General features: G+C 42.4%; 1 protein-coding gene across 2 annotated transcripts; it reads right to left on the bottom strand.

Moving 5' to 3' along the window:
• Positions 1 to 1,835: 1,835 nt before the first annotated feature.
• Positions 1,836 to 79,094, bottom strand: sema4c (sema domain, immunoglobulin domain (Ig), transmembrane domain (TM) and short cytoplasmic domain, (semaphorin) 4C). 2 transcript variants are annotated; one of them, XM_028414577.1, is made up of 17 exons: positions 78,558 to 79,094; positions 54,971 to 55,101; positions 40,303 to 40,508; positions 27,334 to 27,488; positions 22,752 to 22,814; positions 20,597 to 20,695; positions 20,135 to 20,231; positions 19,548 to 19,667; positions 17,259 to 17,410; positions 15,126 to 15,301; positions 11,920 to 12,064; positions 11,285 to 11,498; positions 8,320 to 8,435; positions 6,862 to 7,019; positions 6,575 to 6,660; positions 3,731 to 6,310; positions 1,836 to 2,671 (listed from the first exon to the last, which is right to left on the bottom strand). In XM_028414577.1, exons 3-16 carry the CDS (start codon positions 40,424 to 40,426, stop codon positions 5,415 to 5,417), a joined length of 2,601 nt encoding a protein of 866 aa, XP_028270378.1. In that variant the 5' UTR covers positions 40,427 to 40,508; positions 54,971 to 55,101; positions 78,558 to 79,094; the 3' UTR covers positions 1,836 to 2,671; positions 3,731 to 5,414. The 2 variants fall into 2 exon arrangements, with proteins under 2 accessions (XP_028270378.1, XP_028270380.1); XM_028414579.1 differs by lacking the exons at positions 54,971 to 55,101; positions 78,558 to 79,094 and adding an exon at positions 50,140 to 50,265.
• Positions 79,095 to 121,896: the final 42,802 nt, after the last annotated feature.

Raw genomic sequence — 121,896 nt, 5'->3', positions numbered from 1 at the left:
AAAGTAACCGTAAACGATGACAGGGCGGAAAAAAACGTCAGGCTGGATCTAGTGTTGTTTACTGTAGTGCACCATCTGCTGCTGGCTGTCCTGAGACCAAACAGCTGGAGCTTCACTGCTTCCTTCTCTCAGTCTGGTCCTTAGCTGACCTGGAGTTAAAATCAATCTGTCAACCAGACAGGTAACATTTTCTTTGAAGATTACTGTGGAAAATACATGAAACTTTTTCTTCTTAACACACATTAGAGAGATGCAGACTTCAGGCTGCGACAAGTAGGAAGCATCAGATTTATTTTTTATCTATTGGTCTTTTTTTAAACAGTGAAATTATCAGCATAAAGAAGAATTATTTACGTTTCAGAGAGAATCCATTAAAAATGCATCTAGCGAGAAATTACCATATTTTCATGTGGTTTCAAAAAGCTTCAAAGTAGGTTCAGTGAGTCCAAACAAGTCTTTAAGCCCAAACAGGTGGGTGAACTGTGGTCTGTTGAAAAGCTCAGTAAACCCTTCACACACAAGCATTCTCAAACATACACAGCGCTCCTTCTTTTGTGAGGTTTGGGAGTCTGTGGTGCAGCTGAATACACTGAGATCAGATGCAACTGTGAGCCTCTCTGCACAGCTGGGACTGCAGACCACATGAAGCATGAGCCTTCTTCTGATGACACCAGACGAGGCTGCGCTAGACGTCGAATACTTGACTGTTGATGGTGTTGCTGTGCAGCACAAGCTAGGGACATGAAGCAGCTTTTCACAAGCAAGAAAAAACATGCGTAGGCCTATGAAATCTTATACTGAAACTATACAATTTCTTTAGAATCAAAGTGTTCATCTCATCTAACATTAAAAATACACTCAACTTGAGTATTTGAATGGAGAAGCTTGCTATTTCAGCTGGACTCTCACTGTCAGCATGTTTAAAGATGTTACACTTGACTCATAAGTGCTCATTATTTTGACAGTTATTATGTTTATGACAGCTTTATAATAATCAGAGCGCTAATTCACAATTAGTGATTACTCTTTGGCAAGAGTCAGTGCAAAAAGTTTAAACTTGTTGGTATTGTATGTCCAAAAAAGTCCACATAAGGCCCAGGGAAGCAGATTCTCAGACCAGGGAACCTTCTTCCTAGACATTTTCGGTGGTCTAGTAAAAGGGTCAGGGTCAGCAAGGTAACTCCAACCCCATACACATCAAACAGCACAGTACTGTGTGTTCTAACACCAGCTTCTGTCTGATTGGTCTGCTGAGCTGGTGCACCTGGGTCCACTTTTGGTGGGTGCACGTCACAAAACACCCCACAGCACCTGCAGTTTTTGGGGCTGCTCTGACTTTAATCACAGACTTTTAATAGCTGACTAGTCACTATTCCCACCTCATATATCCCACACACTAGTGAGGGTATCTGACGTTACAGGATCTGCAAACCAGATGCTGTGAGGTCAGTGAAGGAGGCACCTCTGGCCTCTTTAACACACACACACACACAGACACACACACAACACAAGTATATCTCTATTTTTATTTGTGTATATATACACATATAAAAAATAAGGACATATGTACAATGGTAATAAATAACATGTTTGTACAAGTGAAATAAGTTACTTATACTTTAAAAACAAACATAATAGACCATTAACAGACAAGCAAAAAACGGGGCAAAAAAACCTGGGTGATAATAGAATAATACAGTTAATAATGAAATAAAACCAGCAGAACGTAAGACCTCGTGTGGGAGGAAATATTATAAGCAAAATAAAGGAACTGAGAACTGTACACATGCATTTTTCTTTCAAGCTTGAGACCTGTTTTCTTTTTTTTTTTTTACAAGATGCTGAATTGAAATAAAAGCCTAATATTAAAAAGGGGGGGGGGGGGTATCAAGACAAGTACCAGTGTAAAGAGCTTCTGCTTCAGGGGATTTAATACTAAATCATTGCATCACTCATCTGCTTGTATTTGGTTTTTCGGGGGAAATTTTGTTTTGGTATATTAAAAAGATAAAGAACTGGGTCCAGCAGATTACATGTAAACAGGTAGTCCATCAGTCTCATCAGGCAGTTTTTTTTTTTTTTTTTTTTTTTTTGCTGTTTTGCTTGAAGGGAAATTTTAGCAGAAGATGAGAAAAGTTGCAGACATCAGCTCAGTATAACATTGTGGACGGACTGCCGACGCTTAAATATCAACTGGGAATCAAAATTAAATTTCAACAAGAACGAAAGCAACTGCAGTCTACTTTGGCTTATCCAAAAGGTGAAGAGGCACAGAAAAAAGTAAACATGTTGAAATGCAGCCATGAATTCCTGTACATCTCTTGAGCCATAAAATCAGCCTTTTTTGTGTGTGTGTGTTTTTCAAAGAGAGCGTTAGTGCTGCACAACATCAGTGTCTGTAAAAGTCCAAAAATGATCAATCAAAAATGATGCACTTGTACAAGAATGATCATATCAAAGTATCCACTTGCAGAGGATCATGCAACACGAGGATGTAGTGCTGATGGCTGACCACCTCTTCAACCACCTTGGGATCATTTTGATATTCTACAATCGCTCTCAGCACTCTGTACACAGAGGGGGCCAAAGTATTTTTGTCCTTCCCCCGTTCCTTCTTCCTGTGCTCCTCTGGTCCCGACAGACACGTCCCAAAAATAAAAAGCCACCGTTTCTATCGGACAAAACACACAGAAAGAGGACATGTGTAAAGTTAGTCACAGTCAGGCACAATATGATTTTATCACTCTCATACACAAGGTTGGCTGCATTACAGAATTCTCTGGAAATTAGATCAGAAAGTAGGTGATATATTTTTAGGGTGTCATTGCATGACGATGGAACATCAAGCTTTAGAAAAACAACTTTCACTTTAGTTGACTGGGAAATAATATACTCCTGATTGGTATGGAAAAGGTTTTGTATCCTGTCTGAATCATCTGTCAGGCAGGATATTGTTATTAAGCTGATGTTTCACTCTGACAAAGGTCCTCCTTAGGTCAACCTATTTTGATGCTTGTCAGACTGGTACATTTCCTCTTTTTTTAATAAAATGCTTTAGCCTTGAGCTTCAGGCTTTGTGCTGGCACTTTTCTTATCTTGTGCCAGGAAAGCAGCTTCTCTGATGAACCTGTCCCTCCAGTTGCTCATAAAAGAATACCTAAGGACAACTTTGAGGAGGAGACTTTAGTGACTACAAACTCTAGTAGCCTGATCATGCTTCCACTGAAATGCCAAGGCTGGCTTGCTAACATGCTAACAATGACAGTCCTGATGTTATACAAATACAGCATTGACCATCTCATCTCACAATCTGCTGCTAAAGCTAATAATAATAATAATAATAATCTCCTTATTTATGTTTTTCAAAAATGGTTGTACAAATACTGTAAAAAGAACAAGAACAAGCTCCATCTTGCCTATTAACATATAGGCTGCATAAAAGATATTACTTCTTAAATATGCCTAAAAAAAGCAACAAATTGACCCATTTTTAGCCTTTTAGCTACATAAGGATAAAAAATGTTCACATTAACAATGAAATAAATGAAATCCACAGAATTCATTTAACACTGGGCAAAAATTGTCACAACTGCAGAAGAGCCATAAATAAACAAAATAGTTCGTAACACCACACTGAGCAGCACTTAGAGCCAACGAGCTCGATTGAAAATCGTTTAAGGTTGGGACTGTTTAAATCTGTTTGCATAAATTTAATTAAGTGGAACAATACCTTTCACTGGTTCATGGCCGTTTTCCGCCTGGAGCCAGCAGTTTGTCAGCAAGGCAGCAATCGGTCTGTCTGTCTGTCCATCCTTCCATCAACAGTGTGTGTGTGTGTGTGTTTTACAGTTGTCTTCCTCTGTATAAGTCCACAGTAGCCCCGGGTCAGTCTCTGGGCGTAGGGAGGAGTTTTAAAACGGGGATGAGGGGGTTAATCACAAACACACCGTAGTCCAGGATGGTTGGCATTCAAAGGACTGTGTGTGTGTGTGTGTGTGTGTGTGTAGGGGGTGGGTAGTTTCCTTCTTGGCAGTGCAAGTTACCACCCTCACCAAACACATAAAATATAAAGCACTTATAGAGACATCCACAGCGGTCGCAACAGTGAGGGTTCAACTACATTCTCCATGCCTAATGTCCTCATGTCAACTTCAATTTGGAAGTGAGTGTGCAATTATTGTTCTGCTGCTACGAGCTGAATGCAAAAAAAACCTTTTCCGTTCGAAGGAGATGAACAAACGTCCACAAGGGCTCAACTAAAACACCTATCTGTTACACTCCAATAAATGTCACACGGAGTGCACTTGTTAGTGTGTTGGACTTGAAGGTCACCGTGCAGGGCTGAGCGAGGAGTAATGTGATGTTAAGCGCCTTGCTGTGACATTGTCATTCACAGAAGGGAGCCATTAGTCACCAGATAACCATTTTGAACACTGCTGTAGTCCAAGAGACACAGTAAAAAAAAAAAAACACAAGAAACATCTTACTTCAAACCAAGCATCACATCAAATTAAAGTGGAAGTGAAGACTTTCTCCGGCGGTAAATACAACGTCTGTGTGGGGTGAAAAAAAATACAAATTGAGCAGAGAAAGTCTTGAGAGATTGTCCTTCATTCAAAATAAAATAAAAATAAAACCCTTTGCGTCTTTCACTCCAGTTCACTTCATTTTCCATTTAATTTCCTCTCTCGTTGTCTTTCTCTCTCCTCTCCTTTCGGTCCCATGCAGAGCTCCTGCTATGGGGCCATGATTGTCGTCTTGCTCTGAGATTAATTAGTCTCTTTTTTTTATATACCGCTCTCACTCTCTTGGCTCACAAATACAAAAAAAGGGAAGACTGGCTTCCAGTTTTTAAGTGCAGTAAGCTGAAAAAAAAAGTCTCAAAGGAACAGAAGGGCAGAGAATCGGTTCAATGTTTCCAGTCATTTGCCCTTGTCGTTTCATCATCTGGTTTCAGCCCAGGGGGCTAAAAAAAAACCTCACTTGGTCCACTCAATGTAAAAGAAATGTGCCCTTCAGAAAACGTGTGACGCCATTTGTTTGATTTCCATGCTTGAGGTGTTCTCCTCTGCGTTCATCCTTTTTAAATACACAATTTACACAAGTGGCCATTGCACAGTGGAAGCAGAAAAAGTCACATGACTGCATGTTACCCAAAACATAATAATTATCGGAGTGCATGTTGGCGAACACGGAGTGAGTGTGTATATTTAACATGCTGTGTGCTATAAATGTCTACAGTGTGAGCCAAACAGGCATTGGCAGAGCGAGAGAGAGAGAGAGAGAGTGAGCATGGGGGATTGACAGCATGTCACTAAAAGAGAGAGAGAGAGAGCAGGCATCCTCATAAAGAGGGAGGTAGGTTGGTTGTTTTGTTTTTCCAACTCAGGGAATGGAGATGAAGGAGGACAGGCCTAGACGGACGACTCCTCTGGGTTAGCGTCAGGCAGCACACTCCTCTGCTGCAGTGTACGTCTCAGCTCCTCCTTAAAGGGGCTGGAGTAGTCGTTCCCGCTCATGCCCAGCCCCCCCAGCCCGCCGCCCCCAGCGCCAGCCACGCTAACCCTCTCCTCCCCTGCTGTGCTCAGGTTGAGGCGGATGTAGCCGTTGCTACCGGAGCCTCGGATGTTAGTGAGGCTGAGACGGCTGGGGGAGTGGATGGGCTGGCCGGGAATGGCGCTGGGCGACGCCGTGCTGCTGACGTTGCTGGGTCCCAGAGCGTGACCGGGAACGATCTTCAGTGACCCGTCTGAGTAGTAGTAGTTGGCACCTGTCTCCCAGAAGCGATCTTCATCGCTGGGCATCTTGCTGGGCACAAAAGTTGGTGGTTCCTTGGGCAGGGTGATGGGGTAGACCAGAGTGCTCTCGAGTGGCTTCATGTCCGCTCCCTTTCCGAGTGCCAGCTTCAGCCTCCTGCGCAGGTAAAGAGCTGCTACAAGAAGCAACAGGCACGCCGCTCCCAGGGTGATGACCAGCACCCAGAAGAGCCCCATGCTGCTGTCTGGAGCCCGCGCTTCCATGAAGACGGGAGCACTGGCTACAACAGCCACCTGGTAGCGCTCTGTCTGGAACTTGACCCCTTGCTCCTCAGAGTAGCAGATATAACGGCCTGCTTGCATCTGACCCGCTTCAGGAATCACAAGGGCTTTGAGGGTCCGGTCAAAGTGGGGCCCGCCTGCCTCAGAGTCCCCCAGCTGGAGCTCGTGGCCGTTGAGAACCCAGCAGGGCTGAGCCAAGTTGGAGACCAGCTGGCACGGCAGCACCATGTCAGATCCCACCACCACTGTGACATTCCTCAGACGGGAGTGCTCTGTGAGGGAATATGAGGAGAAATGGAGGATGGGTGTGGAGGAGAGAAGACAGGAGAGGGGGTTAAGTGTTATCCATAATAAATCCAATTCATATTCTGCACTAGCCAGCTCCCTTCTGCTTAATTCAATTTATTCAGCTCAATCCAAATGTATTCAGTAAGTCCAACTCAAGTCCATTCCCTTTATCCTTTACTGACATGCTGCTGCACTGGCAACCAATTCCCACAAGGGGCCACTGGTGAGGCGCGAGGCTCCATACTCACCAGGGCTGGGGATAGAGACGGGCTTATCGAATTTTCCCCGGTTGAACCTCTCCAGCATGAGGTCCTGTGAGAGGGAGGAGGTGGATCTGGAGATGAGAGGGGGCAAGCAGAGCAGTAAGAAGATTAATAGCCTTATGAGGGAAGAACTTACAGGCAAGTCTACTCTAAGCATTACAGTCAGTGCAGGATCACAACTGTGTGAAGTTTTTGTAATAATAACATAATATAAAACAAGCCTCAAAATGCCTTGCAGGATTGCATGGGAGCACACAAGGGACTTGACTCACCCTCTGTGGAGGTCAATGCGGACACAGGCCCGACCCTCGCTGTCCCAAGCGCAGTAGGGGTCCCGGGCGAGCAGACAGTCTGGCTGAGACTGATAGCGGCTGCAGTTGGCCAAGGGCAGCTGGAGAACTTCTGAACGAGAGCCGATATACAAGTACTTCTGCAAAGAAACGGAGAGAGAAGACGCAAGTAAGAAGAAGACAAAGAACAGATCCAGCCATCCACCCAGAGACAGAAACCAGAGAGAGATGAGAAAGAAGAAAGATAAACAGAGAGAGTGACTCAGTTAGGGGTTAGAGGAGATAATGGGATAATCACTCTCAATTACAATAACATTCACCCTCCCGACCCTCTTCCAATCCAATCTGGTTCGCGCGCTTTTTGCAAAAGCTGTTATAAAATGTCTGGTCGCAGCTAAGCCAGCATTAATGAGATAAGCAGTGAGCTTTGGGGCCAGGAACGCCCCGTGAAAACCGCATCGATCGGCGGACAAGCCGCTATAGAGAGAGATGTGGCCGGCGTCAACACACAGGCTCAGTGACAGGGCAGACTGGGAAAACAAAGAGGAGCAGGGGTTCAATTCTACGCCACAGTAAAGGCCTGTAATCACTGTTATTGTGAAGGGAGTTTTGGATGCATGAGGTGACACTGGGCAGAGTTGATGAAAACTTCATGGCAACAGCACAGCGCTGACTGCCCGCATCTATGAATGTAAGAGTATTAACAGATCAACAGAAGACAAAGAAGCACTACGATCATTGAATACCAATGATTAAGGCAACAAAGAAAAGTCTCATTCTCACATGAAGTACAGACACATGCTACATATGCCTGACAGGAGACTCTCAAAAGGAATCTGTGCACAGTTTCCCCCCTGAGAGACCATTAAGACTTCTCATCTCTCAAAAAGATAGAAAACAATAACTCTCACAGTCCTTCACCATGGGAATAACAGGATGCGCACACTCAAATGATTACAGAAGAGCTGCTTTCTTCTTATTAAAATCACTTCTCCCACAGTTTGTTGTTTTGAGTCTGCTCTGTTAACACGTTGGACACAGTGATGGCTCAGCTGCAGTGCCACAGCGTTAATGCATCCTTTTGAAGCCATATAAAAGGCAATGGAGTGATTTACTGCAGCGTTATCCTCCAACAAAAGTGGTTGGCAGGTGACAACATCAAACCTGGGCTACATCCAACACTGACACTCACATTCTTTATCAAGTGCAATCAGCACTGTGAATTCTGTCCAGCGCGAGCAATGATCCCAGCACTCATGATGCTGTTTAATAACACGGTCAAAAGTGCAGAAGATGAGGGATTTGTGTGCTCAGCACTGATGCAATGCCAATATGTTTTTTTCAGTTTGATTTATGACTTTAATACCAAAAAAATGTTTTGTTTTCTCCGAGTATTGGAATAATTCACAACTGAGATGAACCCCACACCTGTTTTCTTACCTTGGCGTGTGAGATGGTCAGGCTGTCCACTGGCTGCGCCGTCTCAAACAGCTGGATCTCCTCTATCACGTGGGCCTCAGTGCCCAGGATCACCACTCTCTGCAGCCAGCCCTCCGCTGCAGCACACAGAGAACCCACAGAGAGAGAGGTGGGTTACTGGTCTATTCAGTCACATTTTCAATCCAAGCTCACTTCAGTGCAATAGACTCATCCCTCCCGGTGCGCATTAATATTTCATGACATCCGTCAAAACATATATTTTCAACATGGATAGCTCTGGCCCTATGAAACAGCTGATAAACACACACCTTTGCTGGGCAAGGCAGGTCGTTTAAACAGCATTGATATGATATTTACCAACACACCTGTGGGAGCACACCAGTTCATTTGTATAATAATGAAACAGTATAATAAACTGACCCATGACTGCATACCAGTCAATTTAAATATTAATCAGTGCACAAACACCTGTGGCTCTGCAGTATTTCACCTAAATATTAATGACACGCTAACATATTCACACAGCTGCATTTCAGTTCATTTAAATATTAACGATGAAATATGATAGTACACAAACACTCTTTCTTTGATGTCATCCATGTAAATATTAAAAGGCATAACTGAAAAACATCACCTATGCGGCGAACACTTCCCTCACCTGAACTATATTTATGAACAAAAGTGCTCCTAAATTGCATTGCAAAGCCTTTCAGGAAGTGTAATATTAACCTCAATCAGTTGCTCTTTTAAGGTTTAATGCTTATTTTTGACTTGGCGCAGCAGGGAGCCGCAGGTGAAACCGAACCAATCGCATTAATCACATATGATAGTGCCAAAGAGCCAGCATGCACAAAGCAAACCCCCTGGAACTGGAGCAACTAATCTTAATGTAGCCTTATATAATGTTAAAGATTGTGCATTTTCTAGCATGAAAGTATAACGGTTTGAGATGAAATCAATTGTCATGTTGTCTGTAACTTTCATCGTCAACTTATGAACCTCCAACTATGCTGTTTCTGGCCCTTTAACAGTAATTTTTTTATCAGAGACTTTTCTCAGCACTGTGTGTGGGGAGCTGATGCTGGAGGAGGAGGAAGATGAGATCCTGTGCTCCTTTCATGTAGGGCATTGTGAGCAAGTTTAGATCCCTTGTGATGAAAGCTGTTTCGGGCACAGCTGGTGGGGTGACCTTGATGTGTGTGTGTGTGTGTGTCTGTGTTTGTGTCTGTGTGTGTCTGTGGATGGGCTAGCGTTACGTGCTGACGTGATTTCTTCTGTGGTCCTCTTGATTAAGAGACTGTCACGGATAATATGAAAAGCTAACCCGGAAGCCAAAAGGAGGCTTGAGGGAAGGAAACACACACATACACACATACAGACACACACAGACAGACTCAGACACAGGCATAGCAGCAGGCATATCATCACACTGCCTTCTTGCGGCGTCAGGGACCAGTGTCGGCTAATCCCTCAATCCTGTAGCCTGGTTCTTCTGTGGAAAAAAAAAACGGTCTCGACAAGCACTCCCTCTCACTCTCTCTCTCTCTCTCTCTCTTTTCACATCAGCTGTCGCTATGCTGCAGCTAATAGCTAATCAAGCCTGCAGCCCAATTGGCACTATGAGCACACGTCTGCCAAGGGCCCTGTTGAGTTTGTGCTGTGAAGCACGACAAGCGGGGATGACTGCAGTTGGCTCAGGGAGTGGGAACGTGTGTATCTGTGTGTGTCAATTTGTATGTTGGTGTGTCACCTATTTGCGTCTACCCATGTGTGTGTGTGTGTTAGTGAGTAACCAATGTGTGTGTCCAGGACTGGCCTCCCTGCTTGCCAGCAGCGAAGCCCTGAGTCCGCTGTTGTCACACTGTCAGCGTTGCCCCAGTCACTCTGCCGCTGCAGTGATCTGAATGGTAAGTAGCTGACTCTCTCTTCATTCATGAGATGGTCTGCATTCAAATTCACATTCCCTGGAATCCGCTGTCAGATCTGTGTTATTCAGGTTTAAGGCTCTGTGAGGAATCCTGATTCGGGCCAAAACAGGACACCTGCATACTGTACGGCGGCCTGATGGCTAGTGACTGGAGATATTAATTAAGTCACATTTCCTTTGATGCGTGAAGATGCATCACAGCATGCAAATCAAGCCTTTAATTGAAACCCAAGTGAAGTGTGGCCAGATGGCACGTTGCTTTTGTGCCACTGTACCTAATGCCAGTACCTGTCTGTGTCTGCTGCTGTGGCCTGTAAGCTCTTATCTCTTCAACAAATACTGTGTGCAGTTCACTCTCTTCACACGAGTCAGGGAATATGTAGGGAGAGTGCCTATAATGGATGTTTTTTCTGCCACACTGAGAACACCATGCGATAGCAGGTGAGCAAAATAACAGGGACATCATACAAGCTTTTGCCTTGGCCTGTCAGTTTTCACCTATACTGTGTCATGAAGATTCAACATTATAGCTTTTTTTTCAAAGCTGGAGAACGTGATGTTCTCTTGGACTGCACTGCAAAAAGCGACAGAAAATGTAACTAGAAAAGTTTTTTTCTTAAAGTTTGGTGTAGGTACAAATATCTTTTGCACATGACTTGCAGTTCAAGATGAAGAGTTTAGGTGCAGGAGTTGAAGTGTGTTTAAACTTTAAAGTTTGAGTCCTGTTGTAAGTTTGTATGGAAGAATGTGAGACACATTTAAAAAGCAACTGAAGTGGAGAAAGCAGGTGACATGTCAGGTTTTTTTTGTATTTATAGTTTAGGAGTATCAAAGAAATACTTTTTGTTGAATTGCCAGAGAAGATTGTGTGCTGTAAAAGTGTCACTATAGTTAGGTTGTGGAGCTGAGGAGGGAGTGTAAATTTATGACTTTTGAAGCTGGATGAAAAAAATCAATTTAACCTAAAGCTGAGTTTATGCACTCCATTTGACAGAAATAAACATCAACCTTGAATTTTCGCCCCCATGTAATTTGTACCTGTGCCGATGAAGAGCATGTTGTACGCCCGCTGGTCCAACGCGCTAACCCGATCCACCGCCAGCCTCGTGAAGTTTATGCCCTTGGCAAGCAGCAGGGGGCGAGCCAGAGCTTTGTCATCCATCAGAGGGTGCTTCTTGGCAAAGTTGAGTGTGGCATCAGGCAGCTGCAGAGAGCTGTTGTAGCCGTTCTCCCTGTCTGAGTTAGTTATACACTGCAGTACAGAGACAGAGGGAGAGAGAGGGGAGAGACGGGGGAAGGAAATGGAGCGAGGAAAGGAATGGAGGAAAGGATGAAGAAGGACGAATCTCAGGTTGGCATGGTGAGCTGACTTGAAGATGACTGCCCTTCCTCCCGTTCCTTTTGTTTCACTCCCTCCTACCTCCGCCTGCCTCTACACCCCTTCCACCGCTTCCTTTCCTTTCGACCTGGATCATTATGTTCTAAACTTCTTGTGCCAAATTTTGCTGTTTTGCACCTCCATGTACCTCCCTCATTATCTTTCCATCCCACATCTGCCCTCTCCTCCCTCCTATTGTGATGCAGTTACAGATATAAAAGCTGCTTTTCTTGCTTACTTTAGCTGCGTTCTCACAACATAATACATCAAAATGTTCTCTTTCTCTGTTCCTTACCGATCCGGGTCGGGGGCTGGGAACAGCACCTGTGTAGCGTCCCCACCGCTGGGACGCCTCCCTGTACTCCTTGTAGGACCCGTCAAAAACCTTCTTAACGTCACCGCTCTGGTACTGGCACACAGCCGACACGTCCACGTCGCCCCTGAAACATGGCAGCAAGATGGTGAAATCACTGATCTGTGGCAGTGATAACAGAGATGAATTACCTGTCACCCACGTATGTGAGCCACAGAACACCGCACAGGGAGGTGTGCATTAAAAAGCAGGGACATACAGTGCTTTCCAACAATACTCCTAATAATCACAGTGAATAGAGCCAAAACAGTCTGATCGAATGAGCTCCGATGACCAAGACGTGTTGACACATCTCCACACACTTCATACTCCAGTCAAATCAATCAGTCAGTGGTGGAGTCAACAAATCATTACGGTGAAGGTTGTGGATGGGGGAGCTGTGGGATGAAAATTGGGTATCGACATATGACACACACACATATTGCATGATAATTTTACTTACAAATATATTTGATTTCCATTTTCATTCAAAGGAATGAAAGATTATTTTCAGACTTTGTCACAGATATGTTGACACATATATAAATTTGAGTGTTATTGTACTTGTTGGTTGGTACATCATTACAATACAGGTGATTTGAAAGTTATCAGCTCATTCAATGGCTGTTATCAATATGATCATAGGAACCCTAAAGCTACTTCGAACTAAAAGATAATGCTTGATATTTTGGGTGATTGCCAATGCTGATATTTTCACATATTTTTCCACTTAATCGCAAAATACATTAATCCTGTCCTAAAGTGAAATAAACGTATTCAACTATCCATCCATTTTCGACCTTTTATCCGGCAGCAGTCTCTAAGCAGGGACGCCCAGACTTGCCCCACACTGGAACTTCCTCCAGCTCTTCCGGGGGAATCCCGAGGCGTTCCCAGACCAGCCGAGAGACATAGTCTCTCCACCACATCCTGGGTCTTCCCCGGGGTCTCCTTCCAGTGGGACATGCCCGGAACACCTCCTCAGGGAGGCGTCCAGGAGGCATCCGAAACAGATGCCTGAGCCACCTCAGCTGGCTCCTCTCGATGTGAAGGAGCAGTGGCTCTACCCCGAGCTCCACTCAGGTGACTGAGCTCCTCACCCTCTCTCTAAGGGAGTGTATTAAACCATGCTACCTGTTTCATCATTTTTGATGCGCACACAAATTCTCTGCCGATATCTCCATCAAACAGAATGGTGTCCCTGATGATGCATGCCTGATGTTTAAAAAGACCTTGTTGCTAAATCTCTCAAATAAATGTAATATATCCCCTGATCTATTTGTCAGAAATGTTCACTTTAGTGTCAGAGCGATTGGAAGATGTGTAAAAAATGGTGCAATATGTAGTGTGTGATGGTTCATGTGACGACAGTCACCCCTCCATTTAAAATCAATAGACTCAAGAGCCTCCTTCTACACACAGGAAATGTCTGCTCAGTGCATCATTTCAACATACCAGATTACATAGTTGACCTCTTGGTCATGCTGGGAGTCATCACCCTACTGAACCCACTGGTAAGGCAGAGAAGATGAATTCTAAAATGTGCATTTTTTAGAAGCTGTAGACTGAAAAGAAAAGGTTGTATTCACATCATGTGATTTGTCCTGTGAGGCAGCACTGCTGACCCGGACGCATAACAGACGTGTAATGTAAGCGTAGCGACAGCCGCTGTGAAACACTCAATAACAGTATTTACACCAGAAGCATAGCAGAGCGTTTTCAGACGCGTCAAAGTGCACCAACCAGATCGAGCAGACAGAATGTCAGGCACCAGAACACCATTGTTTCAAACTGAAACACGGTGAGCAAACTCTCCCTCATTTAACATCACAAGTAGAGCAACAGCATTTTACATGATATAAACCTAACATGCGTTTTATAAGGACCACATCACCAATGAAAAGGCAGGGAAAGAAGCAGCGGCTGTTTTCAGAGTGGAAGGTGAGAAGCTGCCGTGTATGTACATGTGTTGATGGAGTAAATGGAGATTTTAGTACCATGGGGTTAACAGGCAGATTACTACGTGAGTTTCTCTCACCTCTTCTTGTAACACACACACCGATACACTTCAGTTAGGTTACACGGCTGGTGTAAATCCAGGGTTAATATTCCACGGGACCACAGGGTTTATAAGGTGAATGTCACAAACTAAAGGACAGCACTGATGTCTTAGCAAGTTAAAAAGCTTTGCTATTCAGTCACATTATGGGTTGAACTCCGAGTCATCATTTACATAATGTCCAATTATCTTAATGTTATCTCTATCAAAGCCAGGGGGCTTTAAGGGATCCCCAGTGAGTCACACAGAGAAAAGGGATTAGGCCTTTAAATTCAGCAGCAGAGGGATGAAGAAACAAAGCTTCAAGTTCAAAGTTGGTGGAGTTTGTGATACGATATCTTATTGAGAAACACAAAAGACTCACACATTCCTCCAGAAGAAAAACCTTCTGCCCTCACTCCTACTTCTTTGTTGATAAGTAACTCATTAACACTTTGCAGTTTTGTAGCAGACCAACAAAAGCCAATTTTTGACTTCACTCATACTACACATGTTATCAAATTACCGCTGTCAACACCCTTCTAATTATTTGTTTGTACTTTAATTATCACACTTAAAACTGTTCTCTGCGGGTACTTTGATGAAACGTATCAGAAAACTTGATTTTATCCCGCAGTGATCTTATCTAAAAAACATTTTTCTTATGAGTGTTCAAGAGATGTAATATACTGTGTACCTGAAGTAAATGAATAAAATAAAAAATGATGAATTGGGGGCAAAATTATTAGTGGGCTGTGACACTAAGATTGGAAGGTATATTAGATATTGACCAATCACATAAGCTCTGAATCACTCATCAGTCTGCTGCATCCATGCAACACTTAGTCTCTAATAAATGCAATAAAACATATTTAAGAGTTGTATCCACTTAAACCAACTTAGAGTCATTATTTTTATTTATAAGGCCAAATTAAGTTAATACCTAATCACACAGAGTACATAATTACAGCCTTCATACAGCAGTGACCCGTGGTTTTAATGAAAGGGCCCAGCCCAGTCCCGGCTGATGGTATATTTAGGTAATTAGCTCACATTTATGTGGGGTCGATACTGAAAATTGAGTTACATCTGCAGCCTCACTCTGACTCACCACTGTGCGTGGAAGATGCCGTAGAAGGTTGTCGTTCGCCAGTCCTGCCCCGGCAGGGTGAAGACGGCCCTCAGGTTGTTGAAGGAGACGTGGCGCTCGGGGAGGGAGCACTCCAGCCGGGCTTTCTGGAAAGTGGTCCACTTCTTCTGCAGAGTCCTGGTGCCACCCAGATCGCCCTGAAAGAGGATGGTTCTTTAATAAAAGCTACACTCATAAATGATTTAGCCTGATGTTCAGGTCTCACAGAGCAGACGTAACTCCATAACACTGGGTAACACTGACTGAGAGCTAGCCTTCATCAGCACCCACATGGGAAAAATCTAATACCACAAAAGAGCGGCTCGGTTTCCCACTTCCTGTCTGCACGATGCTCACTGTGAAATAACTGATACTGACCATCATTAGTAGGTCCTTCCTGTAAGCTGGAACACATTATACTGACAAACAGGACGAACTGTTGAGCTCTTGATCTGTCAGATCAGTGTGAATCCTTATGCTTGTGTTGTTACCATGGTTTCCTAATGGTTTACATTGCTTCCTGAACAGGTGATAAATTGGACAAAAGGATGTTTATAGTTTGTAACATCACTTCAAACCGCTCTTCAGTTGTGTTGCTCTGTTCACCTTATTTTGCTGCTGTTCAGTCAGCCTCACCTTCACCCCATGGATGTCAAATACCTAACGATAAAGTATCTGTATAATTATAAATCTGTTGCACATGAATCAGTGCACTAAACTGTTGACATGAGCATTAAGTCCCAGATGTGTTTAAAACCGCCAATGAAATGCATGATAAGGATTATAATAACATTCAGGTATACAATAAATGCGGCACGTATCCAGAAGCAGACCCTTTATGTGTTGTTTTGTTGGCTCAAAAGAGGCATATCTACCAGAAACATCTAGTTACCATTATGCTCAGTGATCGCAGAGGCTGTTAAAAAAAAAAAAAAAGGAATTTAAAAACTGCAAATGCTCACGTCGACGCAATATCAGCAGGATGCGCTGAATTATTCATGGCCGTAGTACACATCATACCAGAGCATCTGCTTCTAGTTTCATTCAAAGAGCTTTATTGTTCAGCACTCTGCACACAATAAAGGGCGCTTCCCATAAACCACTGCGTATAGTGTACACTTAATTACACACATCTCCACAGACTATTAGCAATCTGTCTCAAGTTTGCTCTAGTTTAAAGGTTACTGAGATTATGCGGTTGCGTCAGTAAGTGTAACACGACGCTTGTTGATGTGTAGATAGAAAAAGGTGCGAAGAACAGCCTCAAAACATAGAGCATAGAGCTATATCAAACCTAATCAGCTGTCCTAATGAGGCTGTTAATTAAGCAAATGAATGCATTAATTAGCAAATAGATCTATGTCAGTGTAATTGTGTCCACCAAACAAACTGTTAGTAAACTGGCAATCAGCTGAAATTCTTTTGTTGCCTTTGGGTCGGATGAAAGTAAAGTCGTGTGTGCATATATTTCTTTGTGCTTTACCCCAGCATTCAATATAAATTCTTTTATAACAGAGCGTTAAAAGTATCTGTTTCTATCTCCAACACAGACTGCATATGCTGTGGCAGATGGACGGAATAATGCAGCTTAATTAAAAAGGGTTTGATGGAAGGTCAGTCGTTAAAAATGTGAATAATAAAAAAAAAAGTCAAATAAAATCTAAGCATCACTGATCTTTTGAAATTGTGTGTTTAGATTTAAGCAAACAGCTGTGATTTCTCTTTGGCAGCCTGCATTCCATTACACGAAAACACAATTCAATTAGCTTTGTAAGTAACCCATTACCAGCGTGACTCATCAACAATCAGTCACATCCTTATATGGGCATCTCCTGTTTAAAGCCCGAAACTGTTATAGCGAGTGCCGTCTCACGTTATTAAGTGCTCAGAAACAGCTGCCAAAACAGCTGGAGAGAATAGAAAACAGCTGATTTCCAGCCAACTGAGCATGAAGCTCTGATTCTGCAGTCAAATCTGTCCCTGTGCGCTCGTAGACACCTGCAGGTGGATTATTATTTTGTGCTTTTTTTCCCTCAATATTAATAAACACCCCCTCAGATGCTGTTTTTTTTTTTTTTTTTGGACACTGGTTATTGATTCAGTTCTGGGGGTTACCTTGCAGACGCGGGCCACCCGGGCCACGGTGAGCTCTGTGTCACAGTCCAGCTCCAGCGCTCGCTCACTGAAGAAGAAGTAGATCTTGTCGTCGTCCCCATCTTTACTGCCGCTGCTCTCCCTCACCAGGGCTGAGCCCACAAAGTCCGGCTCTGCACACAGTATCAGAAAGTGTATTTTTTTTTTTTGAACAACAGCAAATAACACGAGACAACTCTCAGACAGTCTCAGGCAGCCAGAACTAAATCACACACACACACTGCAGACAGACACACAAGGTTGACACCTCCATCTCATTCCCTGCCGCCCCTTCTCACCTCTTTGTCTATTTCCTATCATCACTCTCCTTCTCCTCACCTCTTCTCCAGTCATTTCTCGCTCTCTGTCTCTCCACTGCTCCCTATTAGTGATCCATTTTCTGTTTTTCACTTCCTCCAGTCACTGCTGTCTTTCCCGGAGTCTCTCTTTATCCAATCCTCATTAGACTGAGAATGAAATGTTTCTTTTTTTAAAGACAGACATTTTCTGGACTCTGCTGGGGGCTCTGAATGTAAAGATTTGCTGCATTTGGGACACTGCAACTCGACTGAAACACAGTCCAATTAAATGCTGTTAGGCTTGTCAGAAATCTGCTTCACTTGAGATGAGGTTAGCTTAGCTTTTAATAAAAACTCTGCATCAGCATGAATAATAAAAGGCACTATCAGTCCAAGCGTCTACCTCATCTGTACATTCCTCCTTCCTCCTTCTCCATTCCCCTCACTTATCCCTCTATCTTTTCATCACCAATCCTAATGTCTGGGCTTTTATCACCCATTTTTTCCTGCTGCGACTCCATCCTCTCCTCTCCCCATCATTTCTCTCCAAGTGGCTCCATCCTTTCTCCACCACATCCCCTGAAAGATAACGATCCCTCGCTGTACCTGAAGCCTGCGCTTCATTTCCTGCAACTCATTTCTCTCCTGCTCTTGTTCTTTTTGCATGTTTCAGACTCTTTAAAAAAAAATCTTAAAGAGAAGCCAGCCTTTATCAACCTCCACTGTGATTCTTTTGAATACATATTTAATTTGTCAGTACCAGAATGACTTGGGATGGCAGGAAAAAAATCTTAAATGATGCAGCTGATATTTTTTCAGACTTTCTTTTAAACATGATTTGAGAAAACTGACAGTTTCCTGAGTGCCCCAATTAGACCTTGTTTGCATAAATAAAACAGTTATACTTCTCTGCCTTTCCACAAAATCCAACCTATGTAGAAGTCAACCATCAATTTATCCACCCTACTGTTAGCTACATATGTTAGCATTCCTGTAAATAAGATAAAAATACAGCAGTGACGCTGCATCTTCATCAACAATATATTGCAAACAAAATGGGTCATGTTTAAATTATATGTAATGCACATATATATATATGTGTGTGTGTGTTTCGAAGATGCTAATTTTTTTCGGGAGATGCAGCTTTTAGCATCACTTTTCTTTTTCGGTATGATGACATTCATTTCAAATATAGGATCTAGGGATGCAATGTGACACAGTTTATATTTTAAAGAAGCTAGTTGAAAGGGTTAAAAAGACAGGTGGAAATGGAAGCTTGCTAGCTCAGTACAGCAGATAAAATTTTCACTGCTGTACCCAGCTAGGTTAGCCCCCTCCTATTTACTGTACTTCTGTGTGAAAACCACATTGTAAGTTTTGGAAAGTCTTCCAACCATTTACTGTATATAAAGACGGACAATCGGACCACCAGTCGATTGCCCCCTTGTGGCTGACTCTGGTAAAGCTCATAAACCCTGCGTCCTTCTGAATAGTCGTAGGAAACAAACACTAAAAGTATTGAAACTAATTCTCAACTATTTTTTATGTTTACATTTTTTAAAGTTTCAAAAGGATAAATACTGTTTGTATTTTTGTATTCTACCTATTACATTGAAGTCAGCATGTATAAGCATTTTTTCTTAATGTGGGTTAAAAAAACAATTTATTTCATCCCTAGTGCCACCAAACAAATCAGGCTTTCTGTTTATTTTTCCTGGAGTGTTTCTCGTAGTGAAGGCACCCCTGAGTACAGATGAAAGCAGCATAGTAACCATTGACTGAGGCAGTTTCACAACAATGTGTAATTGGAGCTGGAGCTGTTAAGTACCTGTCTTTATTGTAAAGTCATGATCCTTTTGAAGACAAAAGCCATATATTAGTGGGTCTTTGTGGGGTTTTTTTTTTTCGACAGTGTGAAAGAGTTTTTATGTAGTCATTCCCTCTCACCCCATTCATCTCACCCTCATCTTACCATTGAGCCAGGCAGGCAAATATTCGCTCTTCATGCTGTAGTGCTGTTGGCCCAGGTTCCTCAGAATGACTGGCTCTGTACCCAGGAAGTTGTTGAGAGTTGCAGAATACAGCTCCTTATCTGTACCAGCAAAATACAAGCTTTAGTTTAATTCTGTTTTTTTAACACCACGACTGTACTGGCTGACAATGAAAGAAGGTCAGTGGTTCAGCAGGGAAACACAAAAACAGAGACAGAGAATGGGTGCCTGTAGGTTCACTGGAGCTGTCCACAATGAAGTGAATGCAGCATGCAAAGTGAAATTGGACTTGAGAACTGGCTGCAATACACAAAACAGATGGTAAATTGTGTAGGAAAAGTTTGTGGTGATTTGATGGACATTTAATGCTTCTTTCAGAGCTGTAAAAATGTGCAGCTGTTCACTTCAGACCGCTGAGACGAACAACAGAGGCTGACGCTGTGCATTTTGTTAATAATGGATGTCAGCGCATCCAACCAAGGACCTTTTTCTTTGGCACAAAATGTTTTTTTTCCCCTTGAAATGATCATTTTAGTAAATTTTTTGAATATATTCATGGTGTACTTACCCACTATCAGGCCCGTGTGCCCCTTGGCAGGGTCATATGGACATTTGCCCTTGCCATCTTCCAGGGCTCCGGTGTTGAGAGTAAAATAGTCGGCGTTCTGAAAACACACACGCACACAAAATGAGAAACACAGGTGGTTGGTGGTCAGTATGTATTATGACCCACATGGCAGAGCTGCAAGCTCTGTCTGTCCATTACAAGGACCACATCTTCACCCTTCACCACATTGTCCTGTCTGATCAGCATCACTTCTACACACACACACACACACATATATACAAACAGGAACTTGACACATTCAGCTTACCCTGCGTGAGATACTTATTTTTTCATTGCATTTATTTTTATTTTGTCACACAGTGGTCTTAGCCTCAGGTCAGATGGCAGAAATCTCAAGTTGACACCTGTCAGCACTATGACTCACTATCTGAGAAAAAAACACACACAGCTATGCGTACTCACCACGTATGTGCATTTGGGCTGGAAGGCGTAGGTGCCGCAGGTGTAGAGGTGCGTGTGGTTGTAGCTCTGCAGGAAACGAATGTAGTTGAAGCACTCGGTCTGTGTGGGAGCGAGGAGAGATTGTTAAGAATGCTTGTTGTTCCTTCCACAAAGGCAGCAATCAAGGCTGTTTTGTCACACCACAAAGACTTTCAGTCGCATGACCTTCAATCACCAGTGACCTCCAAACTTGCTTATGTTTGCAGATAAATTCCTTGCGTTAGAAATGTGTGAAATCCTTTTATTTGGATGTGTTTAATATAATCACAAACATGTCACTTAAAGGACGAAGCAGCGACACGCTACCTGAATTCAAAGGGAAGGTGTGTAATTAACACAATAATGTATGCAGCGTTTTAGTGGGAAATGTCCTTTAATGTCTGCTCTGTGACAAAAAAAAATGAAGCTCTCTGGATGGAAACAGACGCTCACACATGATGCGTACCAGAACAATGAATAATTCAGTGCTTCCTGTGGATGTTGCCATTGAGGCGGCAGCAAAACAGTGTCTGTATCTCATGGCTATAATATGAACAGCGTGCTGTTTTTACATTCAGTTTTCAGTCGCCTCTGACAGAACCTGGCAGACAGGTCTCTGGGATTGGAAGCACCATTAAGCTTGGTGTTGCACAGTCAATAATTTCTCATTAGAAATAACTGATTAAACTAGATATTCTGAACAGCCATCATTTTAAGAAGAACTTAGAAGAAGATTTTTTCACAAGGTATTTTTTTAATTTAAGGCTTAAGTTTAAGGATTTAAGGCTCCAGTTATGCAAATTTATCAACATGTATTTTTTACTTAAAAGTCAATTTAAGTCTATTTCCTCTTCTGTTTAAAACCCACATTAAAAGTTACCGTTGTGCAGTAACTCCAGAGAACTTCTTGCTCCATTTTGCAAAAAGCTTGGTAAGTTTTTATCAAATATTAAACACATATGTACATTATGCAGCCAAAGCACTGAGCTTCTCATGCTGAGTCTAAAGTACAGCGCTGGCCCAGGATGTTTTGCTATCTGTGTTTACAAACGGAACATTACTGACAGTGAGGAAGTGGAAGATGCTGCTGATTATCATCTTTTGGAGTCGAACCTCTTTATGAGAGTTGTTGCATTTTTAATATGATTTCTTGAACATTATCACAAGAATCAAATGTGTTTATTTAGAGTTTTTTTTTGTTGAGAGTTACAAGGGGTGATTGATAAGTTTGTGGCCCCCCCGGTAGGCAGAGATGTGTTCTTGTTACACGCATGTGCGCATCAGTACAAATGCAAAATCAGGACTGTCTGATACAGAGAGGACAACACTGGCCTTTGAGCAGCACCCTTTACCTGAAATGCAGCTACATTTTTCCTTCTAGCCCCTTTTTTTCAGTCTCTATACCTTGCCTTGATCACCCCTGGTCACTAATTATAGGCTGTCTGATTTTGGATGCGTGTGCTGGACATTATTAGACAGCATCATGTGTGAATGGGTGAAAACACAGCCGGAGGAGTACCAAGGTGACGGTAGATGAATCTTTGATGCTGGAAAAGGAGGTTGCAGCCAAGTTCTCTCTTCCCTTTTTGAAGGTGTCCCTGTCCTACAATTACCTGAAACCACCAACTGGAAAAAAAAAGTAGTAGCACACACACACACACACCAGTACTGTGAAGGGGAAGATGACCTAGCAGCTATTGGCTAACAAAGAAGCTAACAACCAAGCACTGCACACCAACAGAACACAGCAGATTATAGTGCTGATGGGATTTTCCTTAGAATGTGATTTGATTGTATAACTGTTGCATTGTTGCTGCTTGTTGTGTTAACACTAAAAATATCAGATTGTGGTCGCAGTCTTCTTCACATTCCATCCGTTTCGGACTTAAACTTTCTGCCACTCAAGAAAAAACACATCCTGAATCGAACTGCCTTCAAAGATGCTGATCCCAACATTGTCTGGAAGATGCACTTCACTAATGTAATAACTGGAAGGTTTCCAGTTAGAAACCCCACACTGACTCAACAAACTGTAATTGAGTCAAGTGAATAATGTTCACGTGCTCTGGAAGCCGGCTGTCTGAATGCTGCCCTTGGGCAAAGCAGGAAAAAACCCAACGACCAAGCTCCACGTTACCTGGTTGTTCTTCCCCTTGGCACCGCACTCTCTCTTCTTATCCTGTGGAGCCGGCCAGTCGATCTAGAAGAGAAAACAAATGTAAGATGTAGCAGCAGGGATGCTTTCTCCAAATAACCCATAAGTACATCTGTAGATCTGTAGATATATATATATATATATATATATATATATATATATATATATATATATATATATATAATTAGTACACTATTAACTCTACTCTAACAAAGGTTCATATGCACACAATGCAAAAAATACATTTTTTCCCATATCTCTGCACTCTTGACTAGTGACTGTAACTATAGCAACTATACACTCAAAACCAATTACAAATTGACAGATACAGCTTACCTCTTCTAAAGTAATCCTGTAAATAAACAACCCATAATGAGTGTATATGCACAGGTTTGGATCCATCAGTGCACGCTGTATGTCAATGAACTCAAGTCCAAGACACAGGACATAACCACAGTCGTAGAGACCCGGGTTCATGTGATCCCATCAAACACTGTTAATGGTAACTGTGAGGTCCTTAGTGCACAACAATACCGCGATGATTACACCACTGTTAAAAGCACCAAGGATAGACTGCACTGTAATTCAGAGCTACAGGATCCAATTTTCTGGACAAGCTAAGAGGGAAAGCAAATCAAAAGAAAAACAGCCTACATGCTTTATATGTCCTTACTTTGTTTAACCACTACCCTTTGCTATTCAGTCTTATTTACAGTAGCCGCTTTCTTGGATACCTATGTAACACATGGCTGAACTTTGCTCTGTGGACGGAGGTCCAAAGTATGAGCTGTGTTTACTAAGAGGTTTCCACACCATTAGAAATAATTAGAGTGGCCATTACAGGCAGAGAGCTGCTACAAATTCAAAATTAAACTGATTTACTTGACTGGATTTGAACCAACAGCAATCAAACAATGGACTATTGCCATTTATGTACTGGCAGATATAGTCTGTGCTTTTAAATCTGGACACACATTTAGATTACAGTAATGCACCAGGGTTGGTTTACAAATGTGTTTCATTCAGTGCATACATACATACATACATGTCGGAGCCAGTGAGACGTTACTCAGCTCAACCCTCCTCCCACTCTGTCCTCTCAATACCCACATTTAATTTTCCTCTGATCACCGGAGACAAGATGGAGTCACAAGATTTAATAAGCGAATATATCATTAGCATCAGTAGGCATGAAATATCACCTGTAGGATCTGTGGTTTTAATGCTAAGTTTATTGTTTCTTCTAATCTGTTCCCAAAGGGGTCTCATTAGTCATAGAATGGCTCCACACAGATCAGGTATTATACTTAACATAATACCAGGCAGTCAACAGATTGCAGCAGCTCGATAACTAATGGCTGCACAAATCTGCACATCTGACAAAATAAACGTCCTCTAAAACACATTAATGCACCGCACTAATAATATGCAACAGCTCATTTAGATACATCTTAGAGCATGTGAAGGTAAGCAGGGTCCAAAGGAAAATGCAGTGGAAGCATTTATTTTGGAACCACAGCGCTATTACATGGCCACTTTGAAAGGCACGTGCAGATCTCTGATGTTTTATCCCCTGCTATGTCAGCACACACACACAGAATGCCGGTCATTAGCTAATGTATAAAAAGAACTGGCTTGCAAGATGCTCAAAGTGATGGTTGAACTCACGAGAACGTGAAAATGAGTTATTCAACTTAAGACGTGCGGGGGAGTGGTTGACGGGGGTTAATGCATAAATTAAAAAGTGAGCTTCTTTTCCCCAACAAAGTACAGTGAGATAAACATCCCTCTAAATCTTTCAGAGAAGAGAGACAGACATGAAAGTGATGAAGAACGACAGCCAGTGGCACAGGAATAAAAGAGAAGCCGTTAAAGGAAGCAAAAGAGAGCGGAGGAAAGGGTGAGGAAGCGATGGGCAGATGGTGACAGAGGGGGTGGACTATTCCCTCGTCCTTGCTCAGTCATTTTTCTGTGTTGGCTCCTTTTCTCTACATTGCACGCTGGGGGCTGACAACAGGTGGTCTTATCATTACTGTAAGGCTCATAACCCTCACTCAAACAGCCAGTGTCTGATCCATGTGTGTGTGTGAGAGAGAGAGACAAGTGTATGGGTATGTGTGTGTGTGTGAGTGCATCTAATAACTACTCATTACCACAGTAAATCAGATAGCAATCCCCAAACCGCTGCGGGCTGCTCGCTACACCTTCATCGCAGTGTCTGTCGCTGTAATTGTATTGATTGCAATATAGACCAATTATTGAGGGATCACAACCGAAAAAAAACAAAAAAAACACAAAAACAAACAAACAGATTGAGTGTCTCAGGTGTAGCTTCTCTGTATGTGTGTGTGTGTGTGTGTGAATCAGGTCCAATCAATGGCATTTTATAAAGGGAAACAGGTTTTGCCCCAGAGTGCTTCAGAGAAAAACAAGACACACACATTACAGCAAGGACAATAAAAAAAAAACAAAAATATGATTGAATTAGTGCATCATAAACTCCGAGAAACACAGCCAACGCAAGTGTAAAAGCAAATTTGTGTGTGTGTGTCTGTGCCTCCCACACATTCACAGTGGATATGTGTGTGAAATATAGGAGCCAATAGCCGCACACATTATGATCCTAATATCTGGCAGCTTATTCACAGTATTAACTGTTGGAGGCTTTTAGCACCGAATAGCATAAATCACTTCCAAACAAAGTAATGACCTGGCAAAACGCCCGTCCAACACCTATCCACAGTATATAAAAGCTGAATTATACAGTAGGTAGCATCTTTTCATTAATAGGGATGAAATTTATGCGTGACAATATCAGCGTTATTTATTTTTAGCTGATTTCATTTATGGAACCGAAGTGACTGAACGCAGTAGAGGGTTATGTGACAGGTCTAAAATACATCACTAATATTCTTATTATAATAAGAGCCTACAAAAAAAACACATGGGGACCATTAAAATTACAGTTATGGCTCCCATCACATTCATTTAGATAGACTGGTGTTTCTAGCTCAGGGGTGTTAAAATGGCTGACAAGTGGTGTTACTAGCCTAAGAGGACATTGATAAAACCAAACTAGTCAGCACTTCATGTTAACCATCTATATAATGCACTCTTTATTGCTGTAGCATTAATGTCTAAGGTTCGGCAACAGGAGTTGGACTATTGTGAGAGGCAGGCTAACACCCCAAAGTGGTGTTTGGTATGCCTCGTTTGCTCTAGTGGTATGTACCGATCTCTGAGCATCCCTTCTTGATGGAGTGGTACATACCGGGAACCATGCGCATAATCAAAGCAGGTTTAATGGAAGCGTTGAGAATGTTCAGCCTGATGAGGGGAAACTTTGTTTTTTCTGTTGTAATTCAACCCCGAGGAAGAGGGGGGTAACTCAAGCCCACTTCACAAAGCATGATGGCTCATCTTCTGTTACCATGGTAACTCAATTTGTGAACATAACCTGGTCAGAAGCAGATTTTCCTTTATAAAGTCCAGGTTTCTCTCTGTCTCCTCCTCTTTACAGAGCCAAAGGCTGACTGATTTGCTCATTTCGTGAGCGGAGACCATCTGAGTGAAAGCTGTTGTCCTCATGCAGAGATACAGAGGCTGCATCAGTCACTAGGGACACTAGGGACACTAGGGGACATTTATTGTATTATTTCTTTACTATTGTTCAATAAATGAACTAAAATAATAATAAATAATTGTGTCCTCCTATTTCTGATGTCCTATAGTCTTTTGTGGACTTCCAAAAGATGTGTGTTTTGTGGACATCCAGAGCCAGACACAGTCACAGTAAAGGCAGTAAAGAGGTTTCTACTCTGAAAGTGTTGTCGTGCTGGAAGGACGCGGCTCTTAGCTAACAGTCAGCAATTACGCTAATACATTTTTATCATGTTGTTGACCCTTAAGGAAGGACACTTTAACACACACTTTAATACACACTCTCTCAAGAAGGTTTTAATTTGCTTGATCATTTCTACAACATTAGCTTTTACAAAGCTCGTAGAGTTAAGTAAGGAACGAAATTCAGGGCAGACCAACAAAAGACCCACCAACCACCACTAACTTTTCATTTTTTTTTTTTACTTTTCATTTTTGTGTGTACTAAAATGTCCAAAAAATGATTTAAAAAATAGTCAGTCTATAATTTAATAGGCAGCACAAAGTGTAGCAGAGGCAGATATTATGTTTTATGTTGAATGTATAAAGAGTTTCTATAATAATTCTATCACAGTTGATATCATAATTGAATTTTGTGTATTTAAATTAGGTATTAAAAATGTGTGTTTATCTCAGTAGAGGAGCCACGAGGATTCTCTTTGTGCCTGTACTGTCCATCATGAAGCCCTGTGATATTAAATCTTACCTGTTATCATTTAATTTGTTGCATTTGTACAAAGCCTTTCAGTGTGTGTGTGTGTGTGTGTGTGTGTGTGTGTGTGTTTGCAGTTACTCATTATTTTTCTTGAAATACTTCACCAATATCAAACTGGAATATTTTTTAATGTCCTCCAGTATTAGGGGAAAAAAAGTCATGAAAGCGCAGTGTTAATGTGTGTGTTACCTGTGGCCGTAGCTGCCTGCTGATGTCGTTGGGATCCAGGGCGAACAGCGCCTCCCGTGCTCCGACGTACAGAACCCTCTCGTGGTCAGACAGAGTCAGCATGCTGTAGTTGAACACTCCCTGAACGCTGAACCTCGCCATGCTGTCCAGCACATCTGGATGAAGACACACAGAAACATTGTTACATTACACACCTGATAACACAAAGCTGCCAGACATCCCAGCATTCCTGTCAGCTCATCTGTTGACAAATGACGAGATCATTTCACACTCAGCTTTTTCACACCCTTCAGCTTCAGATTCAGGTCCAAAGGCTTGGGAAGGCAGGAGGTGAGGCGGGTGTGGAAAATGTGTGTGAGGGAGAGCAGAGGGGCACCGATGATCTTGCTGGCTGCATTCACTATGTGTTGCAGCCTCCATTCAGCTCTCCATGGTGCCCCAGTAGAAGGAGCACATGATGGGAGGTGGGACATGTGCTCTCCCTTAGTTTGTAGAGGACATAGAGGTGTTTCTAAACTTTCTTGGCCAGCCATGTTGTGTATGTTCTTTGGGCTTCCCCATATTGAGGAAGAAATTGTCATCTTTGTACCACTGAACCCTGTGGCTCACCTCGCTCTTGTAGTTCACATCATCATTGTTAGTGATGAGGCCCACCACAGTCGTGTCATCTGCAAACTTGACGATGTGGTTGGTGGTGTAGCCGGGCACACAGTCATGAGTCTGCGGGGTGAAGAGCAGCGGGCTGAGCACACACCCCTGTGGGGCACCTGTGCTCAGCATGATGGTCTTGGAGGTGATGCTGCCCGCCTATACATTCTGTGGCCTCTCTGATAAGAAGTCTAGCACCCAGTTACACAGAGAGGTCTTGAGACCCAGGTGTCCCATTTTGTGTAGCTGCTGGGGGATGATGGTGTTGAATGCTTTGGAACTGGCACTAAATCTAGAGCACTTGCTGCTATGTATAACATTATAAGTTGCATTCAGCCACTTCTTAGCAATCATTGTTGACAAAATTTTTTACCTTAATTTAATTTATATTTAGACTTATGTTTGGTAGTTAGTGAAAAAACTCTTCAAAGGAATGTGCTAACACATCTGCTATACTAGCACTGTAAAGGTGTTAGCAGTGCTGTTTGTGGGGCTAATTACTCTGCCCCCAATTTGTAAGAGAGAAAAAAAACAGCCTGTAAAGCACTAAAGAATCTCATCCTGAATTAGATTTATATTCGATGTAACAAGATATCAATGAATTTAGGTGAGAAAAAACCCCATTAAAGCATAAAAATCTCTCACGGTTATAACTCATCTACTCCTAATGAGTTTGCTGAAATTTCCAAATATCATGCTTCAAGATCTGGTGTAAATTATTCCTGTGGGACGGAGCGCTGCACGGAAAGCTTCCCAGGCTCTGTATTTACTTTAAGAACCTGCAGCAGAAGGCAGACTTCAGGCTAAAGTCTGATAACTTCCAGATCTGCATGTCAGAAGTGAGATAAGGTGGTGGTCTATTTAGAAAAGCTATGCAAATAAACAAAACGCAATGACGCTCTCTTCTCTCAGACCAGCCCTTGTTTTGATGAAGACTGCTACTTACACATCTAACAGCATAGCAGCAGCATACACAGTATATTAGGGCTGGCTCATATGTGCGATTTTAGTGCAGATATAACGGATATAACGGCAGCGATAATGCACAGTCTGCAGAATCTTCTATCAAACAAGCTAAACTTCAGCGGATTCAATTAATGCTTTAATGTGAGTTTTAAAAGCCAGGTTGTTATCGAGCCAGATGCCAAGATGTTTGTATACATATACACTTATTCAATAAAAATTCCATTAAGACCAGCAATTTTCAAATTGAGAATATCGATTAATGCTGTTTGGTGAAAACACCTTCAACTGTGTTTTGCCTCAGTTTACTGCAGCGTATATGACTAATGATTGTTAAAATACTTCAGCATTGAAGCATCTAGGTAAACAGTGAGGCTTAAACCAGAGGCACCTGAACACAACAATGCAGGGATTTAGAGTCAGACCAAGTAGCACTATACTGCAAATGGAAAATGAAATCCAAGTGACAACGTGGGCAGAATGCAGAGCATAAGAATGCTTATAAATACATGCTAATAACGGGTATAAGTCTGCCAGGGTGATTAGATTGTTCATTATCTGGCCTGCACACCCAGATGCAGATGGCATTTTAAGCGAGGTCCCTTTTTGCTCCGATTGGGCTATCACTCAGTATTAACAGAATATTAGCCTCTCTGTCAACCCAGTTATTGATCCTTTGACATCAAATAGCTGAATTGATCCAATTCATCCCAGGACTGTCTCATTTGTGTATAGACGTCCCATATTTAAGGGAACATTCTGAATAAAGATGACGCCTACTTTTTGTCAGAAACTCTCTCTCTCTCTCACACACACACACACACCAACCATTCAGATTTCCTGACAAGCACAAACTAGCGTTGCATAGCAGAAAAAAAAACAAGCCAGAGACAGGAAAAAAGAGAGGAAGGATGGTGTTTAGTTTTCATTATCCACACTCTTGTTGCTTGTAGTGTCACCTTGTTCTCGCTTCCCTCCCCTCTCTCACTTTATCTGCGTTGATAGAATACGTGCAATACGCCAGGCTATGACTTGGCTTCTGCACGTAATGCAATCTCATAAACGGAATATTTCCTTTCTTTTTCTTTTTTTTTGGTTTCTACGACATGAATATTTCCATTTTTTTTTCTTTCAGACTGAAAATAGCTGCAAAATCCAGGGAGGGAGCGGCTGTGTGATTTATGGTGTGACTAACTGCTCATGTGACACTGTGGCCTAGTTGGGACTAAATAGACTTATATACATGGAGATGCCTATTCTGTGCATGTGTGTGTGTGTGTGTGTGTGTATACAGGCAAGGTCAGAAAAGAGAGGTTGTAATCTTGATGGTGCAACTATAATATCCATGATGTTTTAAGGTTTTTTCACTGCTAAAAACCAATGCCTTGGTATCAAATATCATTTTAAGCCAGTCTTCATCCTCCGTTGAAGACTTGGTGATGCCTTCCTAATCTTTGTATACATAAGTGGAGCCAAAATCAAGAAAACAGGAAGTGAAAGTGCCCAAATTCATGGAAATCAAGAGTATCTGAAGTGGCATCACAGCTGTGACAAACTATCTATAGATGTTTTGGCGAGCACTTCGTCAACTGAACTGCCCTTCATACTTACAACAAACCTAATTGTCCCCTTTTTCCTCCAGTCCTTTCATTCTATTGCAATCAGTTAAATTCTAACAAGGCTGAAAAATTATAGCACAAAAAAAAATAAAATTTACAGTCCCAATTGCATGACTTGTAATTTATGACCGACAATGCTCTGATTTTAGCTTTGTCGAGGCGGAGACCCCCTGAAGACTCCTGCAATCAGAGCAAACAGATATTTACTAAACATTTGGAAACCTTGTTTGTTTGTTTTTTTTACCAACACTTTCAACACCATAGAAATGACTTTGATGACTTGAGGGAAAACCATTGCATCCATGCACTGACAACGTTAGACCAAAGGTGGCGCCAAAATCAAGCTATTATATTCCATCCACACATATCTTTATGGATCATAAACATTTCATGTTGAACATAAGCTGCCCAAAAGCACACACTCTCCAAGAATTTAGTCCACAAATCATATAGTCAGCAGTGAGTCTGAATAGTCTTTTGAGGACAGGAAGTGACAACGCTCTAATACGCTACTTTGGTCTTGTAGGGTCACTCAAAACTCAAAAAAACTGAGAGGTTCGAGAGGTGGAGAAGGATGGAGGGAGAGTGAAAGGAATAAGCAACCAAAAGGAAGGAAGGAAGGAAGGGGGGGATAAGTACTGAAGTTGGCTTATTATCTGAAGAGCAGCGGCGTATAAACATTGGAGGGTATGTGCGGATGAGCGAGCTAGATGAGAGTGAGTGAGGAGAGAGTGGCGGCATCCTCGGGGGAGAACCGAGCACATCTGCTGTGTTCCACACAACCGGGCGAAAAAACTCCAGAGCTGACACGCTGCACTACTGAGGTACACACCGCTCACACACACACATACACAAATCAGTGCACATCTGTACACACACATACACACACACACACACACAGGCCTGAACTGCTCTCCAGGGTACCTGCTCAGTGACTTCAACATCTCTCCACCAACAGAGAGAAAGTTTTGCTCCGAGTGGCTTGTTTGAAGTGATCAGCCGCTCTGTCATTAAAAGGCGATACGGGCAGACGCACTTACCATCTGCCACCACACTGTGGCAGCCCAGAGGCAACACCTGCTCTGTGTGTGTGTTATAACCTGTGAGACTTTATGCTGGTTTAGACACTGTCCAGGTCATTTGTATGTGTGTACAGGAGAACCAGTGTGTATGTTGGTAGCAGAGTGTGACTGAATTTCTAAAAGCAAACAAGGATCAGAAGTGAGAACAAAGGGAGCATATCGTACAGATGCAGCATGCAGAATGTCGTCCTTGTGCTGTTTTCTGAAAAGAATGGGCTCTGAATATATTGTATGTGCAGACATGTGAACACTGCTTATAGGTTTGAGTGCTTTAGGATTTTCCTTTCCATCATTTTAAGGAGCTGGTGAGCGTGTTTGTGTGTGTTTGTGTGCACGTCTGAGGGCGGTTCAAGTTAAATTACAAGGCCTTTGATGCTTGGATACAACAGTTTGTAAGGAGCAGAAGAAAAGTATAAATAAAAGAGTGCGAATAAGAAACGCCGGGGAAAGAAACATGAGGGGAGGCATAATGAGTCCAACAGATGATGGAAGACATACAAACAAAAAAAAGAAAGGGGCCAAACGCAGAAAGCCAGAATGAAAGGGAGAATACAAAACAACTCAGAGGGCACGGCCGAGGTCAAGGGCCGCTGGAAACAGAGATGATCAGAGATCAGTGAGCTCCGGAAACCTCGTCCCTCTGTGTGAGCTGTTATAATAAGGGCGTGGATGAACACATGTTAGCATTAACATAAAGGTCAGCACATGTCTGGTTTTAGAATATATTAAAGTATACTGCATGGATCACGAGGAAAAATTACAAATTTAGTCCTTCATCACAAGTTCAAAAGTACAAGTAACACTTCAAACCAGGTGTTACTTCCACACAACGTCGCGTGTAACAGTATGCATAACCTTGAAATTCAGCAAACTGATTGCCAGCTTCAATTTTATAGCGTAAAATATGTTTTCTAGGTTTTTGCATACTCTGAATCTGCACCTTCAGATCCCTGATCAGGATAAGTAATAAACTACAGTGATCATTTAGAGTCTTCCTATTCACATGTAACACACATCAGTCAGGTTCTTGGGAGACTACGTGTTGACTGTGTCAGTGTGTCCTTGAATGCACCACAAAGAAGAAACTTACAGTCCCTACATGCCGACGGTGCAATATCATGCAACTATAATGCAACATTGTCAGGAGGATAAGAGTGTAGAGTAGGAATAATGTGAATTTGTTCATTTGTCAGCAGAACAACACATTGACTGTTACAGCTTATTGGAAAGCAGCAAGGACAACGAGTTGATGGAGAAGCATTGATTTTATGATAAATGAGCACAAACTGTAGGATTAAGGTGGGAAATCATGCAGTGGTAGAATTTCACAAATTGATTGCTAAATGTAGGCTAAAATATACTAAAACACTTTACACCAACTATAGTGGTAGATTACTGATCCATGGAGACGTCCAGTTAGGAAGTGTGCAGTCTAATATGTCTATGTTTGCATGTAATCAGATGTTAGATGTGTGTGTGTGCGCACTTCATTGCAGGGTATCTCAGGGTCACAGCCTCGCCCAGCCCTAATCAAAGCAAAGCAAACTCAGCCAGACCAAACAGAACTCTGTGTGGAGGTGGGGAGGAAAGAAGAAGAAGGACACAGGGAGAGCGCCTGTTGCTTCAAGCCCGCCTGAAAAGCTCTCTATCCGGGCCTCTCCTCTGTGATCAGCCTCCCTCTCGCTGTCTGCTATAAATACACCCGGCCCCTTCTTATAGCTCCTAACCGCCGAGCCTCTCGTACACCAAACTATGATTAAAGGCCTATTTTAGGCAGAGCTTTGAAGCGACGACAAACGCAGAGCGAGAGGCAGAGACAGGCCGACAGAGGAGAAAGAGAGCTCCCACACAAACGTGCAGACAAACCAGGTCGTGCGCACACAGAAACCATCAGACCTTCATCTGAGCAGGTACCCCTCTTTGAAGGGATGAAAACAACACAGCATGCATACTCCCACATGGATGCACAAGCTTCGTCTGCTGAACAGAAGACAAGCTCACAAGAAAGTCAGGTGTGAGACAGAATGAGAGCATGGAGATAGAGAGAAGAAAAGTGGAAACAGCACCTATTGTCAGTTCAGTGTTAATGAATTCATTGAGAAAGTATGAAATGTATAGGCTTATCCAGGCTGTTACGTGAGGAATCCATTTATTAACACACTCATGACTGAATCAATTTGTATACAGTCAAGGAAAAAAGATAAAAGTTATTGTTATTGTGGCTTAAACCTTTGATTGTGGCTTATGTTTACAGCTTTATTATTCCTGTGTTTGATGAACAGTCGCATATATAATGACTGAATTCAACAGAATTGGAAGAGAGCTTGATGAGTGGGAGGAGAGGAAGTGGTAAAAGTGGATTAACACAACAACGGAATCAGTGAGCCTGGTGGGGGGGATGGCAGGGAGATGAAAGTGTGTGTGTTTCTGAGGGGTGGGGGTGTGGGGGGTGGGACAGCATGCCTTGGTGGGGGGTCGCCATTGCAATCCACAACAAGCAGAACAAATGTAGAGCTGGTTGATGCCACAAGTAAGGCTTTTTTTTGTTCCATTCCAGCGTCATGCTTCAGCGTGTATGACTGGTGCAGCGGTAGGCAGCAGCTGGGGAGAGTTAGGGCTCGCTTTACAATGCTGTATAACACTCACAGGGAGACGGAAGCCTGTGAAGTTCAACAACACTTTTTGGAAACATGACTCACTGAATGATTTACATGCCGAGGATTGTAGTGATGATGATGCATAAGAGGGGGAACATTCTACTGAAACTCACTTCTAGCCAGTCCTGTTGTATGTTGATTTATAGCTGGTTAGCTGGTTTTTATTTTGTAGAAATTTTCAATTTTCAATTTTCAATACATCAATTAATATCAGTATAATGAATTGATGTATATAAATTAATTAAATAGCTATTGCCTAAATATGGAGGAAGTAACATCACAATCAGCAGAAAGAAGCGACCACAAAATAGGACAGTATATAAACCGCTTCGAACTGTTTTGTCTGTGCCATGAGGTCATGAGATAAGATAAAGATAAGCAAAAAGTGGAGGGAGGGGTGTTCTAGCATGTGAAGTGGGTGGGAGTTTGGCAGAATACAACTTGACCTCTAGCACAGACCTTGGTTCCAAGATGGGGGTAGGAAGAGCTGCTTTGTCTGTTCTCATATACAGTCTATTGTTTTAGTGCAGTTTTTCAAGGTTGCCATGGTGATTTGCCAAAACCTGAATGGATGTACTAAATCGGGAGAGCATATATGTAAACATTTGACCACTTTGTCCAATCACATCAAGACCTTCGATTTATCAATCAAACATTCACGCCTGAGGATAAAAAAAAAATTCAAATGTTGTTCCTGAGGATATGTATGCTGGTAGGAACACTTTTTAATGTAACGTCAGTGGTGGCCGGCCAGTTCATCAGTTCAACCGTGACACCACGGCTACAAGAGTGTGCTGTGAATAAGATCAGCCTGGCATTTTCATTTTGGTCCACATGTCCACTTTGCTCACACATCAGCTCTCACAAAGTCAGAATGACAACAGAGAGCACTCCAGGTCCTGACATCTGGACCCGGCTGTTAATCTTCACCGACCAATCAGCGCAGGGTCAGGGGATGAGTGACACTTATAGCAGATAAAAAAAGTAGTGATGAATCTCCTCCTTCCTCACCCCGTATCTACCCTCTCAGTCACGCACAGCCTCCCGCCTCCTCCTCCTCCTCCTCCTCCTCCTGCCTTGCTCTCAACCACTCATTACTGTAATTGGAGGGTTTGGGGAGATACGCAAGAGAGAGAGACACAGAAATGAAGGGAGAGAAAGGTTGAGGGAGAGAGAGAGAGAGAGGGAGAAAGGTTTCTGGAGGTCAGAGGCACGGCCCTTTCCACTCTCCATCTGATTTTTTCCCCCTTTCACCATCTCTCACTCTATTTTTCTAAATCAAGAGGTATAAATTTGCTTTGGCGTTTCTTTAAAGACGTTTTAAAGACTTCTTTCTTTCTTTTTCTTTCTTTCTTTCTTTATTTCATTCACCACAGCTTCTGCATTTTGTCTTAGTTTTGGCTTACTGGCCTCTGTCATTGGGCTGGACTTAGAAGTGTACGCGTGGTTGTATGTATGTGTGTGTGTGTGTGTGTGTGTGTGTGTGTGTGTGTGTGTGTGTGTGTGTGTGTGTGAGGAAAGCTGAGAACAGAAAATGATGCTGTTTGACAGAGAAAGCCAGTGGTGTCATCAGCTGGAATATTATCTGTGGTCAATGGAAACAGGCTGAGTTAGAGGCGTGAAAGTACTGTAGCTTACAACAACATGGATGCTCCAATCAACAGCGACCAATTCAAGTCAAACAAAAGAGCTGGTCAGTCACAGAAAGATGCAAAGATGAGACAGAGTGAGTCGGGTCCTGCTCAAGGTCTCATCCTGTTAACAGGGAGTTTTTCTTGACACTGTTGCTCTTAAGGAGGTACAGGTTCTGGGTTTCTGTAAAGCATGTTGAGACAATATAAAAGAATATAAAAGAATATATATAAAAGAAATTGAATTAAATTGAATACGTGCATTGAAAAGTATGGCAGCGTGAGGTGCATATGAGATTTTTGATTTAGAAACATTACAGTGATCAGCAACTGAAACACAATCTTTGTATCTAACATTTGAGTTGCCTAATTTCACATTAAAAAAGCTCTTTGGCTAGCTCTCCAATTAGCATAATGTAGCTGGTGTCCTTAATAATGCAACAAGATATAATTAGAGCTTGAAACACAATATTCTGAATTTGTCTGTTAACAATAAGAAAATATTTCGCAAAGGGTGAATAGCTCTTATGTGCGCATTAATAAGATATATAATCCACATAAAGTAAAAGGAAATCCAGACACATACAGTATGTTAGTGATTAACATGAAAAAATGCATATTTACAGCACTCATTAGCAACACTGTGAGCGCCATACATAATGTGCGTACATAAAATGTCTCATTAGAAGCCAAAGGTGATTTTTTACTCACCAATAAATGTGACAAGCAGTGAGGAAATAACAACAATTTAAAATGTCAACATGTGACTTTTAAAAAGTAAAAGAAGAAGAAGGTGGTGGAGAGCTAGTGAGGGGAAAAAAGAGAGAGGATGTTTGTGTTTCTTCTTCTGCTTGTAAGCCTCGTGTAATTGCAGGGTGTTGGGCAGGGGGGGGGGATGGTGGATGGGGGTAAATATTATCTCTTCAACCATCTCTGCCCCGCCATAACTCAACACACTCACACACACACACACACCCCTCCTATACTGCCCAGAGTTCCAAATCCCCCAGACTGCCAGCCTAAGCAGTACACACACACTCACACACACATATAAACAAAGGGGGATTAGATAGGCAGATTCACAGCTACACACACAGACACACACACACATTTTACTCTACACAAACAGGTATAAACACACACACACATGCACCAACATTTTCCCTCTTGTTTTTCATTGCCTGTTCTTGCTCACATGCTGCATGCAAACCACAACCCTCTCACACACACACACACACACACACACACACACACACATACAAGTTAATATGGAGAGATGCTTCAGTGCAAAATGAAACACAGGGTGAACGGCCTGCAGTTTGTATGTGTGTGTTTTCCTTTCTGTCCTCGTCTGAGGCTACTTTCTGTCCTTTTAAGGCAGTAAGTGACTGGCCTCTTTCTGTCTTTCTTTCCATTATAAGTCTCTCTCTCTCTCTCTCTCTCACTTTCCATTTCGCTTCACCACTCCACTCTATCTCTCCCTCTTCTCTCTGCAGCTTTTGTTTTTTTTTCCATTTCATCTTTCTCTTCTTCTATCTCCTCTTTCAACACTGTAGCCGAGTCATTTAACCCAGCAGTGTGTCTGAAAATCTAAGTGAAGAAATCTGTCAATGAGTGAGATAATCCCGGCTTGTTTCCAACGCAAATCAATTTGCCAGCAAGAATCTTTCTGCCACACTTGAATCAAACATGATAAAAGTGGCTGCTCTCTCCTGTGTTTCATGACAAGGCTTTTATGTGTGAGACAAGAAGTGGAGGGGGAAGATATCTTGTCTTTGTTCAAACACATGAGATACTTCTTGGTAGTGTTTTTACTCCAGCCACATGTGTCCTTGTTTCCCCTATCTGCATGGTGTGTCTTTACCACAAGTGTGTGTGTGTCTGTGTGTGTGTCTGCAGGCCAAAGTGCAGCAGAGATCCGAGCCACTCAGTGCCAACACTGTCTTTGCTTTGTCACACTCAAGCATTTTACCACAAACTCTCAACGCCCTGTCAATTGTTTTTTCTCCCTATTCTCTGTCCTCACATCCCACCACAACAGCAGCAGCAGCATGGAGGGATGTGAGGAAGGAGGTGAAGGAAGGGGAGGGAAGGGGGACAAAAAAAGGATGAGGGTGGGTTGATGATAGCGGCATGAGAAAGCAGCTTTTGAAATATCCCTGCACCCAACCACAATCACCACCACCAAGCAGCATTCTCCTAGAGAGCGGCTGAAATCGGAGCTCTTTGTGAAAGCGCCATAAGAGCATTTCAGGTTCATATGAGGAGCCGAAGCGTACAAAGCAAGAGAGGGGAGGGGAGGGATAAAAGGCAGAAAAGAGAGAAAGAGCAAGAAGAGAAGGGAACAGAGGAATAGATACAGGATAAAAGGTGCGATAAGTGGAACAGAGAGGTGAGAAAATATACCTTTTCCCATATTTTTTGCCTCCCTCTCTTTATAGTATTTCCTTAATCCCCAAGACAGTGAGAGAGAATGCTGCACTTTCCTTTGAGGGATTAAAAAAAAAAAAAAAAAAGACTATTTCTCAGTTTGCAACAATTGTCATTGTTCAGTGAAGAAAGCAGAGTCTACTGCAGAGGAGGCCTTAGATAAAGAGTGCAAATACAGTTGAATGCTAGGATTAGACTGATGTATTGTTTTACCCAGGGTCGATGTGAGCCTCTTTAACAAATATCATCCACTACTGATAGAATGGAAAAATCCTCCCATGCTGTTGCACTGGAACACACATTTTAATTATTGGTGTTATATCAGATGTCAGAGCAGATACATCACTCCAATGACAAGCTGGAGGATTCGACCGGCATCTGTCAGTGCATCTGCTGCCCTAAAAGGCTCCATCACAACTGCGAACATTTCAAAGCCTTTGACACAGAAACTTGACTGTGTCCAAAGTGGAGGAAACTGTCTCTTGAGGTACAAATATGTATTATCTCTATATGTATTGTATAATGTGAACAAAGATTTAAAGGTAGGGTAGGAGATTTTGAAAACTCAGTGAGAGTCAGCCAGATTTCGAAAGTAAACACACGCCCCTTTCTCTCGGAGCTCACCCCGAAGCCACGCCTCCCAATCACATGGACGTACATTACGTGAAGACGAGCTGCGGTCTGCGACTTCGGCCATCATGCACGTACCTCTCTGGTGACGTCAGAGCAGGAAGAGAGTGACAACCAGCCAATACTCCGTGCAGGGTCGTCCCGGAGGATTGGCTGATGTTGTTAGTGTTTTATAGCTTCCACAGATGATTAATATTCTTCGTTTTAAAGTGAAACTGCCAAACTAATCAGTTGCTATTGGATTGTAAAAGAGAAGTTACACTAATTTAACAAAAAGTGCATCAGAATGAAATCTCCTACCCTACCTTTAAAGGTCCAAAAGACTGACTTTTCTGTCTCAAAGACTTCCTAGTGACACTGGCCAGTTCACTTCCTATTGGCAACAGCATCACACAGCAGCACTAACACTTCCTGTCCACATTTTATTGGATGAACATTGACATGGGAGCTGTCCTGCTCCTACCACCAATATGGTGGCTTGTCTCTCCAAAACGTTCACTTCCATCCATCCATTATCTGAACCCGCTTTGTCCTGCAGTGCAGGGTCAGGGGAGCTATCAAGGGTACACCCTGGACAGCATGTCTTTAAAATGTGGGAGGAAGCTGAAACACCCGGAGAAAAACCGGGTGCTAACCACTGCACCTCTCAAAACTGAAGCAAGAAGTAAGTTATTCATAATGTGTACAAGTTCTTTACCACGATTCTGGAAAGCATTGAGTCACACTGCATGCTGCTAAATTAGGTCATTAGGAGTTAGCTGGCTGGCTACAATTTTTCATCAGCAACCCCTAAGGTGCAGTCACAATGTCATGTTGACCCCACTCTGCTGTGAAAGATTTTTTTAACAACTTGTCAAGTGGTCTTTGGTCCACTACAACTTTACTCACTTGACATGGAGTGGAGTAGATACCAGTGAATGACAATGTTGGTATAAAAACTTGAGAATCCCGAAGTTATTAGCAATTCTGCAAATATTTTTGAACAAGGCAAGCAGCGAGTCATCAAAGCCCACCCCATTTTAGGAAGGGGGTTGTAGAGAGTGAAACTGGCAGACCCATTTCACTCAGACGGTTTTCATGGATTGAATGGATATGGCTGACCAGGCTAACTGACTTCCAGCACAGCTTTTGTACAGCATAAATGCAAATATGATCCATCTCCAGATTATACATTTATAAAGAGCAAACATCTTGTTTGCAGTTAGAGGTGTCCATTTCAGCTGTTGTGCCTGTGTTCCAGGAGACACGTTGTAATTCAAACCTATAAGGTCTAACTAATCTATCAGCTGGGATTACAGCGCTCACTCACCTTGGTATCGAACAGTCTTGCGTGGAATTGGGTTCCAGTTGAGACCAAGTGACTTCTCCCACCCGACCAGAAACACCAGGAGCAAGACCTTAGTCCCGCCCAGGGCTCCCATGACGGCTCCCATTCGCCAAAACTGACGTTGAGTGATGGATGAGGAGCGATCAATCGCTTGATCAGAGAGAGAGAACAGCCCAGCTCCTGGCAGCCTGCCGAGAGAGAAAGAAAACAACGCATCAGCTAGAAGCCCCAATTTACTTCCTTTATTGGCTTGGTTGTTTATCAGAAACTGTTTTGTCACAGCAGTATTTACAGCGTGCAACATTTTTCAAAATGCCAAAACTTTCAAGCTGCAGTAAAAGATACATTTCTCACTTTGAAAAGTGTCAAACCCAACGTGGTCATCAAAATCCATAATAATATGAAATTGGAATGAGTTATGCAAATCGTAAACAGCTGTAATCAGTGTGTGTTCCTCTGCCAACAAAAACAAACATTTTAATGACTTTTGGCCGCGGAGGTTATACAGGAAAGTCTTTCCCCGTCCCTCCCACGCTGTGAGCGATAATCCAGCTATCACCACTCAGAAAGCTCAGAAACAGCTTATCACCGCACTCCTGTCAAGCCAATTCAGCAGCACTATATTAAGCTGGGGCTGAGTTATCAAAGTTAATTGGCACTGGCAACGCATCAAACGCCAATGTGTTGGGAAATGAATGTCGAGGCAAGGACAATCCAATAGCACTGTGTTGTAAATGAATTGGTTTATACCTAATGAACATGTCAAGTGTGCGACTTCAACGCAGCATTACAGTCCAATAACAGCACAGGATAATTGAGTGGCTACGACGCTGCAGGTGAGACTGATGCACACGGGCACAGAGGGGGATTTCACATTAAAAGTGACACACTGACTTTGTGTTTGTACATGTGGGAGGACCTGTCAGACCATAAACCTTCACCCCACATGTCATGTGTCCTGCACCCTCAAAACATGTCAGTCATTTACAAAAATAAGTGTGAAGTCAACCAATAGCCTCCAATAATAATCACATTTCATTTCATCTCTCCTTCATTAGTAAAATCAAATTATGTTGAACACCTGTCATCACTGGATTGGCTGCACCTGTGGTACTAAGTCACGCAGATGCTTTAATTGAGCCTGTCTGGCTTTTTTGCAGCTTAAATGCAACAGAAGATTTTTTGTGGCTTTCCCAGAAGAAAAGAATTTTAAGAAGAGATTTAACAACAATATGCAAAAAAACTGCCCTCACTGTGACGCCTGATTATGTTTTTTGAAGGCAAAACCTTTTGATAGTGCACAGTGAATGCACTACCAGCTGTGCTAACAGAAATGCTATTTACTTCCTCTGTATGTGTGGATGGATGAAAAGTAGTGTGGGCTGTGTGTCACTTTCTGGATATTTACACAATGTATCTAAAGTTTCTTTGTTCATTAGTGAGCCTATGGCAACCATGTCATGCGTGTGCTGCCAATGATAAAATTCATTTTGAATAATAAAAAAAGCAATTTGATTGTCAGATAGATTGTGAAAAAAACAAACCGTCCAATGTTTAGTTTTCCAACTAAAGGGCCAGACAAAAAAAGTACAGAAGCGTCAAAACCTGCAGTTCCCACCACAGCCTCTGGGGGCCATCTCCAAAAGTAAGTCAGTCCCCATAGACTACCATGTTAAAGTGGCACAAACATGTTTACACCCAGTTTCACTCTCACTCCGCTTCTTGGTTGGGCTATAAGGATGTCAAACACCTCCGACAGCTCCGCTTAAACACATGTGCAATGTCAGGTAAGGTTTGACCATATGTTTTTTAATATCTAAAAATATGTTCCAAAACAGAGTCATATGTCTGTATCTATGTTTGGGATCACATATTCCCATTGGACTTCTCATAAAGAGGTGGATCCACTGTAAAACCCCCCTGCGACAGATACAGTAATGTCTCCCAGGAAATGCCTCCTGCTGCTCCCTGATCTTTGTTACCCTTTGCAGTCTTAACATAACAAAATGACTGGAAACGGATTGACAGTCTTTCCTCTGAGGGATTTGTTTTGTTCATACTCGTGTACACAAGATAAGCAGCTGACTGAGAAATGAAAAAAAGGGAATTTGCAAGATAGTGTGTTTTGAAAGGTTACAAATGTCTCCTCTCTTGATTGCACCACTGGGAAAATGCCTTACATGGCTTCATAAGCACTTTGAAGAATACTAGTTTTGAAGTGACAAAATAAAATCTGTCCACAGTTTTCTGAAGATTTTTTTTTTCTCTTAAGGTAAAATCCACAGGATTATATAGTAGAAAACTGTCACAGCGAAGCCTGTGATTATCCAGGAGGCAATTTTAAATGTCATCTCTAAGTGCTGTGAGTACCACAAGCAAGTCCATTTCTATTGCAGGAAACTGACAGATGGATATCTCAAAAGCTCCACACATAAACCCACTGTAGTGGATTTTAATAATTAAGTGAGCTAACCATTTAATTTTAAATTATGTCCACAGAAACAAAGTCCAATTACTCAGGCCTTAATACTAACCCACACTCTGGACTTTAACCTATCTACAGATAGCAAAATGGAGAAGCGAGTGATCCTTCTGAATGCTGATATTCATCATAGGAACTGAAATATAAACACACACACACACACACCATCTGTAAGCTGTCCGCTCTGCACCTGCTTCTGGGAAACAGTGCTTGTAATGATCCGCTCTCATCGGAGAAGGATACCCATTGACTTTTAAACAGGCACGAAATGTCAAACTTTAACCCAACGCAAAGACAGGGATTACCTCCTTATGTGTGTAACATACGTCTCCTGTTTCTATTCCCACATGTGAATATTAAATTCCTGTGCTGGCAAACAAACATTTGTTTTTTTTTAGTGGATTGGCAGGGGAGGTAATTGAGATTTAGAGATGTGTGTGTGTGTGCATGTTTGTGTGCCTGTGTCCAACCGGTGTGACTGTTATTGATTACACTTTTGAGAGGAAAATAAGAAGAGGCTGAAAAAAGTCTCTCTCTCCTCCACCACTCTACCTCCAACCCCCCCCCCCCCCATACCAAGATCAGATCATGGCGGCGCACTGTTAAATGAGCGTGCTTAAATGCCGGGTTTGAGTGAAAGCTCTCCGAGCCTCGCAGCGCTGTCTACCAGCTTTATTGGATCGATGCTGGAGGCCTTGCCGGGCCAACGCTCAAGTGAGCTGAGAAGAGATTGAGACGGGTGAAAAGAGAGGGAGGGAGGGAGGGATGAAGGAGTGAAAGGATGAGAGGAAGGAAGGAGGGAGATATGAAGAAAGAAAAGAGAGAGAGAGAGAGAAAAAAGAGGTAACGAATTGAAGAGGGCATCCTGAAGGCCGGATTAAGAGGAGAGGCGGCATGTAAACACAACAGGGGAAGACGAGGAGGGAGATGGTGATTCAAGGCTTGTGCTCAAATATTCTGTACACCTTTCTCACTTTCCCACTTCGTCTGTCACGTCCATACAGCAACACTGAATCTTTTTATCATTAATTACACTGGCAGTGAGGTAAGCACATTCTTAGCTTGTCTACTTAGACTGTAAGAGTGTAAGTGCAGAACAAAACGGTCCGACTGTTTAGACAACAACAAAAAAAAACATTGAACCCGATTGAAGTGAAGGTTAGACCTTTAGGAATGTTATGGTAAGTATTTCAGAAAGGGTTTCACAGATGTTTATTTATTTCTCCATATATATCTTTCAAAAGCACTACCTTGTTGCTGTGTTTTTTTGTAATGAATTAAAGGCAGGGTAGGAGATTTCATTCTGATGCACTTTTTGTGAAATTAGTGTAACTTCTCTTTACAATCCGATAGCAACCGATTAGTTCGGCAGTTTCGCTTTAAAACGAAGAATATGAATCATCTGTGGAAGCTATAAAACACTAAAAACATCAGCCAATCCTACGAGGCGCACCTGCGCGGAGGTTGTCACTCTCTTCCTGCTCTGCGCACACCAGAGAGGTACGTGCATGATGGCCGAAGTCACAGACTGGTTGGGAGGAGTGGCTTCGGGGTGAACTCTGAGAGAAAGGGGCGTGTGTTTACTTTCAAACTCTGGCTGATTCACTGAGTTTTCAAAATCTCCTACCCTACCTTTAACAGAGATGAATTAAGTATATAACTTTATTCTTTGTTGTTGCTTTTTGTAATGCATTGCAACTAATGGGAGGACTGAGTATTAGTGTTGATTAAATACCCATAATCCTTCACACAGACAGCTAAGTTTTAATAGCAAAACCAACAACAGTCATGTACTGGCGTACCTTGCATCGCCACAATGTAGACAGAGAAAACCAGCCAGCTGCTACCTTCAGAATAATCTTCTACTCATCACTGTTGACTACGTCTCTTAACTTAACACCGCCCTGCTCCTAAAGTTGGGCACGAAATCTTCAAGGCGGGAACCTTTTCAAGCGCAGAGGGAGATGTGGGCTTGTGATGTATCTTTCTTTTTTCCCTCAGTCAGACCTTCTCTTCTGATCCCTGGCTGTGTCGAAAGAAGCCAGATTCAGCCTGGCTCTCCCCCCGATGACCAAATTAACTGACATGCTCTGTCTCTCACCAAGGCCTCTTTAAGGTCCTGTGGTGTCACATAACTCTGCAGGCGGTATCAAATCATCTTTTAGCTGCTGGTGTTTTTGTTGAGCCTGGTTTAGCTAATGAGCTGAGACACGGCAGCCTAATAATATCAGTCAGCACTCCACAATGGAGGGCTCATTAAAACATACAGAGAAATAGGCCACATGTTCTGATTAGGCTGCCTGCGTGCATTCTTCGATTTGTGCCACTCAACGTGTGTGTGTTCAGTCTCCTTCTATTTCTCAAGTGTATTTTCGAGGTAAGATGAGTCCCTGTTGGGAGAAGTAAAGCAGGATCGTGTCTTCGAAGCAAGCGGATGTTGAGATTGCAAAAAAAAAAAAAAAAAAAAAGAAGAGAACATTCTCAACCCTCCATCTGTCTGTCCTCTTTTCCTCACTGCTCTATCTCTCTGTTATCCGCCGTCCTTCCTGCCCTTCATATTCCCCCACCTCTCCCTTCCTGGAGACCTTTTCCTACACACACTCACTGACCTCTGTTGCAGTCCCAGCTGACTGCTAGCCCTTCCAGGCATTGTTTGACTTTTAACCTGACCTCTGACCTTTTTGTGAGTTACAGAAAGCCAAAGCTGTTCACCACCCTATCACACTGGGACAGACTTGTCCATTAACCATCCCCCCCAACCCAATGCACACACACAAATACATACAGATGGGATGGTCGATGGGATAACCCCCCACCCTTCATCTCGCCTCCGTGCAAAACAAACAGGCGACCGGCAGCTCTCTTCCTTCCTTCCTTTCTTCCTTCCTGCCTGTACCCTCCCCTCTCCCGCCACCTTTTTTTTTTATTGGCCCAGCAGCATCTAAAAACACACAAATGAAAACTCTCACGAGCACACAAAAGGCTTCACCTAAATGGAACAACCTGGATCAAACAATTTCACACCTCGTGGACGAAAAGAGGTTGAGAGCAGCTCAAGGACTTTCATGCCGTGTTCTCCTCACTTTGAAATCCAAGTTTGAGGCTGGGGCAGTGAAGGCGCATTAATGGCCAGACATGTGTGTGTGTTTCTGAAGCAGCTGATGTTGACTTTCAACACTGAAAAATGTTGTTCTGGAAAAGATTATGAATCTTTAACAGTACTACAATACTACTATGAAAAGAAACTACACATTTTGACATCCTTCAATATTTTAGCGTGCTATGTTGCATTCACTATAGGGATGAATTCATTTCAATAAATAGAAAGTAAATGCAAAATTTTCTGTGAAATTTGATGCTGCTTCACACAAAAAGGGTTCCTGGTTCCTGATTAGAATGTGTGTGGTTCAAACACTTGTCTGGAGTTTGCACGTTCTCCCCCGTGCCTGCGGTGCTTTTCTCTGGGTACGCCATCCTCCTCCCACACACCAAAAGAGTGCATGTTAGGTTAATTGGGAACCCCTTATCGGCCATAGGTGTGAGTTTGAATGGTTGTCTCTCCGTGTTAGCCCTGCAAATGACTAGCGATCTGTCCAGGGTGTACCCTGCCTCTTGCCCATTGACAGCTGAGATAGGCTCCAGGACCCCGGTGACCCTGTAGTACAGATCTAAGTGGATTCAGAAAATGGATGGATGGAATTTGTGAGTAAGGTCTCCAGAAGATGACGCCTAAAACCTTGTGAGTTGGTCCTGCAATCATCAGGCCAAAACCTGAACAGCTACCCCCAAAACGACTGTCATATCATATCTCTGTTAGCTGTAGTGCTAAACGGCAAATGTTAGCATGCTATCATGCAAAGCAAAACTGGTAAACAAACCAGTCTTAAATGAGGAACTAATTAATCTGTGGTTAAGTTAAGCTCCTAAAGACAAACTATTCAAAACAAAATCTCTTTCGACACAGACACGTTCATTGCCTAATGATAATTTGTGGCACCAGTTCACATAGTTTTTTGATTCAAATGTATTCTGATGGGTTCAAAATGTTATCCGTGTCTGTGAACTCACCACTGAGCCTTTGGGAAAGATTGAAACATATGATCATTTCACCAGTTTCAGTGAACTCTCACAGCTGAAAGGTTTTGATCACAGATCAGCCTTTAAAAAAAATGGAGGACCTTCAAATTCAGTTCTAATGATTTCAATCTGAGCTCACTCTTTTTAAGAACGCTTAAGCAAAATGCTTGCAATATAAATGCAAAAATATACAATAGCTCCGGTTGTGGGGATGCATCAAAGGAGAGATTTCAAGGTCTCAAGTTCAAATCCAAAGCAAAACGGCTATGAAACCGAGGAGAAAAAATATCATGTTACAGCGCTCCCTGCAAAATTGATGACTTGTGGAATGTGAAGTGAGGGAAGGCAACATGGACGTGCTTTTTTTGTGCTTTTTCTTCTCACTTATTCACACAATGCTCCAGAGGGCTGGATCAAAAAAAAAAAAAGAAAAAGTAAGAAGCCTTTTTACCATTCAGTGACAAGAAAGATGGAGGTGCAGTGCTTTTTGGAGCTAATGAGGCAAACATGGACACTCCATTGACAGTTAAACGCACACACCCACCACCCGCCGCATGCACACTCAGCGTCTGAGAGCCCTCCGCACAAAGACACAGGTGGACACTTAAAGCAGTGCGTGCATGAGCGTCTAGGTGGTTTGAATACTGTTTAAAGCAATATCAAGCATGAGTGCATCTAACTAGCATATCTGTGAATACAGGTGTAAACAAATGCTGACCAGCTTACAGTGAAAAGCTGCATGTTGATGGCTGCCTGTGTTGCAGATCGTGGCGCGCTGTTTGTGTCGAGCTGGCGCAGATGAAAGGCCAATAATCAAAGAGGGATTTGATCATCAGTACGCAGTGCGGACGAAAGCAGAAGAGTGTGTGATGCTGTTAGCTGCAGCGTTCTTGTCTTCTAAAAACTCTTTGAAATTCCCCTTTAAAGCTGCAGTCATCAATATTGTGAGCCACCAATCAATTTCCATGCACCTGAGCACATGATTTCCCATATTTGCATACAATTAATGATTTGCTAAACAGCAGTTCAAATGCATCAACTTAATGTCATTGACTTTCACTTCACATGGTGATTGGAATTCACTTCCCACCCTAATTACCTCAATTTACAGCGGCACTGAGCACCACATTTGACTTTAAACAACCTATTTCCACTTGATGGAAATGTCAAAAAAAAACAAAAAAAAGAAAACTCCCCCGAGAGCTCACAGTGTACCATCTCAGCCTCCCTCGCCGCAGCCTCCACCCTCACCCTGCTCTTTCATGTGTCTCCCCTGGGAGGTTCTGTGAGCCTTCAAATCTCCATCTTCTCTCCTTTCATCCCTACTGTAGCTCTTGCTTGCTCGCCCACACTCGCCACACAAACCACCCCATCCCACCCCCACCCCACACACCCCCACCCCTATCTGCTTCTCCGACTTGTCCATGTCACGGACGGCTGGCCAGGCGTGGTCGGCTTATAATTCTTTGATCGCTGCTCTGATCTCTTCCATCAGTGCCAGGGGCTCCAGCTGATTACAGATGAAATGGATCTGATTTGGACTCTGACTGCAGGCCAAACACCTGCTCAGACCTGAGGAAGTGGTAGATGTGGAGGAGGAGGAAGAGAGAGCGAGATGCTGCTGAACAAACAGACAACAAGCTAATCCGCGTTTCTGGTTCGTGATGGCGGACACACACACACATATGACTGGGTGTCACAACTGTGTATCTGGCTTGAACACCTTTGTAGCCAGCTATCATTACCTGCCTCGAGGAAAATGCAACCCGACACAAAACAATGTCTCGACTTTGAATTCTGGTGGACATAGATGCCTTTAATCCCTGGTTCTTAACCCTATGTCCTGGAGGTCTATGGCTTTAATTCCGACTAATCACTGCAGCAGCTGATTTTATCAATGCATCAGGCTCCATGGTAAAACCAGTGGAATGACATCACACTTACAACTGGAACAAATACTTCATAAATGAGTTGCTATGTATCAAAATATGACATCAGTGAATGAGGTTGAGGCTGCTGCGAATCAATTTACATTACAAAAAAAAATGTGTCTTTCAGCGCATGTATTTGATCAATAACTGTTTAGAGAACAGTGTATTGATTAACAAGCACAATACCCCGAACAGTAAACTGGACAAATGTCTCAGAATGGATCCTTATGATCATTTAAAGATCACATACAGTAAAGCTGAAGCTGATTTATTGGTTATACGTCTGCAATGACTGCTAGTGTTGCAGCACGAATGCATCTAGGTGAGTCAGAAACACCTCTTAATCTCTTGATGATGATGGAAACTAGTTTTTTTTGACATTTTATTATATTTGACATTTACGGAATGTGATTACTGCAGAAAGCCAAAATGTCTACGTCCTCCTCCCCACCTCAGTCTTTCTATCTCTCCCTGTTTTTATTTCTCTAGTTGACCTTGCGCTGTCAGCCTGACGTATGTTGTTTCTGATGAGCATACACCAATGCTGAAAAAACACCATGTGCACTCTGCCCTGCCTTGAACTGCAGGCCCCCCGAGCGCAGGCCCCTGGGGTTTGCTGGGATAGCACTTTGGCCTGTCATCAATGCACATACATCAATGTGCGAGCGCTAGTCCATGATCAACACATGCTGATCAGCCTTGCTCAAGGCAATGGAATGTCACATAATACACTCAGACACTCACCTTTTCAATGCATCTACAGCTACTCGTACATTCATACACTCACATACAAAGCATGGAGGGAATGCTTGATCACTTGAAGTTGCACACACATTAATTCATTACAACATATGTTGCAACCTGCTCCTCACACACCAGCGCTCTAATCAAATCACGCCCCCCTCAAATACACACTGCTTTCCCAGCCTCCAGCCAGATACACACAAACAGAAAAGTTGACAAACTTCCTCTCTTGTATTTCAAAGCTCATTAAAAAGTATTTACTGCTGTACGATTTAGTGCCATAATCAGCTCTGAATAATAGAAATGATCATATTGACGCCTGTGGGCACCTTACGTACTGTCTCATTTCAGAACAACAACCTCTGGGGGTGTGAATACAAAATCACTACAACACATACACAAACACCCACACACACACGCCATCTCCCTCATGGTCTCTCTCTCCTGCTCTCTTTCCGACTACCAATCCCTGAAACGCACAAGGTGCATTCTGGCTTGAGGGGACCGCCTACTACGCTCCTAGGGGGGCTAATTGTCCGATAGCCCTGTATCGCTTTCCCTCCCACTCTACGTGTCCTCTCCTACCTCTCCTCGGATCCTTTCTTTCGTGAAGAAGTTCAGGAGTTCACGCTGAGCCCCGGAGCCCTGGATCCCAGTGAGGTGCCACAGGGCAGAAAGGTTACACCTAGCTGGACTCCTATAGAAGCAGCCCACACAGCTCTGTGTGGCAGAGAGAGCAGAGAGGTTTAGACTGACAGTGAGACGAACAGAATGACAGCAGATAGAGGGAAAAACAGGGGAAGACGGGGGACTCTCAGACGATTGTAGTGTAAATGTAGACGGTTGCTTTGTAGGCTCGGAGCTTTCATGACAAAGTTTTTTTTTTATTCAGGAGAAATGCTATGTATATGTATTTTAATATATGACTTTTCCTAGGAGACTTGCTGTATAGGCCCATATGCTGTCCCAATGTATAAGGATACTGAGACAGTCCATATAGGAACTCTGTCTACATCACCGCTGAGCGCAGGTACTCCCAGGGCTTTTAGCTCCTGCTTTCTTTGTTAGCATTTAGATTCCTCTGATTGTCTCTGTCATCAAGGACAGTCGGTCAGGCTTGTTCTGATTCATCTCAGGTCAAAACTTTGCTCTAATCAGTACAAATGGCAGGATTTGTATTGATTCTCTATCGATTCTCCCTCCAATTTACCTGATGGGAACAAAAAACACCACTAAAAAATCTAATCAATTTACGTAGTAGTACATATGATCCATACCAAAAAATTGTTTTACAATAATAATAATGTTTTAGCCTTATTTTAGCTGGTGAATGTGGAGAAGAATATTGTGTGTATGTAACAGTATCTGAATTAATATTTGGTTGAATTTCTGGGTAATATTACCATCTCATCCCACATGATATTATACTTTTAACTGCTTCATGGCTGCACAGATAGAGGAACAGCACCCTGTTCATGTCTCTTATACCCTTTGATTCCTTCACTTTTCATGTTTTTTTAAACTTGTCATTCCTAATCCATCCAAATCCCCTGAAGGCAAGCGGCAACTGTAAAGGAAAATCCCAAGAGACACTTTCCCCTGAGTCGACAATATACTTCCAATGAAGGTGCCCTTGAGCAAGGCACTTAACCCAGCTGGAGTCAATGTGTTCAGTGACTGGGAGAGGTCTGGAGATCATAAAAGACTTAGACGTCTGGTACTGGGCAGTTCCCAGTGGCCAAAATTAGCAGTGTGGTTCTACTGGGCAGCTCCCAGGAATGAATGTGCATTACTGTAAAAAAATGCAAAGCAGGACATTTCTGAAGGAGCATGTGCATACTCAGCAGAAGCAAAATCCTTCCCTGGGTGAATAAATGTATATCCCAAGAAAAAAAAACTGCCAACGACAGCTATCTGATCAGTTAATGAACTCAGCCGTCATCAGCTAAAATTGCACCTGGCAGACATACAGCCCAGATGGATATTTGTTGAGGAGCAGTGAAAGGTGAGAGGCGCGAGCGGCGGGCCTCGATACTCAAATTCAGGGTCTATTAGAGCCTGATTGGACCCATTAGGAGAGAAAGGGGATACGCATGCAGGCCTCCTCCTGCCCGGCTCTACATTAACCACCGCCTGCTCTCTCTACTTTGTTGAGCACATGGGATGATCGATGGCAATGAGGAGAAAGGAGAGTAGGGTAGGAGGTGGCGAGCTGAGGAGGAGAGAAAAGAGGTCCAGGTTTACGGGAAGATAAGCAGGGATCGATAGAGAGACGAGGACTGCCGCTGCATGGACGGAGGGAGAGGACAGAGGAATGTGAGATGCGGCCGGCTCGCTCTGCCACCTCATCAGGCTCGGGCAAGAGTGATACATGCAACATACAAATGCATTCAAACGCAAGACACAAATATTTAATAAATACATTAAAAAGCATCTGCATCTCCTTCCACGTTGGCCCGTTCCTGCCTCTCTGTGAACCCTGTCCTCATATTCCCTCTGTGCTGAGTGCAGAGAGCCTCCCTGTCATTAAAGCCTCTCTCCATGCCGGCCAAAAGCCTGCATAGGTCCTCTGATGTCTGCTGACAGTACATGAGGGTGTTTCAATGCTTAAAGGGTCCTGGCTAACTCTTCATCCTAGCATCTTGGATGCTAACATCATCTCTTTGGAGGATACAGAGACCTGGGTGTTCATTTAAAAGCATGTTGAGATTCCATCAGGGTAATTACCATGCTAAGCTAATGTGTATGTGTACATGCACATTCCTTTCATGTCAAACTAATATAAACCAGTGCACCTTTGTCTGTCAAGTAGCTGTGCAGATCAATGCCTGCCAGATAAGTGCAATGCCTTTTTGCAAGTTGGATGACTTTTAATGTGAAAAACTTCCAGGAAGTGTTCAGCAAGAATGAAAATCTACTAATATTAGTGTTTAAAGTGTCTGGGAGAAATGTCAAAACAGTGGTTAAAGGAAGTGTATCTGTGCTACATGTGTTTCAGTGTTCGACCGCGCGACGGTTGGGTGTTTGCATTTAAGTGCACTACACTTATCTGCGCATCCGTGACACCCGTCACGCTGCTGTGATGTACATAACCTCCTCCTCAATCATTCGTGCATTTTCCCTTCCTCTTCCTGCCTCTATCTCTTCCCATCTCCCTCTGTCACACTCCCCCCCACTCTTTCCCCACCACACCCCACTCCCACTTTTCTCCCCCTTCCACCCGCTCTGTGTCTGTAATCTGTGATGGCACCCTGTCAGAGAAAAGCTATTTAGGATCGGCGACCAATATCCTCACGGAGATAAACACACACTGTGAGAGACACAGATGGAAAGAGAGAGAGAATTATCAGAGTGAACGAGGAATAAATGCATTGTGTGAAAAAAAAACACGCACTTGCTGAAAAAATATGGACTGAAGAACAGAGGAACGTTGCCCGAGGCTGTTTTTTTCACAGCTCTGCGTTTACGTGTGTGTATGTGCGCACGTGGTCGCTGCTGTTGTCCCGGTTTACGTGTGTGTTTTTGTGTGTTTCCGTTCTGTGTATTCACTTGGTGGAAGTTGAGATACAAATGACTTTTTCTTTTTTTTTTTATTGGAGGCAATTTACTAAAGTCTGCTGGTGCTCCCGGTCGCTCCATCAAACAGACAACTGATCGTAAATGAGAGGGCTCTTCATCACACACTTCAAACAAGAGGCAGCCGCCTACTTACTGGCAGCGCGCTGATGATAACACCTGTCTATACAGGGCAGTCAAATAATCATTGATCAAACATCATTAAGCCCTGATTGTTAAAGATTACTATATAACAGTAGCTATGATTGGTAAACGCTCAGTTGTGCTTAAACATGTCGGCTTTGTAACCTTTCTCTCTTATTATAAGCCTAATTTCAGCAAAAACACAACTTTCCCTTATAACGCTGAACATTTCCCATCTGTCCAGTAAGAGAGATGATTTAGCCCACAGCTATTTTTTTTCCTTACTCAATAAATGTTTTATTATTTGGAGTAAAGGGATCAGTAATTGCACAATCTGCTGTGATTAAACACAACAAATCGCTTTTTTCTTCTAATGACTGCTCATAATAATGGAAATTTAAAGTAAGGCATCATACAAAGGAAGGATATTTACATTCAAATACTATTACTATTTAATACTTTGAAATATATTGGATAATTTTCCAAAAAAACTAGGTAGTGTAGTGTATTGTTTGTGTTAAATAGCTCTGAGATACTACACAAACTTTATTCAAATGTACTATAAGTATAGATATGTGTGTTTCTTGACTTAAAATAAATCAGTGTAGGTATATTGTCATGCAAAACTTGTAGTTGATCCACTACTACCACTACTCTCTTGGTGTAGAACAAGGTGAGTCTATCTGGCTCAGCTGCTGAGCTATGTCTTTGTGCATCTCTAAGGGGCAGATATTGCTGACCAGAAAAGTAAGGACGAGACATCCTATCGCCTGCCCTGATTACAATTCCATCCATGTCCCTCTTTAGCTATGCGGGTTCCCGTCTGGCAGCACAGGTTGACAGGTCAAAAGCCCAATGTGCAGTAAATCTGCATTGTTCTCTGTGTCTGCAGATCTTCCGTCCAGGCTGTAAAATCCTCCAACCGAACCCAAAACAACAACAAACCTACTTGATAAAAATCTACAATAAAACACACACTTGTGACTAAAAGCAACAGAGAAGACATTGAGAGGGCTTAAAGAGTCAATATTCAGTCAGTAAATAAACAAAAAGTCTTAAAGTGGAGATTACAACCTCGTGCTTGTGTTGCATTTAAATAAAGTTTTAGATTACAATGATCAAATGTATTTGCAGTAAAGCTTAACTTAAAATTCTGTGCACGCGCTGTCAGATCCACTTTACCCATGGCAGTTCTGCAACCCATACATTTCTCCCTCTCGTTTTCCACTTCAGGGGAAATATGGCCGCCTTTCACTTCCAGTCACACATACACAATCAAGAAAAAAGCATCAGATGCACACACACAACCATAACCCTCAGCATCTTTCTTAACATGATCTAAAATCCAATATCCTGCCCAAAGTCTTTTCTTTGTTTTGTTTTTTTTGCCTCCTCTTTCATAGACTCGCTTCTGAAGAATTTCTTTCTGGGAGTTCCTGAAAATGCCTGTAATTTGCACGTCCTGTTTTGACACCGCTACCCTCTCCCCCTCCTGTGTGGCTCTCCTTCTCCTCTTCATATTCACTTTCTCATTTCTTTTGATTCTCCACTCATTTTACATGCCCCCCCCCCACCATTCCTCCATATTCTTGCCTCTGTTCTATTCTCTGATTCACGCTGCCTGTCGTGCTGTTTTCTGAGGAAGGTTTCACAGGAGAGAGAAAAGATGCCGCTGCGTTTTTCTTCTCCACCCTTTGTTCTGTTTTTACTTTCTTACTTGTTTTTCTTCTCCTCCCTCGTGCGTCTGTGTGCCTTCTTCTTAAACTCCCTCTCGCTCTTCCTCGTGCTCCTGTCTTCTTCTTTGTGAATGTTGAATAGACACTCGACTCAGATGAAGGTCACATTGGGCTAAAGGAGGAGAAGAAGAGAAGGGTAATGAGTTATGGGGGTGGATGTTTGCATGCTTGTTTGTGTATGTCTGCCTCTGAATCCATGTGAGATTGCTTTAATGTTTGTCAGGGAGAGAACCTGATAGAGTCTGCAGCTACTAATAAGTCAACACAAATAATGCAAAAATATACTGTGTAAACACATTAATCCATGGGTGTTACAATAATGTCTGTGTGTGCATGTAAACCCACTCTTACAGGTCATTCATGCTGCAGGAATAAGTTAAAAAACCTGAAACTCCATTAGCATTTTAGCATCTTCTGGTACTCTCATCCTGAAATCAATTAGTTTTTTAGATGTTTTTTTGGTTAAGATGCACAAGTCTGTGTGGTTTTAATGACCTCATCAATAATTCTGTACATTTCCATTTCCATGTGTCCCAAGGTGGCGGTTAACTAGCAGTTAAATGTGGCTGTGAAGGCATCTGTGCTGTCGAGAAAGTTAGACTGGTTAGAGGCGACATCATGTGCTATACAGCATAATATACGGTTTTATTTTTTATATCTATATCTTTATTTTTGTCACATATACAAAACAAACACACACACACACCACCTCTACCACATTCTGACAGTGTCCTCCAGCAGCTGGAGATTTCACTGGGAGGAGGTTAGGGTGGATGGGTCCACCGAGCATCATATACCAACACATTTCCATTAGGTTAACTGCACGGGTATTATTGTAACCATGACAACAAAAAATGTGTCCACACTTACACAGACACACAGACAGGCATATAGATAGGCAGATATACAGACACTCCATTGTTTCCCAGGTGAATTCTACAGCAAAACTAATGTGGGGTCCTTCAATTATTCATCTTCTTGTCTCTGAGGGACCTTCCCAAAGGGATTAATAAAGTATATTCTATTCTATTCTGTAAAGGTTTTTCTTTTGTTTTTGCAGTGATGTACGCACAAAAGTTTTGTATTTGCGGAGAAATGTCTCATCCCCTGATGTACAAAGCCACACACACTTGAACCTTTTGAGGCTCTCTTTCATTGCATCCCATTCTTCACACTGCAGATCAGCTGCAAAGACCCTGCCAGTGTGTGTTCATGAGTGTGAAGTGTGCGAAGCTGAGAGTCATGTCAACATCAATGGCTCACTAATCACAACAAGAGCACCGAGGGCCAAGCGGGGACTGTCAGTAACGTATGGGCTTGCTAGTGTTACACAGAGGGAGCGTGCACAAAGGCAGCACTGAAACCTCTGACACCACTGTACTTCATTTACTGCTGTCAATAAACCAGACGCTGGAAACTCAGCTGCACTGGCTGCACGCTGCGCCGCGCTGTATCGACTGGAAAGGCTGTGACGTTCATCAAACTCTATTGATCCAAACACACAAAAATTAAACTGTGCACAGAACCTTGGCATAACTCAAAGTAAGACTTTGTAGCCCATGTGACGAGAGCTTTTGCAAGAAAAAGGGAGAAAATATGTATTGTGAAAACTTCGCACAAAAGCAGTTCTTAAGAAACAAGGTTTGTTTAAAGTAAGTAAGAGAATCGTCTTAACCATTAAAGCATAATGTAATCCATCGTTTTTATTGGGCAGTGAAGCTATGAAACCTGCTGTTGACATACAGAAGGAACACATACTGGATAAAACCTGTACAGATGTAGTAGTCATGTAAAAATCTTGACAGCAGGTCCGTTAGAATCCAGTTAGGTTAATTAAATGTGCTGGAAAGTGAATTTAGAGTTAATCAGGAACCTTGTGGCTCTGACTAACCCACCATATGAGCCCATGTGTGTGTGTGTGCATTAATTGCTTCTGGTAGAGCGTTTAACCCTTCGGCGAGTGTCTCCACCTGGGACTGAACCGGCAGCTGAAAAGCCGTAACAGCAGCAGAATAACTTTGTAGGTTGTTAGGCAGAACAAAATCTCTGAAATGAATATGTTACTGCTACTGAGGTCACTGGCTTGGTTACCTGAAGAGCTGGATGAAGTCACACACACACAGAGCTATGTGACAGCACAGCAGCATACTAGCCATCTCTGGTGAATTTTTCCTAAATAAGTAAGTCATCCAGACCTCAGCTTTCCACTGGCTTCTTCCAGGAGAACACAGCAGCCAAGGCTCCCCAAAGCACACACACACACACACACACACACACACACACACACACACACACACACAAATATGCATCCACGTCTACACACCCCACTACTCCCCAGTGTACACTCAGACATATACCAGAAAGAAGGTTGAGGAGGGGGAGTAGAGGGGTTCAGCTAAAAAGCAGGATTTCAAGAACACCTGCACACAAATAAACACACACACCTCCAGCTGCTGGCTGCCTGTGTGTGTGTGTGTTTGACAGGCAGCACAGTGAGTAGCTACGTGGAAGCCAGCCAGCCGCTTGTGAATCAGCAATGACTAACAGTTTAAACCTGCACTTTCGGAGCTAATCGCCCGCGTGCTTATTGTAAATATATATGTGGGTGGATGCGTTGTGTACCCACATGTGTGTGTGTGTACCAGCACCTGAATCTGTGTTCGCTTGCCTGCCACCACAAGCTTTCCCTATCAGGCTCAATTGTGACAGCCCGGCCCTTTAATTTCTTTGCAGCAAATTTGACATTGTCTAAGCTGACAGCCCCCTGATGAGCGGAATAAAAGTGGAGCGACGCTGTACCAGTCACTTCCTCCAATCGGCCCCGACAAGAGCACAACTCCGCGCTCCGTTTGATCGCTGCTGAAGACAACGCAATGGGATGCTAATCACATGCAAAGGCTGGGGCTTTGAGCATGTGCCAAGGGCTGCCTTGTAAGAGTGCACGCGCACGTATTGTGTGCCAGTAATGGCAGCTCTAATCAGTGGCAGGATTGGAAGAGGCATGTGGCAATAAAGCCCAACAAAATGCCTGCCAGTCCTTATTAGAGGAAAGCACTCTCCAAAAAAACCTGGCTGACACACATACAGTATCTACACACATGGACATCTGACCAAGGTCAGGACTACATCTGAACGACAAACTCCACAAATACCCTTTGAAGATTGAGCTACAAAGTTTGATTTTACATGTGTTGTCCTCTGCAATTATTCACTTGTGACCCCTGTAAAGTGCAGTCCAATGCTTCGTTGTTATTTAGTTCAAATTAGAGGTAGTTAGCCATTATCAGTGCATGACAACTCCCGCTGAGGTCCCTCATGGGAGTCGTCACTGTAGACCAAATAGAGGACTGGTTATTTATGTAGCTGAGAAATAACTGATGTGAAATACACAGACTGTATATAACTATTGAAGCATCCCATGATGTCACCCATAGTTTTTGAAGAGCCTTTTTGACTCCCTATGGGAGGCTCTGACCGGCGCCATGTTGGCAGCATCTTTACTCCACTTAACCTGGCAAAGAGGTGGAGCACATCAGGAAGCAGGATGCTCATGCTGTGAGTCCTCACCTACCTGAGGTGTAAAGACATTTTAACATGAAGGCCTATGGGGATTGACTCCCTTTTGGAGCCAGCCCCCAGGGGCCATAGGGGGGAACTGCTTCGTTTCTCAGGCTACAAACCAGTTATTGAGCTAAGTCCACTGTTTTTGCCATTTATATTTCAAGAGTGCTCTAACATTTCCCAACTTTGTAACTGCAGCCCACAGCATAGATGCTATCAAAGCCTCTGGCACCGTTGTTCGGTCAGTACAAGTGCAAAGGAGCTTCACTTCAATTCCTATTGTGTCTGTGAGAGAAAAAAAAGACAAAAACTCAGTTTTTTTTTTACAGATAAAGCAGTGAAGTGAGACCCTTCCACTATCATCCACTCATTTCCTGCGTGAAGAGCGGAGCCTGCGTCGGTGCTTTTGGCAACTGATATTGGTTTGAGGCGAGGAGCTGTGATTATTATTCTCACTGTGCCAGAACCCACAGGAGCCACAGTGGACACGAAATACTGAGCAGCACCTGGTGCGCGAGCTAAACTGAAGAAGAAACACGCAGAGAATGAAAGAACACATTTGTCAATACATCCACAGCATACAGACAAGTGCTTTATATCACCAGGCAAATACGAGTGAAAAGGGGGTGAAATCAGCCCATGAGGCCACGGGGTTCATTCACTCGAATTAGTGTAAGTGTATTTCAGATGAAAGCTCTGCAAAATGAGGGGTGAGTGCAGAGACTGAGATGACTCTGTGTGTAAGCATCTGTGTGTGTGTGTGTATTGCATGAGACATCTGTTTACATAAGTGGGAGGATGTGATGGTAAAGCACTGGCTTGGGTCCTGGCCTTTTTACAACAAGACCCAGAGCGGTGAGGAGATCCATCCCAATATTTGTCTCATAAAAGAGCAAAGCCAAACAAATCCCTCATGCTGAGCAGCCCTATGATAAAAAAAAACCCACCATGTTTCATGCAACACTTTCACTCCTGGATCTCTGTTCTTTTCACTGCATGGGTGTCAACACACAAATCAACTGTTCCAGCTTGTAAACTTTCCTATAATCAACTCACTGGGGGCCCTATGTGGCATATTGTGTAGCCATATTGTCAATGGTGGAGCATTTGTCACATTTTGTCAAATCATCTTTTGAAAAGTTGGATAATTTCACCTGTTTTTAGACTGATTATGTGCAATTGAACTCTCCAAAGATGACTAACTTTTTAGGTCTTCCTGAAGCAGACCCTTGCCTACTGTTGGGGGGGGGGGGTGTCAGGTCTTGTGTGGGCAATAAATGGCGCACAGCAGTAAACTTGATAAATATACTGTGTGATTTTATAGGCTCAATCATGGTGAAGGCTAATGTGATTTTTCTTCTTCTTCTGCTGTGGAATAACCAGAGACAGGGGTATCCTGTTTCATTAGCTTTCTTCTTACTGCTGCTGTCGGACAAAATGTAACTGTCTGAGGGTCGGAGCTGCAGCTGAAACAGCAAATAGCCGGGGAACCTTACATGGGTGGAGGATTATTGACAGATGGGGGTGGGATGGGGTGGGAGGCGGGGTTTAGGGAGGGTAGGTTAAAGAGTAATATATGTGAGCGTGGATCAATTCATGCATCTACCCCTGCGCATGTGTGCACATCACGTCTATATCCCCAGCGGGCGCTATGTGTTTGTGTTTTTTTTTAATTTGTGCACATGTGCATATTTACAACTGCCTCTGCACGTGTGTGCGTGCAGCCGCAGCATGAGCTCAGTGCATTATCTCACTTGCAGGAGGACCCTGTCCCTAATGACCCACAGTGTTCATTGTGGTGGGGCAGACAGAGGGCAAAATGAGCTCTGCCATCTCCATCCATGGTAACTGCCAGGTCCCCCCGGGGGGCCCCATTGCTTGGCTGGCTGCCCCACTCAGGCTGCAGTTCCAACCCTCTGGGATGGATTCAGAGGGGAGTTTGACAGCTAAACAAATGAGATCACCCTCTACTAGCGACAACATCTTCCTCCACCTAACCTGACCTGCATGCAGTTTATCAACCCTTCCCTTCCAATGTTAAATCGTTCTTTAAGGTGGTCAGTTCACTTGTAGAAGTTCTTAGCATCTATCAATATGTATCTAAATGAACAAGCTGACTCTTTACTGACTCAAACTCATGTTGGAGTGATGATGGGGCAGAGATACCCTTCTCTTTGAAGGAAATGACTCATCTTTTATTCTTTTGAGGACATCTGTTCTTTGTAACACACACAGCAGGCGGCTGACGTCTGCACACATGCACCAAGAGAACACAACCTGTTTAGCCGACATAATAAAGCACATAATCACATCCACGAACGCTGAGACACAAAGGAGTAATATCAAGAAGGATTATCCTTGTCACGCCCACCCACACACAGATACCCACACACACGCAGACAGATCTCACATGCACGCAGAGTCGCATTATGAATCCAAGAAAACAAGTGCAACACCCTCAGACTGCTGCTTACACATTTACAAAAGGAGAAAGCCAGGCGTAGGCATTTAAATTTATGTATGAATACATTAAAATGTAATTCTTAAAAATAATTATTTGGATGGATCAAGGAGTCACAAAGAGAGAGGGGGTAAAAAGAACCAGCTGAGGTCATCTTTATTAATAAACCTCTGACAACAAACACACTCACATCAAGGCCTTCGCCCTCCCTCCATCCACCCATCCTTACTCCCTTCCTTCCTTAGCTCCTTGAGAAATGGCAATTGTCAGACTGACACAGCAGGGGGGTGTCTGTAACCACATAAACACACACTCACTCTCACACACACATATATATATACACACACACTGCAGGATGGCCTAGAGACAGCACGTCAGTGATCTGTCAGAGGGTAACAGTGCGGAGCAAGGTGTGTGTGTGTGAGTGTGTGTTTTGGTGGGGAGAAGTGGAAGGCCAGACAGACAGGAAGTTTAGCCCTACGCTGCACACACACACACACACATACACACTAAGAAACATGCCCCGGCTCATTTGTTCCCACTGACAGGAGAGGAGAGGGATGGTTCTCTACAAGACATGCCTAAGGGAGGAGGACAGGTGTGTGTGTGTGAGAGTGTGTGTGTGTGAGGTGGAAGAAGTTGAGGAAGAAAGCTTAAAGCTGCATCTAAGCTCTGAGAATATGTGTTTATGCTTGCATCTCTGCTCATTTTGTGTGATGTTTGCTCTGCGTGAGAGACAATTAGAGCTGGAAAACATCAGAGGCGGATCCTATTCAGTCCGCTCTGTTAAAACAATAGGCTGCATCCGATGCAACAGGAAGTAGCAAAAATACGACAAAAAAAGAAACAACAATCATGATATTAGACAGGAGTTTTAAAAAATGTACATGTAGAGGAGGCAGTAAGCTAGGGATCGTTGTCCAGATATTCCTCCAACAGATCTTTCTGTAGAAAGACCAGCCCCATCCCATAATGTGAAACAGTTGTTTTGTGCACAGTGAAACAAATTGTTCTTTTTTTTTGAACTGGATTTGTGTTTCATGTCTGCAGCACACGTTTTCCAGTGAAATATTGACCTAATTTCATGTATTATGTGCAGACAAAGCATTTTTGTGACATGACAACCTACAACCTTACCCTGTTTTTTAACACCTAACCTTAATCTGTTTAGATTTTAATAGGGATATCCCGATCAGGTTTTTTTTGGCCTCGAGTCCGAGTCATTTGATTTTGAGTATCTGCCGATACCGAGTCCTGATCCGATACTTTCAAGATTCTAAGCTGTATGTGTGTGTCCAGAGCGCCACGCTAGGTGATTTCAGACACGCAGCAGCTCATCGAGGCCTTGAACCCAGGACCTCTCGCACCAAAAGCAACTGTCATACCCCTACACTACAGGACACAGAGCCACCCTGCCCAGAAGGCGTTAACTTTGAGAGCCCTAATAAATATATATCCGAGTCCTGGTCAGGAGGCAACATCCGTTTCCGATCGAGTCTGAAATCACGTAATCGGGCCAGATTTCCGATCACGTGATCGGATCGGGACATCCCTAGATTTTAATGCCTAAACCCAATGACGAGATGGAACTGATGGTCACAATTAAGCGCTTCACCAAAATAAAAAAAAACAGTGGCGTAGGGTGGACATGAATCCACCACACCTGGGTAAAGATCCACTGTGTGTTCAGAGCCCTCCCAACTCCTAACAAAGACTTTTGCAACTTTGTACCATCGAATGGTTAATTTGTGTACAAGTGCATGAAAATAAAAAGGGACGAAATAAGCTTTGTGTCGGTGTGCACTACATTATATTTTTATAGGGCATGTTGATCTGGGAAGGATTGGGCCATATGCCAGTAGGATACACAGGACCAGAGGTGCCACATCCACCATGTGACCCGTCCATTCATACCCCAAACAAACTCCTGTAAACAGAACAGGATATTTCTGTAGGTGGCACTCCTTCTCCACTGTGGCTGTCACTTCCATGCTAAACAAGATGCAGTTTGTTGTTTGTTTGTTTGTTTGTTTTTTCCTGCTGCCAAACACATGACACATTACTTCCCATGATGCTCCAGGGGATCCTTCACGGGAATGACTTACATAACACAGTGCTAGTGTTTACTAGAGGAAAGCACAAGGAAAACCAAACTAATACAAGTTATGAAGTGGGTATACTGTATGTTTAATCAATGACGTGTTGCATGCATGAAAAAGTCTCTACAGATATTTCTCCGTACATTCTGTAACAAGATAAATTAGAAGTCATGCCGTATCGTCAGGGGGACCTCAGGGAACAGAGCATGTGAGACATTTTAACCTCACTTGCTTTGTAAATGCTTAACAGCTGCTGAATTTCAGCATTCGCTCCGGTTAGGCTGCATTTAACATTTCGTTAAAAAAAAAAGCAATTTCTTTTTTCCACCTCAATGAAAGCTGTTTTATGGCGTTCCTGCTTTTTTTTTTTGGATGCAGCAAAAGCAAAGTGGAGACATGACAAAGACGGAGAGGGCACAGGCGCTGCCAGCTGTCGGTGTGGTCCGTGTTTTTTCTACGGGGATGTTCGTTAACGTTGTGCGTGAGTGCGTTCCTATAGATGTAAATCCCACCGTGTTCAGACACTGACTGCAGGCGTTTGCTAATTAGTAAACAACTGGCAGCAATAGACACCGTGACCAACGAGGATTATATCACCTTGTCATGAGATCAGAGCCATTCCGGAGCCAATCGCTTGATATGCGTCAAACCAGTCAGTCAGGACCAGAGGGAGATGAAATGCACAAACCCATGGCTCACTCACATTTGGTCCATGGACTCTCCTACTTTCAAGAACAATTAAAGAAAAAAAAGTAGTTTGATGTGTTTAGCTGCAGATTTTGCCGGGTAATCAGATTTTATGATTCAGCCTGATAAAAGTTGGATTCAGTCCCTTCTTGTCTGGCTGGAAAAATCTCATAAGCCGACTTCACTGCGTCATGTGACGACTAATAAAAAGCACACAAACTAAATTGCTTAGGGCGGGTTAGCGGCTTCTTTAAGGCGCTGCTGGGTTTTACAGGCTGCAGAGAGAGGGAGAGAGAAATAACACCACAATCACAAATCCAAGACTCAATAAAGTCATCTTAATATTATTCTAACCGAAACATAAAGATCAGCTGCTAGAAGCTGTAATTTATTCATGCAGACTTGTCATCACACACAGCTTTGTCGCCTGGGAAGCTTTTCAACTTTTCCATCAGCCGTCACAAATTGGAGACCATTTTGAATAATATCAACATAAACAAACCTGAATAAATGTGATGCTCACTGGTGGCTGACACGCGCTGTCTGCCCTCCAATCAAAAGCTCAGCAGTCAATTTGAACAATGTCTCTGTAGTCTGGTAAATGGAAGAAGAAGAAGAAGGAAAAAAAACAGCAGTGGACTGACTTGTTTAGACCAGACATAGAGCACACAAACAAATTGGTACGCTCAATAAGGACGCGTCAAATTCAAGGCACATATCTCTCATTCTCTTCTTGTCTCCCTCCTTGTATGAAATTTGGGCCGCACACTGAGGCATTCAAAGGAAAACACGGCCCACAATCCTCTGATTAAAAGTTGCTGAGGTAAATAGTTGATGCATTAAAAAAGAAAAAGCTTTAAAAACCATCTGAAAGGCTTTCACAAAAAAAATATGATTTAAAAATACTCAAAAGCTCCGTTCAATAAAGACTACAGAAGGAGTGAAAGGCCTGGCCCTTTCAGTCAAGGTTAGAGGATAGAAGCAGGCCATTTTGTTGCTGCAGTGGAAAAACAAAAGCAGTAGGGTGTCTGGGTGGCGAACGGGGGAAGAGGGGTGGGTGACGGCGGTAAAAGAAATCAAATAAAGACTGACAATAAATGAAGTGCAGAGGAGGCCTGTGGTCACCAAGCAGAAGTCAGAGAGCTTCTGGAGACAACACTCACACACTCTGCCTCTGAGTTTCTTGTTATCAGAAGCATTTGCTGCTTTCCTGTATTTCTGCATCACTCTACCGCACCTTTTCTGACTCTCTTTCATCATCTCTGACACTTCTCCGGTTCCCATTCCTTCTATATACGTTTTCTCCATTGTTTGCTTTTATTTCAGCCTCCATTGTCTTTTTCTTTTTTCTCTCTGCCACTGTTCTGCTTTCTCGTCGGTTTAGCTCCCTGACACTGCACTTCTGTCTCTGTTGAGTCACCGCTCTTTGAAGCCAAAATTCAACAGTTGGGAAACATATTATTTGCTTTCTAGCATAGAACTGATGCCAATCTTGTCTGTATAGCCTAACAACACTTAGCTTAGCATCTGGGCTGACACACTGGGGATATCATATGCTATTTAAACTAGTTACACACCTGGCCGCCCATCGGGCGTAAAAAATTGCTATAAAATGAATTATTGGTGACAATGTGAAGAATCAAAGGTAGTCACATTGGACATTAGAGCCTTACAACAGACACTGACAAAACATGTGCTCTTTGCAATCCTCATGAGGAGTGTTTGGTAAGTAAGAGAAATGTTACAAAGCTTTGTTGCAGTGTTTTGTGTGACCACAAGTGTAGATGACTTTCAGTGTAGGAATGTGTCGAATAAGCTAGCTACTACTCAGAAACTTTGTTGTTTAACATAAATTTTATTACACATGCTAGAAGCTGCAGTAACAACATCAATACTGACTGGTTCCTTTCTCTTTAAATTGGCTATCTAAGATTTGGAGGATTACACAAGGCTGTTGTTGCAGTACACAAATCCCTGAAGAAACCACAAACTGTTGCGTCTAATTTTCCATTAGCTTTGGAGAGCGTGCTTTTTGACTTTGGAACTAGATTTTATGCTGAGCTGGGGAAAACTCTGGAAGATAAGAATCACTCATGTGTGCGTGTGACTTAAAACTCTTCCCACTGTTTCAGGTCTGAATAGTGTCTACCTGTGCAGTCCCTCTATTTGAATGAATGATGTTGAATCGAACAATCCACGTTCCTTCTGCTAGAACCAATAAGTCAATATGCTCCAAGTGCTGCGACTGCACAATGCAGCAAACGCACTCCTGCCCTCACAGTGACAGAGATACAGGCTGATGTCTTCATAGTCGGTACCAACACACTGCTGCACTTTCCCTTGTGTTTTAGTAGCTGTATGTGCGAGGGCACAGGTGAGAGGACACACACATTAATTCAAGGCATCTATTGACAGTTTATTGTGTGTGTGTGTTTGAATGTGGGAGGTGTGACGCAGTATGTACGACAGCACAAGAATATGTGAGAACAGAGTGTGTATGAAAGTGTCGGAATGCATGTGTGTTGATTTTACAATGCCTCTCCACTCTCTCTCTCACACACACTCAATCTCTTTCACAAACCCACAGTGCCTTTGTGAATCACTCTTGTCAGTGTGTGTGTGTGTGTGCACCCATCTTAATCTCCCAGTTTAGATGAACCCAGCTGAGATTCTAGTAAGTGTTGTTAATAAAGTCTAGCAAGAGCTGTGTCTGACACACACACACACACACATATATATAATTAATAAGCCTGAACAGACGCAAAACACTACCGTGATAGACGCACTGGTGTAGGAAAAGACACACAAACACTCACAATCAGACACAAAGAAATGAAGATGCTCACAGATTAACGCAGACACAAAGAAACAGCCACTCAGACTGTGAGACACAAAGGCCCACACGCAGACACAAAGAAACACGCTTAAACAGGGAAACACGCGCACACACTGCGACAGACGGCGTGGGCCTGACAGCAAGCGGGGGACCCGCCACCAGCGGCGCCGTGCACAAAGCAGCACCGGCCGGCGGGACCACAAATTCCCATGTGCTACCTGTGCAGCGGCGGCAAAAGACGGCTCTAGAGGAGACGCTTTTTGTGCACCACATGATACGGGAGGCGTTCAACAACGCAGCAGAGCACACCGGCCCTCACACACACAGACATGGGTTGTTAATTATGAAACGCTCTGAACACACACATAGATCTTCCTGGAACAACCCCTCATATTATGGTGACCCACCTGCCTATAATTCCATACTACTGCACTTTTATTAGAAAACTTCCATTTCTCAGGCTGAACAGACACAAACTAAGCCTTCAGTTTATAGCACTTATAATAGGACTCACAGCCCTGGAGGTTTCTGCATCGCCTGAGGCCACCTGGTGATACTTTAACTAAAGTTATGATGCATCAATTTTGGTATTATATAGCAGCTGAATAACTTTAGTAGAGGTTAAATGAAGTAATGCAGCTGTTATTTACTGTTTAAGCAGCTATAAAAAGGTTTATTTTACAGGACTTTTTTGTTGTTTGTTTGCAAATCTCACTCCAGCTTGGTTATGGAAGACAAGGACATTTATTATTTTTTAAAATACTCCTGAGTCTCTTATCCATGGAGCCCAAGGTTGGCCTCATATAGAGCTGTTACCAACTGAAATCAACAATATTTGTTCAGTTGGAAATCTCAAAAACCAGCCAAGGTCTTCAGGGGTTAAGCAGACTGAGTATCAGTGATTCACAGTAAATACAGGTTTCTGTTCATTTGAGTTTAACAAATGTTTTTCGGCTAGCAAAGATTTTATAGAAAGCAGAAATACCTTTGTAACAGAATATGATTTATCCCTGTTGTTTATTCAGAGCGGATAAGGAAGACAAAGATAGAGCTGCACCAATTGATTGATATCAACCCTGATGTTGGCTTAATAGCTAAACTTAGTATTTGAAAATGGATCCAGGGAGTCAGTCTTTCCAGTTCTACGTGCTGCATATGGTACAGTATGGAGTGAACCAAAGAGTCAGCTGTATGGAGGCATTAAATGCTTTCTATGCCAACTAAATGGGCAGCATCGTACAATATCTGCATAGGAAATGATATGGGATCCGTATCGACTGACATGCAAAACCCAGGTATCTGTAACAGGACAAAAAAAAAAGTTGGGCTGGTGCTGCACTGCAATCAAAGATTTATACTACAGAAGGAGCTGCACTTCTAAGAAAGGTGGAGTTACACCTGTAAGGTGGGTGAGTTAAGAGATGGATGAAACTGCTGCGACCTATATATAAAGTTAAAACTATAATAAATCCACATTATCATTCATGATTCTCCAATATAAAGGCGAAGAGCAAGAGTATGATATATATAGACTAAATACTAACAGCTGATCAACTTAGCTTAGAATAAAGATGGGAAAGGATCAAAAATCTGCCATCTTTGATTTCTAAAGCTCACTAATTAACACAGTATAACGATCAATCCAAAAACAAAGCGCAAAAAAGAATCAGAATTGTCAGTTTCTACACTTTCGGATTTAGATTCAGCAACAACATCCACATCCTCCATGACAAATAACCACAAAGGCACAGACCAAAATATGCTCACACACTCAGCAATACCCAAAACCATGCCCCTCTGTACCCAGCTAAGCATCAGGGACACACTCAGAAACCGTAACCTCAAACACACACACTGGATTTAACCACACACACGCAGCAGCGCACACACACACACACACACACAGACACACACAGACACAGCAGCTAACTTCATTTCAAAATCAATTAATTAAAAAGCACAGTCCTCTCCCATAGGGAGCGAAAGACAAATTTGAGGAATTTAATCCTGGTACACAAATCAGAGCTGTTCAGCAACTAAGATATGAGAGGATAGGATGGATGGATGGAAGGATGAAGGGACAGAGGGATGGAGGATGGACAGTCAATGAATTTTAAAATGGGAAGCCCATTTAACTGTGTCCCTTCAATTTTCAGTACTGCTCTGTTTCATCTATCTATCTATCTATCTATCTATCTATCTATCTATCTATCTATCTATCTATCTATCTATCTATCTATCTATCTATCTATCTATTGTGAGTTTGCATTGCTGGTCCATCATCCTCACTGTCTCTTTCCATTAGTTTTCAGGCGTTTTAAAGAAATGTTATTGATTTTTTTTGTGATGCGTAAAATGAGGGGGTTTCTGCAAGCATGTGTGTGTTCTCAACGCCTGGTCTAACCTTAGGCAAAGAAAAAGAAAAAAGGGAAAAAAGAAAAGAAATAATCCTAATAAAGAGTTTGCCTTTCTCCCCTCCCTGGTGTTCCTAAAAAGACTTTGTCTAATAGGTATGGGGAAAAAAAACACTGTGAGATAAACTGTTCCATATGCCACGGCTGTGTGTGTGTGAGAAAGAGAGATAGAGACAACGTGTGAACGTACGAAGGTGTGCGTGCAAATGCGTACATTTGGCAAGAAATGTGTGAATGTGTTAGCTCAGGTGAGAGTTTGCATGTCTGGGTGCCATATTTGTCAGATCTGAATATACCGAGTGGAAAAGTGAAAGTAATACTAATGATGATATCACAAAAATGTCCCGACTGTAACATGTGTGGATGACAACTCTTCCTAAGAGTGTATGTCTCTGAGAGTGAGGTCTATTCCAAAGGCAGTGTGGAAGAAAAAAGGGAGACTTAAGAGTAAGTCCCAAGAAGCAAAAAGATGAGAATGATTGAAGGGGGGAGCGAGAAAGCCAGGCTGAAAATTGATGGTGTAATTGTTGACTGTTGCTCGCCTCTTATCTTGGTTTCTCAGGGCTGTTGTCTGGGTGAGCAGGCTTCCTTCTTGCTTTCCAATCTCAGCCTCTCTCTAGGAGAGTGGACCAAACCTGGCAACCTGTATATGTTTCTATATCCCGCCCCCACCCTCTTGCCACCCCTTGTATTCTCCCCAATCTCTGCCCTGTTCCTATTTCATCTCTTTTCTGTTGTATTATTGAGCCTTCATCCTGCTGAGCATCTCTCTACTCTTTTTTCTCTTTCCATCACCGAGAGAGCGGTGGACTGGAAAAGAGCAGCAGGAGACGAAAGGGGGGGAGGAGGGAAAGGTCAAAGGTGAGTCTGCAGCAGGATAAGGGTGGGTTAGAGGACAAACACAGAACTGGTCTCTCCCTTTCACCCCCCAAAAAGCTGCCAGACCCAACACCCCAACAACAGCACTATTGTAGCAGCAGCTGCTGATACAGCTGGGCTCAAAGGAGGCTGCGGTCCTGGATTCAAGGTGAAGCCAATTAGGTGCTAACCAGAGCTAAAACCAGACCATTTCTATATAGTGGCACTGTCTGAATTTAGGGGGCCCATGTGAGATCAGAATGAACGGGGTCCCATGGAACGGTAAAGTCCAGGGGACGTTTTTATCATTAAACAATAGAGTATCGTTTTTTATGGCTTTTCAAATCCAGAAAAATACTATAAATATTAGCGACATCACGCACCCGAGGCACTTTATAGCATCCACTGTTTTGATTTAAGACATCCAAGCAGCAGCAGCAGAGCCCCTAAAGAGACATATGTCAGCTGACTGGCTGCCTTACACAACTCCTGTTGCAGAAGTTCAGAACTTCTGAACTGACCAATCAGCATCCATTAGCAGAAAGGCAGGGTGTTATGGACAAATTACCTTTGCTGTAAGAAAGAGAAAAGGGCATTCTGCCCTTTAAAGTTTAGTTTTGACCTATAATCAATACTGTATTTTTGTAGAAGCAGGTAAAAATGTAGTATTTTAGATGTTTATCTCCATTCACTCTTTCATAACTTTTCAATATAGGAAGTGGGATGGCTGTAAAATGGCTCTGCCCAGAAGTAATCACCAAAGGGTGGTCATTACTTCTGCTATGCTACCATCCATCCAACTAGTGTCTCTAAGCAGGTAAACCCATACCTCCAGACAGATACAATCCCTCCAGTGTTTCCTGGGTCTGCCCTGGGGCCTCCTCGTGCCCAGAGCACCTCCCCAGGGAGGCACCTGGGTGCCCGAACCACTTAAACCATCTCATCTCATTGTAGAGGAGCAGCGGCTCTACCCAGCTCCTGACCCGCTCTGTAAAGGAGAATCCTGCCACCCTGCAGAGGAAACGTTTCTGTTTCCTCAGTTTATAGTGATGGTTCAGCTTAGGGTGTAGAGGGACCCAACATGAAGCTAGACCGTCACTTTTGGCAGCACATGAACTTTGATGAAACAGAGGGTGTCTAGATCCAGGATCTGGCAACTTAGAAGGAGATACAGGAGGCTCAGAATGACTTCCAAACTCATGCATTAGTTATTAAAGCAGACTTGTAGCTGATGTCTGGAAGGGACTTCGGTGCTGCATTCACTAACAATAATGCAAGGTGCAGGTCAGCTCCATCATGTAAAGGGAATCAGTATTGCTATAGTATATCTATACTGACATGACAGCAGTGTTTCTCCTTGGCACAACTTCTTTCCCCCATGTATATTGAGCATTTGCTGAACATTGTATTTCTGCCTGCAGGATCTCGTCACTTCTATCTCCGGCAATGTGCAAAGCAGACGAGCAGGTGGGGACGCTGCACCGTCAACACAAACAAACAGCAGGTTTACAGTGTTTACTTTTCAGCCGAGGCAAAAGAAGAAGATCTGGATATAACAGACCTTTCACAGAGTAACAGTGTAGTTAGCAGCTGCTGTGAACATCGTATTAGTTTCCCCTTCACCACAGATGAGTAAAAGCAGCAGTGATTCATGGGCTTGGATCATGCTGGAGTCATCGTATTGAGATCCATGAGAAAAAATCTGATTAGTCAGTCAGGGGGCAGGGTGCTTCACTCCTCCTCATCGCACATGAAATTATTTTTTCACAAATCCAGCCAGCTTTTTTTACTGAGACATGTCCAATTAGGGCGAGGAAATAAACCTCAGCTGTGATGACGGCTCAGGTTGTTGTTCTGAGTATTTGGTTAGTACTCACTGGTCTGTCATTTATTTTTTTTAACAATATAGGGTGGCATTGACTTCCCAGTACGACTTGACAGGCTGAGCTGCCATTAGAACTGCCGAGTTAGCTTTGAATTTCCAATTAGAGGTGCTACACTGTGTAGACATCTATGTTTTCATCTAACTGGGGCTAATGACTAACATTTACTTTCCTACAGTCCAAAGCAACACTAGACAAACACAGCAGGAAATAAGGAGGGTAGCCCTCACTCTCCTTACAGCTATGAAAGCTAAGCTACTCCCACACACACACACACACACTAACACAAGCGCTCAGAGGAGATCTCAGACAGCAGTCATGTAGTGGCCCTCCTGCTGCTGATAAGCCTGCACAGGCCCCTCTGTAGTGCCTACCCTGGAGAGAGGCCATTAGCCCGGCTGCAGCTCCTTCCTGGATAAGCTGGAGCTTACCAGCCGGCGAGCAACAGGGCAACTTTTTTTATTGTCCTTTCAAAACTTTACATGCAAGTGTGTGTGGGTCTCTGTGTGTGTGTGTGTGTGTGTGCCGGAGTCTCCTGTACAATGTGTGTGCGCGCTCCCGGCACTTCCTGCCAGCTAACGGCCGGTCCCACGGTAGGGAGGGTGAGCTCTATCGGACCAGAACAATGCCAAAAAAAAGTCTGTCATAAAAACAAACTACCATGCTCTGCTTAGCACAGGGGGGAGAAGAGGAGGGTAGGGGCCTACTTTCCTCTGCACACACACCCCCACACTGCACTGCATCTGCATCATTATTCACATGCACACAATTTCAGTTATTCAATGCATGAGACAGTATGTTTTTAACTTATCTTCTGCTTCTAGCCTGCACACATTTACATACTCTATCCAGGAGATAATGACTGAAAACAGCAAGAAGCACAAACTAAATATGCACGGACACATACTTTATGAAATGTACACACACAGCAAAGTCGCCGCTGACAGTAAACAAAAAGGAAACTCCATATTCCAGTCCAAACAGTCCTGATGTGTCACTAAAACCAGAATAACAAAAAGAGAACAATTCTGGCGGTTGTCTCTGCACCGTGCGGACAACTGAACCAGAAAACATCTGCTGAGTCGGAACAAACAAAACAACAAGCAGCCGATGACCAGGGGCGTCGGGGGCCTCAGAAAACATACTGAATACCTTACATGGTGCCCCCGAAACACAGTTGGCTCACTGACAAGTTCTTTTTTGGCTGAGCATATTATTACTATCTCTCCCCAGTCCAGCTTTTACAATTTCAGCCACAGCCAAGCCCAGACAGACCCAGGAAGCAGCATTAAACAGGTTCGACCAGGAAATCATCGCTGAAGGGAGGCTTCTCTGAAAACATTGGAAATTGATGGAAGCTGTTACTACATGAGGAAAGAGAAGAAATGATTTTGCTGAAATGACAGAAATAGTTCTACATGCTTGGTTGTTTAATTTTTAATATATATATATATATATATATATATATATATATATATATATATATATATATATAGACCCTCTGGCAATTTATATCTCTGTACCAAGACAACAAAAACACCTACCAACATGTTTAAAGCTCCCTAATATGATGTTAGCTTAGCTTAGCATAAAATATGAAACACGTTATAATAAAACAACTAGTATGGCTCTGCCAGTTTAAACTAGCATCAAGATCAAAAAAGCTAGCCTGGTTTTATCGGAAGGTACCAAACACTGTAAAGCTCACTAAGCTTTACATGTTAGCTTAGCTTACATGGTGTTTTTTTAAAGAAAATGTACAAATAATGCAACCAACACCTCAAAAGATTACTAATGCAAATGTTAGCTTAGCATAAAGTATGGTAAGAGCTAGCTGGCATGAGCAACTTCTAAAGATCATAAAGAAAAACATCTATTAAAAAAGTATTATATAATGTCTTAACTAAATACTGAAAGCCAAATCGCAACCAACAGGACCACGGTCGCTCACTGCCAAAATTGCTAAATGTTATTATTCATTGACATGCTCACCTTCAATGACATTGTTTGGACCCAGCTCTATAACAAGTAAGCAAAAACTCTATCCGACCTTTAAGTGTCCTGTTTTACATAAAAACTTGGGAGAGAAACTGCGTTATTGATAGACAGACAGATTCATGCACAGATAGCAGAGCAACATGGACAGAGCGAGAGAGAGAGCAAGGCTGGCGGGCAGCAGATGGCCAATAGTGGTCAGCTGGTAACAAACAAGCAGGTCAGGGCTCTCCTCCACCTCCATTCTACCACTCATAAATAATGCAGGACCCGGCCACCCAGAGCTGCTGCACTGAGCGTCTTCAGTAACTCTCCGAGCGAGTCACATAAAGGGAGATATGTAGTTGTGCTAAAAAAAAAAAAAACAGCACAAACCTCTATGTCATGGTGGGGAGCTATAGATTACTCTCCATCTGTTCATTCATTTGCTTGCGACAACAGTAATTAGATTTGGGTGATGCTGCTCACCATTCTGACATTATTTTATTTTTTTTACAGTGGCATTGATCAGCCTGACAGCAAGGGGAAATTACAGGTCAGGATGAAAAGCTTTGATAAACAAAACTTCCACATTGCAAGAATGAATACGATCGGCTTTACCCAGCTCCACATATTCGCCCGCAGGATCGTCAGTATGCTCCGTATTGGATTTTCCACCATGTCTGACTTTCCTGGAAACACTTTTTCTCCCTCAGGACTTATTTATTTATTGACAGCCCCAAAGGGGGAGGGGGGGAGAGATGCATCATTCATGAGTGACTTAATATTTATTAATGCTTTGTAGTCAGTTTTCTGAAAGAAGTGCTTTTTCTGGCAATATTGTTCATTTTTGAGTGAGATGTCAATAAGACTTGATTTAATTTAACCAGATTGATTGTGAGGGAAAGAGAGAAAGATCCATAATGGCTGCTGCTGCTGCTGCTGCTGGGGCATTCAGGGTACTGGCACTACTATTAATGCCAGCAAAAGGATTATACTACTCTGCTCTATCCTTGCATAGTTTTCATTCACAATAGGCTGAATATGCACTTGTCTCTTCAATTAAAGTTGAGCTATATAAGTGGTAAGTGCTCACACTTTGGCAGTGCAAAAATGACCTTATTATGCTACCCGAATTGAGCCGAAAATGAGTGAGTGAGAGAGAGAGAGAGAGAGAGAGAGAGAGAGTGAGAGAGGGCTCAAAGGAAAGGCTAAGTTGCAGACAAGCAAAAGCTTCTTCTCGTCTCGGAACAACTGCAATCACAGCCCCTGCCAAACCTCTCTGGATCCATCCTCGCTGCCTGACGGAAACTTCTCAGCGGGCCTTAAAGCCACTGAGATGGGTCCTGGGGCAGAGGGGGTGGTTGGGGTTGGGGGGAGTTGCGTAGCGTAGTGTGTGTTTGTGTGTATGTGTGTGCTTCTTCACAGTTTGCGTCCTACATTTCAAAAAAACAGTGCCATCCCTAGCATTTTAAACAATAAATCACAACCGCATCAGTTCAGAAGAAATTGGAGAATTTGCTGAAACAGGATGGTGACAGTGTGCTCCTGTACAGCCGTGCAGAATGAAGAAAGGCTGCATGCTGGGAAACACGTTCCCAAACTTCACATCAAATATGCAACATAAAGACACACACTGACACGATCTGCAAGTCAAAAAACTGCGTCCCAGTTTCATGCTGCATACTAATTTTCTGCGTGATTTAATATGTGGCATCAGGTGCTTGCTGCTTCTTTTGACTTAAGAGACAGAAATCTGTCTTTACCTCCTTTTTCGGGGGAACAAGTTTTACTGTTCCCCTGGTGAAGAGGGAGCCAATGAATGAAATCCTGCCCCAAAGAAGGCATATTTATATTCAGTGGACACAGAAAGAGGATGGAACCAGGTCCATTGGATCGGGTCATTCCTTAGAAGAGCTGAAAATAATCATAATAAGGCCGTTTTTGATTGAAGTTAATTACAGATTCTCGGCACTCACAGTTAATGCGCTAATGACATGCTAATGCCTAACACTCCTTAATGTTTGCGTATGAGTGTGAAGTCAGATTCTAGATTCACTTTCAGACAGCTGATGCAGCTCACGGAGCCCATGAAAATGGAGCAATAATAAAAACATGCTTACACAAACTGATGGCACGTAAGTACAAGGATCATATCGCTAACCCTGCCAAAAGTCCATTTACTGTAATGTTCTTGTAAACATGCTTCTTCCCTTCCTCCTCCTCCTCCTCCTCCAAACATCAGCCTGCCCAGCCCTGCCCTGCCTCCCGCTGGCCCCCTCAAGCACACACACACATGACCCATCTGCTTCAGCTCTCCAGACCTTACATCTGGCCCTCTGTGAATCATATCTCAGTTTAAAACACACAAACACACAACCTTGCACAGCTATATTTGTGAGGACATTCATTCAAAATGCATTCCTTGGTATCTTACCCATCACAACTAAGTCCCTCATCCCCACCTAACGTTAATCCTAAGACCAAGTCTTAACCCTTAAACAGTCATTTAAAAGGGTCTAATAAAGGCCAAAATGACCACACTTCAATGGTATAACTGGTCTGGTTCTCACAAAGATAGCTGTACAAGACCACATACACACACGGGAGCAAAGGCTGTGATTCTGTTCGTGCAGCATCTCAACACAAAGGGCAATGCACAAGATGTGAACTTCACTCAGCTCAGCTGGAAACACAAGGGCAGTATGAGACAACATAAACCCAATCTGTGTCTAAAAGACTTTTTTAAAAGCAAAAAAACAGCACAGAGAATTAAATCAGTGGTGGGATGAAAAGGATGTTTAGAAAAATGCCTCCTGTGGGAAGCTGGAGCATCAACTGTTGCTCAGCGAAGGCTGTGAAAAAAAGAAAGAAAAGCGCCTCTCACCACCATCTCAAATACATTATCGTTAGCCGATTCAGATCCATACACAACAACAACACAGCCAGCGTGAACAAACACCTTGTGTGTGTGTCTGTGTGTGTGTGTTCCTGCATGTGAAGCTGCTGAGTTACATAATCGGCAATGATCCTGTTATCATGGGATTCTACCGTGCATTCAGCTTCTCGCCATGTGGGATCTGTTGTATCTGTTGCATTGACGTGATGCATGTGACACAGAGATGACAATTAAACGTGCACACAAACGCGCAGTCACACAGCAGACAGGAGACATCTGGTGCAGTGATGGTGAAGCGGCTATGACGCAATGTTGACCCTCAGGTGTCAAAACACACAGCTTCTGTGACGCACACGTGCACAGACACACAGAGCGGTAAACAGCTGAACAACAGGACGGACATGTGAATCCACTTTTATTTTGAAAACTGATTGATTGAGTCACTTTTTCAGCTTCTTTTAGGGCGATTGCATCTTTGATAGGATGTAGACTTGTGCTCCGGATTGATGAGCACATATACAACACAACATCGTGACACATTACCACACACAGAAACTGTGAATAACAAAAAGTTTGAAGAAAGTCCTCATGTGTCAGCTTAGTCGTGTGTGTGTACATGAGGGAGATGTAAGGGAGGCTGCAAGGAGGATGTAGAGCCCATTGTGTGTGTGACAATGAAGAGATGGAGTCGGCAGGAGTCCTGTGGCTCTCTCAATGGAGGCATTAACATCTGGGGCCAGGGGGCTGCTCTGTGTGTGTGTGTGTGTCTTTGTTGGAGGCTTTTTTCTAACATGGATATAATGCAGATTTCAGGAGCAATCCTTCAAGTAACCAAAGTTTGTCACAGATGTCTCCTCATAATCTGCTTCCTGCATAATCTGACCTGAACCACAGATAATATTTTTTTTACTTTCTCTTTGCAAATGACACAGTAGCACACACACACTCATACACACACACACACCTCACTTGCGGACAGAATATGTCTTCACGTTTAACTGCTTTAAAGTCCTCCATCCACCAACTTCTCCCTTCACTGTCTGTGTGTGTAGCCATGCACCACCCTCCTGCTCCTGTCTGTTAGTTAACTGGCACTGGCACCACCAGCCTTGTTAAAATAGGAAAACTCCTCCTTCCTCTAAACCAGCACTTTTTTTTTAACACAAACTCATGCTGTCCACTTTTGGGCGCACCACCTCCACCTCCTGTTCAGTAATTACAATAATCAGTCAACCGAAGCTAATACTTATTTCATTAAGACAAAAACACAAATGGAGGGGAAGTATTTTAAAAGTCATATTTTAGGTCAGATAATTATTGCTACAATAAGAGATGTTCTTTGAGCAGCTGGAGGCACAGGGATATACGATCCTGGAGGATTAAGTGTCCTACATCTTTGTAAACTCTCTTGAGCCACACACTTTATTCACAAACTTAGTACTATTATATTGAGGCTGGAATTTGCGCATAGAGATGTCATAGGCTCTCTCCCTCTCTCTATATATATGATAGTGTTGCCTATGCAGTGTAGTTGTAGTAGTGGGCTGTGATTTTGGAGCAGAGTCGTTGCAACAGTGAAGCCCCGGAGTTGATTCCCTTCCAACAGCTCCTGACCGCAGTGCGCTGTGTTTACACTGCGCGAATAAAGGGAGATAAAGTTGCACCACACTGAGCCCCAAACTGGCAACTTACAACCCCCAAAATCATTAGTCTAGACAGCGCTTTGCAACCTAATTCCTTCTATTTGTGGAAAATAAGAGGGGAAAAATACGAGGGCTTCATGGCAACAGTTGGAGATCCGGACTCTCCGGGTCTGTTTTTTTTTTTACTGTTTCTACTTTAAATCCCGCCGACGCACAGCAGCGATGCAACCACCATTACAATAAATAAACTTACCTTATTATGACGGTGATGGTGGGGATGATCAGGCAACGCGTCCTGCGCTTTCCTCCCTGTCTTTCTCTGACGACAGATCCAGTATCCTGCCTCTCTCTCCCTTTCTCTCTCTCTCTCTCTTCTTTCACCGTTATCTCGCGTTTGTTTCTGAAATTCTGAGTTATAAATTATTCCACATCCTCATCAATTTAAGATGAATTCGTCCGCGTCTCCTCTCCTCTCCTCTCCCGTCCTCGATGATTTTTTTTCTTTAAATGTTTGGACTACAAGGCAAATCAAGCCATATGATCCTGTCATTCAGTTTCTACACAGAAGAACTAGCTCTCCGCGCAACTCCCTCCCAAGGCTTTGTAACACGAAACCAGAGGAGGAGGAGGAGAAAAGGAAAAAAACAGAAAAGAAAGAAAAAAAGAGCGTGGATTTAATCCACTATCTGGGACGAGCTACAAGGTTCTATCCGCCTCTCTTGTCTCAGAAGTTTTAGCAGTCCGTACCGAGCAGACGCAGGCTGTCGGAGTGGTCGCGGCGCTGCGTCTCTGTGCCAATCTCCACTGGAAATGATGTGTGTGTGTGTGGTGCTGCAGCGTGTGTGCGCCCCCAACCTACTTCTGCAGTACGCATCACAGCAGGGATCTGGGAGGGTTTTTTTTTTTTAAAAAAGGCACACAACAGGTCTCCGCCCATTAGCCTTTCCTAACAAGGGGCCCCGACATAGACGAGGGCCCCCACCGGCAGCCATTACACCGCTTGATTAAGACAGTTTCATTGTGTGGAAAGTAAAGGCCTGTTTGAGCAAAGTGTTCCACTTCCCGGGGTCTGACCCGAGACACTCAGAGGTCCTTTTTTAATGAGGACCCTGCAACCAAATGAGCATTTTGGTGGAGGAGCAGGGTGGCCCCTGCGTCTAAAAGAGCCCATTGTTCACCTGTGCTGCACATCACCGCTGAAGTGCCAGTGAGCAGGGCACCAGCATCTGCTCTGCAGTCTGAGCAGGCGGAGATCAATGGTTATTATCATCGGCTGCACTCTTACTGCGCCGAGAATAGAAGGTGCTGTCCACAGATGAAGCTTTAACAAATAGCTTTTAGTCTATTGTAGACATTTTTTCTTTGTCTCATAAAAAATCAATATGATTTTTCTTTAAAAAAACATGAAACCTGGTCTCTGTGTGCTTTAAGTTTCTCAATTGTTCTTGAATTGCTGCTTTATGCTGAACACAAAAGGCAACACACAGTATATGATACTGTTTACAAGTCAATGCAGATATAGCACACTGTTAAAAAGCTCAATTACAAGACCCTTTGTTTATATTTTATTCTAAAATTGAATATTAAAAATGGTGTTATAGGGTTTATGCATAACCCACTTTATGCTTTGGAAGTCCATCAGGAACCAGAATTACCATAATACCAGAATACTGAAGCTTCCATAGTCAAAATGGGCTCTAAAGTGAAGCACTGGACACATTTTGTCCAGCACCCACTGTCTGAACTGAAAAATATTCATAGATTTCTTTTACTGAAAAGAAATAGGTGTAAAAGGTCATTTTATTCTCAGATGTGACCACATTTTTTGACATTATGGCTGAGGTTAATATCGACAGAGCAAGACTCACACAAGACTGATATAAAGAAAACCAATGGTCATTAGGTCAAAGCAGCAGAAATATAATGACTTTTACTCTTTACTGCAGGGATGCATTGTCTTATTTTGGCCTGCATGATATTTATTTCTAAAGTTATTCTTACTCTCTTATCCTCTCATTTTGATAAATGATTAGCCATTTTTTTCACATTATAATTAGGCAGCCATGCTAATCAATTGTGTGTTTAGCTACAGCTCCAACCCTATAGCCCGTAGATGCATACTGTCCATGATTTGATTACACTCACAACATCATAAAACAGTAACTTCCTGTATTTAAAAGCTTCATTAGTGATGTCATCAGCTGAGAGTGTGAGGGAGGAGTGCAGTCCTCCTGAGTGTAAGTCATTGTTGATTGGTTTATAGGTTATTTCATTGATTTATTTTGTTTATAATAGATGGGGTTAGGGGTTGAAAAAACAGGGTATAGTTTGCTGTGCTGGCTGTCAACAAAAAAATGATTCATGTCACGCTAAACAACAAATAAATACGCCAATATTTAACCGGCACAGAGAATAATCCCAACTGAAATCCATTTGTTTGAAATGCATGCTCCCTGTCATTAAAAACAGGAAAATTCATGTCACTGCACACAAAACAACACATTCAAAATTCTATCACGGGATGACACTGGGTTGATTTAGTGGCATATTATGGCTAGAAAATGCAGAGTGGAGCGGTAGTCTAATTTAATTAGTATAGTTTCTAGGAGGGGAGTGGCCTGTGGAGGATGGTAACTGCTGATGAGTGGCAGTATTTAATTAGAGGGAATGATGTGAAGACTGTAGCGGTGTTTACACATTGTTCTGTAAAAAAACAAGTTGTTTTTTTTTTTTTTTTTTTTGCATTTTGAATCCGACACCTACACAATTTCTAGCCACGCTGACCAATACTTCACACATTACATTAATTAATTTGAAAGTAATTTATTTTAAAGAAATAATTGCATACCGTGCATGTTACTGGCCTTAGATTAAAGTTAAAGTTAGTTAAATGGACCGAATGAAGCAGTGGCACAAAGATAGATGAAATATTAGTGGGCTTGGAGCTGTGTTTTTCAGCAGGATGCTGAAGATTTTCATTTGTAGCAAAAGCAGACAGTTTCAGTTTTTTAAGAATATATCCAACCTTTCCTCATTTTTTTTAAAGTATCTTCGTTTTTGGCCCAGATTCATCTTTATGAGTGGAGCACTGTTGTCCATATCTTTCAAACCCCACATATTCAGGCTTTCTGTTTAAAATGCTGCCTCTCTGGACATTTGGATATACCAACAGTGGCATACAAAGAGTACTCAGACAAACAATATTGATAAGGTTAAATTATATTAATTCAAAGGCAGTGGAAAATACTGCTGCCAATATAGAGTCTGCTGACGTGTCCCTTCTTTCTTTTAGGCCTCTGTGTGTTTTATTGCTTCTTTTTTTTGGCAAAGGCCACTCTAACGTGCAATCCTTTTGTTGTGTTCACTGTGCTTTTTCAATTAGCGTGATTGAATGTTATGTTGACTGAAATGATTACCATGAATCTGAAATAACTGTCCTATTGTGATATAAAAACGTTTGTCACGGTGCCAGTTCTATCTGAGAAGGAACAACCTGTGCAAAAGCACATTTGTTGACACAGCAATAATAAATGCATCACTTAACCATTTAACTGAGCTAACAGATCATACAGTAGAGTATGAAAGTTTGTAAACCCTTTAAAATGATCAATATTTCTGCATAAATATGACCCAAAACATCAGCAGGTCCTAAAAGTGAAAAAAGAAAACCCAATGAAACTGAAAAATTACTATATATATATGACATATAGTATATGTGATTGGCAAAGTATGTGAAGCTTTGCTTTCACTATCCACTGTGACCTCGCATTTACAGAATAGCTACAATTCTGAGATGTGGATGGATTTCCTCACATATAATTCAATTAGATCAAGATCAAAACATTATTTTAGATCATCTCTAATCATTTGTTTTTGTAAGGAGACTTCTATGCTTGAAGCCATTGTCTTGCTGCATGACCCAATATTTATTGTTCCAGCAATGATGCCAAGATATCCTTGAAGGAAAAATCTGTAAAATAGGCCCAAACCATGATACTGCCACCACCATGCTTCACAGATTGGTTATGTTCATTTACAGGAATTTAGTGTTTTCATTTCTCTCAACATGCATTTTTGCATCATCTGTCTGTACTAACATTGTCCCAGTAGCCCTCTGACTTGTCCACATGCAGCTCTGCCATGTACACCATGGTTGTTCAGTGTCATCCTGATGGTGGATTTGTGAACATCCTCCATCTGTACACAGTCTGTCTGTCTGTCTGTTGATGTACTTGTGGAGTCCAAACTTTTTAGGGATGGTTTGTTAAGGTTTTCCAGCCCAATGAGCAACAACAACTATTTACACTTTCACAAACACGTGTTATGTAGCTCAGATTTTGATGGATCCCTGATGTTTAAATAAAACACTTACTGGCACCTCCATTGATTGGAAACATCTCAGGTTTGGCCTTCAAGCAAACTGCTAACCCTAGAGGTTCACTTACCTTTACCAGTCATAGATATGTAGTATTGGATCATTTTCCAAATAAATGCCAAAGTATTATATTTGTGTAATATTTCTGTCTCATATGTTTAAATGAAGGGTGGCACAGCGGTGCAGTGGTTAGCACTGTCACTGTGATGGACTGGTGATCTGTCCAGGACGTACCCCGCCTCTCGCCCGAAGATAGCTGGGATAGGCTCTGGCCCTCTGTGACCCTGGGGGACAAAGCGGGTTCAAATAATGGATGGATGTTTAAATGGGTTCTCTTTCAGGACTTCTGTGAAAATTAGCTGATGTTTTGGGTCATTTTTATGCAGAAGGCTTTACAAACTTTCAAGCAGCAAATTTCTCAGAATAAGGGTTTATATTTTATGTCCTGAAGATTTAAAACACACACTGGTGCATTCAATCATATTAAAACTGTGTACTTACTAGTGCTTTTGCCTGTTATTGGAGCACCACAGGAGCCCCAAATATCAGTATACAAACACAGAAGAGCCCTGTTTGAGACTTTGCTCATTCACTATTTTGCCCTCAAGACAATCCCAAAGACTGCAACTTTAATGTGTAAAATCAATGGAGTTCCCCTTTTAATAACTGACTGTGCAACAACACAGGAACAGAGGAGAACCACGAAAAACACAACACCAGCAATAACAAGGCTGGAATACATACAATTAGACTGTTGCCTTGGTGCATGCTGGGAGAGTTTACTTCAGGCCCATTTCCAGATGCTTCAGTATAAACACTGTTAAGTTATTCTGGTGTGATTTAGACTGCAAAGATAAACAACTTTAAACCGCCGGGCGCTTCTTCCTTCTGTTTATCGATTCTGAGTTGCATGAATTATTTGGTATTATGAGGCAAAATATCACAATAAAAATAATCCCGGGCAGTTAGGACAAAAAAAACAAGACTTTGGATTATATTCTGAAGATTAAGTGCAGATTAGAAGACAAATATTAGAATGATAATCTCTGCGGATTAGCACAGGAAATATTGCAAATGAGTTTTGTCTCAGTATAAGTGCTAATGTACCAACAGCATGGGCTCTTTTAACCCTAGGACAAATCAATAAACAAAAACTAGGCTACTTCCCCAAGGACAAGGCAAACCAAACTTTCTATTACAGCAGGAATATGCTCAGAAATCTGCCTGTAAGCGTGTGTCTAGCACCTCTCAGCCCCGCCTGTTACTAAACAGTCTGAATCTCCATGCGGCAGGATGGAAGATGCTGTGCACAGTCGAACAAAATCTGCACGCAGACAGATTACCAAATAAACAAAGCAGAATTAGAACTCTCATCTCAAACACACACATCAGGTTGCAGACGCACTGGCACAGATCTGTGCTGGTCGGGAGACAGATAATGAGTTTGGATTTAGGACACTAATTTGGAGTCGGATACTGGATCGGCTGAGTGTTAAAAACAGCTCAGTGATGAAAAGGAGAAGTAGCACGGCCTCAGGCCACATCAAGACACTCTGCTGAAGAAAATATGGGCTAGAAAGTTGTTCTTAGTATGTTAAGATTGCCCTTCTAGGAATTTAAATAAAAAGGAAAGTAAAAACCAAGCAATTCCAAGCAGACTTTTGACCTTCCCTCTGTATTTTCAGCATCTCTCTGCCTGTCAATACCACTTCAAACTGAAAAAGCACTATGATGAAAATTAATTTGCAGGGATTATTTGCACCCAAGGCTAGCTAAAACAGGCTTCTGATGTATTATTTGAAGAGGCAGTCATGTGTGAAGCTTCATCCCTGACTTCAGGTTCCATCTGTTATTGGTGTTTCCTCTGCTTTCCAGCAGCTTTATGTGGTGTTTTTACTTGTTCTCCTGATCAATTTCCTATATGCTGAGCTAGTGTAATGGCCTCCGGGCCTGCACAACAACATTCAGGTTTTTATTTAGAGGTCCATGCTGAGTGGACACTATTGCATATGTCTAAAATCTTTAAATGTTTCCACAAAACAGCCGGTTTCGGATTTTTTTGATCACCTTTAGATTGGTGCTTTTGGCTTTGTTTATTCGGAGATGCATGAGCTGTCTATCAGGAGAGACGATTCAGAGTCTGCCCCGCTGTCTCCTTTTAGAATGTATCATGCCAAACCACGCTAGAGTTTAATTCACACCTCCACTCCACCGAGATCCTTTTTATTCCCCTTTTTATTTTTTTGTTCAAACACCTGCGGTGGGCGTGAAGCAGCACTCAATTTGTCAGCTTTTCTGTTTATCATTCAATGTACAGCCGTCAACAGTGAAAGCGAAAACTTTCCGACATATGCCAATGCCATTGCTTTGAGCATAAGGCCCTGAGAGTGTGAAAGCATAAATTACAGGCTAATGGCTGACAGAGCTGCAAAGAAAGATAGTGGCTGATAGCGAGTCAGCAGCTCCAAGCGCTCGCTTACTCTTGTTTTTCACGGCGCCTGATAAACAATAACAAGGATATGTAAGTAATTGCGGTAAATAATTAATATGAGATGATAAAAAGATGCAGATTTGCACTTTTCCTGTGGAATAATTTCAATAGATCATTTTAAGATCATAATGTTTTTGAATAAATTACAGGTTTACTTAGTGTGAGTATCTGTATGGGTGAATAAGTCTCGACTTTAGATCACAGTATGTAAGACTATACAAGGCTGTGTGTTAGGAGTTTATTTCTTTTCATCTTTTCCACTTTGGATTATACCTAAAAACATCCATTTAGAAAAATGCATGCAAAAAAAATGCAAAAAGCATGCACTTGGTGGAAGTAAAGGGGAATTCAGTACAACAAAGGAGAAGAACCCTTGTCGGACAAAAGAGAGGCTGTTTAAACATACAACAGGAGGAGCAGGTGTAGGTCAGAGTGTTTGGTGTTGACAGGAAGTAAAACAAAAGACACAATAAATATACTGATACCATCAAATAAATGAATAGTGTGACATTATACACACACGTGCTATCTATGTAAACACATCAATCTGTATGAAGGATGGTTTTGGCTGAATCTAGTGGTACAAACATGGTGATATTATACCCTGGATTTAGCTGGTTAGTATGCTAACTTCAGCGGATCGACAACAGTCTGGAGTCACTTGGTGCATTTTTCAACATGTTTTAGGCACGTTTCCTGAGGAATCCTAGCCCATTCTTCTTTGGAGAATCTTGCAAGCAAGATTTTTAACCAGATTCAAGTTAGGCCTTTGTGACCAAATAGCTCTAGTTTTTTATTATCTGACAGAATGACACACTTGCAGTCTATTGATTGTCCCTAGCACACTGTCAGTCCACTCCTGTTCAGGACTCTGGTGACTGTCATCTCTGAGTCTTCAATTGCAGACTTGGCTAAATCATTTACTAGTGTCTTAGCTGTTGTTCTCGGCTCTTTAGATTTCTTTCAAGAACCTTTCCAATGTTTCACTTGCTTGATTTGTACTATTGCTAAGCAAAGATGTGAAACTGATGTGAAAGCACCTTGGTCCCAGTGCGAGCGGCAGACACCACGCGTCCTGTTTACACACTCCCGAGAAGCTGTGATCATAAATCAACAATGTTTGTGCACCGCAGAGTAAGTGAAATATAGTATGTGGCCTTAATGATTCTTACCAGTAAGAGCCGCCCGATGCATGCAGCCATACAATAACAACAGATAGGGATAGCAACAGAATAAACTACTGAATGAACTATTATCCTGCTTTTATTTTTTTATTGAGTGTTAGAATGAGCCTACATTTCACCATTGATTGAACATATATTATAATATAATGCATATTAAATGACAGTATTTGCAGCAGTACTGAGCCAAATTACATGGCTAGCCATAGTGGCTAGAGTGTTCTGATCCTCTCAATGTTCAATTGCATATAAGGCCCTTTTCCACATTGCTTTGACCATACCCAACATCTGTCCAGCTGCATTATGGGGTTGGGGTTGATTTACACAATCTGCATACAAACCGCTTCGGGTTCGTTACCTTTCTCGAAAGCATGTCAGGCTGCCATGCATAGATACGGTTGCTAAGATATGATTGACTTGTAGACAATGTTTAGGATGAGTTTCCGTAGGATAATTTATGAAACTTAGATGAAACTGAGATGGGAGTGAGTTTTGACAGCGTGGGAAAAAGGAAGTGACAAAAAGAATAGAGAGACAGAAATAGCCCATAGACATCATAGAGGAAAAGGGACAGAATGTGAGGTAAGAGGGTTCCTTATTGAATTTATGCCCAGGCTTCATCACTTAGCAGTCACACTGCCAACTCTAACATTTGCACTTCTGTCTCATAAGACACAAACTTCACACATTTTAGCTTTGCTTCAGACACACCTTGAGCTGCATACACATGGCGTTGCTGATTTTTAGGCTGATTGAACTGCTGCACTGTCACCATTAAACCTGCTCCCCAGCTACCTGTCACGAAGACACTTTTATTTTGGCAACAAGACAAGTCTCCAAATAAAGACATGAAATATCTACAGTGAGCACGCAGACTTAATCCACACTGTTAGCTTCCAGGACAGTCTGTACAAGGCTGGCTCAGAAAATCCAGCTCTTCATATAGTAAACGTAGGAGGGATTAACTCTAGTGATTCACAATTCAGGTCAATCTTCCCCGGCAACAACAGAGAAAGAGATTTTTGCTTGTATTGATGGAAACTAAACCCTAAAGAGCTTCAGCTTTGAGGCAAGACTGGAAAAAAAAAACACAGGTGGATTCAAAATGCAAAATCACTGTTTTGTTCCACTTCCAGTTCTTACGTGTCCCAGAACTGCTAGTACCAAGGTTGTATGAGTGACAGGCAACAACAGGAAAAAGTTATTTAGCACATGTCTGGCAAACGCAGGAAGCAGGCCAGGTGGTGAGAAAGTGGGGTAAAGTCTCATTACAAGGCGGAGCACAGGTCACCTCCCGCGAGCCTCCGCTCTCCTCTCTGTTTGCTCTGTTTGGACTTTTCCATCACAATGAGACGTTAGGTTTACTTTGGCTGGGGAAACGGTAATTTTGAGCCATTACCTCATTTTTACCTCGAGTTACCTTTCAGTGTCAGCAGGAGTTTTAAATATAGCACAGTGATGTTCACAGCTTCTGAGACACTGCAGGTGGATGCTGATAGGAGGCATGAATTTAGAGCTTATTCTAATCTAATATCTCTAATAGAAATGTATTGACACAGTATAAAGTCCATTCAAAATAGGCAGGGTTGACCTTATAGGGATACTGTATCATAAGAGATTGAAATAAATAGTAATAAATGGTTTTCACACCCAGCAGTGGCAGCTTGATTTTAAATGGCACAGAAGCAAAGTTGTCATAATCAATCTAAAGGTCTTTTCGCAACGTTAGCTTTTTGACAGAAAACCGCTTTCAGCCGCTGCTGATCTGTCACATTTCATCTCATTGCAATTTCATGGGTAAACATTTGTGGAACGAAGTGGAGAAATCTCCTGTCTTCATCTGAAATGAATGGCCCAAATGTTTCATTGCCTCTGCAATCGCCTGGTGGTTAATATCTATTGAGATGAGTGTATTAAAGCATGTCCCATATGATGAGTAGCTCCCTCCTCCTCCTTCTGCCGGAAGAAGGAAATTACACAACATCATTTCATTCAACTTGTGTATTCATTACATTGAGATTGAACGTGACAGGAGAGGTTTTAATCACAACATTTTAAGGAGAGAGAGAGAGAGAAAGAAAAAAAAGCGTTTCTGGCTTTTCATTAGCAACGCATAAACACGCTTCATCTTTTTGATCTGACCTGCAGTTGAAATGCTGTTTTAATAGAAAAGATTGAATTGCTTTCATCACAGCAAGGTGGCTGGGTTTCAGAGTGTGTTTTTCTCTCACTAGAAAGGGTCTTAATTTTCTTAAAAGTCGAGGTGATAGATCAGCCAGGTGGCAGAGATAAAGCTTCAGTTCAGCCCTGAATTTCTTTCACTTAATTTCACAAAGTCACCAAGCCTATAAATCAGTGCCGGATCTCACTTTAATTCAGATATCTGCATAGACTGCCTCACTGCTGTTCTTTCTCACACATACCAGCAATGCTAATTTACTGCCTTATGTGAAAAGGAGTAGTTCATTTAATATCTTGGTTCCCTAAGCGAGTGTGTGTGTGTGTGTGTGTGCGAGTGTGTGTGCAAAGGGGAAACTGCTGAGCGAGGAGCTTTTCGCGGAGGCCCCCTGAGACCCCGGTATCTCTCTATCTTCTCCTGCGCCCCTGGCCCCACATGCTGGCCTTCTATTGCATGCGAGCACCTTCGCTCGCACAGTCTGCCTCATGAATCTTCTTTGGCAGCCATGCATATGCAAAAGCACTGGCAAACACGAGGGGAATTATACATGGGTAGTTTAACTCCTACTCCTCTGTTCTTCTAAAGGGAAGATACAAAGAGCGAGGATGTGGCTACGCCTGCATTTTGATACTTGTATTTGGGATGCCAAAAGTTTGACCAGTATCGTGAAGGAAAACAATCTTTGGTTTAACAAAATGGAGCACTTATATTTTTAAAGGCCATTTTCAGCCTCGGGCTTGTTGGTGGTTCACACTGAATGCACGTCATTTATGTCCACTTGTTTGCTAGAAGAATACTGCCGCAAATGTTAAATACTTCCACAGCACTGAGAATGTGCCCCTGCCATGCACAGCAACGTTCCCATCAGATCAGCCAGATTTAACAAGACTAACACAAATAACACAACATTTTCCACAACAACAAATGACATCTGAAGAGACAAAATTAAGTATACTCAAAAGTGGCTGCCTGTGTGCAAATACATGGTGTCATGTTTTTTTGCCAAAAGAGATATCCAGGAACATGGGAACTTTAAATGTAATATCAGTGGGATTTTGTATGATGCCATGTCAACACATGGCAGAGCCACAGGAACAGTCTCAGATTCACCCAGCCGATGTTGAGATTTTTAAGATTGATATTATGGGGATTAGGATATGGTATTGAGCTGGAGAACTTCTGTAAAACAAGATATTGCATTGTCTGATTGTCAGGGTTTGTGCAGGTGAGAGGACACAGGTGCAGTATGCAGAGCAGCTCAAAATCAAAAAAGTCTTTATTTTGTGCCAGGACGGCAAAGCAAAAGTCCAAAACACAAAATCACACAAGACGTGGCAAAACTCTAAGGCGAAAAACAAAGTCTCTTAACAAAGAATCATGAGAGGCAGGTTCAAAAGCATGGCAAAACAGCCTAGGCTGAACGACAAGACTAACTGGCAAGGAGTGCAAGGAAGACAAAGACTAAATACACAAGAACCAGGGAAGACAACGAGACACAGGTGACACACATTAGGGCAGGGCAGGTAATCAATCAAGGAGGGAAACACAGGAAGTCAAGCACAAGACAAAACACAAGAAGGACAAGAGTATCAAAGTAAAACAGGAAACACAAGACAAGGCAAGACAACATCACAAAAACAGAAACCCAGAGAACAGAACAACAGAACAACCACCCAATGAAGATAACAGGACACAGGATTAACAGAAAACCCAAAACAAAGAAACAAAACCAGAACTAAACACCAGGTCGTGACACTAATAAATTTCAGAATGTAGAATGAATAGGGCCTAACCCCGGATTTATACCGCAGGCGTAGCATTGTGTAGCGCTGCCTCCACACTCTCGTGAGATTCACAAATTCACGTAGTAATCTGCCTGTTTATCCGATGGTTAATGTCCTCTCTATGTGTCAGGCTGGGTTACATCCGGGGTAATGGAGCTGTAGCCCATAGAAACCTATGTAAACTTCACCGAGTTACACTCATAATATGAACAATGTTCATCATAATTTTAAAACAAATGTAGTTCCAATCTTAGATTGTTGTGTTTTTTTAAAACTAGAAAATTACACTTCTATAGTGAACATCTAAAAGTGTGTGAAAACAAAACAGCTCCCGGTGTCAGGGGGATGCAAATTCTGGACTCCTGAGTGAAGGTTTTGCCATGCTGACTGTCCCTCACACTGCCTCCTGAGTGGACTTCTGTGGCTGTTCTGGTCCCATGATTGGATGATGTTGGGCAACACAATCATGTGTCACATGTGACATGTGTGTGGGCCATACATCAATATGTTGTATTAGCATAAAAGTAATCACATGTCATATCTGGGGGATATTGATTGGCTGGTTGGTTGGCTATAAACCAACAGATCTAGACAAATAATACTTTGGTCAATAATTACATTGTAATTACATTGCAATTTCCCTTGGGGCTAATAAAGTATCCATCCTATCCTATCCTATCCTATCCACTGTTTGTGTAACACTATATGAACAATGCCATCTACTCCTTTTTGATTTATAAAAACAGTATAAAAACAATACTATAATTTAATAGTGCATTTAGCTGACTTTTTGTGTCGTGATGCCATGGTAGTTATTTTAAATTTCTAGGGTGACCAGACGTCCCTTTTTTCATGGACAGAGGAAAAGTGGAACAGTATTTTACATAGCAAGAAAGCCCAGGCAGCAGAGCCTGTAATGTCTCCATCATGCCATACTCACCCAAGGGACGGAGGCAGCTGCTCATTATTGGTGATTCATATCACTATTCTTCCTCCCATAACTGCTTGCTGCATTTATCACTGGGTTAAAGAACGTTGCTATAGAAATCTCAGTCAGAAGCTACCACGTTGTGATGTTGGTTCCACAACAGCGAGGCTTACTAGTAACCTAAGGAACGTAGCCAACCAACAGTCTTCATGCATCGGTTTAGGCCCGCCATCCACCATATTTAAGTCCTTAAAATGCAACATGTACCGCACTGGGTTATATTTTTACCACTGCAAAGGATGGTGGCTTGGTAAAGGCATCCACATGCAAACAACAACAGGGTAAAAAGGATTACGGCCCTTCCACATTGTTCAGATCAAGCTTGTTTTTGTGTGTATTTTTCCTTCATCTAATGCAATCATCCTTCAATCAGTGTTCAACAGTGAAAATCTAATCACATTGGTTTGAGGTTTCAGAAAGCCATCTACTTTAATCCAATTCTTGACAGAAATCCCTGACATGGTTCTGCCTCTGCCTACCAATTTCAGAGGGCTAATTTTTCAGGTTCATCTTGTTAGGGATGGAACAGATGTGAAGGGGTTGACGGTGTCTGAATTCCACAGACAGCCGCTTATGCCTCCCACACCCGTGCCCATCCCACTGAGGGAATATTCTACCGCCGCGACCTCGAGTGGCCCCTCACACACACGGTCTGGACAAAGCCGGGGAGACACTGAGCTTCTCTCTGTCTGCCAAGGCCCCCTGCCTTTTCGCCATGTCTTGCATTCTCTGGAGCTTGGGCGTCTGAATTTCTTTCTGAGGCTTCTCTGCAATCCTAAAGGGCAACCCGCTCAGCCGTGAAAAACAGCTGAAATACTTACACTTGCCATAAATGCCCATAAGCTAGGCAATCTTTCATGCTTTATAATGTTGTCCTCGGCAACACGGCAACATTGAAGGTCCCTGATAGGAAAAACAAAAGACAAATGACTGAGCGTGCCCTTTTCTAATCTATCAATTTCTTCTAGAGCCTTTTGTCCTTCAAGCCGTGTGCCACATGTGGGCCTGGCTGCCTGCACTTCGATTGTGTCGCCCTGAAAACTTGCTTGTAAGGCACATATATTGGATGACCTTTTAGCCAAAAGCACCTTGACTGAGATGTTTCCAGAGCTCCCCCTGACATATACATGCCTCCCTGTAACAAATAAAGCTTGCCAAGTTCCTTAAAATCTCCATTAGACACTACTGTAAAAGGAAAGAAAAACAGAAAGATGTTTACAGGAAGATGTGGCATTTATTGGACTCCATAGGATCACTTAGTGATATTTAGCATTTCCTGGCAGTCTGTAAAGCCTCCATCCTGCTGGGTAAGTGAATGGACTGGTACCATTAGTAGGCAGGCTGTGGGCAATGGCTACAGACTTAAGACCCATTGTTAGAGGCACAGTTTAAATACCAGCATTTTGTTAATAACCCCGCACGCTGATTCAGACATACAGCGTCTTCACATGCGCACGGAAACACACCAACACTCCCACCTCTGTGTCCTATTTCCAAGAAACGGCCACAGTTATTTCCAAAGCTTCTCTGTCGCTCCTGTCATGTGCAGAGATGTCAGTACAGTATATATAACAGTGCAGTTCTTCACCAGTATGAGAGGTGAATTGTGCTGTATAACCACTTAACCCATACTCCCCCCTATGCCACTCTCCCATGGCAATCCTAATAAAACTGGGATTATTTTTATAACACAACGTATGGCTGCTGACTTTACAAGCTCCCCTCTAGCTCCTGGGTGAGTGAAGGAGGAGGAGGAGGAGGGGCAGGGAGGAAAAGGGAAAGAAAGGCCAGGTCAAACGCGCTCTCTGTCTCCAAAAAGGGCAGCCATATCCAAAACCATCAATGAAGGCCTTTTCTGCTGGGAGGAAAAATAAACACCCTCGCCAATCTTTTTTTTTTTTTTTTTCCTTTTGCTGCTGCAGTCTGGAGCTACAGAGGGGACTACTGTATCTACATCTCCCAATCAGACCTGCTGCCCTTTTCTGCACTGTAGGCTATTAGTTCCTTTATCTCACAGAAAGTTCATGTGTAGATGTGTTTGGACAGCTTAACAGCTCCTTCCTGTCTGCCACAACAGTTAAAAGAATCTTTGAAAACAACGACAATTCCAATCATGCTGTTATATTGCACCTCTGCCACTTAAGCTACAATAGAAAGAAACTGCCTTTTGTTATTAAGTCCTGCAGTTACATTTATTTTAATACCAGACCAGAGTTCTCACAACAGATTTACCTTCTCTGTGCAGAGGCAGAGACACTTTAAAACGCATAGTTACTGAACTAAACAGCTATTGAACCTATTTTCCATTAGGTGGGAAAATCTTTGTCATGCTGACACTAAATTGGATCTTTCAAACAGAAAGAAAAAATAAACTTTAATGGAGACCCATAAGCCACTAATAGTGCAGTCCTAAATACGAGCATGAGTGCAGCTCTTGGTGTGTTGTCACTGTGTCTGTTTTTGGTGACTTTACAAAATGAGGGAAAGAAAAAACGTGTAGGGATCCATTATAATGGTTATAATACAGTTTTAGAATGAAATACCTGCATTGAACAGGATAAACACTGCAGGGAGACACTGTGTGAGTGTGGAGATCAGAAGTTGATAGCATAGGTGCTATGGAAGATGGAGCCAAATACAGATTTATTTGTGTAATACCTTTACAGGAGACACTTCAAGTTCTCTACTGTAATGTGGAAAATGTATATACAACCCCAATCTCATCTTATTAGATAAACTAGTTGTATCTGTGCACACCAATTAGAATCATCCTTTTTTGGTGACATGTTTCCAAACCACAGCGGACAGGTCCTTGGTTCTTGTACCCAATGTGAAACCATTGTTTCATGAGCATCACAAATGTCACAGTTAGGGTTAGGCATTAAAAAACCAGCATGAAAAACATCACATATTGTCGATAACGCATCTCCCAGATAAGATATTTGGCTACCAGAACATAGATCATACTGTCGGACGTCAGGGCTCTCAAGTCTTGCGCATTGAGCGTGAGACATCTGCATTTCAACAACTTCACACGCCACACATGGCATTTCTCATACGGAGAAATGAATAACTTTGCCGCACAAAAATCCCTTTAGACTATAAACAAGTCAAAGGCAGACTACTGTGCAGCAGAATAAGCAGCCTATCGGCCAATCAGGAAATAGTATTTTTTCAGTCAATCAGAAAACAGAATTCCTTATTGCCAGGTGAGGTCTGAGTTTCAGATGCAAGCACACGTTCCATGAACAAGCAGTGGATGTAACCTATGCTGTGAATGCAAGTTGTAGATGAGCTGGAGAGGTGGAAGAGAACCGTCAGGATCATCAGGGACCCCACAGAGGTGTGGCCGGAGAAATACACACACACTGCATGTTTACAAGGACTGATACAGACTGAAACAATAAACAGTGTAAAGTTGCAGGTAATGACTGGTTCACAAATTCATGCTAGCTGTCATGAAAATCATTTGTGTCAGTCTGCATGAAATGATTTATAAAACAACATGACAATTTTACAGACAAAAGACAATTCCATTCGATTGTGCTACGTGTTACAATCTGAGTTCGGCAATATAGTCGTACTAGATAGCACAAATCCAATATCATGAATCTCTATTGTATTTTTTTTGTTTCTCCAAATGTAGCCTTCCATTCTTAGATGGATGAAAATAAAAATCTGTTTATATCACTGTTTTTCCGAATATCATCATAGCAACATAGCAATCATGTCTCATGGCAAAACGGTATGCAAATTGGGTGGGAATAATATTGCTAGCAGAGAAAAGTTGTCCCACTATTCCTACCCAACTCTGTGGTTATGCATCATAATAGACAGAATATCTAATGCACTGTGTTGTATAAAGTTCAGTCCAAGTTGCTGCCAGTTGTTGCAACTATTGTGAATGGTACAGTATCACTAATGTAACATTGTTTAGTGGCCGTAGTGAATTCTCCTGCCTTATTTTCAGATTGTGAACGCAGTTGTTTTAAGTTAAGGAGAGGTTCCAAAGAAAATGTTATTAAAACTTGGGAGGGTCTTGCTTATTTAACAAGTCAAGCATAAAGACCCCTCCCGCACCCCCACCTCTCTTCCCCACACCAATAATTTCCACGCAGTCCCTAATTTTAAACATATTGTAAGAACATTGGCTGTCCGCTCTGTTTATATTCCCCTGATCACAGACCGGAGAGGTTGTTAAATTACCAGATAGTTTAACTGTAAAAGAGCCAGCCACCACCAAAGAGGATAATTAATAATATGCCAGGTAATGTCATTGACCAAATCTTGGACTCCTTTCAAAAGTAATACATGAATTTAATTATTATTACTATATTGGAAAAGTATTTTTTACAGTCTGCTGTCAGAGCTGTGAAGTTGTCAGCTGCATTCTCTTATCCTGTAAAATTGGGAGTAGACTTAATTTCCCCTCCTTTCTGTGCTGCCTGATAAAATCAAAGTTGAGAGAATATTTCCTCCAGGCAAAGCCAACTTTTCAGCCATTTCTCATCTGAGCTCTGCGAGGGGACGATGACTAATTCTGCGAAAATTAATCAGGGCGACCGCTCTGGGGTGGGGTGGGTGATGGGTGGTGGTGGTGGTTGGTGGTTGGTCTGGGTGTATTTCTTGGATAATTCAATTTTTAATCTTATATATTTAGAAGTGGCGATAACAAAAGCAACGACTTATTTCTGCGATTGGAGGCTGTAATGTGGCATTACTTAAATTGGAATTGTAATTTGTTTCGCTCCATTGTTGGGGGCGGCTCAGAGAAGGAAAAAAAAAAAAGAGGCTGGGATGGGGGTCTGGGCCGGAGCTGCTGCATCAGCATGTGTGTAGTAATGTGATATCCCTGGCCACACAAAGAAAACACAACCAGCTCTCTAACAAACCAAGTATCAGACCCTGAGAGGGGGCACAGGAGGTGGCGGTGCTGGGTGGACAGAGGGTGTGCACAGTGCACCGCTTCAGTAATTATGCTGCTTTCAAATACCAGTGGAAATATTGTAATTCTAAAGCACAGGAAGAAGAGTAAATGCAGAGGTGCGACCTTGAGGGAGAAATAAAACGGGAAAGCCATGCCAACACCTGCTGCCAAACACAAGGTGTTTTTTTCCTCTTTTAATTTCTTTTAGTGCCATATGTCCATGCTTTTTCATTCACTGTGGTTATCATATTTCCATTTTATTACTTACCATGAAGAGTATTTATCATGCATCCTGTGTACTGTGAAAGCCTCAGAGAACCTGTTTGGCTCTGATTTTTGAATCAACCAATGGAGCTTCACTTCTGTTCCACAGTAAGCCATGTATATGAGAGGAAGGAAGGCCTCACAGTATGTGGAGCACTTGAATGGAGATGTGCTCTCCTTAACGTCAGACCTGCCCCACTTTCTATAGCTGTGCATGGATCATTTGAAAGTAGGAGATGGTTAGTGGGTGGTAAGGCACTGATAAAGTTTATATTGCCTTCAGTGGGTCTGCATGACAGCACAGTGCTGGAGATAGAACTTGTCAATATGACCCACACGACTTGGCTTTATAGGCTATTACAGGGAATGTTAGCATGTTAGCATTGTCACCGCATATAGACATTTGACATTAAAGCTGTGCTGAATTGCAGAGCTGTTGATATGGCTGTATAGACAGAAGGACTTTACAGATATACCTATTTTTAAATTTGTAAATTTCACTGTTGCAGCAGCACTGTACAGGCACTCAGCCTATTATACATGAATCTATAAAGATAGAAAAGCACAAAAAGAAAGTTACAATGAAATTAGCCAAGGCTTGTTTTTTTATTTGTGTTTATTTGTTTGCAAAGTTAAGTTATATGTTATTAATATCATTATATATATTATTAATAATGTTATATTGTAAATTCATATTTAAATAATTGTATATTATTTATAGCATATGTGTTTTTTATTAATGTATTTTTCATCAATTATATTTTTTTATATTTATTATCATATACTTGGGATTTGTAATTATTTTGTTTATTTTAATTTATGATTTTTGTAAATTTAGTTTATCATGTGTTGTGTTGTAGTAGTTGTTTTTAATTAATTTTCTTTTTTTTCCTTAAAGAGGGACCTTCAGCATCAAAGAAATGCTGAAAAACAGGGTTAGTAAACAGAATAAAGCAGCAGCACAGAGGCTAGTAACTATGAAGGTCACTTTAGCTCATTGTTTGACTGAACAATGTCTAAGCACCGCTTCAATGAGGACAGATAGAATTTCTGGCTGGAGATTTGTGGGGGGAAAACAAGCTAAGCCTGTCATGTTTCAATCCGAGCTGGAACCATTAAATCCTGGTGACTACTGCAAAGTCTTTTGACCTGTATATGAATGCCAATTGTACCCTTTCCTACTGAAGATAAAAGCCAGATGTTAGTGCATTTTTTTTGTTTCGTCCGATGAGGGGTTTAAACTCATTACTATGCAGATAAACTACAACAATGAGCAGTTGCCAACAGCTAATCCCAGCACATACAAAATTACAATGGTGAGATTGGGGAGAATGTGGAATGTATCCAGCACAGAATGAAGGAACCAGCAGTAGGCTGAAGGAAATCAGGCAGGATCCTTTGTGTCAGACATCTGGTTGTTAACTGAGGGGGCTACAGTGGGTTATTGTAACTTAAGGTGTGGTTGTAGTCACATGGAGATGTGTTTATTCAAAAACATTTAAAAAATTGATCATATAATTAAGTCCAATGGAAGCTGTAGTGAAACAATCCTTAAAAAAACGTTAAGACACCTTTAAAGATATTATGATTGGCGATTATTAAATTGTTGCCATGGTTTCTATTCAATGCACGTGCATGTATTACATCACACCTCATCCTACATCCAGCCTGCTTAATGCTTTCTAATGATATGTGGAGGTGATAATACTAACAGGCTGATGTTCAGAGCTCAGTTTTTCTCGAATGTGGCACTGACTGGAGGCTCCAGCTGTAGTGTAGTGGGGGTTGGGTGGTTGGTCAGGCCAGGACAGATGTGTTTAAGCTGGCAAGGAAAGTAACATGGAGGAGGAAGGGGGAGGAGGGGTGGAGAAACTTCCCCCAAAGCCCTGCTGCTTTCATCAAAACACTTCCTGGTTCTGAACTTAAATCCCCCCCTCCCTCCTCCATCACTCCCTCGGGTGGTATCCCCTGACTGGGCTCTGTTTCACCACGGGATGGACGCACATTGTGCGGGTGTTTTGAAAAGGGGGGTCTGCTATTGTAGATCACTGACTTAATGCAGCACATATGGGACAAACTGAGCCTTTGACTGTGTGACATAACAGCTCCATGTGACTTTTTTTTATACGCACTTTTATTTATGCTGTGTACACACAAGCGCATGTGTTCAGACAAACAGTCTGTGCTGTGCGACACGCTCTGGTGGGATCAGGTGGTGATGAGAACAGAACATGCGACTATTGCACTGGCGACCTGGATATAAACACACACACACACACTGGGTGCTTTGTTACACAGTTCAAATTCTGTTCTAAATGTGATAATAAACACACACCGCACCTCTGTGTTGTGTTTGTATTTGCCCTGATCCAGTAGAGTAGAAAAGGGAGGAGGAGGAAAAAAAAACCCTTTGAAACCTGAAACTCTTCTCCATCGGCAGCCCCTGTGCTCCCCTCCACCAGGCCAGGAACAGAGCAGCAGCAGCAGCAGCAGCAGCAGCAGGAGAACACGGGCCTGTTGTCTCAGCCTGAGCCCTTTGGATACATTTTGAACCCCTTCTCCCAATGGACGCCGCAGCATAGAAGCCTTGTTGTACTGAGGAGCATGTGAATGCACTGCTGACTTGAGTGTGGTAGGCAATGTGACTCGTTACTGTAACAAGGTCTGCTTGTGTGTTGGAAAATATTCATACAGAGTGTGTCTGCGTGGGCGGGCGTGGATATACCAGAGACCCGATGTAAGTATGTCAATCATTTGTATTGCCCTTTATAATAAGAGCGCAGCATTTTAAAAAAGTGTCCTCAGTTGCCGTAACAACACCTAAAACACCCTGCCCCTGACACTAATTGCTGCAAACTGAGCTTCACAATAGCAGCAATGCCAAGAATCCCACACTTTATCTCTGTAATATGTCCCTGTGTGCATCCTCTTATAAAGAGCATCGTTTTGCAATAAAAACTGATTGATGGACTTTGGAAGTTTGTTCTTTCTGGCACTGTTACAAACTAAAGTCATTTTCTAAAAACACATACCATAAAATGGGGATGACAGACTACACTAGCAGCATTGTGGGTAACAATCAGGGTTCCAGTGACAGCTGTGGGTGTCACTTTATACACCTAGAGGGCGCTCATGAGATACTCTGTTACAAATAGAAGCGAATAGAGCTATGTAGCTAAAATCAGTATATGTACAAAGAGACGATATTTTATTTCATTTTTGGACGATATATTAATGTACGTATTAATTAGACAGAACAAAACCTTTACATGACAAATTTCTTCTTTCTTCTTGTATTTACAGCTTTAGTGCTTACCATGTAGCAGTCTTAATAACAGGTATGCATGTGACATCATAGTTAAACCCACTGTAGCTATATATTGATTATTGATTGATTTGAACAGATTCAATAGAAATATGAGATCTGGTTTTACATACTGGTGGAATCTAAAGATTCACGGAAAGAACTGGAATCCACTCCGACATAGTGACACAACTTCGTTAGAATATCTCAACAGCACCCCCTATGGAAGGGGAGGTCAAGAGAGTAGTGTTTGTGTACATACAGACAGACAAGTGTTTTTCTAAAACTTAAATGCACAAGAGAATGTCATGATATTTCGCTAATTACATTAGCACTAGCCTAATTTTAGCAACGATAATGCTAACTATGATTGTTGCTGGTGTTGTTGCTATAGTCTCAAGAGTGGTTCAGCGATGGTGTCGGCAGTTTAACTAAATAGATATCTGATAATAAAAGCTGAAATTATATTTGTGGGATAGTCACAGTTTAGTTAGATGATATAATGAAAACATATCATAATAATAATAATATAATAGCAACACAATAAAGTTTAAGATACTGATAAACCACACTTGAGCCTAAAAAAAGTCTGACTGATGTCACCAAGCAGCCGAGTCTGACAGGCTGAGCCTAAAATACTGACTGTGTTGGATGTTGGTCCCAACGTCTCTGCTGTAATCACACTTTTCTGTTGCTCCTCCATCTTTAAATTCAGTGACTCCGCTATCACAGCTTCAAATTCCATCAGACTCCATTCAAGCAGCGCTCACACATCTTTCATTCAGCGTTGACTTGAAGTGAAAGATAGAAACAGAAAGAAACAGAAAGAAAAAACCTGCATATAATTTCTCTATGCGTGTCTGCACACACCGCTGCCATCTGCATCACTACATGTGCCCGCATCCAGCTAAATTTAGGAATAACTTCAATATGTTTTGTCACATCTGGAGGTCCTCTAGGGGCCCCGCGGAGACCTGCTTAATGCACAGCAGCTACTGGAATCACTCATCTGCTCTGCAGTGAGCAGGCATAAACAGGAGCCCTTGGGAGCCGGTAATATGTTAAATGATCTGACTCCAGTCCTGCTCAACCTTATCCAGCCGGGGCAGCGAGAGATACAAGAGTGCGACGTGTGTGCTTTGTGCATGTCTCCGCGACAAGAGTTTTGTGTATGTGTGGGTATTATAAGCACTGCCTAGAGATAAAAGACACTAAGCTGAGAAAAAAGAGAGAGAGCGAGAGAAAGAAAGAAGGGATGCAAATTACCATGGCAGGACTGGATGAAATCGACTGGAATTGCTTCTTCGGTGAGGCAGAGCTGCTTTTGTGCAAATAGTTCAAAGGCTGCGGATGTATCTCTCCCGGCTGTAATGTGGCCATATATACACAGATACAGTGTGTATATGCTATGGATAACGGTGGAAAAGGTGTGTTTGAAATAACGCCGGATCAGAGAGCAAAGTGATGGCTACCGGTGAGAGAGAGAGAGACTTATCAGCTTGTCCTCCTCCTGCTGTGGTAACACTGGAGGGAGAAGATATAAAGAGCAGAGGAGATGGAAAGAGTGAGAGAACAGAGTTAAATAAAACGAGTGAGGAGGACACGTGTGTGGAAGGAGAGAAGAAAACTTTGGGGTCTAGAGTCAGATGGAGAAAGAGAAGAGACAAGGGAAAAACAGATAACTGCAGCAGAGAGGACGTGGCTAGGAGAGATGGAAAGTGAATGAGGAAGCTATCTTAGGAAAGAAAGAGAGCTCTCTTTTTTTCCTAAGATAGCTAAGAAAGAGAACTCAAGAGGCAGAGAAAGAGAAAAAAAGGTCGAACGAGCAAGAAAGATAGCAACATTGCGAGGGAAAGACAGCGAGAGGAGGGTGGGTGGCAGAGAGACAGAGCAGTAGATGTCTCAGGCCATTTCCTCTGATGATAGCCAGAGGCTTATTTTTCACCTCCCTCAAATCCCCTCGCTCTCACCCACCCACCATCACCACCACCACCCCTTCAGCTCCACCATCTAACCACTCCACTGCCACCCACCAGCCTCCCAGCCAATCGAAAACACACACACACACACACTCCGGCTGACATGCTGGCATACAATTTGATTGCAAACTGTTAACCTCTGTCTGGCTACTGTAAAACACACACGCCGGCACGGTAATAATGGAGCCCGGGAGCAACACATGTTTCTCAGCCCATTCAGACTTTGCTCAACAAGTGACTGCTTGAAAATAATTACATCTCATTTTATTCATTGTCAGTGAATTACCTGCTTGAGTGGTCGCACACAATGGCACCCCGAGATGTGGATACATTGGGCGGTGCTGAGGACGTGGGCTACAGAGTGTGTGTGTGTTTGAATATGTGGCTGCACTGATTTTACTTTGTCAACTTTTTGCAGAATATGATGAATTTTCATAACAATCTACACATAACTTTTGTCTATATATTGATCTTTGTCACTTTCTCACCTAAAATTCCTCATAGTGCTAGTGTCAAATCCCGACACAATAGCATCCGGAATTTCTTTAAAAAAAGATATATTTCAATGTGTGTAATAAAATGTTCAATAAAACCGAAACCTTTCTCTCTGTGATGCATGTGCGTATTAGTGGGCTGTTTGTCTAGACTATTATAGGGCAGACGAGCGGAGAGGGGGAGAAGATGTAGCTGTAAATATTTAATGTCTACCATGTGCTATTGTTGCCCTGCATTAGACTGCAGGCAGAAACGAACACCCTGAGTGTTATGGCCTGGCTACGTCACTCAGCATTTGGCCAGCAGACAAACAGTGAGAGACAAGGAAATACAGAAGGAGGGTGGGGAGTTGGGGGGTGTTTCTGTCTTATTATGTTAGTGGGGCAGAGGCATGATGGTTCAATAAAATGTGCCAGAATGTGAATCATTGAAAACAGTGTAATGAGAACAACAAACATATTTTTATATATATATATATATATATATATATATATATATACTCTTAACATTGCTCTGCTTTGATCTCCACCACATGCTGAGAGAAACATCTATAGCACTTTCACACCGCACCATCTTCATCCCATCTATGCTCATCTTTCTTTTTCACAAACGAAATCGAAGGGGTGTACATTGTGTCAATTGTTTTCTATGGAGGGCTCCACTCTGCTGGCTCTCCCTTTCAGTCAGCTGTGTCTTCAGTGCTGTTACAGCTCTGATGCTGGCTCAGAGGCCTATCAAATACCCCGTTCACACTAGAGAAAGTCAATCCAGCTGGAGTAGGATTGAATCCAGATAGCCTTTAAGCTCGATGCGTTCAGACCTATTTGCAAATCTGGATATCACACACGCTTGTCCGGGCTCAGTCCAGCTTAACCCGGCTCCTTAGTTGTCCTCCAAACCACTAGGTGGTACCTCGTAATATACAGAGTCCGTTCAGGCTGTGGTAGGACCACACGTGCGCATGCGTCGTGTTTTTTTTTCTCCCATGTCTCCTGTTCTTTCGTTTTTTTTTTCCGATTCATGCAGTTTATTCCTTTGTAGCCCTGTCGAAAATAAACTTGGGGCAAAGCTGTCATATTTCGACAGATGTTTACATGCAGCTTTTGTATGGGATATATTCAGATTCTAGTTGTTCAGTTATATCCGGATAGGGCCCGACTCCCGCTCTAGCTGGATTGATTTCCCCAATGTGAACGGGGTCAAAGTGTAGTCTAGTGAAGAGCATTAAAAGCAGGACAGCGCCATGCTAAACAGCTGTTTGAATGGGACCTTATGTGTGAGCGATGAAAGTGGTGACAGTGAGTGAAAATAAAAGATGGTGTGAACCAAACCACACCAGCAGTCCAGTCAGGTGATACTTCTGTGCTATCATTGCATTATACGTCATAGCTAATAGGCACTTCCTCTGCCTTCCAGTAGGTGTGTTATCACTTGGGTAGCATTATACATTACAAGATACTGTCATTAAACAGGAAGTTTTTATGCTGCTGCAGTACCTACTGAAAAAAGTAACTCATCGGAGTAATATTGTGTCACAGAAAAACCTCGTGGGCGTTGCTGTTTACTGTCTATAAGATCCAAATCTGCCTTTAAGTTGTGTTTGCATCTGCAGAGAAAAATGATGAATTATTTCAAGTGCGAGTAAACAAACGGAGGGTACCTGACATTTAGCACCTCTGCAACCTTTTCCCTGTTAGAAAGAACAAACTACTTTTATAAGCCACCTCTATAAAAACAGCTTACTCTCACATTTTGTCTTATGCACTTGCAAGCTGCAGATGAATTTTCTATTAAATAATACATTACTGAGCAAAAAAGTAAATAAATAATAGATTATTTGCCTTAAAAAATATGTTACCTGTGACGACAAAAAAGTATCAGAGTATGAGTATGTGTTACTTAGTAACACTAACTATCTCACAAGCAGTGCTAACCAGGTTTCCTGCAGGCTAGCAGACGGTAGGATTTTACCCAGCACCCTGGGGTGTGAGTCCTTTGAGTGCGTCTACTGTTGTTCCCTTTGTTACTCTTTTGCAAACGTATTCATGTGACTGCAGTGGATCACCTGCATTATTTTTTTGTTTTCTAGGCACCTTCTGACCTACTTTTAGCTATACCACATGACCCCAACAGAAATAATTGCGGCACTGATAACAGCCGTTCGGTGGGGCTGAGCGGGGTTCGGTGCGCACTTTCATGTTGTGTTTTTAACATTTTTTTTGTCAGAAAGGTTTTCTTTCACAGAAGCTTCAGAGAATTATTTGAATAACAGCGATCTTTCAACACAATAATCCAGTCTGTAAAAGAGATGTTTTTTTCTTTCTGTTTTAATTATGTGCTTTTTGGACAGCGTTGGCAAGAAGTAGTGTCTGCACAGCTGATTTTGGAAGAACTCTCGTCACTTTTTCCCCTTGAGAGAGAGAAGGGCTGTGTCATTTATGATCCATCCAGACCTCTGCTGCGTGGATACCAGTCCTGCTGGCTTTTTTTTCTGAGCTGCAGACATTTGGAAAAAGACTTTTCTGTACTCGGGTTTCTACCAGAATCAAAAAGCAATACTATGACTGCATCTCTTTTTTCTGCTCCTGTCTCTAAGTTCCCTTTCTTTTCTGCTTTTTTCTTTTTTGGTAAATTGATATTGCTGATGTGATGTGAATGTCATGCACTTTCTCCCTTGCCTTTGGGGCTTTCTTGCCTGACCTAGCAGTTTTTTTTTCTCTGTGTCCTATATCAAGTTTTCAGGCTTCTTGCCTGTCCACCATGCAGGATGCTGACCTTTGCTTACCCATCTCTGTCTCTCTGGTAATCCTACCTTCTTTCTTCTTCAGTGTCATTCTGGTATTAATCTACTTCTACACCAATAGATGTTTTTAAATGTGATCAATCCTGGATTTATTTTAAGCTCTCCTACCTAAAATAAACAGTAATATCAGACACACTTTTTATAAATTGGGCAATTTATAAATAATGAAGGCTGATATTTGTAATAACCGAACTTTTCTCCGATTTCATTTTCCATCACCAACATAAGAAAATAGCTTGTTCACAATCACACAATACACATGGAGGATCTGTGGAGCTGGACCTTGCAGAGTGAAACAGATTGAAACACTTTTGACCTTCAACAGCCAGCAGAAAGGTTTTCTAAGATTTTTCAAGTGTCAGATTTCATTATTTTTGAGGACCCTTGTGTCCAGAGAACCCCCCCCCCCCTCCTCGCTTCATCTCTTGTCATTCTGCCATCACTCCAATCACATTATTGACATTTCCGCACAAACTGCAGTTTCAAACACTTGTAATCAACTCTTCCTTGCTTTATCTTCTTCTCCTCTTTTTTTCCACTCTCCAAACAATGGCTGGCTGGCGTGGACAGACAATGTACAGCTGTCATCTCGCCCCCACCCCCCCTGACTCCACCTCCACTAACATCTGTTGTGTCCAGTCAGGCACTGGACAAGGCTGTGAGGGGGTGGATCTCGAGGTCAAACCAATCTCTACGCAGATTTGTAATGACTTCCTGTGTGTCCGTCCTCCCCTCCTTTCCTCTGTCTTCTTTTTCACTCTATTGATACAGATCCCAGGGGGCTTCTGGGAAAGATGTCTAAGCACTGAATGGGTCTCTGTTACCGACATGCTGTTGTCCAGCCAGATTCCCACCATCATTATGAGTCAGTCTGGGAATAATACAGGATCACTCACCCACACACACACACTCATAAACACACTGAATACTGGTGCATGGTTGGCTCTGCACTGCTCCAAACAAGCAAGCGATATGGCAGGAGAAGTGCACAGTGTCAGTTACCGCCTGTTGGTTAGCAGATAAGCAATTAAAGCCATGCTGAACGTGGTTTAATCATTGCTACCAAACACACAGTGAGTTTTCCAGCAACCTCCTGTGGATGTCATAGGATGTTTACAGCATGAACATTTTGGCAAAAATCTTAGATGCAAAGAATTTAAGCTGCTGTAAGTTGGAGTCAGCAACCAAAGAATTAACAACAGCTCATCAGCTATGATGAAGCAGCCCAGGCAGCACTGAGGAACCACTTCAGAGTTGGGTATGATGTAATACTTTGCTAACAGCATGTGTGAGGAATGTAAAGTTGGTCTGTCAGATGGTCTGGCTCGAAACTAGGCTGGACCAATCAGCATCCTGTGAGGAACTACTGGCAGCTACAGGTGTGTTAGCTTGAAACAGATGGTGACAGACACCATCGTTTTTTAGAAAGTTTATCCTAACTGTTTCCACAGACGTCTCTCTAAGATTCTGGTACGTTACCATGGTAACCGAATGCCTACAAACGCAATAATATCCCTATCATCCACTGCAGAAGTTTTGCCAATTAACAAATGATAAAAATGCAAATAAGCATGCAGATCCTGGCAACAAAATGCAGTCTGAACATCATCAGCTGTCAGCGTGACTAAGTTAGCATGCAGATAATAATATTTAAATCCAAGTCCAACTTCTTACCCCATTTCCTCTGTATGTGTGCATGGAATGATCTATGAGTCTCAGCTGTATGTGCATATTAAAATTAGATGTTCACACTTTTACAATGAAAACAAGAATGGAGGACAATTAGAGCAGAGTTCAAAAACAAATGATTATTTCATAATAACTGAAAATGACATATTCACAAGAACTGCTTTCCTGCACTATATGAGAAAAGAAACACACACCAACAAGTTAGAATCAATGACTGAGGCCAGCAAATACACATGTACAGTCAAGACATCCCAGATCAACACCTTCCCGCGCTGCTCCCATGGCAGAGAGGAGGTGATTTAGCTGAACCTGCCATCTAATTAAGAGAGAAATGAGTGCGCCACAAGGTTCTGGCTCGACTGAACATTATCATCTCTCTTGCAGATACCCTTGGTCGCCTCTTCTCCTCCAGGAGCCTGGCTCTTAGTTGTAGCGATGCCTGATCCCCCTCTTACCATTTGTCTGTCTGGCTAATCAGCCAGGCCATTCACGTGGAGATGGCAGCTATCCACCAAGGATACCCAGGAAGGGCGACCTGCTCATTACCATGACTCCTTTCCTAATCAATCCCTCCTTCTTCTCTGTTAATTTCACAGTCCCTTACTTCCTTATAGCATTTTCCTTTTCTTAGGATTCTTTCTCTTCATTTTCATTCTTCCCCTGGCTTCATTTCTCCGTCTGGCTGAAAAACCACAAAGGACCTGCCAGTTCTTGAAGCCATTCGGCTGCATCTTATGTGTCTGCCTCCAAGTCCCAGCTTGGTGGGGGTGAAGCGGAGGACAACGTGTTACATTTGAGTTAACAGGCAGCGCTGGCGGGACGCATCGCCACGGGCCTTTTCTGTCGAGCAGGCGCAATTGCTTAAGCAGCAACTTAAACAATGAATGACTGGTGACAACATGGAAATGATAGCGCTGCAGATACTGGTTAGCCAGCTGTGAGGGCTGGCTGTAAGTGCTGTTACTGTCTCATGTCTACCACTGCTGCAAGCTGCTATTAGCATGTCATGAATGAACATGCTGCTGCTAACGGTGGGCGTGGAGTGGTGTGGATCCTGTTGCGTCAGATGAGACATAATATATCACCATGCATTGGTTCAATGGGTCAAACACACCCTATGTAAAAATACATGTGCTCATGCAGCTTTGTAACGACCCACGCTGCCACTTAGTGTGTGTGTCTCCTTGGCGACGTGCGCCCTGGCACGGGGTTAAAGTGGGTACGGCTGTCTGGAGTCCTCTGAGGACTGCCAGCTGCTAGCCATGCCTGTCAGGGAAAGCCTGCATTGTGCTCCTGTGTGACTAATCGTCCGAGAGGCGTTAAGTAATGTGTTTTTCTGTCTACCTTTGTTTACCTTAAAAGTAATCAGAGAAGGAAAAATAATAAGTCACATGAGACATCTGCAAGAAACACATCATCCTGTAAATTACGGTTCTTCACAAATGTGTACAAATATTTCCTGTAATAATAAACCATTCACTCTGAAAGGAAAACAAAAAAATACAAAGAGCTACTTCAAGTCATGTAATCTTAATTAAATCACTTTTTCTTTGACCAGCACTACGAATAGAACCACTTCCACTAAATACCACTCTGATGGGTTAAAGTGATTTTATGTAGACCTCCCATAGTCAATTACCAGCTTAATAGATATTGATAAAAACCCACATTATGGAGAGAAATGGAAGCCAAAACGTGTGGCTTGAACTAAAAGTGTGAGGCCAGATGCCCCTAGTGGTTCCTTTCTGTTTTGTTTGCCCTGCTCATCTCCTCCAGGTTTCTTCATTTCTTCCAGGTGCGTGAGATCTGCTGGGCAGAGCTGCTGCTGACTCAATCTACCTCGTCCAATCTTCTGTCTCCGTTCAGATACTTAAACGCCCCTTCCTTTGACTTCAGTGCCTGGTCATTAAACACATTTTACAAGAACAATTATTATCGTCTTTACCTGCCATTTTCAGCTACCATGACAACAAGCCCCGTCCCCATAAACACATAATGAGAAATACACATGTTACCTTTTCTCAATGAGGATGGACTGTTTCTAGTTAACTCCACTGCACCTTAATGCATTCTACACACACTGAGAAGACACTGCCACTGCTATGCTAACATGCTGCTTTCATCATGCATCAACAGCTAGCATGGACCAAACAGTTCTAACAGTGCCCTAACAGTGTCAGGGCCGATGTGGGTCCAGTCTCAGGAGAGCTAAGCTTGCTGTTTCCTCTGCTCCTACTTCTTGTTTTTACTGTTTTCCTGTGCATTTTAACAGAGGTGCATGAACATGTGGTGTGTAGGTGGAGATTTCATTGATGTACCAGGTGCTCTGATACAAGTCAAAATATTACATTAGTTTTTTTATAGACAGAATAATTATGAGGAACAGAGTTTAAGACCAGTGCTGAACAAATCTATTCATTAATCAGCAATGTAATGACTCACAGATCTCACCGAACATCCTGCCATCAGCATAAAAGGCATTTCGTCTCCAGCACTGTTTTACTGCTGTGCAGTTTGAAAATGAATCCCAGCATGCTTAGCATCCGTCATCACTCAAAAGCAGAACATGACCCTGGTCTCTTTGCTTTTATAGCCACAGTACAAAGGTTTGAGATGTTTTGCTCACAGGAACAAAGCCAGTGTGAGATTATGAGGGCAGGAAAAAAATCACATTAGTGGAACCTCATTTGTTTTTCTGGTTTGAAAATTAAATGTGTTATGATGGCCGTCTGCATGTACTCAAAGCAGTGTGTAAAATTCAGGTGGGTTATGTGATGTCTGGCAGGTGTTAGCTTGTGTGTTAAGTGGACTGTCACAGTGGGCAGGCAGATAGCAGCAGCAACAGAGCCGGGTAATCGGCGGTTGTTTACTTTAGAAGGGGACCGTGAATGTGGAGGGTGGATAAGCATCAGTCTTCGTGTGTCTGCATCTCTAAAAACTTCTTCAGGATAGAATTCTCTTTTAACCGGCTAGCTATGACTCAGAGGAAAAAGCAGATGAGAAGATGTATGGACATGAGACTAAATGTGAGATGCGGACATGCTGTATGTTGGGCGGGCCTACTGTATGTCACTAGTAGCCTATACAGCTGGTAAAAAAGTAGTAAAGTGTAAAGGGGGGTTAGAGAAGGCAAGGAAAACTAGGTTGGAGGATGAGTACTGAATTAGAACAGGACCCCTGAGAAGGAGTGAGGTTGGTGGTGTGGCGAGGAAGGGAGGGGGAGGTGGAGGGAGGAGAAGAGGGGAGACATGGAGCAGGACAGAAATAGAAGACAGGAAAAGACACCGCTCAGCCTGGCGGAAGAGGAAAGACAAAAATAGAGGGGGGGAGGGAGGAACACATGGATGGAAGGAGAGGCAGTGAATGGAAGTCAAACCATTACAACATCGTCTTATACACAAGGATCAGGTTCATTCATCTTAAGATGTAGAATTGAACCTTCTGAACCTCCAGCTGTTTCCTTTTTATGTCAGGTTTTTTGTCTTTGTGGACTCATTAATGCACCTCTGTAGAAAACAGCACACGGCAACTTGGTAAAAAAAGGGTTTGTTTTTGAAGAAGATGTTTGAATAAACATCACAATTTTAAGCTTGAATTTCGGTTGCAACATCACACATGGTGCATTTAGGGACCATTTGAAAAAGTAAAAACCTACTTTATGTTTTTACAGTTATGATAAATGGAGTAATGTTAGAAGTCTGACTTGGTGGATTTTTCAGGGTGAAAACGCTGCTCTCTCTGGAGAATGCTCTGATAAGAGTGAAATGAAATAAATTAAAATGTGGGTGGGTGTACTTGAATAGAAATCAGCTTTTGCAAAAATAAATAAAGTCTTGCTGTCGGCTTTCTTGAGTTAGTAGGAAACTTTCCAACTTTTTTTTATAAGGAGAGATGTTTTTTTTTTCTCTTGGCAATATGATCACACTCACTGTGCATTACATTTACACCTGACAGAGATTCAATCACATTCAAGCCTCATCACCTCCTGATGTTCCAAATGTAATGGCTTCTTCCTGCATTAACATCAAGCATTATTTACCCAGTTATGTGGATACAGGTCAACAGAAGCTGTAAATATGGCTGAATCAAATCGGAGCCAGAAGAGGTGAGCTGCATCTCACTGATGGCCCTAATGCTGCAGGGGGAGACTGCTTTTGAAGCTTGACTATGACTCTACAGAAGAAATGAAACACTCACTGGCGCCATCTTGTCCAAGCAGAGACAGTGGGTTGGTTGGTTGGTGTGGAAATCAGACAGTAGCTGGCAGTAGCTCACCAGCAGTCACAGCTATAAGTGATACAAGTTAGGTCGTGTTTGTACTGCTATTGGTCGTGGTACGGTGCCGCATTTGGATTCAGTTATTAGAACAGGCAGTCCAACTCAGTTGTTAGCAATTAGAACATTAGCAGTGGTGTGGTAAACAGGTCAAGAGCACATTGTTCTGTCAGTGGTCAGAATGATCAGATGCTAACATCAGATGGTGGGATAGTATGTCCCCACATCTTGTTAAAGGGAAAGTCGAATGCACATGGAGCCACGTCGCACTTGGTTGGTACAGGCAATCTGGCTCAATCAGCAAATAGCGTTTAGCAGTGGTGCACCGATAAGGGAACAGGTCAAGAGTGCACTCGGCAATCAGCAGTCAGGATAATTAGAGGCACCACTCACTGGGAATAAGATCTTAACTTATTAAAAGTGACCACAGTCATCTAATTTAAAAAGAAAAGCAAAATTAAAAAATATAAGAGTGCACAGAGATAAGAGTGTACACGTTTCATTACTGCTACTTTGCTAACAGCTGATTGAGTCAGACGGCCTGTGCTTCTGTTGTTGTAAGAGGGAAGGTCAAACACAGAGGCAACTGTGTCGGACTTGTTATGATGAATGGACAGTTTGATTTAAAAGCACAGTGGCGGCTACAAAAATTAGCACTGCGACCAACAGGAGTGGTGACCTTTTTACAGTAAAGGTCACCACTCCTTAGTCGCAGTGCTAATTTCACTACATCCAGTGGCAGTACAAATGTACTCCTCCCTTGTGTCGCTTGTAGCATAGTAGTCATTGTTGTCAAGTTGTCGCTGCAGGTCAGCTAACGGCAGCTACTTCCGGACTTCCACACCAACCAACCCATTGACATCCACTAGGAGTTTCACTGACAGTGTTGAAACTGTAATTATTGTGTTACATAGATAATCCGTCATTTAAATATGCAACTACTTTTTTCCTCTTTAAAAAGAGAGTACCTTAACCTCTCCTCCATTCTTTTCTTACTGCTGTGAACTGCCAGCTTTTATTAGAGTGCATTGCTAAATCACTTTAATGCTGTAGTTAGTTTTTAGGCAGTGCAGCAGTTCCACAGTTGGTCCTGGTTGAAGCTTTGTGAACACTGTCGTCATTCTTTATTTTTATTTGGTCCTTTCCTGCTGCCAGTTTAATAAACTGCCTTACACTGTTTTCAGCCCTTCGGATGATGCCATGACCTCTCTGAGCCAAACTTTAAAGACAAACTGTTTTCACTGCTGCTGTCAGGCTGATGTAATCCACCTCCATCCCTCAGACCTTCAGTTTCATCAGAACCAGCTGTCCTGTGGGCCATCACATGTTCTTCTACACATCAACGTCTTCTTCACTCCTTACAGCACTCCTTCTGTCCTATTCTCTGTCTCCAAAGCTGAGAAATAAATCCCGTGGAGAAGCAGCAAAAACTGCAGTTGCTATGAAATATGAAGAGCTGTATGGGTGTTGAATTTTTGTCCAATTCATTTAACGTTAACATTTTATATACTTAAGGTCATTCCGGCTTTAGGTGACAGGCAGGTGTTGAACCAGATCACAAACTTCTGTGACTGCTCAGCTCCACCTCTGTGCCCGTATTCAGATTACCATATTTTCACGACAATAAGGCACAGTCTCAATTACGGGGTCTATTTCTGTACTCAACACATACATAAGGCGCACCGTATTATAAGGCGCATGCTACGCTAAAACATACGTTCTACCCAAAAAAGGGTAACAAAAGCAGAACAGTGAGTTAAGTCGTAATAACTTACAACTGTGCGAGTTCAAACATGCCAGCTTCCCTCTCATCACTGTCCAGAGATTATGCGGACAACAGTCAATGCAGATACATTGGTCCACTCATCCACAATCCATTCACATGTGGTGGAGTAACTCGCCTGGCGCTGCCTCCCAGTGTTAGTAAAGCTGTGCTCGCCGTCTGCCATCCATCACTGCCACAACGCTCGCAACTTTACTTTGAACGCCTTGTTTACACCAATGTCCAGAGGTTGGTAGGACGGTGATGCGTGAAAAAAAACATCCGATCTCTTTACAAAAAAACCTCCCTGAGCCACTCTCTAATATTCAGCTTGTCCATCCAGCCCTTTAGATTGGCCTTCACAATGACTCCTGCTGGAAACTTTTCTTCCTTTTAAAAATAACCATAGGCAGAAGTTTCTGTCCATTACCATGGTAACCGAGAAAAACAGTGCAAGCCGACTTCTCATGCCCCGTGGTGCTTATCGATACTATGCTGGTACATATGTAGTGTACGTATTCAGCCCTGTGTCAGGTACCCATACATAAGGCACACCAGATTATTAGGCGCATGGCCGATTTTTGAGAAAATTTTAGGCTTTTAGGTGCACTTTATAGTTGTGAAAATACGATAACTGAGAGTTTATGAGAGTTCATGTTGAAAAAAGATGCCATCTTGGAACCAGAGTCTCAGTAGAGGTACAGAGCTGCTGGTCCGCCCAAAACACTCATCCACTTTCACATCGATCTAACACTTCAGCTGATCTGTTAGCTGCTGACCATGATGTTACATACAAACTAGCTAACAAGCCAGAAACAGCTGCTGGGAAGTTTGCGGAAGGCGGGGTTTATGATCTATACCGCAGGTAGCCACCAGGGGGCGATCAGGATGTTTAGTCCTAACTTCTTGGGAGCTGTTGTTTGCATCTGTTATACAGTCCAACCTCTGTGCTCGTATTCAGATTAACTGAGAGTTTAGGCAGACTGCGACGCTGTCAAACCGGCGACACTCAGCGACAAAAAAAATGACTCATTCTGTGCACACAACTGTTGTACCGGTTGCACCGTGTAAGCAGCTAAAATGTCTTTGTATGTCTAAAATAGTAGTACATGCAGGGAAATGTATGTCTCGCAATGGAAATAACTGTTTGGTGACAATGAAGATCTTATCGCAGGAAGTGCAGCATTAGAAGCAGCTAGTAAACTGCATCAATTTTGTGTAAAAAGTGAAATGCATGTCCGAGATACAGCACTTGTACCAACAATATAATTCGCAGCAATGACAAGAAATGTCATCCTTGTGTCCTTGTGTTTTCAACCTTACAAATAATTATGTAATCCAACATGACTTGTACTGTTCATGGTGAAAGTTCAGGTATAGTAAGACTACAGGGACGGAATAAAAGGCAAGTGAATAGGAGACAAGAGCAAACAAAGAGAAGAGGACGGGGGTATATGGAAGTATTCAAGCATAAGTGTATGCCTGAAACTGTTGCTGTGTATGTGGTGACAGTGAATGGCCTTTTGCAGCAGACAGCTTTTAAAGCCATTAACAGTCGGTTGGAAGACAAGGTCACACTGGAAGAGTTTTCTGCAGTGCAAAACACTAAGTGCGATTTTGAGTGCAGGTGGAGGAACTTTACTCGTGCGCTTCCACTGCGGGAAGGAACATTTATCTCCAGTTCCCTGCAGTCATGTCATCATAACTAGTGGGGTTAACACACTCTTACGTGTGTCCAAAAATAAGACTGGTGATTACCAAAGTGGTTATCAGGGATCAGCAGGGGATCTCCAGAGGGATACAAACAGGTGTCAAAAGCATGCAAGTCAATAGTAAATCACAGGAACATAAAGAAAGTTGCAGCCCTTTTGAAGCAATGACAATATAGGACTTTCATAGTACTAGAAGTTGAGTTTCATGTGTCAGTATACCTATGGGCTCTGCTGGGAGGAGCTAGGTTAAATCTTTGGTGGCTAGTTGTAGTAAGTCATGATAGATGGTGACAGACAGATGGTTCCAACAGCTAAATGTTTTTTGCCCTTCTTCAAACTGTCTCCAAGGACAACTCCCCAGATGGTCATGTGTTAAACAAAAACATCTGCTGTGTCAGGTTAGAGGAAACAGAACTGAGAGGAAGTGTCAATTCAAAATACAAAAATGCAAAATAAAAAAAAAAACGTTTACTTGTAGTCACAGATCTTCAGAATCAAGAGTCAGAAGCCTTTGTTGTCATTGTACAAGAGATACAACGAAAGTGAAGCAGCCTTGGAGCGGTGCTACTTCTAAATATAATCTAAGTATGTACAAATAAACAAGATAAAAAAATAAATTATTATTATTGTGCATGGAATGGATGCAGAGCTGTATTGCACATGCACACATTAATTCTGAAGAGCCTCATTATGGTTCACTGCTGCAGTTCAACAGCCTGTGGGTAAGGTTGGGTCAGCAACGGGTGAATGGTAGAAACAGCATGTGAAAAAAATGAAAAGCAACAGTGATGGCAATGTCTGACTCTGGATGTGCAAAACAACTATTTTTATATGCCTCTCTATGCTTGATCTCTGGTCTTGGCTGGTTTTGAACAGTAAGGAGAAATGTGACCTGTCTGATTCTTGGCTTGATAATGTTCTTCCAGGAACTACCTAGTTTTGTTAATGGTTGTAAGTAACAGCACAGGATGTATCACACATATTATTGTTATGCTGAGTAATTAAAGTTAAGGGTAAAAATATCCCACAGAAAAAGACGCCATCTTGGAACCAGAGTCTCTGCAGTAGAGGTACAGAGGTGCTGGTCCGGCCAAACACCCAAACTAGCTAACATGCCAGAAACAGCTGCTGGGAAGTTTGCGGAAAGCGGGGCTTACGATCTATACTGCAGCTAGCCACCAGGGGGCGATCAAGATGTTTTGTCCTCACTTTTGGGGAGTCCATCAGTCCAACTGTCCTACACTACTGTGTGGTAGGTGAACCTTGGGTACACTGCTGCTGTGCTATGGGCAAAGATGTATGTTTCATTGACAGTTTGATGGTTGCAGCTTCTAAAATTGACACTTGTGCTCCTGTAATAGGTGAAAATGTAGCTAAAATAGCAGGTGAGGCTAATGCTGAAAAACTTTGAGGGTCACAGTCCACTTGAACCAAGATGCCAGTAATATCAGAGACTGGCAAACCACCAGATATGTGGGTGAAAAGTGCCAAAGACAAGCAGCTCTTAATCTGTACATCAGCAGAGCTTTATGTCAGAAGGAATCAGTATATGCTGATGAGATGTAGAATGGCAGTGAACACACGGCCCCCGGAGGGGACATGGCACTGAAACAAGACTGACACACCACCACCCGCCACTCTTCAGACTCTGCACTGGTGGTAATTAATGTTAAACTATAAATCACTGACAGCGGTGTACGCTCACAGGTTGGCTTCTTCTGACAACAGCTGCTCAAATAAAATCAATGTTTTCCAGAGATTCTCCTCAATGAAATCAGTTATGATTCTCTATTGTATCAGCCGCCTCTACAGTATGAAGAAGCTTACGTGCATGATTACACACTCAGAGCAAATAGTCTCGGACAGACTCTTATCAAATTAGAGTGGAGCTTAATGTGGCTGAGTCTGGTGGAGGTGGAGGTGGGGGGGCTGGACTTACAGCACTCGCCCTCCTGCTGCTATAAGTATGCAGATGGAAACCCTCAGGCTGTATTTGTAGTGCATTTGTAGCAGTGAGATAAAAACCTATCTTGATAAAAAGAAAAAAAAATCAATGAAAGATTCTTATACAGCCTTGAACCTCGAATGTGTCTCCAACTTTATAATAACTGAGCCGTGCTTTATGGGTTTTTTTTTTCCTGTAGCTACCACAGCAGCAGCTTATAAATGTAATTAGAGTGTTGCCTTTTTATACAAAAATTGGAAATAAAAAGTTTCAAAAAGAAAAAAAGATGTCGAGGTGGCACATGAAGCTGAATGTTTGGTAATGCTGCAGTCTGAATTCTAGGAAAGCACAAAGAGATAAGGCAAAACAAAGAAAAGCTTTTTCTCTCTCTCTCTCTCCAAAACAAACTGGCAACATGACAACAAAGAGCCAAAGGGAAATAAATAACAAGAATGAGGCTGGATGCGGTTGATAAAATGTCAAAATGTACAATAAGTGTAGCGATACAACTTCCTGCCTCCTACTGACAACTACAGAGGAGCAGAAGGCTGCGCCGCCGTTTTAAAACTTCATTATTCATCTTTTATTTATGTGCCTTTGTTTCTATTTTGTGTATTGTTTTAGCTCTTGGTTTATTGTTTCTCAATCTCAACTTTTTTTTAATGGAGTCTGTGCCAAATGGATTCTGCTAAATGAGTCTAATTAAAGCGATTATGGAAGTCAAATGAACTGGATTCATTTTAATTGAAGAATGTAGGAAAAGAGAGGCACAGCATCATGTAGAGAGAACAGAAATAGAAGCAACAGGGTGGGAGAGAAAGCACCATAATGACTGCTGGCCAGGGTGTTTGGAGTGCCAACGCTATATTTTTGGCTCCTTGTCGCAAAGTCAAGTCGTGGTGTCACTGGAATTGGAGAAATGATTGTGTGAAGTTGACCCTGCCCTGCTTTTAGCACATGGAGACGTAACCACTTCTAAGACTATACCATCCGTCACGGGGAAATGGTCATAATGATGATTGACAGTTGTAGTTACAGGGTTTTTCCACCATTCAGAGGGTGTGTGTTGTATATGTATGAAGCAATTTCTCGCATTGTTTAGCATGTCTCAGACAGTTTCCATTTAAATCTTTAACAGATCCTGTCAGATGAGGGTGAGGGAACAGTCAGCCACATGACTACTGCAGTATTCATACTTCTCCATCTCTGATCATCAGAGGTGTGAACACAACACCAAAGTGTAAACACAAAGTTTTAGGGTTTCAACTCTGAGCCAAGGCTTTTATTTTGTGTTTGGTATTGTTTGTATTATTTCCTGTAGTTTAGTTTGAAAAAACGATCCCTCCTATTGTTTCAGGTATCATGTCTTCCCCTTCCTCCTGTGCTTCCTCCTACTCCTGGTGATTACCTGATCCTCCCTAATGTGTCTCACCTGGGCCTCGTTGTCTCTCCCTCCCTTCTGTATATCACGTGCGTGCTTCCCTTCACTCCCTGCCAGTTTGTGTTGTGTTGTTATTGAGCTTACCAGCCTTCTGAACACTGTGTGTTTTTTGGAAACCTATGTATGTGTATGACCATCAAGTATGATTTGGATCGAGCCTTAGCCCCTATTTCTGACAGTGTTTTTCTTGTTTTTGACCTCAGAGTGTTTTTGACTAGTCTTAGCTTAGCCCCTGCATACCTCTGCCTTCTGATCACCTGGTTCCTGACTCCTGCCTACCTGACAACCCGCCAGCCCTAAACCTTTTTGTTACCTTTGCCACATTGACTGTCTGCCTGTGTACCGACCACTGCCTGTAAAAAAAGGACTCTGTTTTTGCTCAACCCTAACAGCCTCCTGTCCATTGCTTGTGTCCGATTCCTCATTTCCAGCTTCAACACATCCTTTATAAAAAAAAAAACATCACTTTTGGTTGACAATACATCTCCCAGATAAAGCATGGTCATGTTTATGCTAATTTAGTTTTTAATCACGGTTTGAGTTAGTAAAAAAAACTACTGGCTAAAATAAGAAACTAAAAACAGGGTATGGTGATAATGAACAGCAGGGACCCCGTTCCATTGATATACATGTCCATGCCATAACATCTGGTACAAGTTCATCTACCACCTACCAGCTACAAATGTAACACTCAGAACTACCTCCATGGCTGTGCTTGAATAGTCCTGTAGTAATGAGCAAACAGAACATATCTGCCCATGCAACTGCTGTCAGCCATTGGTCCATTATATACAAGGCATCAGAAAATCTCTGTGTGTATGAGGGGTTGTAGTTCCTGAATGTAAATGCCACACACCCTTGAATCAAAGCAGAAAGTCTTCGGTGCTTCATTTCAAATTCCATGTGATGGTGTATAGAGGCCAGATGCCAAAAATCTATCATTGTTCCACTATTGCACCATTACCTGACTTATACCCAGCATGTCAAAGATGTTCTCCTATAATCAAACGTCTCTGATGGTGATGTATTTGGGGAAGAATCTAACTGCACCCTTTTCCTCAGGCTTCAGCCCTTTACATCAATATCACCCATCCTCTGCAGCTGCCTGCTCATCATGTCAGGAATTCATACAGTGTGAAAATCTCTCCTCTAATGTGGCACACGTTTAAGAGACAGGAAACATTTCTACAGATGACTGAGTTCACTGTCTGCCTTTGTACTCAGACTTTCTGACCTCTGCTCGTGTGGTACACAGCGAGAGCATCTGTTAAACAAACTGGGCAATGGGAAACTCCCCCTTTAAGGGTCATCATTAACTAAGTTAAAAGCTGAGCCACTATGCTCGGCTGTTAGTTTACAAAACGTCTGTTTCCTGAATCATTTCTGCAGATGCGCTGTAAGGTCAAGGGAACGAGGTGGGGGCCTGGGAGACTGTTAATTAGGCTTTTAAATGCTTTTTTTACCAGAACCATTAGAAAGTCTTAATTGATTAACAAAAAGTAAAAAACCATGAGTCTATAAGGTGTTTTGTAGGACCTTTTGTAGCTCATAGCTTCAGGCAACTGCTGAACTTTGGCTTCATATTTTACTAAATAAATAATGGTACAGTGAGAATAGTCAGAAGTTGTATTTGCCTAATACTAAGACCCACTATGATCAAAAAAGTTTTATTATGTTCTTACACACACACACGGAATGTAGCATTAAAAGAGGAGGCACTAACTTTTATACTTCACTGTGGATGTTCACAGCTGGGGAACTTTGGTTGGCTTTTGATGAGGCAAATGAGTTACACTGAAGGACACTGACATGTCTCTATGGGCAGGATGTGTGGCATTTTTAGGTGCTGCCATTTTTGAACTTCTATTAGAAGTTTTACACTAATTAAAAGGTCCTTTCATGTGGTGTTACCGTGCATCATGCAGGCTCTGGGTCACAACTGAAAAAATGAGAGATAATAAACTTCCATAGTCATGTTTTAATGCCTGATTTTCAACTGGTTTGTTTTTATTATCACAACCAAAAAAAAATCTTATATTTCCCAGTTTTCATATTGTAGGAGCCATATGACAACTTTGGTTTCCTCATATAAAACTGAAAAAGTACACAGACCTCACTGACCTCACTCCAAAATTGTGTTCCCACAGAGCCAACCAGAGGTCTCAGAATTTCTCTGTCAAAGAGCAGACTTATGTTTTCCTCGATTACGAGGAGTCCCCCCAAAGCAGCGAATGCCACCTGGGTAGCAACATATATATTTATATTATATATATATATATATATATATATATATATATATATATATATATATATATATATATATATATATATATATATATATATATTTGTCTTCGCAGAGGCTGCTGTTTGTTACACTTTGTGTACAGAGCTAAACCACAGTGCAGCATGACAAATACAGAGAACTAGAGGAAATCTAGAGGGAACAGACGGAGTGTTTAGTGTGTTTTTTTCTCAACATAGCTAGAAGTTGTGCATGTCAGCGACAGCATTTCTGTTTTGGATCACACAGCTGGGCTGACACACGGCGAAAGCCATGCGTCAGATAAACGTCAGCGCGGCGGCCTTTAGTTGACCTGACTTGCTTACCTCATAGAAATTTGTCTGTTTTTGATGGAATGCCAGAAAATGTAGAGGGCGCAATGGAGAAGTATCAAGTTTAGACACATGTCGCTGTCCTGTCTGAATATGATACTGACTCATGCTACACTATGGGCTATAGTTACAAAGAGAATTCATCATAAGTCTGTACATATCGGATTAAAAAAAATAACTCCTTTCTCTATTCTATTACATATTTCACTTGCTGCAGCTATAAAATATGCAGTCAGTGTTGCATAAAATGGTAAAAAAAATAAAAATGTCATCTTCCACGTGATTGTTTAATTTCAAATGTATCTCTAGACACACTACACATAAAATGTATATTTTGCATTATTGAATCTATTAATCATCGCCATGATGTGAGTGGAGGAGTGGACGGAGAGGTGATACAGCTGATTAATGTTATAGAAACCAATGAAGCAACTCAGTGCTGCCCCCGCAACTGCTGCCATGGCAGCTGCACACTGACAAATAATAGATGCTCTTAGCTGACGGGGTGTTAATGTGACAAATGCTGCAGGAAAGGACAAAGAGGAATACATAGATACACATACATAAAAGGTGAGTCCTCAAACACACACTCAGACAGTTTCAGGTGTTCGCTTCAATAGACTGAGTCTCAATTGCTGCCTGTAATTGCGAGGGAGGAAATTGACCTCCTGGACCCTTACTGATCAGAGGTCAGATCTCATTTTACTCAGAGAGCAGAAGCTGATGCTGGTCATGGCCCTTAAGGAGAGGCGGACACTGTTTGCACTACAGATGCATTTTCAATTTGCCACATAAGAAACACTGACTGTGGCTTCAGTCAGATGCATCCATTTCTTTCGGTACATATGAACAACCACTAAACTTACTTATAAAGAATGCGTAGGAACACAGAATGAGGCAAAAATCAATAAATAAACTCCTCTGGAAGACACTGATTGATTTGCATTAGAAACAAGTGATGGGATGACTCACTGACTTTATTTTTTTTTTTTTTTTTTAAAGGATTTTTAAGATGTGTGTGGAGGATGTTGTTGGCAAGATTATAGTTACATAAATCTTCCAAATCACATTGATCTTAATGCCGGGTTAAATGTAGCATTATCACTTGATGATGCCTTTAAATTACCACCAACAAATAAATACTTGGAGTACCTCACACATCTCACATTTTATCTTGGTTTAAGTATTTAGCTCTCAAAATAGAAAACAACCCTATTCCATCAAGGCGGATGGAGGTGGACTCCATAGACACCTGACGGTGTGCTGGGGCACTATGATGGATCAGATGTGTATCCTGCTGAAATAGGCCACAGCCATCAGAGAATACTGTTTCCATGAAAGTGTGTACATGCCACAATGCTTAGGTGAGTGTCAGAGTGACATTC

Source organism: Parambassis ranga, chromosome 9 (genome assembly GCF_900634625.1).
Source record: "Parambassis ranga chromosome 9, fParRan2.1, whole genome shotgun sequence".
Classification (NCBI taxonomy): Eukaryota; Metazoa; Chordata; class Actinopteri; family Ambassidae; genus Parambassis; species Parambassis ranga.
This window is presented reverse-complemented; position numbering and strand designations above follow the sequence as displayed.

What these genes read in the sequence shown, in the direction of transcription:
- sema4c (XM_028414577.1), bottom strand. Translation starts at nt 40,426, where the DNA reads ATGGGAGCCGTCATGGGAGCCCTGGGCGGGACTAAGGTCTTGCTCCTG. An exon ending in GGGTGGCCCGCGTCTGCAAG is followed by an intron (nt 15,302 to 17,258) that starts GTAACCCCCAGA and finishes ATCCTCTTTCAG; the next exon opens with GGCGATCTGGGTGGCACCAG. An exon ending in CGTCTCTATCCCCAGCCCTG is followed by an intron (nt 6,311 to 6,574) that starts GTGAGTATGGAG and finishes ATTCCCTCACAG; the next exon opens with AGCACTCCCGTCTGAGGAAT.